Below are 144,179 nucleotides of genomic sequence, written 5' to 3' on the forward strand. Positions count from 1 at the left end.
CCTGGAGTCCTAGAGGAGGATCTGGATGTGACCCCTCAGCAGGGATTCATCATGACTCCACTTACACACACACTCTGTGCTGTTCCTGACGCACACACCTCTCAGCTGTAGTGTGGACATCACTCTGAACTTCAGGGATTATATTAAAACTGCTAACTGAGGATTCATGTGGTCACATGACCTCACGAGTGTTTTATTATAAGTTTTAACACACATTTATTTCCTGTCTATGTTTTAATAAAAGTGTCTCCATCCTGCCTCAGACTCCTCTATGGGTTCTAAAGTCTTCATTAGTTCATTTAAACATTTACAGGCTCAGTATGATGAAAAAATCACTTTCTAAAGGTTTATCTACAGTAATAAACATCATTTAGTCTCATTCTGAGGGACAAAGTTTAAAAGTTCTGTTTCCTCTCTTGTTATTACACATTTAGTAAAAAGTCAGCTTTAAACGGGACAGTTGGATTTGTCCCCCTTATGACTCATAAATTATGACTCATAAATGATGAGTCATAAGGGAACAAATACTCATCCTCCTTGTGACAATCATGGCTCCTCCCTATAGGAATGTGAGCTCCTCCCTCTCAAACTACCTCACAGGTAAAACAAACAATGGCAGGTTAATATCACAGTTAATATCTTTATGTTCAGTATATAGATAAACCAGTATATAGATAAACCAGTATATAGATAAACCAGTATATAGATAAACCAGTATATAGATAAACCAGTATAAAGATAAACCAGTATATAGATAAACCAGTATATAGATATACTGGATTATCTAACAGAACCTGACAAATACACACAATGAAACACACACACACAATAATACACACATACACACAATGATATATACACACACAGGTTATATAAATGTGATCAATACACTGTAATAGTTATAGATTGCAATCCAGTATTAGATAAACCAGTATATAAATAAACCAGTAAAGTAAGTAAGTAATTTTTATTTATAAAATTCACAGATAAAATCATAAAGTGCTCTACATAACAGAGGAGAAACTAAAACAACAGGAGCAACAACATAAAAGGATAATAAAAGTTAAAGAATAAATGTAACTAAAAGCTTTTCTGTAAAGTAAAGTCTTCAACAGTTTTTAAAAGTAACCACACAGTTGAGCTCCCTGAGAAACTGGTGCAGGTTATTCTAGAGTCTGGAACACCAGGTCTCCTCTGAACCCTGTTTGATCCACATGAACTAATGTGTGTTTGTATTCTGTTTGCCAATATAGAGGTCAATCATTTCAGATCCTGACAAAGTAAACTTATAGGCTGATATCTCATACATTGACTGGGGTCCTTTCCATCGTTGTGTATAACCGAGATAGTTGCTTCTGACCAAGTTTTCGGGGGATCCCTGTCATCAAGTGTGTAGTTTTATACCCAGCATAAAAATCTAGGCTAACTCGTTTCCTAAAAATGTGTAATATTCTCCAGAGTATCCATCAGATTTAAATGCAACAACACCACCTGGGGCTTGTACCCCAAGAATTAGGTTAACCACTAGTTTGGTTAAGAAAAAAGAAAAAGGGAACACAGGTCTATTAAAAAAGACCCACACGCCACAAGAGCGTAGTGTTACAACCAAATATTTCTTCTTTATTTTACAATTCTAAAAAAAAACATGGTAACATGGGGACTGCCAGAGTGGCAGGGGTCTGGGGACTTACCACGGCAGCCGTAACTTAAAGGAGAGGGGGCGGATCCAAAACTACACAGCACCCGTGTCACAGCAACAAAATAAATCAAGTGAGGGGACCACCACCGTGGTGGATGTCCCACTGAAGCCCTCAGCACCTGTCAGACAGAACATCTCACACTAAATGAGCCACACATATACCACACAAACAATAAATCACAAAGAAAAGCAGGAACACATAACAAAACAGAAGAAAAACCCAAATACCAAAAATAAACACATTGTCAATGAAAAATGTTGCAACAAAATAAAGGAATTATAATAAATCCCAAGAAAATAACACAAAAACAGCTCTACAGATAAAACAACGCATACAGGTAAAGGTAAATGTAGAAGAGAGGGCCTGTCTTTTGAACAATGCCCCCAAACGTTGGCTCAGGAGAGCAACCAGGACGACCAAAAGGGTCCAGCACAAAGTTTTCAGTCAAACCACCGCTAGCAGCACTTATCATAAGCCAAGACAGCAGTGTCAGCAGCAGACAGTAGCTGTGCACTGTAAAAATAACCAATGCAAATAATTACTATTTAGGAGTAAATCTAAAATAAGTAAACAATGTACGTTATATTAAGTGTCCCTACTGGAACGCTGGGTTGACCGTCACCTGCAGTGGCAGGAGGGAAACCACAGCCCAGATTCCACTTTGATTAATGAACTCACTAAGCTATGCAGCCGACAGAGGGAGGCGTCATGGCAACGTACCAATGGAGGTGCTGAACAGCAGTGGTTTCAGTCAGTCCCTCCTCTCTTTCTTTCTAAATTGATATCTAGAGAGTCTGTGGAAGGCATTTGTCTTTGTTGTGTCAGTAGACATGTTTTTGTTTAAATGTTGTTTAGTCAGCAGAGCTCAAACTTTTACAACCTACATAAACATGGCGCCATCAGAAGTCCTCCTACTGAAGTCAATTTAGTTTCCAGTAACACTACTTCGCTACATTTGAAATAGATTCTGTTACAGAGTAAAATAAATCCCGTAGTGACGGGAGTCTGCTACATTTGTGCTATTGAACGTACCCTAGAGCTGTTGTTAGGATCAGCCAATAGAATGTGTATATGTCTATGTCCTGATCTGTAGATTCACGTGACGTGAAGAGCAAAGCATTTTTGTGCCCCCCGAAGTTTTCTTAATGCCCCCCTATTTAACACTGCTTGGCACCGACTCTGGTCTCCCGTGCACCTCGTCCTCCAGCAGTGCCTGATAATTGTGTGTGCGTTTCTTTTTATAACAGCTACAGGTGTTGTATCCAATTGATCAGCAGATTAGAGCAATGATCATGTGATTTTAATTACAATAATAACTAGAGCTGCAAGCAGTTATGAAAGGGGGCCAAGCCTTCCCACGTGACTCGACCCACAGGTTTCATGGAGCCCGTGGAAGTACGTCATGAAGGATGACGGGCTCGTGGCGAGCGTCAGGACACAGACCAACGTGACCTTTGCTGTGAACAGGTGGATATGAAGTTTTGGAAGATGTGATTTAAAGTGTGAAAGTTACAGGTCAAAATGTGTTTGCACCCATTATAGCGCCACCTAGTGGTGCACTTTTTGGTATGTGTGATCTGTGTGCTCTTCTATATGTACTCTGTAAATGTCAACAAAATACTTCAGCTGAAATAATAATGTTTAATTATATGTTGTGTTGTAATAAGCCACACCCAAAGGTCATACCCACCAAATTTGTTAAAAATCGGTCGTGCCATTTAAGAGATATTTAACATATTTGCAGCGCCCCCTAGTGGCGTCATTTATTAAAATTTTGCTCATAGCCTTACAGCTCGGCTTGTCCACTTAGAATGTTTTATAGACTTTATATAACATACTGTACACAGAGGTGATTTATTGGATGTTCTGACACATTGGATTATTGACAAACACTGACCTCATCAAAATGACTTATTTTATTTAATGTATCCAGGTTAGTCACACCATGTCTTGTTCTCATGTTATTTTGAAATATTGTTCTCTAATAAACTATAATAATAAAAATAACCTAGTTTGATATGTATACACATCTTTTGATTTTTTTATTGCATGGGAGAGAAGCCCCTCCCCCCCCCCCCCCCCCCCGTAACTAAGTAACGTTTACTCTGAGTACATTTTAAGTGATTTACTTTTTACTTAATGAAATCAACTTTATTGATCATGTAATGTATGTTATACACACGAGGAATTTGACTTGGTGAACTGTGTTCTCTATTAATATAACATTAAATAATAACAATCAACTAGAAAAAATATATAAACAAATATAAACAGTAGTTAGACTAATATGTGCAAAACTAAATAAAATAATATAACAAGATAACAATGACAAAATAATAATACTAATAATAATAATAATAATAATAATCATAATAAGAATAATAATAATAATAATAATAATAATAATAATAATAATAATAATAATAGTGCAGGTGAACATTTAAATTAAATATGATGTACATGAACATTCTCAGTGACATTGATCCAGGGTTGTTTAGTTCCATGGTTATTTCACAGAAACAGTTTTTTAAACCAGTAATTTTACTTTTATGTTATGTAATATTGAATCAAAGTAACAGTGCTTTTACTTAAGTACATTTGTTCTGTACTCTTTCCAACCCTGAATAGTGATCACTTATTTGTAAATCTCCAATACTTGATTGATCAATATTTCCTCCAAAAGAAAAGATCAAATCTAAAGTATGACCTTTCGTGTACGTTGGACCCGACACATGTTGCACAAAGAGAAAATAATCCATAAGAGATATTAGCTCAGCTGACAGGACCAGATGAATTATCAACATGTAGATTCAATACACTCTCCAGTTTAACAATAGATGACATAAACAGGTTGGTAGATTAAAACACAATAAAAAAGAGTGTTTGTTTCCAAACTTACACGTGTCAAATCAAATCAAATGTTTTCTGTATCCTGTTCACAATATCAGCTTTATAATTAACAGTACATTTCATGTCAGAATAGGAGCCAAACCCTAACCCATGTCATTATTTTTAATTTTTCACATGGTCAATACAATTTTTAACTGGACAAAATCTACAAATTTTAAAATATTACCTTTAATGAAAAGTTCATTGGTGATTTATGATTCTTTGTTTTGAAGCAGGAAAATTTGGTCAGTGAAACTTTTTCATGTATTTCTCCAGATCTTAATACAATATGTAAAGTATGGGACAATTAGGGATGTTTATCAAAAGTATACTTTACTTTATGTAATATGTCGATACATTTATTTAACTTTTTTCTTACGTATTCATTGTGACTCTTCAAATTAATTTTATGATATAGCATTAGGGATGTTAAAGAAAATCAATTCGGTGATATATTGTGGTGGATATAATGGTTGGATCCATTCAAAATGATTTTGTATTTATTTATTTAACCTTTATTTAACAAGAAAAGTCTTTTCCACCACAGGAGACGTTATAACGACACAAAGAAGTTCTGAAACCTGGTCAACATTGACCAGCTTGTGTTTTTTCAATAAAATCTAAAAATAAAGTTCTAACTTTCTGCATTTATTTGTTGTTCTAGACAATAAACCTCAGTTAAGTTGCACTAAAGTCAAAGTTGGTTTAAAAGCCACAGGCAGATTATATGTTATTTTATTTTTGAAATTGTTGACACATGTCATGTTAAAGCCAATGTTTTCAGTGTAAAATATGCCAATAAAATATATTTCATACATAATGTTCTCATGAAGGTGTACACATTTACAGATAAGTTGTTTCTTAAATCATATATATATATATATATATATATATATATATAAATAATGGCCTCACACTTTAGTATCGGGATATATTGTATCGTATCGTGACCTATGTATCGGGATACGATTCGTATCATCAGATGCTAATGTAACCCAGTTGAGGAAGTGTGCCTTATTTCTCTGTTGAATATTTTTATTTTATTTTGTAGATGAATTTATTTTGGTAAGAGGAAGTGTGGGTATTTTGTTATTACCTTGACATCCTGTTAGTTACATTTGAATAATGACCTCATTGGTCCAGAGCCATTATGTCCCGCCTCCCTGAGAGGTTTTCAGCCTTTTTGCCCTGCACGTGTCAATGATAGCTTCCTTTGCTAACAGCTGATCAGTTCACACAGTGACTAACCAAGTCTTTGGTTCAGTTGTTGTTTCAGGATGTTTTTTGTCCCAAAAACCATACATTTAGTTTTTTTCCAATTGAAATGCAGATCATTCCTGTCAAACAATGTTTTTAAATCTGTCATTTCAGTTCCCATGTCATTGATTAATGTTTCTGGATCAGATCTGGTTTTGTACACAGTAGTGTCATCTGCAAATTTAAAAAAAATCCAGGTTTTTGGTGATCTCATAAATGTCATTGATAAATAAAATGAAATGTTTTGGCTCAAATACTGAACCTTGTGGAATTATTATTATTATTATTATTATTATTATTATTATTATTATTATTATTATTATTATTATTATTATTATTATTGTTATTATTATATTGCTTTACACTTAGATTTCTGATTGTTTATTTGAACATATTGTTGTCTGTTGTTTAGATAGCTTTCATTTATAACCGTTTATACACCTGCCCTCTGACTACAGGTGGGAGACAGACCGGCTGGTGTCCTGGTGCAGCCAGAACAACCTGGAGCTCAATGCTTTAAAGACAGTGGAGATGATAGCAGACTTCAGGAAGAACCCAGCCCCCCTCACCCCCCTCACCCTGGGAGACTCTACAGTGAGCTCTGTAGAGTACTTCTGCTTCCTGGGGACCATCATCACTCAGGACCTCAAGTGGGAGCTGAACATCAGCTCCCTTATCAAAAAAGCTCAGCAGAGGATGTACTTTCTGCGGCAGCTGAAGAAGTTCAGTCTGCCAACAAAGATGATGGTGAACTTCTACAGCTCCATCATCCAGTCCATCCTCTGCTCCTCCATCACCATTTGGTACGCTGCAGCTACGGCCAAGGACAAGGCCAGACTGCAGCGTATCATCCACTCTGCAGAGAAGGTCATCGGCTGCAATCTGCCCTCCCTCCAGGACCTGTACGCCTCCAGGATTTTGAGGCGTGCAGGAAAGATTGTGGCCGACCCCTCCCACCCCGGTCATAAACTGTTTCAATCTCTCCCTTCTGGTAGGAGGTTTAGGTCCATCAGGACCAGAACCTCCAGACACAAAAACAGCTTCTTTCCCTCTGCCACCATCCACATGAACACACCCCAAGTCACCCACTGAACCCCCCCACACACACACCCGATCACCACCTCCACCAGCTTGATTCCTGCTGCACTGTATATATATATTTATATTTATCCTATTTATCCTTTATTCTCTATCTATCCTTTATTTATCCCTCATCCTTTATATTTATCATTATTATTATTATTATTGTTGCTGGGTTGTTCTTTGTTGTTTTGTTTTTATTTCTTTTATTTCTTTTTGTTGCTTGTTTTGTGCACCAACCACCAAGTCAAATTCCTTGTACTGTCCTCAAAACTGTACATGGCAAATAAAACATTTCTGATTCTGATTCTGATTCTGATTCTGATACCATACTTATTTAGTTTTGCTAACAATAGTTTATGATTAACTATCAAATGCTTTCTGTAAATCTTAAAAATACTAACTATATATTACTTTTTATCAATTGCTGCTAATATTTCATCTGTTAAATGAGTGAGTGCAAGAGAAGTTGATCTATTGGATCTGAATCTATACTGGTGTTCAAAAAACATTTTTTATTTATATATATAATGAAACAAAGACTTTGCTGACTGAACAGGACAGTGGCCGCACGCGCACACGGACGGCCAATTAACCTAAATGTTTGATGGAAGAATGATGAATCAGCATTGGAGAGGCACAGACATTCATCCATTACGAAGTACATCTGTCTCTCACTCTGAGCGACAGCGAAAAAAAAAAAAACAATAATGTGATTTTGCTCTGAATGTCAAAATGAATTTCTGTGATTGCAACCATGTCGGAAATGAAATGAATAAATAAAATAAAAAAAATAAGCTGCACTAAGATCTAATAAAACCAGCACTGAGAGTCGTCCTTCATCTGAAGCCCAGAGTAGATCATTAGTTACTTTAACTAAAGCAGTCTCTGTGCTGTGTTGAGCTCTAAAGCCTGACTGGAAGTCCTCGAACAGGCTGTTGTTTTGAAGGAAGTCACAGAGCTGAGCCGCCACAACTTTTTCAAGAATCTTTGAAATAAAAGGAAGATTAGATATAGGCCTGTAGTTTGCTAAAGTGCTGGAATCAAGAGTAGGTTTTTTGAGAAGGGGTTTGATTACAGCTACTTTAAAGGACTGTGGCACGTAGCCTATTGATAGGGATATATTTATTGTCTCCAGCAAAGATGGGCAGACTAGGGGAATAACTTCTTTAAACAGCTTAGTTGGGATCGGATCTGAAAGGCAGGTCGATGGTGTTAGCCTGGCTACAGTGCTGAAAAGGTACCTCGGATTATTTTTATTTTCTTCAATTAGTGAGGAGTAGTATGTAGATGGACTATGTCGTAAGGCTGTCATGTATTTACTATGGCTTTCTTGCCAGAGTATTCGTGACTCCTCTGTTTTATTGGAGCGCCACATTCTCTCTAATTTACGGGTTGTTTGTTTGAGTGTGTGAGTTTCAGAGCTAAACCACGGAGCTTTCCTCTGACGTTTAATAGTTTTTTCCCTCAATGGGGCAATTGAGTCCGAGGTGGATTTTAGTAGACTAGCAGAGCTATCGACAAGCAGATCCAGTTGAGAGGGGTTATAATTAATATCCTAGTTATTTATTGGATGGTGCACTGAGTTTAAGGCAGCAGGAATGGCCTCTTTAAATTTAGCCACAGCACTATTGGACAGATTTCTACTCCTAACTATTTTATATTTCATTTTACATTTAGGTGTTTGATCAATGTTACACCACCGCTCTTTTCTCTGGTCAATCAACATGAAACAATTTATAACCATTTAAATCGACACCTTTTCCATATTTAACCAGGTCTCAGAAAAAACAATGGCATTAAACTGATATTTCAACGTATTCAAATATTCATCAATTTTATGTACATTTGCATATGAACTTCTGCAATTAAAAAGTATCAAAGGAAAATTACTGCCAGTTTCCATTTTTTCCATTAAAATCTTCCTCGCTGCAGAAATGACAAGAAAATGAGCTCAAATCAAACATATTCTTTTCTGGATCAAAGTCTGCTTCAAAATGATGTATTTTTGAAGAACAATTATCGTTTGATCCCAGCATTGGGTTTCTTGATTGTTCAGTCATCAACTCAAAATGTCTCAAGTAATCTTGCGATGCAGCATAAACCAAAGCCAGTGGAAAGTTTGTGATTCAAGAGATTAAAATGTGTATCGTTACCTTATGTGCACCGCGTGCATCGTTCATTAATCTACATTGTTTATCATACTTATCAGGTATTTCCATCGGAGTTCTTGCTTCCCAGTAAAGCTTTCACAGCATCCATCGTCTCGGTCCCAGGTGTTCTCCTCTTGTAGGAACTGATTGTCTGCCAGCCCGTTGCGTGAAGCAATGCATCCAGGTCTGGAACCTCCACTGGTAAATCCATTGAAACGCCAAATTCACGCAGGCCTTTTGTGGCAGCTGTAGAGTCGTCAAACACTTTAATTTTACCATTCTCACAGAATATTTTCAGTCTGGCTGGAAACAAGTTGTGAGGCTGTATCTTCTTTTCTCGTAGCACTTTATGCACTTCCCGCGTTCTTTAAAGTCTGATGGAGTGAAGTCTTCATCAAAGTAGATTCTTGTTTTATCCATCTGGATGATTTTCTTGGTCCATGCAGTCCTCGCAGTCGGAGTTTCTATTATTTTCTTAATGTCCCCAGTTCAGTTCTCAGATCACTCATTTGTTTTTTCAGCGTCCACAAAGTTTTCAGATGTTTCAGTGCAGAAAGCTCTCAGTTCTTTGGGTAAATCAGCCATACCAAACGCAACGTCGGTGCATTCAGCTATTTGACTAGATCATTTTGGTTTTTGTTTCTGGTGGTCTTTGATAAGGTTCCTTGATGTACCAAAGTTCTCAGGTGATCATATTTTAAGAAATTAACTTTGTTTGCAGAATAATGCTCTTACAAGCCGTACACTCTGGTGGCCATGGAGCCAGTCTCCTATCATGTCCCATGAATTCCCCACAGCATGTTCAGTGGTTGTTACAGTTCAGTCATTCTGCTGTCGGGGGAACTGTCAGTAATATTCTGCCTCCTACAGCGGCAGATGACGCAGGTCGGTGTCCAGATGCACAGGAGCCACAGGCTTGATCCACCACAATCCATGTGATGCCTTCATCCAGAAGCAATCCTGGGATTGAACCTCCAGTACGCCTTAAACCTCACTAGGACTCCACCTGTATATACTGTAGATAATCCAGTATACTGTATATATAATCCAAAGCACAGGGCAAGCGCTCATAACCAGTTCCACTTTTAGTAGCCGTTATACCACCTCGTAACACCTTTTAGAGATGATCTGATGTGTTTGTGACCCAATGCGACGCAGCGGTTGGACAAAACAGTGGATAATCATCTTCAATGGATTATTCCTGTGTTTAGAATAGGTGAAGATGACAAGAAAACTGCTGTTAATGATTTACTGCTGCTGTAATAAACTCTGAAGCGACTTTTGTCTGACTCACAATCACAATAGTCTCTTAAATATCCATGCGTTTTACTGTACTGTGCAGTTTTTTGGCTGAAAACAATAACAAGAGTGTGCATAGCAAAAGACAAATGCTATGGTAATAAAGCTATGGTGTAGAGCACACTCATGCATATGCACGAAGGCCCCAAAAACAGCCTGTTTTTAGGAGCGTCATTAAAGTGACTTTTCAGAGGCTAAAACTCTGGAAAACATACAAGTTTGGGAAAATAAACCTCAAATACTATGTTTTTAGGGTTCTTAGAACAAATGGAGATGATGGTGAAAAATATCAGAATACTGGACCTTTAATATATCGCCCAAACTATAGGCGGAGTTTGAAAAATTATAATTCTTAATATAATATACAAATATTTAAAGTACCATAAAACATAGTGACTGTACAAACTATATACTGTATATAAATGCATTTATTGTTCTTTGTTACTAATCATTTTTGCATTATTTTATGTTACACACATTGTGGTTGGTGAGAATCTATATATTTATTTATTTATTTTTTTTTTGCCCCCTCCCCTGGTTCAAAGCTTTTATAAGTCAGTGCTGTGGTTAAACAGAACGGCACAGTATTAATAAGTGTCACAGCCAGGCCCACAGCGCCCCCTGCTGGCAGATAGAACCACTGCACACAGTGGTGATAGAACACAAACATTCATGTTTTTATACATCAACACTCAAATAATGAACATCAGAAGGAATGAGAACACTGAGCTCCTGTAAACTAAAGTTTTTCTCTGCCCTTTGTCCTTGTAATGTAACCTTCACAATCTGAACACAGTTAAATAGTCTGAAAGTGAAGGACTCGTGTTTATCTTTCATAAACACACAGTGGTCAGGTCTGCTGCTGAGGAGCAGAGAACACACAGCTGAAGGTAAGATCATACTTTCTCCTTCTTCTGATGAAGTCTGATTACACTAAGAAACCAAAGATGAACAGGACTAATGAGGAGTTAAAATAAGACAGGAAAGACAAGACAAGACACAGGAGCAGAGAAAAGACTAAACAGTATAACTTAACTCAGGGTGTCACTCATTTTAGTTCAGGGGCCAAATATGGACCAGTTTGATCTCAAGTAGGCCACAGATTTAAGGCGGGAAAATGGGCAGTTTTAACAGTAATGTGCTCTAGTTTACACTTTCAGTATAAATGATTAATAAAGGGACGACAATATCTAATCAATACATCACAGATATCAGCAGGGCCGTAGCACCACATTTTGAGCCCTGGGTACCAAACATCTTGTTGGGCCCCGACTGTAAGATGTAAAAACTCAAAAACCCATAAACTATACTAATATTCTATCATTATTATATAAGCTTTCTTTTTTCTTCACAATAACTATCCATTGCCTATATTTTTTTAATCTGTTCTAATATATTTCAGTGGTTTATTGAATATTATGTATATATATATTGTATTTATGTATTATGTATATATATATTGTATTTATCTTTATTTTTTGGGTGGATATAACTAAATATATATGTACAAAATGACAGAACATTTCACAAAACAAGAGCAAGAATATCTTAAAAAACACAAAGAATTACAACATTACAGGAAAATACAGTGAAAGACAAACACAGAAAACACTGCAAAAATGAACAAAACAACAACAGTAATACACAAAATTACTCAGAAAAATATACAACATTACAGACAATGACTACAAAAGTACACAAAAAGACCAGAAAAACATAAAAAATGACTCAGCAAACCCACAGTACTAACAAACAAGTAAAACAACAACAGAAATATACAAAAAATACTACATAAAAAACACACAAAATGCTTCACAACTAGTAAGACAACAACAAACTTACACAGAATGACTGAAAAACACACATTTCTATAAAAACTCTTTGTTCTTTCCTGTATTAATGCTCAGATTGCTCAATATTCTAATGCTGACATGAATGTTGATCATGTGACCCTCTGATCAAACAAACACATTACCTCAGATAAATTGGGGGGAGTTTGACACATGTGACTTAAGAGAAGATAAGACAAGAATAAATGTGACAAAATGAGACGTGAAGAGTTTAAACAAGACAGCAGACGATAAGCTACGATTAGAAAAGGACAGACAGTAACTGCTGTTATTTAGACAAAATTAAAACAAACATAAATATGATAAATCAGTTGGACTTTAAAATGCATCTCAGGTTTGTCAAACTCATTTTAGTCCAGGGGCCAAACACAGCAGTTTGATATCAAGTGGGCCACAAAACGTAGGCGGGAAAATGAGTCATTTCAACCTTGATGTGCAATAGTTTGCATAAATGATATGTAAATATGAACAATATCCAAGCAATAAATGACATATATCAGTCACTTCAATTTCCTTGATTTTGTGACCATTTTTTATTCATTTTGGGAAGATTGTGTGTAACAATTTGAGGACATTTCTTTCAAAAAATGTGTGATTAAATGTGCATTTGAAGGGGCTATAGCTGAATTAGTTGATAATTTACACAATAATTCATCTTTTCTCTGTCATTTTCACTTTGTTCTGCGGACCGAATTGGATGCACTAAAGGGCCGGATTTGGCCCCCGTGCCTTAAGTTTGACACAGGTGGTTTAGATAGATGTTTTTTTAAGATAAAATATAAAATTACACTAATTTGTGCAACTGACTGAGAAACAGAATAAACTAGTGTCTGTGTCCTGAAATATTTAGATGAAGTTTGTCTTTACTGAAGATATTCAACATAAGTAAACATGAAAGATAAATGTTTTTAATGAGTCACACAGTGTTTGGATGAAAAACAACCACAACTTAGTTATAGCTTCTTTTATATTGTATTTTCAATTCTTATTCCAATTGTTATTGTTGCATAATTATTATTCTTCATTTTGATTGTTTTTTAAATTGTATTATTATTTTATTACGTTCATTGGTTAAATGGTAAATAAAAGAGCACGAGCCTAATCACTGACTGAGCGCAGCAGAGCCGAACAGGTGAGTCTGAAATATCCACTAATTAGCAGCTAAATCAACTAAAGCAGGGCTGATAGTGAGCGTTAACAATCAAAATATAGAACTAAGTTCTTTAAACGTATCGGGAGAAGTAGAAACACCGTTACCGGGGGACAAAGACCAAATACCGGCCGGTAATGAACGGAGAGGCTAGCTGTTAGCTGCCAACTGTTAGCATGATAGCTGCTAACTGTTAGCATGATAGCTGCTAACTGCTAACTGATACACCCGATCATTCACAGGTAATTATTATTAAACATGATGTGGGTTAAAATGTAATTTAAAAAGTAGGAACAATTAAACTGGTAAATAATGGGCATGACAAATGTGGTGAAATTGGGAAAAATATAAATATAAAATCTGGTGAAAAGTGGTTAAAAGTGACAATAATAGGTCAACATATGTGATATTAGGTGTAAAAGTGGTAGAAATGGTTTATAAGTGCTGAACATGTCTGGAAAGTGGAAAAAATGTGTAGAAAAGTCATTAAAATGTGATGTAGAAGTGTCAGAAATGGGAGAAATGTAACAAAAAAATACATTAAAAGGAGCAAAAATATGGCAAGAAAAAGTGATGAAAATATGTTTAAATATGGTGAATTTGGTGGAGTTGGTGATGTTAAATAGTGGCTTTTTGTGCATTATATTAGTGTCATTGTGGCTTTTCTTCTGTTTATGTTGTAGCATTTTTCTTAACATGATGTATTTTCTCACCTAGTTGTGTTTACATGATGCATTTACAAGTTGAAATTTGGTTTCCATGGTAATGATGATAAAGAATTGAGCATCATTATCAGTTCCAGTGTAAAATGTACCAACTTATGGTATAGCAGTAGTATGGGGGCGTGGTCTGTTAGTAGTCCTTTGTAGGATACTGTCTGGTACTGGAACATATCTGCATCATCAATATAATTTCTGTGTGCTTGGTTATGGTAATATATTTAGTTGTATCAATGCACATTAATATTCATAATATATCTTACACAAGCACATTAATCATAATTTATCTTACATATATCTTTACATTTCTGATTTTTGTAACCCAGTACTTTTAATTCATGATGATATTGATCATGAAAGTTTTAAAAATATACATAATTTCCATAAAGAATAATTAAAAACCCCTTAAAAATCAACTTTTTTCCAATTTCGTCTGTGAATTATTTTTACCAACAACTCTTCTTTGTTGAATCTTTCTTAAAGATGATGTTTATTTAATTTAGTTGAATTCAGTAATGTTAAGATTTATTATATTATTGGGGAAATGTTTAGAGATAATGATTGTTTTCCTTCAGTTGCAGCCGCCAGATATTAGTTTGGACCAGTAGAGGGCGCTGGTAACCCAGTGTTCATTTGGGATGCAGCTATTCTAGCAGTGAAGAAGAGATGCTATGTGCTAACAGACAGAGCTAATAGAAAAACCTGACTTTTACAGATATTCATGTAATACTAAAGATATTCTTTCTGTGCTAAAGGGGTAAGGAATTATTTATGAACATGTTTAAGAGTAGAAGGCGGCCACAAAAAGAGTAGTAGGTGATTCCGCCCGCCGCCTACGCTTCTGGACATCCCAAAATGGCGATATTAGGGATGTATATTGATAGGGATTTTAGATTCCGATACTTTATCGATTCCTGCTATCAATCTTTTTTTTATCCATTTTCTTATCGATTCCCAAATAGGCTGAAAAACAAGTAGTACATGAGTACAGAAAAGAATACAGCCTGGTTTATTAATATAAATTTTAATTATTCATTGTTGAGAATAAACAATACTCAATAAAATGAGTCAACAAGTCATTATCACACAACATTAGAAAGTACATTTTATTTATATAGCACGTTATATTTGGGTTGGGCATCATTTGGATTTCAACAATTCTGATTCGGATTTCGATTCCTATTCTGAACGATTCCGATTCTTTGAGTTGTGCAGGTCACAGGTTTCACAGGAGAATTGTTTCATTTAAAAAGCCTTTACACAGGCCATTTTTATTAATTCACTTATTTGATACAGTTTAATTTGATGTTAGAAATGTGTTTTTAATTTTAATTATGTGACTTTTGGTTGCCTAGTGACTAGAGTTGTCACGATACCAGACAAAGTATCACGGTTCTGGGTGTTATCACGTTATTGAAGCCCTTTTTATTATTAATATTTTCATGAACTTCAATGTATTTGTACAAGTTAGAAATACTTATTAATTTCTTATAGTGTTATTTGGTGCATGATAAGAGTACATAAACGAAAGCATATAAGCAATAAAAAACTAATACATTAAGTTAGAATTTATATGGTTGAAATTAAAAAAATAATCAGTTTCATTTGCACATCAATTTATGTTTATCTAATATAAATAAGTGGTTTATGATGTATCACAGCATATTAGCTTCAGGTAGCCATGACGATCACCTCTCACACACAGACAGACAGACAGCGGTGTGTGAAGGGGGCGGTGCACATCAGAGCTTCTGTAAACAATGTTATGCTCCAGAGAATAATAAGTTAACAACAAACAGGGACAGTTTTGTTCTGTGTCAGGGCCAAAATTGTTAGTTGTGTTTATTAACATATTTACTCATAGACCTTATTCTTTTTAAGACTTTAAGTTGAGACTTTTCATTTCTGCTGTCTCATGTTTTCTGCTTTCTTCTCGAGGTCAGCTTCCCAAAACACATCTTATGCCTCAGACACGGAGGCATCACACAGTCACATGCCTACACACACTCACATAGTCACACATACACACCCAATACACATCCATTCATACACACAAACACCATATACGCACACACCTCTAGCACTCACGACAATCAGGAGATACCAGAGAACTGGTTGTTTTGACCTAAAGAAAAAACTGTCTCTTTTCACTCTCCTCTATCACCCCCACCCTGTCCTCTTTATCTCCTGGGGGAGGAGGGAGGGGGACTGAGGAGGAATATACGTGATGAGTTAGAACTAGGTGTCACTCGATCATCGGACGTCCGCCCGGGCGGTCACTAATTTTGTCCATCTTTGTACTCTTTTTTTTTTTTTTTTTTTTTTTTTTTTTTTTAACCTTTTTTATAAAATCATCAATGCCTCGCCTGGACTCCATCACTCAACCAGAGCAATAGATCATGTCTCCAAATGAGGTCAACCGCAAATTTGCCGTGACATGTGGAACATGTTTTTATAGATATTCTTAGTTAAACTGAGGAACTAATGGTTCTCAATAATTTCAGACATGGGAATTTATCGTTTATATCGTGGGATGACATATTGTTACTGGTGAGAATGTTTTGGACGATAAATCATAAATGATAAAATATTGCACATTCCTAATTTTTACCCTTTAACTTAATACATATTTACAGTTTTTCTCGATTGTTTACACACATTTTCTGAAAACATGCCTCATATTCTCAGAACTCTACACACAAATCCAAAAACACACACAATGGGCAAAACCTCTCAATTCTCCTGCAAAATTAAACTTAAAACAAAATTAAAACAATGTTATTTCTTCTCAAAATGGTATTTTGTTTTCAAATGACACAAAAATCACATCAATAGACATTAATAAGAACCAGTTGAACACTGACTCAATGTAAAACACACTTCTTCATTCATCGTAATGACTCAGGCCTTTTTTGTTCAGTGTTACTACAGACACTATATACATAAGTGTGTTGTCATGTAAGATATTTGAGAATATTGTTTTTATACTCAGAACACACGGTAATAAATATATTCTATTTTTCCCACAAAAACAATGTACACAGTGTACATCCCAACCAACACAAGGTTCCACATACTGTACAGTGGTCTACATACAAAACAGAAGAATTTACTGTATACAGTTACTGTAAAAAAAAACCAACCTATGTTGCATCCTGTCTTCTGTTTGGGTCTGACCACAGCACCTCATCCACATCACAATCAATGTTTTCTCTGGCTAAGCAGCGTGGGAAATATAGCCTAGCATGGCCAATTCAGCTATGAAAAGCATCAACTGCTATATCTCTACATGTGTCTTCCATAAGGAGAAATAGGAATCTGAGGCCATGGTTCTCCTCCGGAAAACGGTGGTTTCCCCTCTCTGGGTCGGTGGAGAGTCGTTGCCTCAAGTGGAGGAGCTCAAGTATCTCGGGGTCTTGTTCACGAGTGAGGGTAGGATGGAGCGTGAGATCGATAGACTAATCGGTGCGGTGTCAGCAGTGATGCGGTCGCTGTATCGGACTGTTGTGGTGAAGAGGGAGCTGAGTCGTGGGGCAAAGCTCTCAATTTACCGATCGATCTACGTTCCTACCCTCACCTATGGTCATGAGATTTGGGTAATGACCGAAAGGACAAGATCGTGGATACAGGCGGCCGAAATGAGTTTCCTTCGCAGGGTGGCTGGGCGCACCCTTCGAGATAGGGTGAGAAGCTCAGTCACTCGGGAGGAGCTCGGAGTAGAGTCGCTGCTTCTTAACGTCGAAAGGAGCCAGCTGAGGTGGCTCGGGCATCTGTATCGGATGCCTCCTGGTCGCCTCCCTCTTGAGGTGTTTCAGACATGTCCTATTGGGAAGAGGCCTCGTGGAAGGCCCAGGACACGCTGGAGGGACTATGTCTCTGAGCTGGCCTGGTGTCGCCTCGGGGTCCCCCCAGAACAGCTGGAGGAGGTGTGCATGAATCGGGAGGTCTGGGCATCTCTGCTGAGACTGTTGCCTCCGCGACTCGGCCCTGAGTTACATGTTGTGGTCATTGTGTCTCAACTACCAGTTTTTGTGTGTAAACAATCGAGAAAAACTTTAATACATAATAGAATGACCCCACAACCCTCTCCCCCTCCCCCATCAGTCCACATTTTCACCATTCAAAAATAATTTAAAAAGCATATTGGCAGATTTTTTTTTTTGGCCTATACAGTTTTTTTAATTGACAAACCTTCAAATAATTTTGTTGAGCATTCATTAACCTCAGTGTGTGTGTTTAATGTGTGATTGAATGATCAAACATTAACTGCAGTCATTCAGTCATTCAGGTCTGTTGGTGGTGTCATTTGAAGTCATGGGGGTGACAGTGACACTGGTCCAGGCTCTGGGTTCCGTCCCTCTAATGTGGGTGCTGCTGCTGCTGCTGCTGCTGCTGCTCTTCATCTACGACATCTCCTCTTCCTCACACACCAGCGGACCTCCAGGACCCAGGCCCCTACCTCTGATTGGAAACCTGCTGCAGATCGACCTGCGGAGGCCTCATGAGTCCATGATGGAGGTGCGTGTGTGCGTGTGTGTGTGTGTGTGTGTGTGTGTGTGTGTGTGTGTGTGTGTGTGTGTGTGTGTGTGTGTGTGTGTGTGTGTGTGTGTGTGTGTGTGTGTGTGTGTGTGTGTGTGTGTGTGTGTGTGTGTGTGTGTGTGTGTGTGTGTGTGTGTGTGTGTGCGCGCGCGCGTGTAAAACTCATTCAGTGCCAGCTGAAATCTGACACCAGATTCTGAAAGATTAGATCCTCTAGTTTCATCAGAAAATTAATTTAGTTTCTATCTTGTTTAATCCTTCTGTAATCATCAGTTGAATAAAGGAAAGTTTCACACAAATCACCAGTTTGTGATAAAAAACTGAGAAAAACGTCTTTTTCTGAAAAAATCCATTAGTGACTTTAAAGCTAATTTTTTTTTGCTTTAGTGACACCTCATCATTAGTTTCCTTCTATAAAACTGCAAAAACAACACTGAGACCAGGCTTTTGATGACCACATTATTATTATTTACTATCTATGTCAGAGTTGAATGGATTTCTTACTGTATTTTGGCGTTCCTCCAACTTTCTCTCCTGTCAGTCTGCACACGCAACTTCCTCTTCCTCCCTGACATACAGAGTGTCACTGTGTTCCCCGTTCTTTTTTTGTTGTTTTATCTCACTATCGCCACATTATCCATGAGTTCCACACATGCTCTAGTCGAGTGTGCGCTGCTGTGAACGTCAACTCTCGTACATAGCGCCATTTTCTGTCTCGTAAACGCCTTTCCTCCTCTCCCTCTGAGCTCTGCTGAGCATGGATGATCTCTCATCCAAAGGTGTGCTGCTACCTCCTAGATGTGACCTATTATCTTGCTATCTGGCTCACAGGCTGGGGGTATTTTGTACCCCCCTCCCCCCTCCTCCCGACACGCAGCAATGACCCATTTAGCCCAGTTAGTTGATGGTTTTATTTCACAACACCATCAATAATCCACTCAGGTCCACACATGTTCTGTGTTAGTATGTGGAGCTGTAGGCTGCTGGATACGTCACAATATCACTCTGTAGCGCCATCATCTCACTTGTTCCTGCTCCTTCCTCTGCTGGGTAGCATCAGTGGCTAATCTCTCATCTAAAGGTGTACAGCTGCCATCTTCAGGGCACAGTTGGTCACTACAACACCCCACAGGTTAGATATTGATGAGGAACCTCCGCCAGGGTATTTTGTAGTAATCCTCATGAAAAAATGCAATTGACGAGTTATCTCGTCAATGGCACTGACAATTGTAGATATCAACAATTACAACTAGTAAAAATGATATTATGGATATGTGGACTTGAAATTACGTGTCAAAATGTAATTATAGATACAGTATCTACAAGTACCACTGCTGTGTGCGTGTGTGTGTGTAGCTCTCCAAGAAGTTTGGCTCCGTGTTCAGTGTGCACTTTGGGATGAAGAAGGTGGTGGTCCTGTGTGGGTACAGGACGGTGAAGGAGGCTCTGCTCACCTTAGACGAAGCTTTTGGAGAAAGAGAAGCACCAACAATCCTCCAGGAGCAGACCAAGGGACACGGTGAGGGTTCCACTCTCTATGTAGGACCAGGAGGATGTGATCATACAAGATCTGTGTGAAAATGACATATCAGTCTCTGCAGGATCTTTACCTCAATTTCTTTGATTTTTGTGACTCATTTTTATTTAATTTTAGAATGTGATTTAAAATTCCTGCTATATAGGGAAACTGTGATCCCTCTAAATGGGCTATAATATATATTTACAACTGAATTAGTTGATATTCATACAATGATTCATGTTTTCTTTGTCATTTTCACTTTCTCCTGTGGATGCTCTAAGGGCCCCCTAGGTCTTAAAGGTCCAGTATTCTGCTATTTTTCTCTATTTGTTCTAAGAACCCCATCAACATTTGAGGTTTATTTTCCCAAACTCGCCCGTTTTCCAGAGTTTTAGCCTCTGAAAAGTCACTTTAATAACGCTCCTAAAAACAGGCTGTTTTTAGGGCCTTCAATCATATGCATGAGTAAGCATTAACACACACACTGTTTTAGCGTGTGTGTTTATCACAGCAGCAGTAAATCATTACCTTCTCCTCCTCACCTCTACTGACCACATGAATATTTCATTTAAGACGATACTCCATTGTTTGTCCAACCGCTGCGTCACATTAGGCCACAAACACGTCAGATCATCCTATAAAGGAAATATGAGGTGGTATAACGGATACTAAAAGTGGAACTGATTATTAGAGCTCTGAGGTTTGTCTATATACTGGTATATCTATATAGTGGATTATCTATATACTGGTATATCTATATAGTGGATTATCTATATACTGGATTATCTATATACTGGTATATCTATATAGTGGATTATCTATATTCTGACAGTAAAGATATTAACTGTAATATCAACCTGTCTTTGCTATGTTTGTTTTACCTGTTAGGTAGTCTGAGAGGGAGGAGCATACATTCTTACAAGGTAGGAGGAGCCAGGATTGTCAGGAGGAGGAGTTTCAGCTGTTTAAAGATGACAGAATGTGGAATAACCAGGGAGGGAGGAAACAGAACCTTTTCTGAATGAGTCTAAATGAATGTATATCACTGTAGCAGAACCTTTATAAAGTGATTTTTATTTTCATAATACTGACCCTTTAAGTTTGACACAAGTGGTTTATCGATGGATGTGTTTGTTTCAGACATTCAACATAGATAAACATGGAAGATAAGTGGTGTTTTTTTAATTATTCCCACTGAAAGTGTTTGTGTGAAAAACAACCAAAACAGATTAATGAGCTAACGCAGGACTTGGTAGTGTTGGAAATCAAAAAGCACAGGGTTAGGGTAAAATAACAAAACTGTGAAAAAAATATTTGTAAAAGACATTTTGTGTCTGTAAAATTCTGAGTTTTTTTTTGGATTGTTTTCCTCATTAAACTTCACTGGTATGGTGTAGATTTTAGGATATCATCAGATCTGAATGAGGAGTCATTTATCAGACTAATCACTACCTTAAATAAATATATAAAACCGCCTCAGGCTTCAAAATGATCATCAGACTAAACGGCCTCAGGTCGTATGACATGACGTAGTTTGAATAAACCGTAAATACACATGATGTCATCATTATGTGATGCTTCTGATACGAGAGTAAAGATCAAAGCTATTATTTTCTATTTTAAAGGGTTAAGATATATCAACTTTTTACTTAACTATGTATTTATTAATCAAACAATATGTTGCTATATCTAACTTAAAAAATAAAAGGAAAGAACGGCTGTTCAACTTCGTCATGTGTACCTCCGGTTCCTTCAAAATAAAACCTGTTTTATGGCCTGAGGACATTGAGTCTAATGACTTATTTTGAAGTCTGAGGACGTTTCATTTGACGTTGTTTGACAAGTGAGTCTGTTTAATCTGACGGAGGATTTGCTGAGTCATGAGTACATTTGGTCTAATAAATAACAGGTTGTCCTAATATCTCCCTGAGAGAGCTGAGGATGTTCTTAAAGGTACAGCGTACAGGGTGTGAGTCCAGCTGTTTGTCTGCCAGGTGTTCTGTGGTCTGGTGGAGACTCGTGGAAGGAGATGAGACGCTTTGCTCTGACCAACCTCAGAGACTTTGGGATGGGAAAGAAAGCCAGCGAGGAGAAGATCATTGAGGAGTGTCAGCACCTGTCTGTAGTACTGCAGCAGTTCAAAGGTCACACTTCTATGTTACAGTTCACACCCTCAGGGCAGGGGTTCTCAACCTTGGGGTCGCCAGATGCCTTCAAGAAACAAACAATAATTTTTTTGAACAATTTGAGCCATTTTTACCTATTTTTACTCTTTTTCTACAACTTCACCAAACTCACCATAATTTAACATATTTTCATCACATTTTCTTGCCATATTTTTGCTCCTTTAATGTGTTTTTGCTGCATTTCTCCCATTTCTGACACTTCTACATCACATTTTAATGAATTTTTTCCACATTTTTCCACTTTCCAGACATGTTCATCACTTATAAACCCTTTCTACCACTTTTACACCTAATGTCACATATGCTGACCATTATTGTTACTTTTAACCTCTTTTCACCAGATTTCATGATTATTTTTGACAATTTAACTACATTCACCATTTGTCATGTCCATTATTTACCAGTTTAAACTAATTGTTCCTACTTTTTTCTGCCACTTTTAAGCCACTATTAACACTTTAAACCCTTTTTAACCACTTTTTCTGTCCCTTTTTGCACACTCTAATATGCAACTTTAAAACTAAAATAAATCTGTGGATTATAAAATCTCATTTCACCTCCTTTTCCACCATTTTTGGTCACTTTGAACCATTTTATTAGTGATTAAAACCATGATTTCCATCTTTAAGATGACTATAATAATAATAATAATAAATGTTCCTGGATAACAGTGGATATTATTCAGATGAATAAATAAATGTGGTTATCACAGATTCATAGAACAATAGACCATCATTTTACTGACTTTATGGATGGACCCCAAAAATCTCTCTCCTTTATTCCCCCTTATAGATGGTCCTGTCTCCACATGACTGTTCTTCAATGTTCATGTCTGTGTTCAACCACCTTCAGCTACAGTGGGGGTCCCTGCTCTCTGGACCTTTATTTTGGAGGGTCCCCGCTCTCTGGACCTTTATTTTGAAGGGCCCCCGCTCTCTGGGACCTTTATTTTGTTAAAGATCTACTCGTGTTCACAAATGTTTAGTGCGTTTATTTACTAAATATAATCAGTGAAACATTTTAGTATTTTCTAATCTATAAACGTATTATGTGTTTAACTTTTAGCTAATGTTGAAGTATTAGTCGATACTCTGATGAATGACATGTATTTATATTATTGTGATGAATCCGTCCTCGTGTCTTTACAGGAGAAGCGTTCGATATGTCCAACGCCATCACCTTTGCCGTCTCCAACATCATCTGCTCCATCGTCTACGGCAGCAGGTTTAATTACAACGACCCAGAGTTCAGAGGTCAGATCGGCCGTGCTGACGCCCTCAACCACATCCAACTCTCAGTCTCCACGCAGGTGTGACGTTAATGTTGACTGTTGTGTCTGTGCGCTGAGAGCAGCATCTGACCCATGTTTCTCCTTTAGCTCTACAATCTGTACCCCTCGCTCTTCAAGTGGCTTCTGAACAGACGCAGGATCCTCAACATCTCAGCTGAGAACAAGAAGCAGACGTGGAGCTTCATCCACCATCTGAAGGAGTCTCTAAACCCTGAGACCTGCAGAGGCTTCGTGGACACCTTCCTGGTCCGACAGAAACACCTGGAGGTTTGGTTCTATATCAAAGTGTTCTACGTGTGGGGAGTGGGTCCATGATGACGTGGTTGATCCTGTGCAGGATTCTGGGAACACAGACACTCACTTCCATGATGACAACCTGGTGCACATGGTCCTGGATCTGTTCATCGCTGGGACTGAAACCACAGGAACCACTCTGAGATGGTCTCTGCTGCTGATGGCCAGATATCCACTGATACAGGGTAACACACACACACACACACACAGATATACATACACACACACACACACACATATACACACACACACACACACACACAGATATACACACACAGATACACACACACACACACACACACACACACACACAGATATACATACACACACACACACACACACACACACACACACAGATATACACACACACACACACACACACACACACACACACACACACACACACACACAGATAACCCTAACCCAAATCAAACTATGTATAATTGAAAGAAAAAAATATATAATTTTAATCATTATTTCTTGATAGTTGTTTTTGTAATCGTTGAGTGTAACAATAAAAATCATAATAAAATGGATTAATTGCACAGCCTTAACTTCTTATAACTAATGATGTTAAATAACTTAAAAACTACGTCAGTGTTACATAAAACAGGACAAAGACGGAACAATCAGTCCCATCCTGTCTCAGACATATAAAGACTAGATCTGTTCCTCTGAGACTGAACATGTGGGTTAGCTTAGCATGTAGCAGTGCTGGCTGAGCAGGAATAAATGGCTGTGGCTATGATATCAGGTCCAAGTGTATCCTCTGTGATTTATTTTTTGTAATGAAAATTTTTATTTTGCTTTACAACTTTTTCAACAGCACTAACATCGAACAGTCAGACAGCAGTAGTAAAAGACAATTACCATTATTTCTTGGGTCCAAGGAATCACAACTAAAACAAATAAGATCTATACATAGGTTCTGTAAGTGTATGAAAGTGTGTATAATAACACTTAGTCAAATATCTTTCCCCAAGATTTAGCAAAAACATCTGAATCGTCATTTAAAATTGCCAATAATTTTTCATATGAAACAATTTTCAGAATGTTATCCATCCACCTGTCAAAATCTGGGCAAACAGGGTCTTTCCAGACACCAAGAATAACCCTGGCTGCAGCCAAAGTTCCCCCTTTTAAAACCATGTATTCACATTTGGTTATGCCTGGCATAACTGATTGATCACCTAGTAAACATAATCTTGGTGACCTGGGTATTCTCTTACCAATCCACCTCCCTATACAATCCAACACTTTTTCCCAGAATGGAAACACTTTGTGACATTCCCACAGTGCATGCATAAATGTCCCGGTGACCAACTGGCATTTCCAGCATTTATCATTTGCTATAAGCCCCATTCTTTTAAGTTTAGAAGGAGTGAAATACCATCTATGTATTAATTTATACTGAGTGAATTTCCCTCTAGCCTCTCTAGTATATTTACCTGAATGTAAAATTATTTTGTCCCATATTTCTTTATCAATATCACAGCCCAAATCTCTCTGCCAAATAAGCCTCAAGTTTTCACATATATTCTTTCTTAAGTTATTAAACAATTTATAAAATAAAGCCGCCCTATGGGCTCCATCAGGTAGATTACAAAAATCCACAACTGGATTTGTTTCCTGTGTACACTTCCCTTTCATAATACAATTTCTCAACTGTAGATATTTCCAAAAATTTCCCTTCCTTTCCAGGCCAAACTTTTCAATGACTGCATCAAAGGGCATAATCACTCCATCCTCATAAAGATCACCAATTGTGTGAATTCCCTTCTCACACCATTCCCTCCAATAAACAGTTCTCTTACCGATCCGTAAAATTGAATTATGCCACAATGAAGCATAAGGTTGTCTCAAGTGAGATATGTCACACAAAGTGTGCACCTCTTTCCAAACATGTTTGAGTATATAAGAACCGGATTGCCTTGTATGTCCACGCCATTGGCATCAGTTGTTTGGGATAAGACATCCAGCACTTTAAAAGGGTCCACCAACTCTTCCTCAATCTTCATCCAACTTGGCTGTGGTTCTGCTTTCGTCCAGTGTTTCACGACTCTAGACATTTCAAATGCAAAGTTATAGAGCTTTACATTAGGAAGAGCCATATCTCCAAGTTCTCTTGAGGACCACATTTTCTTTATATTTATCCTTGGTCTTTTCCAGTCCCATAAAAAATCTTTGACCATTTTTTCATATTGAACAAATATATCGACTGGAAATTTCACCGGTAACATCATGGAAACATAATTGAACTGCGGTGCAATCACCATTTTAATCACATTAATTTTCCCCTGCAGAGTAAGCTTTAATTTTTCCCATTTATCCAAATTAGTTTTAATTTTCAGGAGGAGGGGTTTCATATTCGTTTGCATTATTTCTTCTAGGTTCGGGTTTAATAATATTCCTAAATATTTCATACCTGATTGTAAAAATTTAAAGTTGAAGGCTGTGATATATTTAGAATAACATAGTGCATTAAGTGGCATAGCCTCCAATTTGCTCCAATTTATCTTGTAGCCCGACAGCCTGGAATAAGAGTCAACACATTCAAGTAAAGCTGGCAGAGATTGTGACGGGTCTGTTAAAACCGCATAAAGAAACAATTTCTGTTCTCTCCCACCAGTTCTTACACCTTTAATTTTTGTCTCTGACCGAATTTTCTGAGCTAGGGGTTCCAAAAAAATGGTGAAAAGCAGTGGAGACAGACTACATCCTTGCCTCATTCCCTTGGATAAATGAAAAAAATCTGATACCAGACCGTTTGTTAAAACAGCTGCTTTTGGACTTGAATAAATAGTCTTCACCCAATTAATAAACTCTGACCCAAAACCAAACCTACTAAGGACCGTCATAAGAAAACCCCATTCCACCCGGTCGAAAGCCTTCTCCGCATCCAGGGAGAAGGCCGCCACCGGTTCCAAATAAACGCTACTTTTGTGCATGATATGAATAAGTCTCCTCATGTTGTCTCCCGAACATCTACCCTTAATGAAGCCAACCTGGTCCCCATTAATGACAGAAGGCAGCACCTTTTCTAAACGCAAGGCCAAAATTTTTGTTAAAATCTTACAGTCAACCCCCAAAAGACTAACAGGTCTATAATTTACTGGATCAGATAAGTCTCTATCCTTTTTAGGAATCAAGGATATCAGTGCCTCATTAAAAGAACCCGGTAAAGATCCTGATTCGTAAGCCTCTACATAAACTTTAAGCAATATTGGGCTCAAAATGTCAATGTATTTTTTATAATATTCGATTGGAAAGCCGTCAAGGCCTGGCGATTTTCCATTTTTCATAGCTAAAATAGCCGCTCTTATCTCCACTTCTGTAATAGGTGTATCCAATTGCTCTTTTTGACTAACAGTAAGTGTCGGTAATTCTAGGTTTGAAAAGAACATGTCCATTTCCTTATCACTGACAAGACCAGAAGATGTGTATAAATCCTGATAAAATGCCTTAAAAACCTGATTAATTTCTTTTGATGAGGTTATCACATGGTCTGCCTTTTTTATCATTGATATATTGCTAAGATTATCCTGCTGTTTTAGTTGTCTAGCCAATAACTTCCCATTTTTTTCCCCTCCCTCATAGAATTTTGTCCTTAATCTGAATAAGGCATACTCGGCTTTCTTGTTATAGATATCATGTAATTGATATTTCATTTTACAGATAGTTTGATACTTTTCCTTTGAAAATGCTTTTGCCAGGTCCTTCTCTAATTTATGTATTTCCTTCTCCAATTTATTTTCTTTTTCCCGGTTATCTTTTTTCACCTTTGAGGCATGTGCAATTAATTTCCCCCGTATATATGCTTTGGATGCTTCCCAAACTGACGCCACCTTATCTGTTGAGCCCATGTTAATCTCAAAAAACATTTTGAGATCATCTGAAATCTCCTGACAAAACGATTCATTTTGTAACAACGTAGTATTAAGCCTCCAACGCCCCCTCTTTAAACTATCAACATTTAAGTTAATATGTAATTCAACTGTTGAATGGTCACTAATAACTATTGTCCCAATTTCACACCCCACTACCGAGTCAATTAAAGTTTTGGATATCAAAAATAAATCTATCCTTGAATATGTTTTATGACAAGTGGAGTAAAATGTGTACTCCCTTTCACCATGATTAACCAGCCTCCATATGTCCACTAAACTGATGTCCTCTGCCAGCACGTGTATTGCCTCTCTATCCCTAGGTGAAGACAGGCCCCTTGGTTTACTTTTATCAATCATTCCATCCATCACTTGATTGAAATCTCCCCCCAAAATAACGTGTCCCTCTTTGTTACCTATTACACTATTAAGTAAATGAAAAAAATGTGGGTCCCCTTTATTAGGAGCATATACATTACACAAGATAGTTCTTACTCCATTGATAAGTGCTTCTGCACAGATGATTCTACCCTCCTTATCATTATATTTCTTCAAAAATACAAAGCTTAAATTTTCATTTATGAGAATCATGACGCCGTTTCTTTTACTGGAATATGAGCTATGTAATACAGTCCCAACCCAATCTCTTTTAAATTTTTGGGCTTCTTCATCCCCTGCAACATGAGATTCCTGGATGTATGCTATATCTGTGTTCTTTGTTTTCAAATATGACAGTACCTTCCTCCTTTTAATTGGATCTCCACACCCCTTTATGTTCCACGATGTTACTGTAATATACTTGGACATTATATCACATTAAGGGAAATATCAAGCACGTAAATCACAATTGTATAGACAATATATACATCAGAATACACAATACAAAACCTTGGCCCATATACTAATGACTGCTGTCTGAAACTTGAACATTTACAACACAAACACACTCCCCCGCTCATCAACGCAGAACACCGCTGACCAGCTCCACTAGTCCCCAACCTCCCCATCCCGAACATTAAATAGTCCGGGTTACCCTAATTTACTTGGTCCGTGAGACACTCACCCGTGCGACCGACGGACCCACACCCCAGACAAACTCCCCCCAACCCATCAATTGCTGACCTTACATTGTAAGAAGGACATGCTCTTCTTTATTCCCACAGCTTATGTTGACCGCTGCAAAAATCTTTCCGCCTCTCTCCCGTCAGTGAAGGCTTTCCTTTGACCATCCCAGGTAAACACTAACGTAGCAGAGTAGACCACCCGGTGCTTCACCTGGAGCTCCCAAAGACGTTTCTTCACTGGGTTGAACGCTTTCCGCTTTTCCGCCAACTCCTTCGTGAAATCCTCGAAGACCGAAAGCTTGCTGCCCTCCCAATCAATGCCATGCTTCTCCCTGGCCATCCTCAATACCTTCTCTCTTGCAGAAGAACGTAAAAAGCGTACCAGCACTGCTCTCGGAGGCTTAGTGGGGTCTGGAACAGGTACGGGAACACGATGAGCGCGTTCAATCTCAAATTCACCGTCAGTAGTGAGACCAAGCGCGTCCGCTAATATCTTCTCCACATATTGAACCATTTTCCCTGGCTCCTTGGTTCCTTCCTTAAGACCAAACAAACGTACATTATTCCTCCGACTCCTGTTTTCCATATCCTCAATCCGTGACCACAGTACAGCCACTCTCTCGTCACATCTCTCCAGCTTGGTCTTAGCTCGCTCGTGGCTATCCTCCAGGTCCGATATGCGCTGTTCGACTTCATCCATGCGTACCTGGATGCTCTCCACGGATTCCTTCAGCTCGGTAGTCGTCTGCTTAATAGTGACTACATCCGCTGCCATAGTCCGTAGGGTAGCATTCATTTTTCGTATCTCTTCAAACATGTTGGCGCTCATTTCCTGGTCCTCTTCCCCAGCCACTGCTGTGTTAGCATTAGCTTCGTCTTCAACAGAATGAGATTTAGCTAGCTTCTTCGTGGTTAGTCTCGTGGTCATAGCCCCTTTGAAAAAGGTTCCTTTACTGGCACTTGACATATTTCCGACGACCGCAACTCAAACGGGGCCTCCCACTCAGCAAGAACAGCAATAAAATAGCAGTTATTCGAAGAGCATGTCTCCCAAAGTAACGATTTTAGGTATGGGTATCAGGGAGCCACCTAGTGTGCGACCATCACTCTTGGCTGCCCCACCTGACTCCATCCTCTGTGATTTATAAAGGTGTGTGTGTGTGTGTGTGTGTGTGTGTGTGTGTGTGTGTGTGTGTGTGTGTGTGTGTGTGTGTGTGTGTGTGTGTGTGTGTGTGTGTGTGTGTGTGTGTGTGTGTGTGTGTGTGTGTGTGTGTGTGTGTGTAGATAGGGTCCAGGGGGAGCTGAGGTCAGTCCTGGGGGGTCGTCAGGTCCAGATGGAGGACAGGAAGAACCTCCCCTACACCAACGCAGTCATCCATGAGGTCCTGAGGTTCTCCAGCATCATCCCCATGGCACTGCCTCACAAAACCAGCAGAGACGTCACCTTCAGAGGACACCTCATCAAGAAGGTAGGCCACGCCCCCTTCAGTATGGGTTGTAGCCCTGCCCCTTCAGTCTAGGAAAAAATGTTTAACCACACATTTCAATATGAAACATCTGTAAAAACCTCATGGAAGAATGTTTTAGAGATGTGTGTTCAGGTGTTTTTATTGGGTTATTTAGATTTAAGAGTAATTAAAACACAGCTCGTGTTTAGGTCAAAAAACTAGAGAGAACGTGAGGAGATAACTGAAGCACTTACACAATTTCTGACAAACATTACATTTTGGTCCCTGTGCGTGTGTAAAGTTTAAAAAAAACAACCCTCACCATTGGTCGGTCCACGTGTTCGTTATGTCTGAGTTTATCAGACTCACAGGTTTCTATCATTTTTGTGTCAATTTGAATAGTTTTAGCAGGAGTTTGAATCTTATTTCAGCTCAGTGGCCAAAAACAGAATTTAGATCTAAATATGTTTACAGATTAATAGATGGAATCCAATCCACTGTATTTAAATAACACATTTAAACAACAAAATGTTTACAAAGTGCTACACATGAGATCATCTAAAACAATACAAATGAGCTCCACCACTAAATGAGTATAAAACAATAAATAGAAATAAAATAGATTCAAATAATATTGATCCAATAAATAAAGACACAGTGGACCACACAACGTACACGGTGCTAAAAGCCAGAGAATAAAAGTGGGTCTTAAGATGAGATGTAAAACCCTCCACGGTGGGGGCTGTTGGGACGTGGAGGGGCAGAGTGTTCTGAAACTGTGGGGGGGGGTCCATTCAAAGCTTTAAAAACAAACATTTTAAAATCTATTCTAAAACTAACAGAGCCAGTGCAAAGATGCAGAGATTGAGGTGATATGTTCACGTCCTAACATGACCCGTCTGTGAAAGGAACCAGGGCTCTAGGTTACCTTACAGAGGTCACTCATCATAACTTATCCATTTACTGAACGGTTAGGCATTTCTCTGAGATGTGTGTGTGTGTGTGTGTGTGTGTGTGTGTGTGTGTGTGTAGGGGACCACGGTGTACCCTCTGCTGGTGTCCGTTTTGCATGATGAATCTGAGTGGGAGAAACCTAGAAGCTTCCATCCTGATCATTTCCTGGACACAGATGGAAAGTTCACTAAGCGAGACGCCTTCATGCCTTTCTCTGCAGGTCTGAGTTTAAAGCTTCATTAAACCATTAGAGACACAGGGGGGGCACCAGATGCCTTAAAGCAACTGATGTATTTATTTTTACGAGCCCATTTTTGCTTATTTTTTACCCTTTTTCTGCAACTCCTCCAAACTCACCATATTTGAACCTATTTTCATCACTTTTTCTGCCATATTTTTGCTCCTTTTAATGTATTTTTGCTACATTTCTCACATTTCTGACACTTTTCTGCACATTTTTTCCACTTTCAAGACATTTTCAGCACTTCTATGATCCTTTTTGCCAATTTAACCATATTCACCATTTGACATGCCCAGTACGTTACTTTTGACAGTAACTAGTACTCTAACGCAATATTTTTTAAAGAAATAAACACAGTTACCGTTACAATATGGTGGGTTTGTCTGTTACTTTGCTAGCTGCAGTTTACTTCCTGTTTACAGTGACACTACATATTATTGCTGAATGTTGTGCCAACCACAGTAAAACAGAAGAAGAAGCATTGTGGGCGTGTCTGTTTACTATAACGTACGCTAATCATGGCGAGTTAATGTGAGAGCAGGACGAGCTTCTCAGAGTAGAAATACGCTCATTACTTTACCAATCTGTCTCCAAAAGTTATGTTTTTTCAGTATCTAGCACAACACTGGTCATGCCCATTATCTACCAGTTTAAACTATTTTTACCACTTTTTCTGTCTGTTTTTATCCATTCTGATTTACAACTTTTAACCATTTTCTGTGGTTTTTAAAATCCCATTTCGCCACCTTTTCCACCGTTTTTGGTCACTTTAAACCATTTTATTAGTGATCAAAACCATCTCTCTCTCTCTCTTTCTCCCCCCCTCCCTCTCTCGCTCTCTCTCTCTCTCTCTTTCTCTCCCCCCCTCCCTCCCTCCCTCCCTCCAGGTCGGAGGATCTGTCTTGGTGAGACTCTGGCCAGGATGGAGCTCTTCCTCTTCTTCTCCAGCCTCCTGCAGCGTTTCCGTTTCACTCCTCCACCCGGGGTCCCTGAGGAGGAGCTGGATCTGACTCCTAACGTGTGCTTCACGCTGCTCCCTCCAACTCACAAACTGTGTGCGGTCGCTCTGTGAGCCAATCACATTCCTACAGAGCCATTAATAATCATCATAATAAAGCATGATAAATAAAAAGGGAGTACTTGTCTTTATGTAACCCTGAGAGTAGCTGTTCTGCATGTTTTTAGGGAACTTTCTCCACAAAAACACATGAACAAACCTGGTAATTTAACGCGAAAGAACAGAATAAAAGAACCTGATGCACTTCGAATCAGACCGCTGTGAAAACTTGCAGGACTGCAGCCCTTTAGGACTGAGATAATTCACTTTTTTTATTTATGAAACAGTAATGGAATGAAAAGTGATCCAAAATAAATGAGATTACCAATGTCTAGTTGCTGTAGGTTCTGCAGAACTCACTAAATCATAAAGTCAAATAATGGTTTATTCTCCATTAAGGTAATAACGGGTTGTCACCGCATGGTGACGCCATCGGTCATGTTCATATACAGCTTTTATATATATTTTGCAATAATTGTAAATGTATTTTAACATTATTTTTCTATTTTATTCCAGGATTTCAATTTGAAATATTTATTTTTGGTAAAATTTGGGTTTGGAAATTTTCTTTGCAAAACAATAAAACTGCAAATGAATGAATAAAAATGTGTTTAGAGTAAATAAAAAAAAAAGTAAAACCGTAAAATTATTAAAATGTGTCAAATCCAAAGGTTGTTTCCATTTCATTTGTTGCTCATAAATCGCTTGTTGACCCTCTGGTTTTCTGCATCTTAAACTGACCAATCACTGACCAGCAGGATTGCCATAAAAGGTAAACTATGCTTTAAAGCCCGCCCCTCTTTGTCAACTGGACCAATGAGAGCCCTCCGTGCGATACGGCTGCCGGTTGATCCGCTGACAGGTGATGGAGGAGCACCGGGTGTTTCCGCGGTGTTGTGGCCGTGTTAGAGGTGAGGGCAGCCCGCTGTGACGGGCGCAGGCCGGGCGGTGTGTGCGTGAAGCCGTCGGTGCGGTTAGAAACCCGCACAAAGCTCTGTTATAGTCCGCAGAGATCCGGAAAGCCTGCGTCGCATAGTAACAGCGGGACTTCTGAAAAGACCTTCAAAATAAAGCGCATGTATTTTTTTTTCTGCTCACATATAGTTGGCTTCTATGTCGCTAGTGCTTAATTTAAAGACGCTAATCGTGACTCAGTGGATAGTTAAAGTATGTTATAGTGTTTGTTTGCGTTCAGGGCTTCACACACTGAGGCTAAGTCACCGTCAGGCTTTTATTTTGAAGCGCTAAGTGATGCAGTGATGGCGGTCAATGCTGGTCAGTTTGACTCACAGAAGAAGAAGAAGGTCTGAAGTTACAAAGCCCTCAGACCTCCACACAGACCATCCAGCTCCGGACCAGGACCGACCTCCAGGAGCCTGTGAGCCCGCACACAGAGTCCTGAGCCCGGGCTGTGGACGCGCTGAGGGCCGGGGGCACAGCTGGGTGAGTTTCAACCGCTTTATTACTCATTCTATACTCACTTATCATCTCTTATCTCTCACTAAATGGTTCTAAAATATACATGTTCTTGTGTTTTATTTGACTGATCTGAGCTCATGTATTAATATGATTTAAAAAGATAAATTTAATCCTAAAATGTCTCAGTTTTGATCTTCACCTCATGTTGACTTTGATCTTTCTCCACTAAACTCATCTTGACAATTGTTCTTTGTTGACTCACTGACTTGTTTCTTTCATTCTTTATCATATCTTGACTTTTCTGATCTTATGCCCTAAACCAGGGGTGTTAAACTCATTTTAGTGACTTCAGGGGCCAAATAATGAGCAGTTTGATTTCCACAGATTTTATGTTATTTATTGTGCCCTAGTTTACATTTCTACGTATACATAACATACAAAATATGTAAGAAACAGACAATATCCAAGCAATAAGTGACAGATATCAGTTCCAACAGGATCTATACTTTACATTTCCTAGAGTTTGACCCATTTCTATTAAATTAAGGGAAATATGTAACAATATAGAAGAAAATTAAAGGATTTTGTAAGAAATTTGTTTTTTTTTCTAACATTTTAACATAAAAAATGACTGCAATCATGTGATATAAGTGCCAGGAAAAACTGTGAGAGCCTGCAAATAATGAGTTTCATTTACACAGTGATTCATGTTCTGTCATTTTTTACTTTCTCCTGTGGACTGAATTGGATGTGATGTTAATCTGTCGTCTGTGCCAAAAGATGGTAGTCAACATGAGGTTTACCATGTGAGAGTGGGTGGGAGCTTTGGGACACATCATCAGTCGTGCTTCTTTAAATCAGGGGGTGTTTTGGCCTTTTTAACACCAGACACCCCATCAATGGTGGCCAGCTACAGGGTGATCAAGCCTGAGCTTCCCACTCTCGTATCTGCAGCTTTGGGCCAGAATCAGAATCAGAAAAACTTCATTTATCCCCATGGGGTAAGACAAAGAGTGGCATATCAAGAAAATTAAAGAAACAATAAAAAAAAAAATCTGTCATTTTATTTTTTTTCTTTATTTTTTGTATATATTTTAAAATCTTTCTACTGTTAGTTTACACCGTGGCTCAGAAATAAAAGTTTGTTAAATTTTTCTGTATATCCAGCACAAGTTGAAAAATTGACAATAAAGATGATTTTGACTTGACTTTGAATAATAAATGAAAACAACAACATTAATAATAATAATTATACACACACACATGCAGAAAACAAGTAGGTTGTAAGGTAAACTGAATAACAAGGTGCAAATTAATGATAAGGTGCCAAATGCATTTGTATAAGTAAAAAATTAAAATAACTAGGCAAGACCTGTATTTGGTAATTGAAAATTGGCAAAAATTACAACCTGTATCTGGATTTATTGACAAGTTTGTTACATTTATAGGAAAAGGGTAATTATTTAATTTTTTTGTGACGTCATGAACTTTGACCCCTACCAATCTTTTTACTGGTAGGTTGTACAGCTTCAGTCCAGCAAAATAAAATACTCCACTTGAGATGAGCTTTTCATAAATGTAAACATCAAACTTGTATGATAAATATTCGTAGAGATTTGAAAAATTGTGTTTTTTTGACAAGTATTAGTATTAGTATTAGAACAACAAGGTCAGTTCCTTAGTTTGTGTTTTATACTGAAGACATTTGGGTTCAGATCAAAACGTGAATATGAGACAAGTTCAGAATTACAGCTTTTATTTCATGGTATTTACATCTAGACGTGTTAAACAACTCAGGACAGAACACCTTTTGTTTGACCACACCCACTTTTCAAGTGAGCAAAAGCATTGGAACATGTGACTGATGGTGTTTCGAGATGCTCAGGTGTTTCCTTTTCGATTGATTACTTAAACATTAATAGTTCTTGTTTCTAACTTTGGGTTTCACCAGTGAAAACTACATTTGTTGTTAAGCAAACATGAAGACCATAGAGCTGTCTATGGGAGAAAAACAAAGCATTTTGAAGCTGAGAGAAGAAAAAAATGATCAGAGCTACTACTCAAACATTGGGCGTAGACAATACAACAATTTGGAATGTCCTGAAAAAGAAAGAAACTACTGGTGAACTGAGCAACAGACATGGAACAGGTCGACCAACGGTATCAGCAGCAGTTGATGACAGAAACATTGTGAGAACTGTGAAGAAACACCTAAAGACAACAGTCAGTGACATCACTCCACCTCCACAGGGCAGGGATGAAGGTATCACAATCCACTGTTAGAAGAAGACTTGGAGAGAAGAAATATAGAGACCATACCACTAGATGCAAACCACTCATCAGCAAAAAGAATCAGAAGACCATTTTGGATTTAGCAAAGACGTAGAGATGATCCACAAAAGTTTAGGAATAAAGTTTAATGAACTGATGAGACCAAGATGAAGCTCTACCAAAGTGATGGAAAGACCAAAGTATGGAGAAAGAAAGGATCTGTTTATGATCCAAAACACACAAGCTCATCTGTGAAGCATGGTGGAGGTAATATCATGGCTTGGGCTTACATGGCTGCTTCTGCAACAGCCTCACTAGTCTTTATTGATGATGTCACTAATGATGGTAGCAGCAGAATGAATTCTGAAGTCTACAAAACCATTTTGTCTGTAAAGTTACAGAAAAATACATCCAAACTAATCAGGAGAAGTTTCATCATCCAACATGACAAAGACCCAAAACACACACTGTCAACACAACAAAGGACTTCATCAGAGGGAGAAGTAGAAGGTCTTAGACTGACCAATCACTGGACCTTCACCCAATAGAACATTTTAGATCCCGAAGAGGAGAAACCTCCAGAAACAAAGAAGAAGTGAAAGAAGCTGCAGTAAAGGTCTGGAAAACATTTCCAGCAACCTGTGGTTCTGGGGCCTAATGTGGCCCTTTGACTCTTATACAATGGCTCCCTATAGCTTTAAAAAAAACTATTAAAATAAATAGTTATTTTTTACAGATTCGATTAATGACAAATAAAATCATGATATAACAATTTATTAATCTAAAATAAATCACGTTGTACAATGACTCAGCACATTCCTACAACATCTACAGACCATCAACTTTCCTCCACCTGTGACTAACCTTAAGTTTTAAATCCCTGGTAAGAAACTAAACCAACAAAAACACTATTTCTGGAAGAAAATACAGATTTTAATTGTGTGGGAACAGATTCATTTAACCACCAATGTACAGGTTAAATATGTATGTTTTATGTGTGGCAAGAAATGAGTAATTAGCATGTGTTGATCACATGATCATGTGTTATTATATTCATGTTACTTTTTATAGACTTTCATATACATTAACTATAAAAATCTACTTTATAAACATTGTGTTCATGTAAACTGAGATGTGTAAGAATTTGAAGATGAAGATACTGTTTTATTTATTGATGTTAATTTATTTTATTTTAAACTGTTTTTAAGTTTCCATTTACATGATCAATATAAATTAAATCAAACATTATTCTATATAATTGTAACTGTATATAATGTAATCCACTGTATTGTCTTCATAGAGAAGGTATTTATGGCTCCAGGAGGACTTTAATCCAGGTGAGATGAGGTTCAATGGTTCCTTGTAGAGTAAAGGTTACAGACCCCTGACCAGGGGAAGAGGGTTAGGAGACCCCACTATCAGAGCTGGACCCTCTGAATTTAATTCATGGTGAAACAATGCAGATGATAAGTTGGTTATGTTACTGTTAAATTAATTCATGTACAGAATAAATGTAACATGTTATGATTAAATGTTATTTAAAAAAATGTTACGTATTCTTTTAAAATGATATAAAATAAATGACCTGTTATTTCAACCACTGATTGTTGCAGAAAAATATATCTAGTCATTGTCAATCTTTACTTCATACAAAACTACTGTACGTTAGTTTAGTCAACTATTCATCAGCATGTATGTCTATGCTGTACCCCCCCCCCCGTGTGACTAATTTCTGTGCTGGTGTGACCAACTGAGAACGTTGGTGTAGAGCTCTGTGGAGTGATACCAGCAGCAGATGGACAAAGATAAAACTTTCAATAAATGAATAATAAAATGTCAGTAAGATGTTCTTACTGATAGAAAAGGAGTTGAGTTTCCTGAGAAGTTACACCCTCTGGTGACACCTCCTCACATCCCCTCATTGTTGAAGGAGAACTTCAGCTGCTGGTTGTGGAGGATGGAACCCAGGTATTTATATTCCTCAACAGTCTGGACATGGGAACCATGGACCATGGTGGTGATAGCCACAACCACTTCTCTACGGCTGTTAGAGAAGGTCACCACCATCTCCTTGGTTTTACTGATGTTCAGTATCACACCACTCTACAAACTGATGCAGGGAGGAACCGGACAGGAGAACCGTGTCATCAGCGAACTTCACCAGGTGACAGTTGGGTTGTGTGGACCTGCACTCATCAGTGGGGACGGCACACAACCCTGAGGGGAGCTGGTGGAGGTGGTGAGAAGATCTGAGAGGGTATTGGTGGTGATCTGGATTTATTGGGTTCTGGATCCAGAGTATGAGCTGACTGCTCATGTTGAAGTTCTGATGGAGTCTGTGAGCGAGGATGTGGAGATGCAAGGCTTTAAAGGAGGAGGAGCCTGGCAGACGTGTTGGTCAGCTCCAGGAGTTTGTGGATGGTGTCAATGATGAAGGCTTCATCATCATCATCACCACCACCACCACCACCACCTCTGTGACTTTGGTATGCAAACTGGAGCGGGTCGAGCTGTGAGTTGAATCAGAATATGTTTGATGAGCCTCTCCATGGCTTTCATTGGCCAGGAGGTCGTTCAGGGCAGTGGGGGGGCTCCACTTGAGAATGGGGTGATAGTGGAGTGTTTCTATAAATTGGAGACAATTCCAGTGCTGATGGAGGTCTGGAACAGGCTCTGTAAACACTCCCCAACTGCTCAGCACAGTTTGAGGACCCGCCCTCTGATGATGTCAGCACCAGATGCACTGCTGGCCTTTGATCTTTTAAGGGCCCTCACAATGTCTGTGGTGAGGAAGGTGATCGGGGCGGTCACTAGGGTTGAGGCTGGACCTGATACATGCTACCTGGGTGGAGTTGTTACTTTCAAATGTGGAGAAGAAGGAATTAAGGTAGTTAGGGAGAGATGCTGCCAGAGATGTGAACAGCTGCCATGTTCTTCAAACCCTGTGAACATTTCTCAGCTTGGCGATGTTAATCTCTTGACCTCTTTATTTATCTCCATCTCTGCCCCAGTGGGCGTGCACTGTAGCTGTTCCCACGCAATGTTCAAGTCAAACTACGTCACTTTGGGGCGCTGCCATCTTGCAATTTAGATGTTATTTGGAGCCAGAGTTTGCACAGAAGGGTCCAGCGAGAGGAGCCCAGGTAACATGCCCCGCCCATTTAGCATACTGCCCTGATGACTTACGCAGCCCTGCTTTGTCACAAACATAAAATTTAGGCCCCAGCGCCATGAGCTGGCCAAGTGCCTCTTGCTCTCGTAGTGAGGGAATGGGCGGAGCCTATGTGAATGCCACGTGCCCGTCAGTGACCAGGGACTTTTGTCATGTTGTAGGCATGCCCCTGCGATTTCCGAAAATGTATAGTTCTTGGTCCTCAAAAAGGGGGAAACATTGTTATTGGGTTGGAATACTATTTCTCTTTTTCGGAACCAACTCACCTACTTTTCACTCACTGAACCATTATGTAATGTCTCAAAAATTCAAACATAATTCAATCGCGCGCATCCATAATTTCTGGCTATTTCCGATTTTAAAAATTTTAACGTATTTCTCCAAAGGCGTTTCACTGACGGGGTTCAAAACCACTGGAGATCATCTAGAGAAGTTGGACATCCAAAGTGATCCATTTTGATAACTTTTACGGTGTTTGCAGGGCGGAGATGTTAATCTTGACCTATTTTTTTTTTTTTTTAAATGCTCCCATTTGCACATACGAAGTCGGATTTGCTTCAAATGTGACTCAGTTGTTAAACTCTCGGCTCTAAACCAGCTCAATGTAGAAATAGAGACATTGGCACGTTAGCGCCCCCTACAGAGTGAAGATAATTTAATAAATAAATAAGAAATGTCTGGAATTTTTCACAAACTTCTGTTTTGGTCTCTCGATCAAAAAAGTCAATTAGACACACTTTTTATTTTTTATTATGTTATTTTGTGTCGAGATTCTCTCCATTTTGTGTTAATAGGAAATTGGCCAAATCTTGAAAATTGTCTGCTCAAACTTTAACGCACTCTTCCTGGAAATATTACTACTATTACTATTACTGCTACTATTACTATTACTATTACTATTACTGCTACTATTACTATTACTATTACTATTACTGCTACTATTACTATTACTACTACTATTACTATTGCTATTACTGCTACTATTACTATTACTGCTACTATTACTATTACTACTACTATTACTACTACTATTACTATTGCTATTACTGCTACTATTACTATTACTACTACTATTACTATTACTACTACTATTACTACTACTATTACTATTGCTATTACTGCTACTATTACTGCTACTATTACTATTGCTATTACTGCTACTATTACTGCTGCTATTACTATTACTATTACTGCTACTATTACTATTACTATTACTTCTACTATTACTATTACTACTACTATCACTATTGCTACTACTGCTACTATTACTATTACTGCTACTATCACTATTACTGCTACTATTACTATTACTATTACTGCTACTATTACTATTACTGCTACTATTACTATTACTGCTACTATTACTATTAATGCTACTATTACTATTACTGCTACTATTACTATTAATGCTACTATTACTATTACTATTAATGCTACTATTACTATTAATGCTACTATTACTATTACTGCTACTATTACTATTGCTATTACGCTACTATTGCTATTACTGCTACTATTACTATTACTGCTACTATTACTATTACTGCTACTATTACTATTACTGCTACTATTACTATTACTGCTACTATTACTATTACTATTACTGCTACTATTACTATTACTGCTACTATTACTATTGCTATTACTGCTACTATTACTATTGCTATTACTGCTACTATTACTATTACTATTACTGCTACTATTACTATTACTGCTACTATTACTATTACTATTACTGCTACTATTACTATTGCTATTACTGCTACTATTACTATTGCTATTACTGCTACTATTACTATTACTATTACTGCTACTATTACTATTACTGCTACTATTACTATTGCTATTACTGCTACTATTACTATTGCTATTACTGCTACTATTACTATTGCTATTACTGCTACTATTACTATTACTATTACTGCTACTATTACTATTACTACTGTTGTGTATTGAATGAAAGGATAATCCCAGGAAATGACAAGTTTACTTCTGTATGTGTCAGAATAAAGGCTGTGGTTGACTACATTCTGACACCACATTCAGACTTAAATACATGTGTGGTAACAGGTGATTGACCTGATAGATGATAAAAGCAGCTCCCTGGCCACTCTGTACTCCATATTTGTTTTAAAATACAGGTGTAAGGTGTACAAAATATGAAGCTGGGAGTGCTCACCTAGATCACAGATAGTATGTTTTAGAACAGGTTTTCTTCAAGGTCCTTTTAGGGCATAACTTTGAGTTGAAAACAAGATAAAAAGTCCAAAGCACTCTGTTTGAAAGTTAAGCCTTTTTATTACACCAACGTGTTTTGACTCCAAGGAGTGTTCCTCTGGGCTTTGTATAAAACACCACAGGTGTAAGGTGTACTGTCCCCATAAGGAAACCCCTCCTTTAATGCCACTAGGACCTCTGTGAGGAGCAGTGTCAGGACCATCTCCTGATGTTGATGCTAGGCTTGGTCAGGACAGATCGGTTAGAACGGTTTACTGCAGAACTCATTTTGACGGCTCAAAAAAGACAAAACAATTGAGCATAAAAGTTAAATGGCGTCTCAGATTTCCTTCACAACGTAACTGCTATTCACAAAGAGAGCTACTGAAGACCCGCGGCTGTCAATCATTGTCATATACAGTATATTCCAACCTCAAATATCTTATTTAAAATAAAGTTCAGAGAAAAATGATCACTAGAACACAATGTAGAGTGATAATAACTAATGATCACGGCAGCGTTTAGCTTTGGCATAAAATAGTGTGGAAGCCTTTGATCTTTTCTTTTGATGTTCTCTCAGCAATTCTTTTTTGCTCGTTGAGTTACTCGTTTGATTTATTCCTCATTCTGTATTGACTTATCTGGACTTATCATAGCCAGACTTGTCTGATCTCATGTTCTAACGTTTATGATCTGTTCTGTGGTCGTGTGATCTATTTAGTCCCTTTGTAACCTACACTGCCTTAACTTAACTTAACTTAACTGGACGATGTTGTTGGGTAGTAGCTGATCTCGTCAACTCGTTCACTAATTCTTCCCTCTTTATTTTGTATTATTTGATCTTATGTTCTAACTTGATTAACTCATCCTTCCTTTTAGTGTGAGCTCATCCTGGATTTGGCTTATCTTATCTCTAACTTGATTGAACAGATTTTAGGTTAGTTCATCTGATCTTGAGCTGAACTTTACACTAATGCAATTGATTTGACAACATTTATGTTTTTTAAAAAAAAATGATTTAAATGATCCTGATGACATCATTCTAGACCACAATGATTAAACAAAAATAAAAGGACAAAGTATCAGAAGTTATCAATAATCTACGATATTTCAGACTCGCTGTAGCGCATACAAGCATGTGTCCTGTAACATCTCTGATTGGCCAGCAGCCAAGGAAGGCGTTTCTCGGAATTTCTGATTGGTGAACATATGTCACTCAAATGATGGAAAAAAAACCTCAGCATCAGAGGTTATGTTATCACAGTAGTGAAAACCTTAATATTTATGTGTTTAATGTTAATCATTCAGGCTTTAATCAGTGTGAAAAGTCCTAAAATCCTTTAATGTTTCTGTTCTTTATGAAATGTTTTATAAAAATACAATATATACTGTATATATATATATATATATATAACTATTCTGTGTTCCTGTGTCCCAGGTTCTCTGAGCAATGGAGGTGTGCTGAGTTCAATGACCGGTCCAAACTCCCCGAGCCGGCCCGGCTCCTCCCCCTCCTCCTCCTCGGCCCGCCTCAGCAGACACGGCCGTTCCAAGAGCTCCAGCGCCCACTGTCTGCTGCGCTGCAGCGCTAGGGACGAGTCCAAGACCGGGGGCGGTACCGGTACCAGAGAGGAGGAGGACAAGGACGGTGGCGTGGCCTTCTTCATCAACCGCTCAGGGTTCCCCATAGAGAGCCTCACCTGGGAGAGGATGTGGAGCCACGTGGCCTCAGTGCACCCTGAGGGACCAGACGTGGTGCAGCGGATACGCAACGCAGCTGGTCTTCCTAAGGTCAGACACCCACACACACACACTAACAAACCCACACATCAGTCATGGTGCAGCTCTAGTTATTTTATAACTACCCATGTTAAGGACTCGTTTCCGGGGCCAGACTGTGAGCTTAACCGACCGGCTCAGGCCCTCAGACCTTAGGTTGAAACCCTCTGTATGAGTCTAACTTCAGGCGCTTTGTGCAACCTGACACCTGCGTCTGTTCAACAGTTAATTCACACACCACAGGTAGGATCACACAGGTGGTTACCACGGCAATGCTCATCACAACACTAACGGACCAGTTACCGCACGGACACACACACACTATCACACACATGCTATCACACGCACGCTATCACACACACACTATCACACACACACTATCACACGCACACTATCACATGCACACAAACTCACAGCACAAAGCCCAGCTGTGTGTTGTTAGTGTGTCCTCATTATTAATCCCTGTGAACCAATCACAGCAGGAGATAATCCCTAGACAACAAAAGAAGGAGGAGCCAAACTGCTCAGAGCAAATTGTACCAACTCAGAATCAGGAATACAATGGTGTAATTTACATTAGCTCAGCCAGCGCCGCTACATGCTAACCTAATCTAAACATGTGGGACTGGTGGCTACATGCTAAGCTAACCAAACATGTGGGACTGGTGGCTACATGCTAAGCTAACCAAACATGTGGGACTGGTGGCAGGGCTGCCAAGTTTCATAAAATAACAATAGTGAGACTTTAGTGAAATGATACGTTCCAGCGAAAGAAAAAAAAAGTGTTTTTTTTTAACGTGACTTTGTCCTGTTTTAACGTTGATTTCTACCTTCAGAATGATGTCATCACCTCCATACCAGCAGCTCTCCCTGCACTGTGGCCTCTTAATGCTAGTTTTAATCAACCACAAATTAATACATTTATTAGTTAATATTTCATATCAACAACTGTCCATCATTTATCTGGGGACATGTCTCATGTTGTAGGTGTTTATCACAGATGTTGATGATGACAGAGGCTCCCACTTAAAACACTGTGGCCCAAGGCAGTGCTACCTTTACCTCAGCTCTCCTTGTCTGCAACAGAAAGGACGTCATTAAAAAGATCATCATGTAAAAAACATTCAAACATCAAGTCATTTTTCATTGAATCAATGTCTATAGAAATACACTATTACATACAATAATAATCATAAGAACAGTTCAAATGAACATTAGATTATGTATTTATGATGATATAACCTACAAGTGTAATTCAGCTACTACCAGTGTTCATAACACTGGTAGTAGCTGAATAAGAGTTTTAATTCATTTAAGTTAATGTCTAACACAGACATACACATGTAGGAGTGGGTGATATGGGGAAAAATCATATCACAATTTTTTTCATTCAAATAATTTAGACTATTTTAAAGTTATTTACCAATAAAACAAACCAATCCACTTACTTTAAATCATGGCCCTAAATGGAAAAAAGAATAAAATATAATTTAAGATGAGATCATTTTCAAATATGTATTTAAATTGTATGTAAGAAATTTATCAAACTGGTTCTAAGTATAATTAACATCAAACTAAAGGTCTGACATCTTCTTATAGTCACAGTGTTTTTACATTGTTTAACTAAAGTAGTGTAGCATTAGCATTAGCAACACTTGCTACATAACAAGTCAGTATATCAGTGATTTCTATTAGTTATTGAGGTAACACACTCATATTAATAAAATCATACTTTAAACAGTGTTTGAACGCCTCATTTCACACAGTTTAGACAATCATATCCTTTACAAGATAAAACGTTACTGCTTTGGTTACATTAGGCCTGGGTGATATGGACCAATATTCATATCTATATATTTTTACTCTAAATGACAATAGGTGATATAAACCATTTATTTTTTATCAATAGTTTTACAATAAAAACAATAATGGGTCAAAGTCAGTGGAGCCACAAATACCCTTTTATTAATCACTAGCAGCACAATAACTACATTTGGACTTTTTCCTTCATCAAGGCTGAAATGTGATTAAATGATGTAGTGATGATTTTTTTCAGGGCAGCTCTGAGTTGTTGAAAGTAGTTTTTAAAGTAAATCACATTCAGGACACTGTCTCTTTAAGAATGACTCAGCAGCAGCTCTGCTACACAGAGAGTTAGTTAGAGAAGAAACACACACACACACACACACACACACACAGCAATACAATCAGTAGGGATGTAACGATTCACTCAACTCCCGATACAATTCGATTCACGATACTGGGTTCATGATACGATTCTCTCATGATTTATTTTTCAAAATGGGACTGTAGACAAATGATGACTGAAAAACATTCCTTTTTTTTTGGGAAAAAAACTAGAAAATACTCTACTATTTTCCTTTTATTTTTCATTGTCAAAGGAATCCTTTGATAAATATTCAAAACAATGCAATTTAACTAAAAATAAACCTGGAATGAAATAAATAAAGGAATAATACAAATGAAGAAGCATATTAATTTAAATTCTTGTTCTATAGTAAACAATGCAAAACTGCATAATAGTTCTTTTTCTTTTTAAAAGTGCAACTGAAAATGTATTTTGTGCCTTAACAATTGCACTTGAAAAAAAACAACTAAAAAAAACAGTCATTTCACTGTATTTAGGTCAGATATTTGTTTGGACCAGCAGAGGGCGCTGGTAACCCAGTGGTCGGTTGGCATGCAGATATCTTGCAGTGAAGAAGAGATGCTATGCTAGCAGACAGAGCTAATAGAAAAACGTGATTTTTACAGATATTCACATAATATTACAAATATTCTTTGGTGCTAAAGGGGTACAGAATCATTTATGAACATGTTTAAAAGTAGGAGGCGGCCAGAAAGGAAGTATTAGCAGATTCCGCCTGCTGCCAACACTTCTGGTAAAGTACTGCGATTAAATTTTCACAGTATCGATGTGAATCTTTATACCTATGAATTGATTTTTAACTGCCTTACGATTAATCGTTACATATCTAATAAACAGTGAACAAAATTAGGTTATTACATACCATCTCAGACAGAGTCTGTCCTCTAGAAACACTTTCTTTCTGAATGCATGTCAACAACTCAGTGTGTGTTGTGTGAGGTGTCTGGAGACGGCTCATCAAGACCCGCCTTATGTTGCTTCTGATTGGTTTATTATTGTGTGATGCCTGCCGTGGTTGGTTAGATTTAGGCACAAGGAGACAGGGATTGGTCTGTGATTGGCCATGAGGACCAAAGTTCATTATCATGAAAAAATATTGAATGGGGAAATATAAGCGTGAGAAATGTCAGGTGTGGCGTGAGAATGGGTCAGTTTGCATGACTGTCACACTCAAAGCGTGACACTTGGTAGCTCTGTGCTAAGCTAACCCAAACATGTGGGACTGGTGGCTACATGCTAAGCTAACCAAACATGTGGACTCGTCTCTATGTAGTTCCTTCAGTCTCTGAGAAAGAAGAACATTTAGCGTATGTAATATGTAAAACACAGATTCATTTTTAGGTTTTCTTCTCTCACACGTTAAATATACACAACATGTTTGGAAGAAGGAATAATAAACTCAGTGAAACATGTGGAGGAGACGTTTTATTCCTCTCAGCGTGACTCGATTAGTGAGGAATGAGAAAAGATGAACGATCAGCAGCACAGTGAGAGTCAGGACCAGCAGCTGTCTCAGTGTGAGGAAAGCAGCTTCATGTGTGCGTGTGTGCGTGTGTGTTTGGCTGCAGTTCTCTTTAATCGTCTTTAATGGAGGATCATGATTCCTGTTTTTTCCAACTCACAGAGGATAAACAGTGGAGCTTGAAACAACACACGCACACACACACACACACACACACACACACACAGGGAGAACATGCAATCTGCCCCCAAGTCATGTGATCCTCTGAATACCTGTAGCTGTGATTTATCACCTGTTCCTGTTTGTTCCCATAGACACTAAAGATAGAGGAGACAGCTGCTCATAGGAATAGAAGCATCAGCAGCTGTGTGTGTGCGTGTGTGCGTGTGTGCGCGTGTGCGTGTGTGGACAGTGAACAGTAAAGTGTTCCCTGTCAGAGGAAATTACCTCCTTCCTTCCTGACTGTATCACTACTGCTCAGCGTTTCCTCCCTCTGTGTGTGTGTGTGTGTGTGTGTGTGTGTGTGTGTGTGTGTGTGTGTGTGTGTGTGTGTGTGTGTGTGTGTGTGTGTGTGTGTGTGTGTGTGTGTGTGTGTGTGTGTGTGTGTGTGTGTGTGTGTGTGTGTGTGTGTGTGTGTGTGTGTGTGTGTGTGTGTGTGTGTGTGTGTGTGTGTGTGTGTGTGTGTGTGTGTGTGTGTGTGTGTGTGTGTGTGCGCGCGAACTACAGATGATCACTTAATAAGCATCTCTTTAAGAAACAAATGTTTCCATAAATAAAGTGTAGAAGTGTTTTGCATGTGATTTTGTTGTGACTGTGTGTGTCCCTAAGGCGTGTGTGTGTGTGTGTCCCTGAGGCGTGTGTGTAAACTGTGTGTGTGTGTGTGTTTGTGGCCCTGCAGCATCCTGTGCCTTCAATCCCGACCTTCAAACCCTCCATGAGTGGCTCTGATTGGCTGCAGGCGATTCAGAACTACATGAAGGCTCTGCAGTATCTTTTAACACTATTGTTCTCAACCTTGGGGTCAGGATCCCATTTGGGGTCACGAGACACTGGGAGGGGGTCTCCAGATCCCTTCAAGAAACTAAGAATATTTTCTGAACAATTTCAGCCCATTTTTGTTTATTTTTACCATTTTTCTACAACTCACCATATTTTAACATATTTTCATCACTTTTTCTTGCCATATTTTTGCTCCTTTTAATGTATTTTTGATACATTTCTGACACTTCTACATAACATTTTAATGACTTTTCATGTTCATCACTTATAAACCCTTTCTACCACTTTTACACCTAATGTCACATATATTGACCCATTATTGTCACTTTTAACCTCTTTTCACCAGATTTCATGATTATTTTTGCCAGTTTATAGTAATTGTTCCAATATTAACACTTTGAATCAGAATATGTTTCATTCACCAAGTACAGTTAAAAACAATACAAGGAATTTAATTTAACTTAGTGGATGGTGTGAACAAAAAACAAACCAGAAACACTTAATATTAAAACACAAACTATTTCATTTACTGATGACATCATCTAGGAAAGATATAGATTTATATCTGATGGACTGATTTATAGTCAGCTGATGAAGCGTGTTGATCCGTGTGCACGGACGGGGGAAGTCATTAATTAATTCATTAATTAACTAATTAATTAATTCATATCCTGGGGCTGACATTATCAGCAGGAACACATTAACAGTATCAGCAGCTTCCTGTCTGAGTTCTATTATTACTGTCTTTACTGTAACATTCGGTCATGACCCAAAGTTCATGACCATAGGTGAGGGTTGGAACGCAGACCGACCTGTAAATCGAGAGCTTAGCTTTTTGGCTCAGCTCCCTTTTTACAATGACGGACCGGTGCAGACTCCGCATCACTGCAGACGCCGCACCAATCCCCTGTTGATCTCTAGCTCTATCCTTCCCTCACTCGTGAACAAGACCCCGAGGTACTTGAACTCCTCCACCTGGGGCAGAACCTCATCTCCAACCCGGAGAAGGCACTCCACCTTTTTCCGGTCGAGAACCATGGACTCGGATTTGGAGGTGCTGATACTCATTCCGGCCGCTTCACACTCGGCTGCGAACTGATCCAGTGAGAGTTGAAGGTCACGGTATGTTGGAGCCAACAGGACCACATCATCTGCAAAAAGCAGTGATGCAATACTGAGGCCCCCGAACCGGACCCCCTCAACGCCCTGACTGTGCCTAGAAATTCTGCCCATAAAAGTTATGAACAGAATCGGTGACAAAGGGCAGCCCTGGCGGAGTCCAACCCTCACCGGAAATGATTTCGACTTACTGCCGGCAATGCGGACCAGACTCTGACTCCGGTCATACAGGGAACAAACAGCTCCTATCAGGAGGTTCGATACCCCATACTCCAGGAGGACCCCCCACAGGAATCCCCGAGGGACACGGTCAAATGCCTTTTCCAGGTCCACAAAACACATGTGGACTGGTTGCGCAAATTCCCATGACCCCTCAAGGACCCTGCTGAGGGTGTAGAGCTGGTCCACAGTTCCACAGCCAGGACGAAAACCACATTGCTCCTCCTGAATCCGAGGTTCAACTATCCGGCGGACCCTCCTCTCCAGTACCCCTTAATAGACCTTACCGGGGAGGCTGAGGAGTGTGATCCCTCTATAATTGGAACACACCCTCCGGTCCCCCTTCTTAAAAAGGGGGACCACCACCCCGGTCTGCCAATCCAGAGGCACTGCCCCCGATGTCCATGCGATGTTGCAGAGTCGTGTCAGCTATGACAGCCCCACAACATCCAGGGCCTTGAGGAACTCCGGGCGGATCTCATCCACCCCCGGAGCCCTGCCACCGAGGAGCTTTTTAACCACCTCGGCAACCTCAGCCCCAGAGATAGGAGAGCCCACTCTCGGGTCCCCGGGCCCTGCTTCCTGATTGGAAGGCGTGTTGGTGGGATTGAGGAGGTCTTCGAAGTATTCCCCCCACCGATCCACAACGTCTCGAGTCGAGGTCAGCAGCGCACCATCCGCACCATACATAGTGTTGACGATGCACTGCTTCCCCCTCCTGAGACGCCGGATGGTGGTCCAGAATCTCTTCGAAGCAGTCCGGAAGTTGTTCTCCGTGGCCTCACCAAACTCCTGCCATGTCCGGGCTTTTGCCTCGGCGACCGCCGTGGCTGCACTCCGCTTGGCCCGTCGGTACCTGTCTGCTGCTTCTGGAGTCCGTCAGGCCAAAAAGGCCCGGTAGGACGGCATCCCTCACCCCCCGGTGTCCACCAACGGGTTTGGGTATTGCCGCCACGACAGGCACCGACTACCTTGCGGCCACAGCACCGATCAGCCGCCTCAGCAACAGAGGCATGGAACATGGCCCACTCGGACTCAATGTCCCCCGCCTCCTCCGAGACATGGTTGAAGTTTTCCCGGAGGTGGGAGTTGAAGCTCCTTCTGACGGGAGACTCTGCCAGGCATTCCCCGCAGACCCACACTATACGTTTGGGTCTGCCAGGTCTAACCGGCATCCTCCCCCGCCATCGGAGCAAACTCACCACCAGGTGGTGATCAGTTGACAGCTCCGCCCCTCTCTTTACCCGAGTGTCCAAGACATGCGGCCGCAAGTCCGATGACATGACTACGAAGTTGATCATCGAACTGCAGCCTATGGTGTCCTGGTGCCAAGTGCACATATGGACACCCTTATGCTTGAACATGGTGTTTGTTATGGACAATCTGTGACGAGCACAGAAGTCCAACAACTAAACACCGCTCGGTACGTTGGAGTTTACCCCGGTAGACGAGAGGGTAGCCTCCCTCCGCCTTCGGGTGGGGGGACGGATCCTGACTGTTGTTTGTGCCTATAGGCCAAACAGCAGCTCGGAGTATCCACCCTTCTTGGATTCCTTAGAAGGAGTACTGGAGAGTGCTCCTTCTGGGGATTCCCTCGTTCTGCTGGGGGACTTCAACGCTCACGTTGGCAGCGACAGTGAGACCTGGAGGGGCGTGATTGGGAGGAACGGCCCCCCTGATCGGAACCCGAGCGGTGTTTTGTTGTTGGACTTCTGTGATTGGACTTATATTAATTATATTTATTTAAGATCATGAACTGTTCCTCCATTCATTGTGAAGATGCTCAGTCTGACAGTTCTCTCCATTGATTGGTCAGATGCTGTAATCTCCACCCCTTTTATGTGCACGCCCACGTAGCGAGGCTGTAAACACTTGGTTTAAATTAGCGTGTTGTGATCAACATTCATAGTACAGCTCCTGTCTGACAGAGAATGTTTGGTTAGATAAAGCTAACGTAGATTCATCTAATCTAGATTTATAACATAGACTCTTTGTGTCAGTTGTTGTGTTAACATCCTCTCAGATATAATCACACTGGAACTCAGTTCTTTGAAATTAAGAAGAGTCGACCGCTCTGTGGGTGAGTGAGAACACACACTTATTATCACTGTGTTCTGTTCATACAGATGTTAAACATCAGCTGTCCCTCTTCCTCTTCCTCTTCCTCTTCCTCTTCCAGATTGATGGAAACTGCACGAGAAATGATCCGAGAGTCTTTGCCCATCAAATGTCTGGAGGCTGTGATCCTGGGGATGTATCCTTCCTTACACCATTGATTCTATAACCCCACCCCCCAAAAAAAAATATTATAATCCTGACAAATAACACATTTTCAAATGTATTACATTAATTGGGAACAATTAACATCTTATTTCATAGTGAATTAAAACTCAAAAACTAAATTAATCACCTGAATAAAAATAAATGTAAAAGTTCAGGAGAAAAAAAGGAAATTTAGTGAAAAAATGAAATAAAGTGACAGAAAAAAATGAAATTCATATTTCATAAGAAATCTGAAACTAAATTAAACTAATCACCTGCATGAAAAAACAAATGTAAAAGTGCCATCGTCGAAAATACAGCAAATAATGAAACATTGTTTAAAAAGGAATTTCAGTAAGTTTGTTTATTGTTGCGTTCCACTTTACATGCAGATGTAAAAATCATTATTTTTACACTTTATTTCCATGTTATATTTTAGTTCATGATTCATATCTAATGCTGTCTAATCATTTAATGCTTTTTCTTGTAGTGTAAATGAAGAAAAGTTGATGATGATGTTATTGTGTTATTCTCTCTGAAAACACACCTCCAGTGTTTCTCAGATTGATTCACGTATTTTTGAGTAATTTTTAAATCTGCTGCTAGCAGCCATTTTCCTGCTGTTATGCGCGAGGGGACGAGGCCCCTCCCCCTCCCATGTTCTCTTCCTTAGTTCAGCCCACAACACCCGCCTCTGCAGATGTAGCTTTTAATTGACTTATTTTAAATACTTTTCTAAGAAGCCCATGGCTTATGTTGTCTGTGCTCATTCATGTACGCATTAATAAAAATAAAAACATTTTTTTAATTTGCTCCCCTCCTTTTCACTGTCTGTAGAGCCCAGGCAGGAGCCCCTCCCACCTACTATGGAGCTACAGAGAGATATTTATTGTCCCTCCTACCAGGGCAAAAATAAAGTGGTTACCTTATTGAACTAGTAACCCCTAAGTCTAGTGACTGCCCTCTCTCTCCTCTGTCGGCTCTGACACACACACACACACACACAGTGGGAGTTCCAGCATTGTGTTAGCATTCCTCACTTTGATAACCACTCTAATGCAATAATACAATATTCCATGTTTGAAGGGGGCGTGTTCATGGGCGTGTCAGAGAGGGAAGGAGTTTCTTAAAGAGACAAAGCCGAAAATCAAAGCGTCATGAACAGTTAGCTACAGAGGGAAATGTCTTTAAGTTATTTTTTATATTTGCTGCATTTTCCAAACAATTGTGAGTAGCATAGTTATTTCTAGAATGCTACTATGTGCCTGAAAAAAACATGTTACTCCCCCTTTAAGAAGACTGGCCTGAACTTGAGAATGTTCTCCTGTTTGTCACACCCCACCAGTCATACTGTGACCTCAGCCCTGGATAATATAATACAAACTCTGTCACACATTCTATACAAAATAAGATATTCATTAACATATTTAAGTGCAATGACAGCGCTGGATACAGATGCCTCTGAGGAGTTAAGCAGCTGAGTGTAGAGACAGTTTACCTTCCATTTTTCTTCTTGGGCCATGCCGTTCTGCTCCATTCCCTTTGAGAAGCACTGTTTAACACACACAGCTGTCAGAAACCCCGCCCACATCAGTTTGTGACCTACAGGTAAAAGGGAGTGTAGGCCTCAGCGAGAATTGAACTCGCGACCCCTGGTTTACAAGACCAGTGCTCTAACCTCTGAAGCCATGTGTGTGTGTTTGTTTAACTGTCACACTCATCAAATAGATGAGGTCATAACATTCTGCTCACACACACCGTTAATCACGCACACACACTAAATTATCCATTTCTCATAAATTATTCATCAGATCAAACTAAACATTTACAGTGTGAATAATTAATGAATAATGACCTAAATGCGTGGGAATGTCCTGAACATGTTTTGAATTGACCTGTAATGAAGTCTATAGAGGACCAGGGTAGTGACGTGAACTTGTTGATTTTGGGGTTCACTCAGAGCATCTCCAGTGTAATTCTCTGCCCTGCCACTAGGGGGCGTGTTCTCCATGTTGTCCTTGTTCTCCTTCAGTCCGTCCCTCAGATATCTGACCAATGGGCTGACGTCTGTGGAGCGTTTCCCCATCAGCTTTAAGACCCAGTTCTCTGGCCACTGTTTCCACCACGTGGTTCTCGGGGTGTGCTGTAACGGACGCTACGGAACGCTGGGAATGAGCCGCCGTCAGGACTTGATGGACAAACCGCTGAGTCATCGCACGCTGGGAGAGCTGGTGTCAGAGTTTGAGAAGTCCTACGCACGCTACCAGCACACGCTCAAAAAGGTTAGCATTAGCATATCACAGTAATAGTACTACAGTACAGTATTAATAATGCGTGTGTGTCTCCAGGTGAAGATCGGTCTGTACGTACCTCATGACCCTCACGTTTTCCAACCAATCGAGTGGAAGCATTTGGTTCTAAACTCAACACGACTCTCAGCAGCAGAGATGAAGAAAGAGCTGGAGAAACATGGCAGAGACATGAGGATGAAGGTAGGGGGCGGGGCATCAGACATGAGGATGAAGGTAGGGGGCGGGGCATCAGACATGAGGATGAAGGTAGGGGGCGGGGCATCAGACATGAGGATGAAGGTAGGGGGCGGGGCCACAGACATGAGGATGAAGGTAGGGGGCGGGGCATCAGACATGAGGATGAAGGTAGGGGGCGGGGCCACAAATACGAGGATGAAGGTAGGGGGCGGGGCCACAAATACGAGGATGAAGGTAGGGGGCGGGGCCACAAATACGAGGATGAAGGTAGGGGGCGGGGCCACAAATACGAGGATGAAGGTAGGGGGCGGGGCCACAGACATGAGGCTGAAGGTAGGGGGTGGGGCCACAGACATGAGGATGACGTTAGGGGCGGGGCCACAGACATGAGTATGACGGTAGAGGGCGGGGCCACAGACATGAGGCTGAAGGTAGGGGGCGGGGCCACAAACAATTAGTTTAAACTGGCAAAAATAAACACAAAATCTGGTGAAAAGAGGTTAAAAGTGACAATAATGGGTCAACATATGTGACATTAGGTGTAAAAGTGGTAGAAATGGTTTATAAGTGCTGAACATGTCTGAAAAGTGGAAGAAATGTAACAAAAATACATTAAAAGGAGCAAAAATATGGAAAGAAAAAGTGATGAAAATATGTTAAAATATGGTGAGTTTTTTGGTGGAGTTGTAGAAAAATGGTAAATATTTTTATATATTCTTAGTTTCTTGAAGGCATCTGGTGACCCCCCTCTGTGTCTGTGTCACTGTAAACACACACATCTGTGCAGTCGGTGTCACTTCCTGTTGTCCTTCCTCACAGCCTGTGATTACAGGAGTGTGTGTTACTGCTGAGTGTGTAACGTGTGTGTTTGTTTCAGATCCTGAAGTCGTCCAGCGCTCAGTCACCAATTAAAGAGCGCAGCAGAGGGAAGTCCCTGTCGCCACGACGACGAGCAAGCAGCCCTCAGCGAAGACGCAGAGACAAATCGTACGAACACACACACACGCTGAGTGACAAGTGTGTAATGTAAGCTGTCAGCTGTTTGGATGTAACATAATCTGACCACGGCAGCTGACACACACACACACACACACACACACACACACACACACTGTGATGACCTCTGTCAGCAGTTGTGTGAAAATCCTATTTTTCATACTTATATTAACCTGACTTCATTCCTAGAATGATCTGATTATTTTTTCTGAATATTTCACTGATCTGAGCTTATTTTAAAGACTAAGTACACCTGCCTTCTGCTGAGCTGCCACTAGGAGGGAAAATGGTGATGGTGCGTTCACACCAAACGTATCCAAAGCGTCGGGTTTACATTCATATATATATGTGTGTGTGTGTGTGTGTGTGTATATATATATATATATATATGTGTATATACATGGTGGACGTGCTTCTAGGGAGCGTCAGAAGTCCCACTGCACGTCCCACCCCTCCTTTGTGGCTGATGCTGGAGGTAGGATTGTTACATTTTTGGGGCGGCATTTTCGCGGTGCGCCGACCAATCAGGAGCAATCCCCAACCGTGACGTATCAGAATAATGAAAATAAAAACACTAACTGGAGACAGATGAACAGACTGGAATAGGGCGTCTGTAGTTATGGTCCTGGTAGGAGATGTGAGCGCTGATGCAGGTCAACAGGTCGTTAAACTGGGAACGGGGGAGACAGAAGTAAAGTGACTCTCGTCCAATCACAGCTCTGGTGAATCCAGAAATGGCGTAAATAAAGCCAAGTCACTCTCTGGATAATGTAGAGCCAATGAACAGGAGTCAGAGGGGGCGTGTTCAGAACTTTATTCTCCATCCACCCACACTTCTCTATAGTCCTCTGACATCACAGCACACACACTGAGTCACACCTAAATACATCTGATCAGAAACAAAACCTTCTCATCATCACAATGTTTCACCACTTCACAGTCACTGGGTGAATTATGAACGTAACTGATCATTATCAATATCATCTATTGTATGAACACCACCGGCAACAGAGAAGCCCCTCCCCTCGATGACGCTGGTGAGAAGCGTCTGTATTCAATGAGCACAAGCGTCCACCTACACACGTGAGGATTTTAACGTTTGAAACACGTTTGGTGTGAACGTACCATTAGACTAGGACCCAAATACACATGTATTTATATATTCAGCACAAAAAAAGTTTACTTACTCTGATCTTTTCTTTGATGACCTTATTTAATCTGATCTGATCTGATCTGTGTTCCAGTCCTGCGACGGTGGAGAGGAAACCTGCTGAGCTCAGCACTCTGAACGATGGTTACCAGATCAGAATTTGATCTGAATGAGGATGAAAACCAAACGGTTGGTTCAGCGTGAGAATAAAACGCTGATGGTAATGGAGGGTGATCAATGAGATCAAAGCACAAAGGAAGCCCCGCCCCTTTTATAATCCCTCCGATCTTCAATCAGTCTGACTCAAAGCTTTTGAATCAACGATAACGTCGATCAGTTATTGATTAATCACGTCATCAAACCTTTCACTGCAGCTACTTTGGAATTCAGATTTTAACTTTTTATTGTTTTTTCATTTTGTATTTTTTAAAGACCATATTTATGTTTGTTTAATTTACTCAATCGTTGGTTTGTTTTTATTTATTTTTCTATCTTGAAACAAAGGAATTTAAAATATCTGTGCTTTGGATTTATTTCACTTCAGTTTTTATGACAGGATTTATCACACACACACGCACACACACACACACACACATACATACACATGAACACACACTGAGGAACATTGAACTCATCACAACCTCAATTTTGATCAAATAATCTTCTTATGTGTGGTTTATAGAAATAATCCATGTTTCCACTGCAACGGCTCAGAGACTGTGTGTGTGTGTGTGTGTGTGTGTGTGTGTGTGTGTGTGTGTGTGTGTGTGTGTGTGTGTGTGTGTGTGTGTGTGTGTGTGTGTGTGTGTGTGTGTGTGTCAAACCTTTAAAAAGAGACGCATCGAACAGAAAACACAAACTGTTTATTTACACCTTTTAAAAACATGTCAGTGATGAAGACGAAACGTGGCGAGCAGCGGCAGGTGATCAGACGGGTGATGCTGATTGGGCAGACCGTTGACTTCCTCCAGCTCACGCTCACCGACCAATGAGAGCTTACCCAGTAGCTGTAGGCCCCGCCCACCCAGCACTGCTGACAACACATTGGTTGATTTATTAGTGACGATGCATCTTTTACCGTTTGTCACATTTTGACAAATAATCCATCAAAATGTTCAGAAAGTTCCAGAGATTGATGTGTGATAGTAACATTTTAATGTTTAGTGAAACTGCAGTGATTAATCTAATCTAATCCCACTGTTAGACAAGCTTTTACCTTCAAATATTTGCATGTTCAGATAATATGTTCAACCCTTTTCAAGGCTAATGCTATTGGTAGGCTAATGCTATTGCTATTGGTAGGTTAATGCTATTGCTAGGCTAATGCTATTGCTGGTCCAATTTTGACAATTAAGATATGAAAACGTTCTGAAAATTCCTGAGATTTATGCCTCACTTTTGAGATTAGTAACATTTTTGAGTTATTTTGCTGTTGGAAATTTTAGCCTTTTGAACTTTTAACCCCTTCATTAGCAGACATTCTATCAACCACTGCTAGGCTAATGCTAGTTAACGCTGTGTGTGTGTACCTGGTGTGTACAGGATGTAATCCACTGTAATGGCGGTGTGTGAGTGACAGGTGGTGACCTCTGACCTCCCGTCAGGGTTCAGTCTGTGTTTGTACGACGACCAGAGACGCAGAGTGTGTGAGATCACCGCTCTGAAACACACACACAGACAATAGAGGCCAATCAGCAGCTGTTCCGTGCCGGTGTGGGAGGAGCCCCAGATTAAAAAAAAAAAAAAAAACATTCACCTGTTGTTCACAACTACAGCCGGTCTGCTGGAGTCTTCACCTACACACACACAGATCATTGTTGGTCACCATGGCAACAGAAACCCAAACACAGACTAGTGATGATGATGATGATGACCTTCATACTGGCACTGCTGGTTTATTCCCAGTGTGTGAGACCACAGAGGTACGCTGAGGAGTCTGTGACCACGAGAAGGAAACTCCTGACCAGATACCTACACACACACACACACACACTGAGAGAGAACCTTCTATAGACCCTGTACGTACTGTGTGTATATATGCGTGTGTGTGTGCATATATATATGTTTGTATACTGTATATGTGTATGTATATATACACGTGTGTGTATATTTACAGTATGTTTGTATATACGTGTGTGTGTGTGTATATGTTTGTATATACGTGTGTGTGTGTATATATGTTTGTATATACGTGTGTGTTTGTGTACCGCTCCAATTGTCAGTCCTCTACAGTCCAGTCTCCCATTGGTCAGAAAATGGTAGAGTGGGCTCCAAGGGGTGGAGTTAAAGTCCCCACACAGCAGCACGGGAGTGGCCGAGCCGTCGGGGAGGCGGGACATCCTTGCCACCTCAGCCAATAGGACGGCCAGCTGGGCCAGCTTCACGTCCCCTCGCCGAGGGTTGTAGAGCAGGTGTGTGTTGGCCACGCACAGTGACCAATCGGTGCCCAGCGGCCGCAGAAGGACCACCAACCCCACGTTGTCCCGGTCCAAGAGGGCGTCGCCCGGCCTGAAGAACTCTACCGGATTGGACGAGACCAGGGAGAACCTGCAAGTCCTGAAGGCCACCACACAGCCATCGGGTTTACTTCCTGTTCTCTTCTTATACTCACAGTGGTAACCTACACACACACACACACACACACACACACACACGTTATTATACACAGAAATGTTCTAAATGTAAGAACTTAGATGTATACATCACAATATAAAATTAATAACTATCTAACAGTTTCTGAGAAAAGCTGTTTCCTTTAACTCAGATGGACGGAGCTCAAACCTATATGCTCCTCCCACTTTGTGGCGGGGATAAAAATACTATGACCTAAACATGAACACACACACACATATATACCCAGTGTGTGTAGAGCTGCTTTGATGTGACTCTCGTAGTGATCGTGTTGAACTTCCTGTAGACAAACGATCTGAAACACATTAATATGCATTTATTTACTGTCATTAATTAATTAATTCTAAATTTCCAAACACATTGTAACATGTTAATATTTAGTTTTTAATCTTGTGTGTATATATTCCTATTGTAGCGTGATAGGATGTGTGTGTGTGTCTCACGTCAGCGTGCAGCTGTGTGATCTCTCTGATCAGGTTGTGGAGGCGGAGCTCCCAGCGCAGCACGTGAGGGGGGGCGTGTCTATAGAGGTACAGGTTCTCCTCCAGGAGCTGCTGAGAAAGGATGTTATAAGACAGCACAGAGAAGTCCCACCTCCTGCCCCGCCCCCTGCTGACCCCTGGTGGACACACATCAGCCCTGCAGCAGCTTTCCCACGCTCTGTGGAGTACTGAGGAAGAGGAGGATCAGTCTGTGAGGAGAACATTCAAACACTTTTAGAAACACGTCTGTATGTCTGACCTTTGACCTGAGGGCCAGGCGTGGAAGCTCCGCCCACACACGACCACGACACATTGCTCTGGGTGGAGTTTGGCTCCGCCCACTGTCCTGGACGACTGGATTGGTCTGACGAAAGCTGAGAGAGGATCAGTGGGAGGAGTTACATCTTCATTGTTGTAGTTTAGTTTAAATAAAGTTTTTTTTCTGACCTCAGGTGTGACCACATTCTCCTCATAGCTCCGCCTCCGTTTGAGCGGCGGCGGTTCGGGGATGCTGCGATCCATCAGCTGACCTGTAGGAGGAGCACATCACACACGCCTTCACCCTGTTGTCATGGAAACCAACTGAGCTCCACTGGTTCTTACTGGTGGAGCTGAGGCTCAGCGTGGACACACGGTGCAGAGGGAGCAGCGATCTGAGGGACGGTAACCAATGACGACGCATCGAGGAGCTGCACGACATCACAGTCAGTTTAATACGCATTTCTACCAAAAAGTTCAATAAAACAATATTGAAATAAACAAATGGTTATATAGAATCTAACTCAGTGGTTATCAACCTTTTCAGCCAAAATAAAGGTGTCAGAAATGGTACAATTAGTTTAAACTGGTAAATAATGGACATGACAAATGGTGAATGTGGTTAATTTGGCAAAAAAAAAATCAAGAAATATGGTGAAGAGGTTCAAAGTGACAATAATGGGTCAATATGTGACATTAGGTGTAAAAGTGCTGAACATGTCTGGAAAGTGGAAATAATGTGGAGAAAAGTCATTAAAATGTGATGTAGAAGTGTCAGAAATTAGAGAAATGTCGCAAAAATACATTAAAAGGAGCGAAAATATGGAAAAAAGTGATAAAAATAGGTAAAAATATGGTGAGTTTGGTGGAGTTGCAGAAAAATGGTAAAAAATAAGCAAAACTAGGCTCCTGACTTCAAGGTTGAGAACCTTTGATTCCCCTGATCATTGGTCAGGGGACTCATAGTGACGTCACTGAGCAGCGCAGCTGGATCTGTAGAAGCTAAAGCTAACATTTATCTCTGACCCGCTCGGTCACAAAAATCGTTAGAATTCAATCAAACTTACGTTTCCGTGACTCAGCAGAATCATCCTCCGTATTTCCGCTCAGACACTTTCAAACTAAAGCCCCAAAAAACGCATTATTGTCGTTTAAATCGGACAGTCACTTTCACACAAACACCGCGCAGATACCGTCGCGCAGGTTTGACGTCATCATAGCGTCACCTCGAAGCGGGACTCTGTGCTGCGTTCAGGAGCTTCACATTAAATCGGTTATTGGCCAATTACAAAACTAAAGTCACATTAGCCAGGTTACCAAATATTAGCTGTTTCAAAAAAAAGTAAAGATATATTTAAAATGTGGGATTTCAGACGTTTAAAATTGTGATGGACTCAATTAAAAGTTGATGTAATTTATTAGACTATTTATTTAATGAATTTATATTAATGAATGAAGAATATTTAACACGAGGCAACGTTTATGACTGAATCAATGAAAACAATAAATGATGTTAAACAACTAAATAGTGTTTATTATTTCCATCACTAACAATGTATAATATGAATAAAGATTAATTGCATTGTTCACAAAGCACTTATATTTAACTAAGATATATTCATCCTTTACTGGGTTTTTAGTAAACTTTCTAAAACAAATGTTTTTGTATTAAAATATAAAAACTTCACTTAGTCCAGAGAAGTATAAACTGAACAGTGTAAAATAGTTAGAATATCTGTGGATATCATGAAATTAACAGAACCACTGATGATGTTAGTCTGACTGTAATTATTACTATTATTATTCACATATAAAAATAAAAACACAATAGGCTGCAAACAAGGAATGTTTTTATTTATTTTCATCTCAAACAAAAAAACATTTCATAAAAATACATACGCGAGCATCCCTTTGTAACACACACACACACACACACACACACACACACACACACACACACACACACACACACACACACACACACACACACACACACACACACACACACACACACACACACACACACACACACACACACACACACTCACTCACTATCGGCCCAGTACGGTGGCCAGCAGGGCCATACGGATGTACATCCCGTTCTCTGCCTGTCTGAAATACGCAGCACGGGGGTCCGTGTCCACCTCCACACTAAAGGGGGGTAAGAGAGAGAGTTTAACCCTGTGGTTCTCAAACTGTGGTGTGTGTTCTTTGCTTTGAAGGAAAATTAACTTTAAATCATAATAAACATATTTAAATGTATTGAACTTTAATGTAACTTATAACCTGTACAAAACAACTGAAAAACAAACTAAAGCCTTTAAAATAAAAAATAAAAACTTAAAATAACCTGGTTACATAAACACACCATTAAACTAATACTTTGTTGCAGAACCTTTGGTTTTTATTCCAACACTCAGTGTTTGTGGGTCAGAGTCTATCAGTGTGGAACATCTTGATGAGGTCATATTTACCCACTCTTCTTTACTAAACTGATCTAAATGTGACAGATAGTGAGGACATCTCCTGTGTACAGCCCTCTTCAGATCACCACACAGATGTTCAGTAGGATTCAGGTCTGGACTCTGGTTGGTCCATTCCAGAACCTCCATCTGATTGTGGTGAAGCCATAGTTTAGTTGATGCTGTGCTTAGGGTCATTGTGGTGTTAAAAGCTAAAGTTCTTCTTCATCTTCTGATTTCTAACAGAAGTCTGAAGGTTTTGTACCAACACTGTCTGGTATTTAGAACTGTTCATAATTCCCTCCACCCTACTAAGGTCCCAGTTCTAGCTGAAGAAAAACAGCCCCAAAGCATGATGCTGCCACCACCATGCTTCACTGTAGGTATGGTGTTCTTTTGGTGATGAACAGTGTTGTTTTTGGACCAAATAAAGCTTTTGGAATTATGGCCAAAAAGTTCCACCTTGGTTCCATCAGACCATAACACATTTTCACATGTGTTTGGGAGACTTTAAATGTGTTTTTACAAAATGAATCTGGGCTTAGATGTTTTTCTTGGTAAGATAAAGCTTCTGTATTGCCACCCTACCCCATAGACCTGACGGAGATTGTTGTCACATGTTCTACACAGACAGTACTTGTCAGAACTTCCTGCAGCTCCTTCAATGTTACTGTGGGCCTCTTGTCAGCCTCCATGACCACTTTTCTTCTGTCTTGTCATCAATTTATGACGGACGTCCTGTTCTTGGTAAAGTCACTGTGTTCCATGTTATATTTAATTCATTAGAAAGTCTTTTGTACCTTCACCTGACTGATATCTGTGAACAATGAGATCCTCTGATGCTTTAGAAGTTCTCTGAGGACCATGGATTGTTCTGGAAGATGTAGCTACAAAAATGTGAGGAAAAGCTTCTAGAACATCTGAACTTTGTTTGTGGTTAATCAGAGACACTTTAAATGGTGACAGGTGTGTGTGCTGACTCCATTTAACATGAGTTAGAATGTGATTGGTTCAATCTGAACACAGCCCCGCCCCCTGTTATAAGAGGATGTGAACACTTTAGTGACATCATTCTGTCAGTTTTTATTTTTACTTCACCTCCTTTAAAGGTTTCACTTTGTTTGATCATTGTACAGGTTCTAGGTCACATTAAAGGTGGAAAAAGTTGTGAAATTATTTATATTGATGTCATTTTTTATCACAAAAACCTGACATTTGAACAGGAGTGTGTAGACTTTATATCTAATCAACACAGGATTCATTTAATAATGAATAAAAATGATCATTAATACCTGATCTCATTGACTCGAGGCAGCGGATGCATCACAACCATCTTCTTCTTTGCAGCCGTCATGATGTGAGGAGTGAGAATGAACTGACCAAAGCACTGACACACACACACACACACACACACACACACACACACACACACACACACACACACACACACACACACGTTAATCTTCTCATCATGGTACATCTGTGTGGTTTCTCAGTGAACACTCACAGCTGTGTAGTCGTCCTCAGAGGAGAACCTTTCCTTCTGGATCCGTGTCATGTAGAGAACGTCAGTGTCAGGCAGAGCCTCCTCAATGCTCTCAAACTCCTCCTGAACACGTTAGATCACAACACGTTAGATCACAACGCGTTAGATCACAACGCGTTAGATCTGAACGCGTTAGATCACAACGCGTTAGATCACAACACGTTAGATCACAACGCGTTAGATCTGAACGCGTTAGATCTGAACGCGTTAGATCTGAACGCGTTAGATCACAACACGTTAGCTCACAACACGTTAGATCACAACACGTTAGATCACAACACGTTAGATCACAACACGTTAGATCACAACGCGTTAGATCACAACGCGTTAGATCTGAACGCGTTAGATCACAACGCGTTAGATCTGAACGCGTTAGATCTGAACGCGTTAGATCTGAACGCGTTAGATCTGAACGCGTTAGATCTGAACGCGTTAGAGCTGAACGCGTTAGATCTGAACACGTTAGATCTGAACACGTTAGATCTGAACACGTTAGATCACAACACGTTAGATCACAACACGTTAGATCTGAACGCGTTAGAATCACAACGCGTTAGATCTGAACGCGTTAGATCACAACGCGTTAGATCACAACGCGTTAGATCACAACGCGTTAGATCACAACGCGTTAGATCACAACGCGTTAGATCTGAACGCGTTAGATCTGAACGCGTTAGATCACAACGCGTTAGATCACAACGCGTTAGATCACAACGCGTTAGATCACAACGCGTTAGATCTGAACGCGTTAGATCTGAACGCGTTAGATCTGAACGCGTTAGATCTGAACGCGTTAGATCTGAACGCGTTAGATCTGAACGCGTTAGATCTGAACGCGTTAGATCTGAACGCGTTAGATCTGAACGCGTTAGATCCGAAGACGTTAGATCCGAAGACGTTAGATCTGAAGACGTTAGATCCGAACACGTTAGATCCGAACACGTTAGATCTGAAGACGTTAGATGTACCTGTTTGATGCCTTTAGAGGCCACGTATCTGAGGATCTCAGCGGGCATGTGCAGCTTCCTGGGGGCTACGTAGCGTAGCGTGATGCGGTACTGAGTCAGCAGTTTAGCCAGGGAGTGCACAGTGCGTCCATGTTTCAGGTCCCCCACCATGGTGATCTGTGGGGGGGTGGGGGGGTTGTGTTAGTGTATGTGTGTATAATGTGTGTGCGTGTCTAATGTAATGTGTGTATATAATGTGTGTATAGTGTGTGCATGTGGATATGTGTATGTATAATGTGTATATAATGTGTGTGTGTGTGTGTATATAGTGTGTATATAATGTGTATATAAAGTGTGTGTATAGTGTGTGTGTATATGTGTGTATATAGTGTGTATATAATGTGTATAGTGTGTATATAATGTGTGTGTATATAATGTGTATAGTGCATAGTGTGTGTGTATATAATGTGTATATAAAGTGTGTGTATAGTGTGTGTGTATATGTGTGTATATAATATGTATATAGTGTGTATGTAATGTGTATTGTGTGTGTATATAATGTGTGTGTATATAATGTGTGTATAGCGTGTATATAATGTGTGTGTATATAATGTGTGTATAGTGTGTGCATGTGGATATGTGTATGTATAATGTGTATATAATGTGTGTGTGTGTGTGTATATAGTGTGTGTAGTGTGTATATAATGTGTATATAAAGTGTGTGTATAGTGTGTGTGTATATGTGTGTATAGTGTGTGTGTATATGTGTGTATATAGTGTGTATATAATGTGTGTGTATATAATGTGTATAGTGCATAGTGTGTGTGTATATAATGTGTATATAAAGTGTGTGTGTATATGTGTGTATATAATATGTATATAGTGTGTATGTAATGTGTATTGTGTGTGTATATAATGTGTGTGTATATAATGTGTGTATAGCGTGTATATAATGTGTGTGTATATAATGTGTGTGTATATAATGTGTGTATATTGTGTATATAATGTGTGTATAGTGTGTATATAGTGTGTATATAATGTGTGTGTATATAATGTGTGTATAGTGTGTGTGTATATAATGTGTATAGTGTGTATATAATGTGTGTGTATATAATGTGTGTGTATATAGTGTGTGTGTATATAGTGTGTGTGTATATAGTGTGTGTGTGTGTCTCACCGTCATCCCGTTGACCGTACCCAGCTCTTCTCTGATGGTGAACACGTCCAGCAGAGCCTGAGTGGGGTGTTCTCCCACCCCGTCCCCCGCATTTATCACCGGCTTACGGCACAGACGTGACGCACTCTGACAATTACAATTACATCTTCAATTATCCATGTTCAAATATGATTTTTCCAATTACAAAGAAAATTAAAATTATTTTTCCTTCCTGAAAATCAATTACAATTACATTCTGAATTACTAAGTACAAATGAAATGAATCACAATTACCAATGATTGATAATTAATTTTCCCACATCTACATTTTGTTTTTTATTATTTTGTAACATGTAACATAATATGAAACAAACAGGACGAGGTTGTACAAAGATAAACACAAAGCGTAGGTATCATGTTACAGTTTTTGGTTCAAGTATTGTTCAGTGTTTTTATGACATTCACATTTTTCCCAGTATTTGTTTCCTTTATTCTTTGAAGCATTAATGTAAAAGTTATTTTATTAATGCTGTGGATGATGTTTATATAAAGTCTTAAGGTTGGGGGGGGGGGGTCCTCTGGAGCCAACACTTAGTTACAGCTTTTTGACTTGTTATTCTGAATATTTTCAGGAGGTAGACGTTCTTCATATCAAGTCCTTCAAAAGTTCTTCCAAGGTACATAAAGCTGAAACCAGAAGGTTTCTAGGTGTGGACAGGACCAGAAAATATGAACATGGCTCACAGACTCCTCCCCACACAGACTCCTCCCCACGCAGACTCCTCCCCACGCAGACTCCTCCCCACGCAGACTCCTCCCCACGCAGACTCCTCCCCACTCACCCTCTAACAGCAAACCTGTGAACCACTCAATTTGGACTTTTAATTTAAGGTGACAAAGAAACGTATTAAATTCTTCAAACCAAAGTCCTGCCACAACAGAGAATGTTTATGAATGTACGGATTCTTACATATTTGGAGCCAATTTTCTTCTGAAATAGTTATATTTGCTTCTTTTTCCCAGCATTGTTTAATATAGTGAGTTGAGTTCTTGTTCATTGAAATCAGGCTTTTGTAGAGTTGACCAATCATAGCTTTAGGTTTTTTGAAGCAGACATTAACAAATATTTGTATAATGTTTGAATATTTAGCTGCACTGGTGGCTTTCATTTATTAGGTAAAAAAATGACAGATTTGCAAACAATAAAAGTCTTTTTTACCCAACTCATATATGGCATAATTCCTAAAAACTAATTAGGTTTCCATTATTAATCATCCTACAAAAAGTCATTCCTTGCTTAGAACATTGTTTGTATTTATGGTTCTGTAATGATGGAGGGAAGTGTGGGAAGAACGTAGACCAACCATCATCATCATCTCACCATGGAGCTGAAATCTCCATAGCAACAGTGATTCTGTAGCTGATACACTTCAGTTAGTGCGCTGGATAATATTAATGCTAATGCTTCATTAGCCTCATACTGTAGGTGACGTCACACTGTGCTGACACACAGTAGTCCCTAAAACAAGGTAGAGTCATGTTCTTGTTCTTCTACGGTTACGTTCTCCTCTCTAACAGTTTGTGCAGTAGCTCCATGAAACAATAGAAGAATAGTGAGTTTAGAGGACGACCTCGTCTACATCCTCTGTAGTTTGACTGATATTGAAAGGCTGATGTTAACTATTGTTGTTGTGGTTCAGGAGGAGTAGAACGTTCTTATATATTATATAAACGTGTCGCTGAAGCCAAATGTTTCTATAACTTAAAACAGAAAAATCCAAATCAGGTCTGAGATTTACTGTACTGGATGTTTTTTTAGATTTGATCAATAATCATGATGGAGGCTTCTTCTAATGTAATCATGTCTATTAATTATAAAACCTGTCTGGTCTTCATTCATTAGGGCAGGTATTATTATGATTAATCTCTTTGTTAGTATTGCTTTATAATCAACATTTAATACACTTATTGGTCTCTATACGCTTTACAATCTTTTCTTCCTTTGGTATCACTGAAATGATAACCTTACTGCTAATGTTCAGCTAATGCTAATGTTCAGCTAATGCTAATGTTCAGCTAATGCTAGGTTACTGCTAATGCTAGGTTACTGCTAATGCTAGGTTACTGCTAATGTTCAGCTAATGCTAGGTTACTGCTAATGTACAGCTAATGCTAGGTTACTGCTAATGTTCCGCTAATGCTAGGTTACTGCGATTGCTAAGTTACTGCTAATGTTCAGCTAATGCTAGGTTACTGCTAATGCTAGGTCACTGCTAATGTTCAGCTAATGCGAGGTTACTGCTAATGCTAGGTTACTGCTAATGTTCAGCTAATGCTAGGTTACTGCTAATGCTAGGTTAGTACTGATGTTCAGCTAATGCTAGGTTAGTACTGATGTTCAGCTAATGCTAGGTTACTGCTAATGCTAGGTTAGTACTGATGTTCAGCTAATGCTAGGTTAGTGCTAATGTTCAGCTAATGCTAGATTACTGCTAATGCTAAGTTAGTGCTAATGTTCAGCTAATGCTAAGTTACTGGAAATGTACAGCTAATGCTAGGTTAGCGCTAATGTTCAGCTAATGCTAGGTAAACACTAATGTTCAGCTAATGATAGGTTACTGTTAATGCTAGGTTAGTACTGATGTTCAGCTAATGCTAGGTTACTGCTAATGCTAAGTTAGTGCTAATGTTCAGCTAATGCTAGATTACTGCTAATGCTAAGTTAGTGCTAATGTTCAGCTAATGCTAGGTTACTGCAAATGTACAGCTAATGCTAGATTAACGCTAATGTTCAGCTAATGATAGATTAGTACTAGTGCACCTGCATCCTCACTTTCTTCAGGAAATGCAAATATTGTAGTTTTAATTAATTATCAATTACAATTATAATTGACCTTAACCACATCATCATCATATTTTGTGTGTGTGTGTGTGTGTGTGTACCTCCACAGCCCCAGGCATGGGGTGTCGTAGTACGATGACATCAGCGTACCCACTCATGGTCTGTACGGCGTCGTGCAGAGACTCTCCTTTCTGAGAGGAAGAGGATGATTCACTGAACCCTAGAACAGTTCCTCCTAAACGCTGCATGGCTGCACAGAACGAGCTGCTGGTTCTAGTGCTGGCCTCAAAGAACATGGACGCCATCACCTTCCCCTAGAGCAGGAACAGCACCAAACCGCAGGTTGGAAACCACACACAAGCACAGACAAAACCCTCCTATTATATTATTATAATGTTAATTAATGTTAATGACTTGACTTTGATGAGTTCGACTGATGAAGAATAAAATGACCTTAGTAATATTTTTTCATGTGCTGAACAATGGCGTTCATATGGGGTCAATTTGACCCTGAGCTGTTTTAGTGTGTGTGTGTGTGTGTGTGTGTGTGTGTGTGTGTGACCTTCAGGATCTCCAAACTTCGTTCTTTCTGAACCATGAGACGCAGAGTGTGAGCGACGTTAAAGAGGTGAGACATCTGAAACACATTTAATTAGTCTACACACACTTCTTTAAATAAAACAAATGTATTAAATCAAAAATAAATAAAAGAGTAGAATCAAACACATTTATTTACACGCACACGCACACACCTGCTCCTTGCTGAACTGGCCCACAGTGAGGATGTGCTGACCAATCAGAGCGTGCAGTAATGGCGACGTCTGTAGGTGAGCTGTGGGTCCTGGAGGCGTCTGTCCCGTCTGTCCTGATCCAGATAGAGGGGATAGCAGCCTGCACAGAGGGGGGGGGTGACCAAATCCCTCACCTGCCCCAGGAAATGTGAACGTGTCTGCAGGAAACACACATACACAGTCAGAGACCGCACCTTTCAAAATAAAACACACTATTACCGTGACATCATCAATATATGATCAGGACAGCTGGTCATCAGTTAACACAGACACCAGAGTGAACAGAACAGCAGTGAAGTCAACCAGCATCTCAGGTTGTTACTAAGCATGATGGGAGTTGTAGTACCTGGAGGTAAACCAGGGTCTGACGTTCGATGGATTCGAGCAGGAAGTAGGAAACGAGCGTCTGCTGCTCGTCGAGGACTCGCTGCTCGAGATCGAACGATGACATCTCGAGGAGGAGTCGGACGAGGACGCTCTGGAGTCTGACACACACACATATAGATATACACACACACACACACTTAGATACACACACACACACCGATATACACACACACACACACACACACACACTAACCATGGGCGTATCCTTTATGATGTCAGAGTGAACTGAAGCCGTGGGCCACGTCTTCACGTCCTCACCATAACCACGAGGAACGAGAACCTGATGGAGACATGACATCATCACACATCTGTGACCCCTCCCCCCTCCCCCCCACTAATATTTAGGAAGAAAACACTAAAAAAAAAGTAGAAAAAAAGCAAAGTACACCAACACTAAAATAATCAAGTGACTGAAACATGTCACATTAATGTTGTAAAAAAGTAATTTCCACGTATATTAATAATGATTTATGTGTTAAATCTCACCTGTCCGTCTATATAAGCCACCTCCCCCCTCAGCACCACACGCCGCACCTTCCCTTTAACCTTCATCCCTTCAAACGGAGTCCATTTAGACTTAGTGAACTGCATAGCAGCAGGAATGGTCCACTCCTGTTCTAGGTCCACCTGAGAGAGAACCACACACACACACACACACACAATGGAGGATGTTGATATGAAACGTGCTACTAAGTACATAAGTCAGTAACCAAGTAAAGTAATGATGTCCTGTTTGTATTGATCATGTGATCAGAGGTCTAAAGGACCATGGTACCTCTACATATGTGTCATCCTGGACCGGCAGGTTGAAGATCTTTCGTGGGTTGTCGTACAGTCGTTTGATGATGTCATCAAGGGTGAGGCGTCCATCGCTGACGGCCGTCAGCAGGAGAGGCAGCATGGTCTCTAGGCCAGGGTACCCAGGAGGAGGGCGCTCCCCATTCTTCTCCTCCACGGTGTGGGGCGCTGAGGACAGAGAGAAGTGGTCAGCCAATGGGTGAACTGGGACTGACCAATGGGTGAACTGGGACTGACCAATGGGTAAATAAACTAGGTGTACTGACCGTGGTCGGTGGCGAAGCAGTCGATGATGTCCAGGTTCTCCCACAGAGCTTCCATGTCCTCCCTGCTGCCCAGCATGGGTCGGACTTCGGCCCGGCCCGCTCCGATGGACGCCAAGTTATCGTTACACAGGAACAGGTGGTGGGGCGCCACTTCACACGTCACCTGGATGTTCTTCTGCTTTGCAGCTCGGATGATGAGGATCTGAGGAGCGTTCAATACTCTGTTATGAGACACAACTTTCCTCAAGATAAGTCAGTATTTAATCACATTGCTCAGTGTGAAACTACACTGATAAGAGAGTATTTACTCTAAGTACAATTATTTACTCTGATAAATCAGAATTTACTCTAATATGTCCATATTTATTCTGATCATTTAAAGTATTTACTCTGGTAAGTCAGTGATAAGTTGGTATTCTCTGAAATAAGAATAAGTCGGTATGTACTGTGATAAGTAAGATTATTTACTCTAAGTCAGCATTTAATCTGATAAATTGATATACAGTATACTGTGATAAGTCAGAATACATAGTCAACATATTTACTCTAAAAAGTAAGATTGTGTACTCTGATAAGTCAGGTATATACTGTGATAAGTCGGTATTTACTCTGATAAGTGGGTGTGTACTCTGATAAGTCGGTGTGCACTGTGATACGTCGGTATTTACTAGGAGTGTGACAATATTTCGATACGATATTGCAATATTTTTCCGCACGATTGATTATCGATATGCTCCCGCTAAGTATCAATTTTTTTAATTTAATTTATTTATTCATTTTTTTCAAAACCTTTTCTACTTTTTCACTAAAACGTTCCAGGTACGTTTTCACAGAAATGTTGTCACTGTTTGTTGAAGGAACCAATATATTGTTTACTGTAATATTTCACTATAATGATGTCACTGGTAATAAAGACCATATTTATTGTTTACATAAAGCACTATTAGAGATACTTATTAGTTTACATTGGTATGTATTGGTATACACTAAAGTAGTGTCACTGTTCATAGGACACTTTTTATATTTATTGTCTTTCAGATATAAAATAAAAATTGTATTTTTTCACTTAATCTTTTTTTTCTTATGTCATAAATTATGGTAGATTGATTTCTGACCAATATATGGATAATCGCAGTGTCGTCATATCGTGAGATAATCGTTATCGTGAGTTTTGTATCGCGTATCATATCGTGAGCGACCCAGAGGTTCCCACCCCTAGTATTTACTCTGATAAGTCAGTATATAGTGTAAAAATGTTTTAAATGAACTCAAACAAGGAACAGTCCCATCAGTCTGAACAGTCCTCCTCATTATGATCCTCAGGTAAATCCAAACATTCCACAAAGGTGATAAATGACCTCCATTAATCTATAAAGTAACAAAGTGTATTTCTGGAGCAGTGTCTGTTTGACCTCATACTTTATGAACAGTTTGCACATAGTGTGTGCATGTGTCATTTTTGACTTATTTGGTGATTTTAAAACTTTTATTTTCATGTTTGTTTAACCATTTGCTGTTTAGACCGGACGGACGGGACCCAAAAGTTATTGGTGGGCAATGGCCGACATTATATATATATATATGTATATATATATATATATAATGTATGATCATCACATGCTATATAACCAAATGCACACCTTGGATGTATATCCACCCACACACACACACACACACGCACACACACACACAGTGAAGCCTGTTCTTTCTACGCATTAAGAAATGTTAAATGCTAAATAAATACTTTTATCTGTACAAATTTGTGTCTTATCAGATTCTACCTAAACCGCCACTTTGGTACAAACTTTATCAGTTTATCATTTATCATATTCATGTCTCATAGAATTAAACCAGATAAATCACACACACTATTTTATTTTACACCCACAAATAAAGCCTTTCTAACAGAGTACAGTATGTACACCTCTATGTACATACAACCTTCAAACACATACTCATTTGGTCATAATTAACAACTCTACTTAAGCTCCTCCCACTATATGAATACATACTTCTGACGGGCACTGTACTAATAGATTTCCTTTCAGGAGAGATGTAATCTGTTCCAGTGGTGTTTAGCCTATTGTCCAATACTTGGAGCCCTACATCTTGTCTTGAATGATTGTAGTGTGTGAGACTGTCAGTCTGCCCCAGGGCAGCTGTGGCTACAATAGTAGCTTACCACCACTAAGTGCTGAGTGAAAGAATAATCCCTTAATTCTGTAAAGCTACTTTGAGTGTCTATGATAAAGCATTATATAAAATTGATGTATAATATTTTCCAGTTCAGTGTAATCAGATGTTTGCTTTGTAGTATACCCATGTCAATAAGCAACCATTCACTTTTAGTGTATTTGGGATCAATTCCCAAAATAAGAAAAGCAGGTTCCTGAGTGAAGCCTTTTGAGACTTAATGACTGTGGAACAGTGAACCTGTTTATCTGTTCTTCAATAGACAGACAGAGGTCTTTTCTACATGCCTCTAGTTTAAGAGTTGACTTATGTGAAGAATTTGACACCAGTAAATTATAAAATTCTGAGATTGTTTCTTTTTCATTGTCTTCAGTGATCAACATTTTAATGGTTTTAAAAGCTTGCTTAGTTTTTTCCTAATAACATTTCAAAGTTGAAGATATTTGAAAAAGTAATATGTTATATTTATGTAGAAGCATTTCAACTGACATCATCTGAACCTGCTGTATATAAACCCTGAACATATTGGGCTCAGCTGTGACAGTAACTGGTTCTTCTATACTTTAACCATGTTCTTAACAATTGGATTCCTGGTTGTCTTAAGTCAAATAGCGTAAAAGTCAATATTTACTGTAATAAGTCAGTATTTAGTGCTCACCTCCTCCTTCTTGGCAACGTGGCAGATGTGCACAGAGCGTTGGTAAAGCTGAGCCACCATCAGGATGGCAGCCACCGTCTGCTTCTCAGCATGAGCCACAATAGGTGTGTGTTTAGGCCATTTCTCAAAGTGCTGCACACACACACACACACACACACACACACACACACACACACACACACACACACAGGTAAGTGATCTTTCTTTAACCAGGTGTTGCAGTGATAGGTGGGCGTGTCTCTGACCTCCATCCACACGGACACGTTGTCCATCTTCAGGGTGGAGAACGTGTCATTCAGGTACATCTTCAGTCCTACACTCTGATTGGCCAGGGCGGGCAGCAGGTCGGCGTTGTCGGCGGTCGCGCCCAGATACAGAGCGAAGTCACAGCGGCAGCTCGCCTTGGCCAGCTGGAAGAGGCAGGGGTCAAATTACCACCAACTACTCACTAACAGCTGCTGCTGTTCCTCATGTATTGACCAGCAGGGACCAGCAGGTGGCAGCAGAACACGCCCTTACATTCATTTATATGTAATTATATATTAACAGTTTCATTTATATCATAATAAATGTGTGTGTGTGTGTGTGTGTCTGACCTTCTGGACCAGACTCAGATTCTCTGCGTCGGTGACGGGGGGCGTGGTGTTGGGCATGGCACACACCATTGTGACTCCTCCCGCCAGAGCGGCCGCCGTGCCCGAGGCAAAGTCCTCCTTCAGCACGGCACCGGGCTCTCGCAGGTGCACGTGCACGTCGATCAGACCTGAGGACAACACACACACACACACACAGACACAGACACAGACACAGACACAGACACACACAGACACAGACACAGACACAGACACAGACACAGACACAGACACACACACACACACAGACACACACACAGACACACAGACACACACACAGTTCACTTCCTGGACGTCAGAGACACTTTACAAAATAAAAGTCTGGACTCACCGGGCAGTCGGACGAGCGTCTGTGACGTCATGCTGTCGACGTGAGTCTTTACCGGAGGGAAACGGCCGCTCTGACGCAGAGCCTGCAGACACGCATGTTTAGTTTAACTTTTTTAAATGTTTATGTTTTTCAGTTGTCTTTCTCTGAACACTTTTTAAACCATGTGTTTTATTCTTTTATTAAAGGCACCTGAACAAAGAGCTTGGTGCACTTGATGTCAATGATCAAAGGCACAGAGTAGTCGATGGCCATGCGGCGGGTGCGGTAACCCTTGGTAACGAAGGAGGAGAGGCGCCGCCCCCCGCTGTTCCTCATAGACAGGTTGATGACCAGGTCAAAGTGGTTCTCCTCCAGGTAGTCCATGATGCTGCGCTGGCGCTCCCTGCTCGAACACTCACCGCCGTCCTCCTCAAAAGGCCAATCCACCGCCGTCACCTGAGGTCATCAAAATAAAAGCTCAGGTGAGCAATAAGGAAAAGGGGAATGTTTGTTTTTGTCGTTTCTTCGAGTTGTTTTTGTGGTTTTGTCTTTGTTAAATCTTTATTGTGTATCGTTGTTGTCTTTTTGGTCATTTTTGGTAAAGTTTGTTGTCATCTTGTGTTTTCTCTGAGTGGTACCGTGACTCCGTGCTCCGTGTAGAAGTCTGCGGTTCCCACGCTGGCGTACAGATCGTAGCCCATGGCCTCCAGAGCCTGAACTGTGGGCAGCAGCTCACTCTTATTCTGCACACACACACAGAAAGCAGAGTGTGTGTTACAGTGTGACGCTCACACAGAGACAACCAGCTGGTCTCTCTGCTACCTTGTAGCTGCCGATGGACAGCAGGATGTTCTTCTTGGGGATCTTAAAGCCCGTGGACAGCATAGCTTTGATATAAGCCTCGTATCTGTTCTCTCCAAAGCACGCCACCTCCCCCGTGCTGGTCATCTCCACGCCCAGCACCACGTCGGCTCCCGCCAGCCGCGAGAAGGAGAACTGAGGGACCTGCAGGTCAGAGGTCAGAAGTCAACCAAAGTTAACACTGTATAAGACGTGTGTGCTGAGAGACTCACCTTCACTCCCACAATGCCCTTGCCCCTCATCAGACCTACAGGCTCCACCTCCTCGCCCATGATGGCCTGCGTCGCTAGGGCGACCAGATCCACACCGAGCGTCTTGGACACAAACGGGAAGGATCGAGAAACTCTGACGTTACACTCGATGACCTTCAGCTGGTCGTCCTGAGGGAGAGAGAACAGCAGCAGCAGTGAGAGAATGGACTACAAACATGGAGGAGACTCTGGACCACAAAACATGGAGACTGGACTATGCACATGGAGGAGAAAGGACTACAAACAAAGGAGACTGGACTACAAACATGAAGATGAAAAGGACGATAAAAATGGAAGAGAAAGGACAACAAACATGGCTCCCACCTTGGCGATGAGCTGCAGGTTGAATGGTCCAGTGACCTGTAGTTCCTGTCCAATGGCATGGACGATCATCTTGATCCTCTCCATGGTTTTCTGGTTCAGGTCCTGGGGGGGCGTCACCAATGTGGCGTCACCTGAGTGCACACCGGCGTTCTCCACGTGCTCCGACACAGCGATGGCCAGAACCACACCATCACATGCCACCGCATCCACGTCGATCTCCTGTAAGGAGATGTGTGAGCGACAAACCAACGCTGAGCGAGCTCACCAGGGGCTCCGCCCTCACCTTGGCCTCCTGGATGAATTTGGAGATGACCACGGGGTGCTCCTTGGAAACAGCCACCGCGTTGCTCAGGAACTTCTCCAGGTCTGCGTCGCAGTACGCCACGTTCATGGCGGCGCCGCTGAGGACGTAGGAGGGACGCACGAGGCAGGGGTAGCCCACGCTCTCACAAAAGGTCACTGCACACTGAGGAACAACATAACACGGTCACCAGTCGAACCGTGACACATGCTAGTCTCTGCAGGTCCTGGTCCTACCTCGGTCTCTGACAGCTCCTTCCACTGAGGCTGGCTGATGCCGATGGTGTCCAACATCCTGGAGAACTTGAAGCGGTTCTCGGCGCAGTCGATGAACTCTGGTGAGGTTCCCAGGATACGACACTGCTGTCGGTGCAGAGACATGGCGATGTTGTTGGGTAGCTGCCCCCCCATGCACAGGATCACACCCTCAGGGTTCTCACGCTCGTAGATGTCCATCACCACCTGAAGAAGGACAGCAGGAGAGTGAGGAGATGTTTGGAGAAGCTCCAGGAACACACGTGTGTTCTCACCTCAAAGGAGATCTCATCAAAGTAGAGTCGGTCACACATGTCGTAGTCAGTGCTGACGGTCTCTGGGTTGTAGTTCACCATGATGGTCTTAAAGCCCATCTACACACAACAAGCAGCTTTAGATCATATGTGTCAAACTCTTGGCCTGGGGGCCAAATCCGGCCATTTGTAGCCTCCTACTCGGCCCGTAGGAGAAAGTACAAATGAAAAAAACATGAATCATTGTGTAAATGAAACTCAACAATATTTCAAAGTATAGATCCTGTTGGGACTGATATCTGTCACTTATTGCTTGGTTTCTTATATGTTTAATATTTTATGTATACGTAGAAACTAAGGAACAGTAATGTTGAAATGAATTGTTTTCCAACATTAAATCTGTGGCCCACTAGAGATCAAACTGCTCTGTATTTGGCCCCTGTACTAAAACTTTGACACCCCAGATCCATCAGAGTCCTCCCACCCCCCCTCAGGACTCCTCCCACTCGTTCTCCATGATGGAACCTCACCTTACGCAGCTCGCTGATGGCGCCCACCGCACACCAGTCGAACTCCACACTGCTGCCGATGCGGTAAACGCCCGACCCGATCACCATGACGTGGGGCTCGGTGAAGTGAAGATCGTCCTCTGAGCCGTGATAGGTCAGGTAGAGGTAGTTGGTGTGGGCGGGCCACTCCGCCGCCACCGTGTCTATCTGCTTCACCGCCGGCAGGATGGACCAATCGTGACGCAGCTTTCTAACCGCCAGCTCCGTGCTGATTGGTGCAGAGACAGAAGGGAGTGGCTTAATGGGGGGAGGAGGCTAAAGTGTCAGTCTATCCTTTGGTCTCCATGTTACACACCTGAATCAGAGGAACCACTAACAGGAACACAGGCCTACAAAGATGGAGGAGGCTGGCTCTCTCTTATCAATCCGTCCCTTTTTCTTTGTCTCGCCAACTTTTGGGCTCCGTCCCAATACTCACACTTCCACCCTCGCGCCCCTCATTTGCGTGTTCCCAATGAGGGTGAGTGCATAGGGTGTCCCAATTCTCCATAGTGATCTTTCGCCCCGCCCCCTATGCGCCCCTGATCCACACTTCACCAAAACCAGCATCAAAGCGGACTTCGGTGAAGGATATTACCCATAATTCTTAGCGGTATAGAGGTTTTTCACCGACATCACGTGGGTTTTGTTGATCTGTCTGTGGGTCCTGTACTGAAAAAATGTGCTTTTAAGTGTAAGTATTGAAATATTTAAACTGTTCTTATACTGTTTATGTATAAATACAATCAAAGTTTGCTATTTACTGGGAAAGAAGCATAAATATATGATGAAGCATTATTTATGCACTGGTATTTACAGACATTCTATGTCAACTATTTCATAACTTTTTTGTGCAGTCATTCATATAACATCCAATTTAAACTTTACACTTATACAATAAACTTAGGATGTATAAAAACTAAACTATAAAAACATAAAACGTACCAGATACCGTTAGTTACCCACTCTATATTTATAAATAAAATTATACATCTACCTTAAATAAATGACTAATAACAAATATACATTTATTTTAAAGTGTGTAGATCAACTCATATTAACTCATTTTTCCCACAGGGCTGATAAAATGACCTTTATTTTAATTGGTGTACTTTTAAATATTTCTGACCCTGTAATAAAGGCTTTTTCTATTTTTACATATGATGAGTCAGCAGAAACCTGGTCAGAATGTCACAGATAAGACGCAGCGGCACAAGTCGATGACGTAAACCACAATGTCACAATTCTGCTATTTTTGCACATTTGTAACCTGCGCACTAGAACCCTTTGTGCACTAATAAGTGCACACTTGGTAGAGGGGCGTAGGGTACAGTGTGAGTAATGGGACCGAGCTTTGGAACGCATAGTTTTTCATTTGTCCATCTGTTTATCTTCGTGTTGGGTCATCCCTCCTTTTTCTCTGTCGGTTTGTTGATCTCTTGTGGTCGATCAGTCTAAGTGTCTGTATTTTCATGCAGTCTTTCTTTGGTCTGACTCACCTCTGGATGGACAGAGCGATCTGTTTGTCAGAGAAGCCGAGCTGTTTGGCCTTCAGCATGACCTCAGGAGGGATGGTGGTCTCATCCTGAGGACAGAGGACAGAGACTGACTAGCTGCTCCCACCGCTGGTTACGTAGCTGGTTAGCTAGATGGTTGGTTGGTTAGTCACCCTGCTGAAGGTCTCCAGCAGGCGCTCGTGGTCCGAGATGTTCTTCATCTTGTGCAGAAACCAGCGGTCGATCTTGGTCAGCTGGTACAGACGCTCCACGGTGTAACCATCTCTGAACGCCGCCGCCAGCACGAAGATACGCTTATCAGTGGGCGTACACAACTCCTGCAGGATGCACAAACAACAATAGTGAGCTTTGTAGCCCCCTGCGGGTCACATATCTGTGTGTGTCTCACCTGGTCAGAGGCAGGTTTGATGGTGTGATCGAAGCCCACGCAGTTCTCATCCACCATCCTCAGAGCTTTCTGAAAGGCCTCCTCAAAGCTACGACCAATCGCCATCACCTCGCCTGACACGGAAAAAACAGCCTTACTATCAGACCATCAGACCCAGTGATTGGACCATCAGACCATCAGACCCAGTGATTGGACCATCAGACCATCAGACCCAGTGATTGGACCATCAGACCATCAGACCCAGTGATTGGACCATCAGACCATCAGACCCAGTGATTGGACCATCAGACCATCAGACCCAGTGATTGGACCATCAGACCATCAGACCCAGTGATTGGACCATCAGACCATCAGACCCAGTGATTGGACGGAGCCCTGGGCACCGATCGTTAACAAACCAGGCATTAGTTCTTACCAACGCTCTTCATGGAGCTGCCGATCTTGGTGGAGACTCGCAGGAACTTGCTGAGATCCCATCGAGGAACTTTGACCACGCAGTAATCCAGACTGGGCTCGAAGTTGGCCGTCGTCTCGTTGGTGACGGAGTTTCTGAAGAAACAGTGCACACACTCATTTAAAGCCTTGTTGTTTTTAATGTGTGTGTGTGTGTGTGTGTGTGTGTGTGTTAGCGTACCGGAGCTCTGGCAGAGGGATCCCTAAACCCAGTTTGGCTGCTACGTAGGCCAGTGGGTAACCAGTGGCTTTACTGGCCAGGGCGGAGCTTCTGGACAGACGGGCGTTGACCTCGATGATGTAATACTGCAGAAACACGCACGGTGATGAAGCAGTGGGCGGAGCTTAGCTCAGGATAAAGAGTGCGTGCGTGGTTACCTGGTCGGACTCTGGGTTCAGGGCGTACTGGATGTTACACTCTCCCACAATGCCCAGGTGTCGGATCACCTTGATGGCCGTGTTTCTCAGCACGTTGTACTCGTGGTCGTTCAGCGTCTGACTCGGAGCCACAACGATGGACTCGCCCGTGTGAATCCCCAAGGGGTCGATGTTCTCCATGTTACACACCTGAACCAGAGGAACCGGAGGAACCAGTGTGAGATGGAAGAAAGAAGAACAACTGACACAGAGAGGCAGGACTACAAAGATGAAGGAGTAAGGACTACAAAGACAGAAGACAAAAGACGGAGAAGAGAGAATCACAATGTCAAAGACCCAAGACTACAATGATGGAGGAGGTGAGATGAAAAAAAACATGGTAGGACTACACATATGAAGAAAGGACAAGAGATGGATAATCTACAAACATGAATGTGGGACTACAAAGATGGAAGAAAAAAAGCCTACAAAGAAGAAAAAAGATGGAGTAAGAACAAGAGATGAAAGAACTACAAACGCGGATGTGGGACTAGAGAACCATAAGGACTACAAATATGGAGGAGGGCAGGACTACAGGTTCTCTCACCGTGATGCAGTTGTCGTAGGCGTCCCGAACCACCTCATACTCTATCTCCTTCCATCCCTTCAGGGATTTGTCGACCAGGACTTGTGTTGTGTGAGCGAAGGCCGACGTCACCAGACTAATCAGCTCCTCACGGTTGTTGGCGAATCCTGAGCCCAAACCTCCTAAAGCGAAGGCCGAGCGCACCAAGACTGGATACCCCAGCCGCTCCGCCGCAGCCACCGCCTGCAACACAGAGAACACCATGAATACCTTTCAAAATAAAAGCTCAAGTCATGTTTTTGTAACAGTTGTTGGACCTGCTCCACCGACAGCGCCGCCTCACTGGGAGCCACGTGCTCGTTGATTTCCTCCATCTTCTCCACAAACACCTTCCTGTCCTCCGTCATCTCGATGGAGGAAACGGGCGTTCCCAGGACACGGACAGAGTACTTCTCCAGAACTCCCAGTTTGGTCAGCTCCACACCACAGTTCAGCGCCGTCTGACCGCCAAACGTCAGGAGGATCCCATCAGGACGCTCGTTCTTGATCACCTGCAGCATCGGAGCAGACGTTGTCTACATTGTCTACATGGTCTACTGTACACGGTCTACACTAAGAATGCCTCCTTACCTCGATGACGTAGTCCGCCGTCAGAGGCAGGAAGTAGACCTTATCGGCCAAGCCTTTGGAAGTCTGGACCGTGGCAATGTTGGGGTTGATCAGAACCGTCTGGATGTTCTCTTCCTTCAGAGCTTTGATGGCCTGAAACACAAGAGCCAATCAGAACACAAGCTCTGAGGTCAGGTGACCACTGCGTGGTGCAACATCTGACCTGTGACCCTGAGTAATCAAACTCTCCGGCCTGACCGATGGACAGACCTCCAGAGCCCAGGATCAGAACCTTCCTGGGACGGGTCACCTGCTCAGGTTTGGGAGACTCAGGGTAGGTGAGATGGTCCAGCAGGCGCTGTTTGACTGGAAGAGAACGTTGGCACGTTAACTGAGGCTGGTGTCAAATTACACAAAGCACACAAAATTAAAGACACGTCAGAAATGATCCTCATCTTATATTATCATAAATAATGATCAGTATCTTAGTTAATCTTAGCATGAGGAACCGTAAAGAAATACTGTTTTAACAAATGTGGCCTCAAATCTTTAAAAGGTCCTTATTAGTAGATCTATGTTAGTCGTGGAGTGAAGCATTCAGGAGGCGACGGTTCACACTCTGAGGTTTGGTAGTAGCAGAGAAAAGGGACCTTTACTCTCTCTTAAACAGTGCGCTGACACGCTCTGGTGGCTGAAGATAGAGAGTAAATCACAGACCATTGAAGTCACAGAAACCCTGAGGATAAAAGGACTCCCACCCAAAAGAAGTCCTTCTATTCTTCACACTGTTTAAGGGAGAGTAAAGGTCTCCGAGGAGAGCTCCTCTTCTCTGCTTTATTGTCTACAACCAAATCTCAGATTTGGAACCTCCTGAACGTTTCACTCCAGTAGAAAACAATGGACTGTTTACAGGCAGTGGGGCCGTGTGACATCATCAATCACATGATTTCAAGATGGAGGAACACAGGCTCTAAAAGAGTAAAGTAGTCCTATTTATAAAAGATATTAATTTAATATGGTGCATAATGTGTTTTGTTAGACATAAGATCTACTGATCTAATAAACTTCCTGAACATTCTCACCTGAAGGCGTCATCTTTCCATCTCTGTGATCTCTGACGGCGTCGAGGAAAACATCAAACAAACCGACCAGATCAGTGGGCCCAGCGGCGTGCTCGGGGTGGAACTGAACGCTGCACCAGGAGAGAACGGTCAGATACACTTCCTGTTCCTGTTATGGGTGTGTAGTAGTACCACTGGGCATAATCAGGGTGTGGGTTACCTGAACAGGGGTTTGGAGCCGTGCACGATGCCCTCACTGCTGTGGTCGTTGGCGTTGGTGAACAGGACGTCCCAGTCGGGGGGCAGCGTGTCTGGGTCCACAGCAAACCCGTGATTCTGACTGGTGATGAAGCAGCGGTCGGTGCCGTTGTGGATGCACGGCTGGTTGTGACCACGGTTACCGTACCTGAGGATCAAAGGAGGACTGAGTACCTGCTGTTCCCAACATGTCCACGTGGGGGACTTTTTATACAAGGCTAAACTATGTTTTTATTGATCAATTTATCATTACTTATATATTATGCTTTGAACAAATACATCCATTTTTTATGACACACTTACTCGTACGAGCTGAGAACATACAAACTCCACAGAAAGGACCGTGCTAACCACTACACCAAGGGTTCTCAACCTTGAGGTCAGGACCCAATTTAGTGTTGTGATACCCTGTGAGGGGGTTACCAGATGCCTTTAAAAAATTAAAAAATGTTTTTGAACAATTTTAGCTAGGGCTGGGCGGTATGACCAAAAATGTATATCACGGTATTTTTTGAAAATCTAACGGTTTCACGTCAGAATGCAAAGACAACTGCAGTCAAAATAGAACTTTTACTGTGCAAACATCTTTTATAAAACTAATTTAAAAAAGTAGCGCAACTTGCAATAATTACACTTTTTCTTCAAGTCCAAGCCCAGAAACAGTACACAGTATTCAAGTAAATCTAAAAAGAAAACTTCAATTGCTTTGAGGTCTATATACACATCCAAACAAATAAAATGGTAAAACTAAATTATACAACTTGCATTATTAATAATATTCATACATTTTATTTGTATAGAGCTTTTTCAGTGCTCAGACACTTTACAGGGTTGAAGACGCAGTGTGTAAACAATAGGTAAAAAATACAAAGGCATAAAAGAAAAAGCTCTGTCTCCCCAGGTTTGGTGCCTGGTCCTGGAGGGAGGGGACAGGAGGAGCGAGATGAGGTATGGCGATGAAACAGGTCAGTGAGGTAGGAGGGGCCAGGTTATGGAGGGCTTTGAAAGTAATGAGTAGGACCTTGAATTGGATGCACTGAGGGATAAGAAGCCAGTGTAGATTTGGAAGATCAGAGATGATGTGTTCACGGGAACGGGTGTGTGTGAGGAGGCGAGCGGCGGAGTTCTGGATGTATTAAAGTTTATTGAGGGTTTGGGATGGTAGGCCGTAGAGGATGCTGGAGGTGATGAAAGCGTGAATGAGCGTTTCAGCGTCAGAAAAACAAAGGGACGAGTGAAGACGTGCAACGTTTTTTAGGTGAAAGAAAGCAGACTGTGTTATGTGATTAAAGTGTTTGGTCAAAGAGAACGCTGAGGTTATTAGTTATTACTTCCTTCAAAAGTATTATTTCAAAACCAGTATTGAACATATAAAAGAAATATAAAGTGCACCTTGGCTCACAGTATTATCCTGTATAATACAAACAATAATTACATATTTGGAGCCAGGAAAACCAGACGCTCCTCTTTTTGACATACAGTAAGTTCTTCTATGTTATCATGTTCTACTAGTTCTGCAGCTTTTTAATGTCTTTCTAAACCATTTACACCATAACTACTGTTTACCTTCTCCTCACCTCACACCAGTACAGTGGTATATTAAAAATTAATATAGCAAAAATATATACAGGTATTCAGTATGAACCAGTCTACCACCCACCACCAATTTCAGCCCATTTTTACCCTTTTTCTAAAACTCCACCAAACTCACCATATTTTAACATATTTTCATTCTTTTTCTTGCCATATTTTTGCTCCTTTTAATGTGTTTTTTTTAACATTACTCTCATTTATGACACTTCTACACACATTTTAATGACTTTTCTGCACATTTCTGCACATTTTTTCTACTATATAAACATGTTCAGCACTTATAAACCCTTTCCACCACTTTTACACCTAATGTCACATATGTTGACCCTCTAACAGTTTAAACTAACTCTTCCTACTTCTGCCACTTTTAAGCCAATATTGACACTTTGAACCATTTTTAACACTTTTTCTGTCTTTCTATCCACTCTAATTTAACTAATTTCTATGGTTTTTAAAATCCCATTTCACCACCTTTTCCACCATTTTTGGTCACTTTGAACTCATTTTATTAGTGATTAAAACCAGGATTTATTTGACACCTTTAGGATGACTATATACTATGGCCCAAATAATAAACTTCCTGGTCTCTGGAACCTTTATTTTGAAAAGGTTGAGAACCACTGGTGTAAACCACTGTTTGTCCTGAACAAACATAAATAACTTAAATAAAGACGTAGAGCGTGTGGTAGATGTTGTTCCTCCATCATAGATAAACTCTAGAGTGTGACCTTCAGCTCATTGTTTGTCCACAGTTTCCCACAACAGCCCAGCTGTGAGGTTCCCACAGGGTTTCATCTGCTGCTGTCGCACTTCAACTGGTCGTCATTACAGCTGGTGACTCTGTGTTTACAGTAGATACACACTTCACATGAAGCTACTGTTAGCATTAATGCTATTAGTGAGGATGCAGGAGGCAATGCTATCTTTAGACTATTATTTAATGTGTTTTTCTTACATCCTGTTGATGTTTTAATCAAAACATTCAGAAAACTCTTGGCACTTATGCTTTAAACGTTGAGTTATTGTGAGTGCAATATTTATGTTCCCATTCATTTCTATTGGAAATGTCAAGCTATTCAACTATTAACCCCTTCTTTCCCAGACATTCCTCTAACGTGTTCAGCTCTATGTTCAGCTTTATTTAGACTATTTCAGATCCTTCAACATATTCCAACAATTATCTTCTCATTTTATCACAGAGGGTTCATTGGCTAGGCTAATGCTAATGCTAGGTAAATGCTTAGCTAATGCTATTGCTAGGCTAATGTTGATACAAAACACCTGCATCATCATTTGCATTTTCTTCAGATAATGCAAATGTTCTCGTTAATAATTGTATTATGTGATCACTAAGGTTATTAATGATATTGTGAGTTATTGATCAGTTGCTGATGTTGTCACTGACTTCATCTTGTAGGTTTTTGCTCCAATGAGCAGAGCCAGCAGCTGATGACCCAAACAGATTCCAAACACTGGTTTGGGGGCCTCCACACAGACCACCTTCTTCAAGTTGGCGATGGTTTCCTGGCAACGCTGCGGATCTCCAGGACCGTTACTGATGAACAGCCCGTCAAAGTCTGCAGAGGAAGAGTTCAGAGGTCACGGATGAACAAGTGTGTGTGTGTGTGTGTGTGTGATAGGCACACACCGTTGGTGTCCAACGGGTGGTTCCAGGGCACCACGGTCACTCTGGCTCCTCTACGGGCCAGGCAGCGGATCTGGTTATATTTCACTCCACAGTCCACCACCGTGACCTTCACACGACCTTCAGGGTTGAACACTTGGGGCTCCTGTGCACAGTTTCAACATTTAATAAGTAGCAGGACTTGTAATTGTACAGATCTATAATTACATTTTCACATGTTGTAATTCTAAGGCCACATATCCATAATATAATTTTCACTAGTAATTGTAATTGTTGATATCTACAATTGTTCTGACATTTCAGTTATCAGTAATTTAATTCTGACTAGACAGATTTTAATTACTGATACGTCAGCTCAGGATTATAACTCGTAAGAATGTATGTTCAGATATCTACAATATAATTGTAACTAGTGAAAATGTCATTCATACTAGTATTAACTTTATTTCATATATCTACAATTCCTTTTATAAATAGTCAGGAATCAGTTTTAGGTATATTAGAGAAGGAACTTTTCACTAGTTAAGATGACGTATCTGATAAAATGTTAGAACAGCTTGGACATGTGTATAATATATGTTTCAATGTCAAAGCATTTAGAAATAACGCTGATTCAGCATTTAATAAATATTCATTAGATAGACGTTTAAAACACACGTCCACATATCTGAAATAAATACTGATATCTGACTCCTCCCACATATCCCAAATATAATTGTTGATATCTGAAATTGTAAAATAATTATTTAAGAACATATGGAAATACAATTGTAGATATCTATATTGTTTATAGGGATGTCCTCATACAACTTTTTCAATTCCGATACAATGCCGATGTTGCAGCCTTGAGTATTGGCCGATACCAATATCAGTACGATATCAGCATGAATCATACATACATTTATGACTTATTTTATAGTGTGGAATGTTAGAAAAGTTTTGATCATGTGATGTTAGAACAATCAACAACAGTAGGGATGAGAAAAACTGATCCATTTATTATTAAACAACTGGTTACATATATTTTAACCTTCAACATAATATCTACAGTATTCTACAATTGAATAAATATAATATATATCAGAGATTTTAGATACAGTCTGATAAAATCCGATATTCGTTATCTGGCTGATATCGGACCAATATCAGATATTAATATCAGATCGGGACACCCCTAGTTGTTTATTCTTACATGTAAAAAATGAATTACAGATATCTGTATTTAAGTGTCCACGCGTTAAAATATAAATACAAATGTGAAAATATATCTGTAACGTGTGAACATTGATTTCCAGATATCTGTATTTAACATTTTGACATTTAAAAATGTAATTCCTACTAGGGCTGGGCAATATGGACCAAAACTCATATCTCAACATCTTTTCTCAAAATGGTGATAATTCTAATAAAGTCTGATTATAAATACAACTACAACTGCAAGCAGTGATGAAAGGGGGCCAAGCCTTCCCACGCGACTCAGCCCACAGGTTTCGTGGAGCCCATGGAAGTACGTCACGAAGGATGACGGGCTCGTGGCGAGCGTCAGGACACAGACCAACGTGACCTTTGCTGTGAACAGGTGGATATGAAGTTTTGGAAGATGTGATTTAAAGTGTGAAAGTTACAGGTCAAAATGTGTTTGCACCCATTATAGCGCCACCTGGTGGTGCACTTTTTGGGATGGGTGATCTGTGTGCTCTTCTACAGTTACCCTGTAAATTTCACAGCCCTCAACATATTACTTACGCTGAAATAAAGGTTTGTTTATTTATATGTTATGTAGTATTAAGCCACGCCCACTTTGACCAATCACAATTAACTTAGAGATACGGTCCCGGAAACGACCCAAGGTCATACCCACCAAATTTGGTAAAAATTGGTCTTGCCATTTAAGAGATATAAATATTCGTTATTTGCAGCGCCCCCTAGTGGCCCACATCATTCAAATTTGGCTCATACCCTCACAGTCACATGCCAACCAAGGATCTCAGATTTGGTGTTGTTAGCATTTACTTTGACCAAGATATGCACCAGTTATGCATTTTTATAGCTAGCTAGAAAAATTTACTCAGTAATTATTTGCGCATATTTTGAGCCAACAAAATTATTTTATCAACTTTGGATCAGGTCCAAATGAAGACTGTGTCAAGTTTCAAACTGATTAAACAAAACCCCAAGGAGGAATTTGAAAAAGTAGTTTTTTGATGTGTAGTGACTTACAAAGAGCAATGTGCTGTGGGAGTGGGCGTGGCCTATGTCAGAAGATGCAAATCTATGTAGGAAACATGTGGATATTAATTTTATGAAGATGTGAATTAAATTGTGAAAGTTAAAGGCCAAAATGTTTTTGCAATTATATTGTTGGTATGGATGGTCTGTGTGGTCTTCTATATCTACCCTGTAAATTTCACTGCCCTCAACATATTAATTCAACAGTAATAAATGTTTATTTATGTGTTATGATGTCATTAGCCACGCCCACTTTGACCAATCGCGAATAACTTTGAGATATCTCCTCAGGAGGGACCAAAGATCATACCCTCCAAATTTGGTAAAAATTGGTCTTGCCATTGAAGAGATATAAATATTCGTTATTTGTAGCGCCCCCTAGTGGTCTACATCATTCAAATTTGGCGCATTTCTTCACAGTGACATGCCAACTAAGGATCTCAGATTTGGTGGTGTTAGCATTTATTTTGACCGAGATATGCGCCAGTTCGGAATTTTATTGCTAGCTAGAAAATTTTACTCGTTAATAATTTGCGCATAATTTACCCGAACAAACTCATTTAGTTAACTGTATATCACGTCCAACTGAAGACTCTACGTGCCAAGTTTCACGCTGATTGGACAAAACCCCAAGGAGGATTTCGAAAAAGTAGGTTTTCCAGTTTTTGCGATTTTGCTCCGAGAAAAGTTCAGGCGGAAATGGGCGTGGCCTAGCCCAGGGGATTCAGTGCTATTCAAGGAATCTGTGGATATGAAGGTTTTAAATTTGTAACAAACGGTGTGGGAGTTATTGGCCAAAACGCCTTGACTTTTGTTATAGCGCCACCTGCTGGCAGACATATGTGAATTTTTGCTTCCAAGGTCCCCTGGGGGTTTTGGACCCAACCACCAAAGGGCACCGCCCTACCTTGCACGGTTTATTCTGCACCATCACTTTTACCAACGGAACTATAAAAGGTAACAATAATAATAATTGGAACGATTACAATAAGGTTCCTAGCACCGCTGGTCCTAGGAACCTGGCCCCGCGTGCTTGGCCCCCTGATTATGGGTTAGATTTATGGATGTAAAATACCACACATGCACATTAATTAACACAATATGTGCCACTTTAGTCTTTTTCACCTTTAAGAGACAGCACGTGTGAGTGAGTTCTGTAGTGTTTAGATGCTCAGTGATTTATCTGAGCATTTAATGCTGTTCTGAAAAGTAACGAAAGCAGCAACGCCTAAAACAAGCATTTTAATACTAAATAACAAAAACATATGTATTGATACAGACAATAGTCATTTTCGATATCACCAAAATTGACAACTCAATATATCTTAAATCTCGATATATTGCCCAGCCCTAATTACTACTAGTGAAAACTAAAATTACAACTCATAAGTGACTAAATGTTAAAGTGTGCTCCAGCTTTAAGGTCACCTTCATGGACACCTCCTGGACCAGGTTCCTGTGGTCCGGGTCCTCAAAGGGAACCCTCCCCTCCTCCGTCCCGTCTACCACCAGCTTCCCCAGCATCGTCCCTTTCTCACGGATCTTCTTTGTCAGACGACGAGTGTCCACGCCTGCGTGAAAGACGCCACGTTTATGTTAGAAAGGACGCTAGCTAACGTTAGCTAACGGAACGTAAACCACTCGACTGACCCTGGAGTCCAGGAACCCCTTGGTCCCTGAGCCACTGGTCCAAGGACAGGGTGGAGCTCCAGTGACTCGGACTATCGCAGAGCTCTCCAACGATCAGAGCTGCAGCGTGGATCCTGGACGACTCGAAGCACTGAGAACACACGCACACACGCACACACACACACACACACACACACACACACACACACACACACACACACACACACAGATGACCCTCTGATGGAGGTACCTAACGTGACCCTGAGTGCAGTCACGTGCGTGCTCACCTTGCTCAGGCCAAAATCTCCCATCACGTCCTCGGGCACGCCGTAGTTACCAATGAGCGGGTAGGTTAGCGTTAGCAGCTGACCGCGGTACGACGGGTCAGTGAGCGCCTCGGGGTACCCCACCATCCCGGTCTGAAACACTGAGCACATGCAAACCACACGTTGGCACATGCATCCAGAGACCAGCGGGCCACACACTGCTCACGTCAGGCCTCAGTCTGGGCTGCAAACCACAGGTTGCACACTGAGGAGTAGGAGGAGCCTCCATCCTGCCTCTGCTGGACTCAGTATTTAAATGACAAAAGTGAGGGGGCGGAGCCTAAATAGCACATTTTCCACTTGCTCAGAGAAGCAGGAGAGAAACGTGGGGGCTGTGCGTAGATCAACCAGCCTCCTTAGAAAATACACACACTTTAAGGTTAACTGGGTTATTTCCTAAAATAACACGAGCTTCAAACACAAACATGTTTTAAATGAGACCATAATGTATCAATATATCGTGCGGTTTGACACGTTTACCTGAAAAGACGTTTAAAAGATGAATGAATAACTTTATTAACCGGAACAGAGAGGAGAAGGAGTGCTGGCGCTAAAAGATAAATGTTTTAAGAATGGCGTCTGAAGCGGGAGAAACGCGACTCACCGACTTCCCCGGAAACCGACACGTCGGCTCCGAACAGGCGGCCCCTGAAGGCGGTTCCGTCCTCGAGCACCAGCCGCGCCATGCTCATGGTTCTCCTGGTTCCACGTGAGTCTGCGCACGCGTCCAAAACACAACAACCCCCCACGTGTCCTGGTTCCGGGTCAGACCGGCTCAAACGGAGTTCGCTTCGGTTCTGATCGGAATGCAGTTCGGTTCGGTTCGGTGGGGAGCGGTTAGTCAGACCGCACGCGCTGGGCACAGAGTTTCACACGCACCGCCTCGAGCGTGGAAGTGTGACGTCAACAGGGAGCTGAAAAGGAGCATCGACGATGCAGAGCACATCCGTAGTCTCCTACAAAATAAAACACCGCTATAGACGCTGAATGAAGGTTCGAGTAGAAAAACCAACTGCAGAACATGATAACTTTGTGCTCTGACCAATTTAAAAAACTGTGTTTTTCTATTATTTTTGTGGCTGATTTTGTGGAACGATCTTAGAACCAATTAAACAAAGTATGAATCTAATGCTTTTTTTATGAAGAAAAGAGATGTCTTTGATAAGTGAAGGAAGGAGAATGTAAACCTCAGATGTTCTCGTTGCCTGTTAATTTTATATGATGTTGTTTTTCGGTCTATTTTTCTTAAAAGGTCAATTGGAGTATTTATTTATTTGTAATATCCATTTAGTTTATTATAATGGATAGTACACTTGTTAATGGTGATAAATGGAGAAAGAACTGTCCAATGAGTCAAATGTGGTGTATATTGAATTTGGCTTTGCATAGTAAACTGCATAATTCAGGGTGTGACGAGTGTGCTTTATTCTGAAACTAAACATTCTGCTTCCGGTACACAGCTGCTGACGTGACGCACCTAGTGATGTCACAGTGCGTCATGTGGCGGGTTGTTCAGCTCCTGGTAGGATTATGTTTGAATATTAGGAACTTAAATAATTATCAAATTACTCAAATTATTAATAAAATAAGATTTAAACAAATAAATTTTAGGTAAAAATATATTAGCAGGACATGCTAGGCGAAAGTAAGGGGATGTAGCTCAGTGGTAGAGCGCATGCTTTGCATGTATGAGGCCCCGGGTTCAATCCCCGGCATCTCCATGTATAATCTTTTATTTATTTAATTTTATTTAGTCCACCTTAATTCGTTATAAATGTAAAAGCCACACAGGAAAATTTCTATTAAATGTGGTTTTTTCAATGACAAGAACGGCATTTTACAACAAAATACCAAAATTAAGAAGTTGCTAAGGGTAACATCAACTTAAAATAATTTATAATTTTCTCAATTCACTCCAGATTAAACAGTATTATGATAAACAATCATAAAAAACAAAACAGGGAGTGTCGTTTGTGCATATTTTTAGAAAAAATAAAAAATCACTTCAAAATAGAAACAATAGTAAGCTATTAATAAGATATTAATCAGGATGTTATTGATTCAGAATGGAAAAAATTCACAGTAATAAACAATAAAGGGGAAATTTAAATCAAATCGTCTCTAGTTCATATTTTTTTTGTGCTTTTACATCTTTAAAGTCTTTAAAGACTTCATATACAAGTTAAATTTGCACTGTACTACAAAGCTGGATTTCCTCTTATTGCGCTAACTTCCACGATTTATTTTGTAATTTTTCATTAACAAAATAAAATGCAACAACTTAATGCACATCTATAAACAGGAACTAACTACAGATCAACAACCAAAACAATGAGATAAAACACACTCAAAAGGAAAATAAGATATAAAATAAAATAACAAAAACATTGAACAAGAGGGTTTTTTTTTTACAAATTTAACCCAAGTATTAAATTATATAATTTTCTTGCATGAACATTTTCAACTGTATTGCAGAATCATTGAAACAATAACATTTCCAATTTTCCATCTATTCCCCTCTGTCTTGCTTAGATTCTCTGTTGAAGGTCAACACACTCAATAAGTGTAGGATTTCAATGATATATAAACACAAAATGGATGTATTTATTCCTCTGACAGCTCATATTAGGGAACAGTGGGAAACAGATTTTGGGGTCCCTCTGTCAGATGGAGAGTGGAACCTGGCCCTCACAGGGGTTCATTCATCCTCTATATGTGCACGACATGCTTTAATACAATTTAAGGAACTACATTGGCTACATTTTTCTAAGGCAAAACTTTCAAAAATGTTTCCTAATCTAAGCCCAACATGTGACAGGTGTACACTAACTATTTGTTACATGTTTTTAGTTTTGTTCAAAACTTACACAGTTCTGGTCATCATTGTTCAACACTCTCTCCAAATCTTATAGCTGCACGGTTGTGTCCTCTTCTACTGTGATTTCATCTCCAACAGGTTTGTATTTTCCTATCAATGAGCAAGACATTTAATACTAGCCTAAACATATCTGCTAATAGATTTTATAAAACCTGGGACCGATTCTTGAACTACGTCCGGACTTTGTCTGACCTGGAACCATGAGTTTGCAGCCCTTTAGGTGGTGTTTCAATACCTATGGATAGAATACGTCAATCAATCAATCAATCAATCTTTATTTGTATAGCGCCAAATCATAACCAATGGTATCTCAAGGCACTTTACAGTAGAGCAGTCTTAAGGACGGACTCTTCATTTTATGGATACACACATATGCATATATACGTATATACACATACATATGTATCCCACACCCAACATACGTCTGTTTTTTTTTGGTTTTTTTGTCCTTTCTTGTATTTTTTCTCCTAAAATGCGTTAATAAACGTTTGTCTTTGATTTAATAGTACATATTGGTCTCTGTTCCTTTGTTATTGATCTTTTTGTTAGATTCTATTCATCTGCCTTTGTTTCTTTGTTAGATTCTATTTATCGGTCTCTGTTTCTTTATTCGATTCTATTTATTGGCCTTTGATCCTTTGTTATCAATCTGTGTTTCTTTGTTAGATTCTATTCATCATTCTTTTTGTTCCTTTGTTAGATTCTAATTATCATTCTTTTTGTTCCTTTGTTAAATTCTATTTATCGGCCTTTGATCTTGTGTTATCAATCTGTGTTCCTTTGTTAGATTCTATTTATCGGCCTTTGTTCCTCTGTTAGATTCTATTTATCGTGCTTTGATCCTTTGTTAGATTCTATTTATCGGTCTTTGATCCTTTGGTAGATTCTTTTTATCGTGTTCTGTTCCTTTGTTAGATTCTATTTATCGTGCTTTGATCCTTTGTTAGATTCTATTTATCGTGCTTTGATCCTTTGTTAGATTCTATTTATCGTGCTTTGATTCTATGTTAGATTCTAATTATCATGCTTTGATCTTTTGTTAGATTCTATTCATTGGTCTTTTTGATCCTTTGTTAGATTCTATTTATCGTGCTTTGATCCTTTGTTAGATTCTATTTATCGTGCTTTGATCATTTGTAAGATTCTATTTATCATGCTTTGTTCATTTTGTTAGATTTTATTTATTGGTCTTTGATCCTTTGGTAGATTCTTTTTATCGTGTTCTGTTCCTTTGTTAGATTCTATTTATCGTGCTTTGATCCTTTGTTAGATTCTATTTATCGTGCTTTGATTCTATGTTAGATTCTAATTATCATGCTTTGATCTTTTGTTAGATTCTATTTATTGGTCTTTGTTCCTTTGTTAGATTCTATTTATCGTGCTTTGATCCTTTGTTAGATTCTATTTATCGTGCTTTGATCATTTGTAAGATTCTATTTATCATGCTTTGTTCATTTTGTTAGATTTTATTTATTGGTCTTTGATCCTTTGTTATCAATCTGTGTTTTTTTGTTAGATTCTATTCATAGGTCTTTGTTCCTTTGTTAGATTCTAATTATCGGTCTTTCTTCCTTTGTTAGATTCTATTTATCGGCCTTTGTTCCTCACTTAGAAATTATTTATTGGTCTTTTTTTATCCGTTGTTAGATTCTATTTTTTTAGTGCTTTGTTCCTTTTGTTAGATTCTATTTATTGTGCTTTGTTCCTGTTGTTAGATTCTATTTATTGGCCTTTGATCCGTTGTTATCATCTGTGTTCTTTTGTTAGAATCTATTCATCGGTCTTTGTTCCTTTGTCAGATTCTAATTATCGGTCTTTGTTCCTCTATTAGATTCTATTTATCGTGCTCTGTTCCTTTGTTAGATTCTATTTATTGGCCTTTAATTTTTTTGTTATCAATCTGTGTTTCTTTGTTAGATTCTATTTATCGGCCTTTGTTCCTTTTGTTAGATTCTATTTATTGGTCTTTTTTTATCCTTTGTTAGATTCTATTTATTGTGCTTTGTTCCTTTGTTATTTATTGGTCTTTTTGATCCTTTGTTAGATTCTATTTATCATGCTTTGTTCCTTTTGTTAGATTCTATTTATTGGTCTTTTTTTATCCTTTGTTAGATTCTATTTATTGTGCTTTGTTCCTTTGTTATTTATTGGTCTTTTTGATCCTTTGTTAGATTCTATTTATCATGCTTTGTTCCTTTTGTTAGATTCTATTTATTGGTCTTTTTGATCCTTTGTTAGATTCTAATTATCGTGCTTTGATCTTTTGTTAGATTCTATTTATTGGTCTTTTTGATCCTTTGTTAGATTCTAATTATCGTGCTTTGTTCCTTTGTTAGATTCTATTTATTTTGCTTTGTTCCTTTGTTAGATTCTATTTATTGGTATTTTTGATACTTTGTTAGATTCTTTTTATTTTGCTTTGTTCCTTTAGATTCTATTCATCGGTATTTTTGTTTTTTTGTTAGATTCTATTTGTCGATCTTTGATCATTTGTTAGATTCTATTCATTGGTCTTTGTTTCTTTGTTAGATTCTATTTTTCTGTCTCTGTTTCTTTGTTAGATTCTATTTATTGGTCTTTGATCCTTTGTTAGATTCTATTTTTCTGTATCTGTTTGTTAGATTCTATTTATCATGCTTTGTTCCTTTTGTTAGATTCTATTTATCGGCCTTTGTTCCTCTGTTAGATTCTATTTATCGTGCCTTGATACTTTGTTAGATTCTATTTATTTTGCTTTGTTCCTTTTGTTGGATTCAATTCATTGGTCTTTGTTTCTTTTTAGATTCTATCTCTGTCTGTGTTTTTTTTTAGATTCTATTTATTGGTCTTTGATCCTTTGTGGATTCTATTTATCTGTATCTGTTTCTTGTGTTAGATTCTATTTATGGTCTTTGTTCCTTTGTTAGATTCTATTTATTGGTCTTTTTGTTCCTTTGTTAGATTCTATTTATCATGCTTTGTTCCTTTTCAGATTCTATTCATTGGTCTTTGTTTCTTGTTAGATTCTATTTATCTGTCTGTGTTTTTTGTTAGATTCTATTTATTGGTCTTTGATCCTTTGTTGGATTCTATTTATCTGTATCTGTTTCTTTGTTAGATTCTATTTATTGGTCTTGTGTCCTTTTGTTAGATTCTATTTATTGGTCTTTTGTTCCTTTGTTAGATTCTATTTATCGGCCTTTGTTCCTCTGTTAGATTCTATTTATTGTGCTTTGTTCCTGTTGTTAGATTCTATTTATTGGCCTTTGTTCATCTCTTAGATCCTATTTATTGGTCTTTTTTTATCCTTTGTTAGATTCTATTTATTGTGCTTTGTTCCTTTTGTTAGATTCTATTTATTGGTCTTTTTGATCCTTTGTTAGATTCTATTCATCGTGCTTTGATCTTTTGTTAAATTCTATTTATTTTGCTTTGTTCCTTTTGTTAGATTCTATTTATTGGTCTTTTTGATACTTTGTTAGATTCTATTTATTTTGCTTTGTTCCTTTAGATTCTATTCATCTGTATTTTTGTTCTTTTGTTAGATTCTAGTTGTCGATCTTTGATCCTTTGTTAGATTCTATTCATTGGTCTTTGTTTCTTCGTTAGATTCTATTTATTGGTCTTTGTTCCTTTTGTTAGATTCTATTTATCATTCATTTGTTCCTTTGTTAGATTTTAATTATCGGTCTTTGTTCCTTTGTTAGATTCTATTTATCGGCCTTTGTTCCTCTGTTTTGATTCTATTCATCGGTCTTTGATCCTTTGTTAGATTCTATTTATCAGTCTTTGTTTCTTTTAGATTCTATTTATCGTGCTTTGATTCTTTGTTTGATTCTATTTAGCGTGCTTTGATCCTTTGTTTGATTCTATTTATCGTGCTTTGATCCTTTGTTACATTCTATTCATCGGTCCTTTGATCCTTTGTTAGATCTATTTATCAGTCTTTGTTTCTTTTTAGATTCTATTTATCGTGCTTTGATCCTTTGTTTGATTTCTATTTATCGTGCTTTGATCCTTTGCAAGATTCTATTCATCGTGCTTTGATCCTTTGTTAGATTCTATTTATTGGTCCTTTTGATCCTTTGTTAGATTCTATTTTATTGTGCTTTGACCCTTTGTTAGATTCTATTTATCGATCTTTGATCCTTTGTTAGATTCTATTATCGGTCTTTGTTTCTTTTTAGATTCTGTTATCGTGCTTTGATCCTTTGATAGGTTGTATTTATTGTGCTTTCGATCCTTGTTAGATTCTATTCATCGGTCTCTGTTCCTTTGTTAGATTCTATTTATTGGCCTTGATCCCGTGTTATCAATCTGTGTTCCTTTGTTAGATTCTATTTATCGGTCTTTTTGATCCTTTGTTAGATTCTATTTATCGTGCTTGATCTTTTGTTAGATTCTATTCATCATGCTTTGTTCCTTTTGTTAGATTCTATTTATTGGTCTTTTTGATCCATTGTTAGATTCTATTTATCGTGCTTTGTTCCTTTAGATTCTATTTATCGGTCTCTGTTCCTTTGTTAGATTCTATATATTGGCCTTTGATCCTGTGTTATCAACTTGTGTTCCTTGTTAGATTCTATTTATCGGCCTTTGTTCCTCTGTTAGATTCTATTTATCGTGCTTTGATCCTTGTTAGATTCTATTTACCGGTCTTTGATCCTTTGTTAGATTCTTTTTATCGTGCTCTGTCCTTGTTCGATTCTATTTTTTGGCCTAAGATCCTTTGTTGTCAATCTGTGTTCCTTTGTTAGATTCTATTTATCGGTCTTTGTTCCTTTGTTAGATTCTAATATCATTCTTTTTGTTCCTTTGTTAGATTCTAATTATCGGTCTTTCTTCCTTTGTTAGATTTCTATTTATCGGCCTTTGTTCCTCTCTTAGGTCCTATTTATTGGTCTTTTTTTTATCCTTTGTTAGATTCTATTTATTGTGCTTGTTTCCTGTTGTTAGATTCTATTTATTGGTCTTTTTGATCCTTGTTAGATTCTAATTATCGTGCTTTGATCTTTTGTAGATTCTATTTATTTTGCTTTGTTCCTTTTGTTAGATTCTATTTATTGGTATTTTTGATACTTTTCAGATTCTATTTATTTTTGCTTTGTTCCTTTAGATTATATTCATCGGTATTTTGTTCTTTTGTTAGATTCTATTTGTCGATCTTTGATCCTTTGTTAGATTCTATTCATTGGTCTTTGTTTTTTTGTTAGATTCTATTTATCTGTCTCTGTTTCTTTGTTAGATTCTATTTATTGGTCTTTGATCCTTTGTTAGATTCTATTTTTCTGTATCTGTTTTGTTAGATTCTATTTATTGATCTTTGTTCCTTTTGATATATTCTATTTATTGGTCTTTTTGTTCCTTTGTTAGATTCTAATTACTCGGTCTTTGTTCCTTGTTAGATTCTATTTTTCGGCCTTTGTTCCTCTGTTAGATTCTATTTATCGTGCTTTGATTGATCTTTTGTTAGATTCTATTTATTTTGCTTTGTTCCTTTTGTCAGATTCTATTTATTGGTCTTTTTGATCCTTTGTTAGATTTCTAATTATCGTGCTTTTGATCTTTTGTTAGATTCTATTTATTTTGCTTTGTTCCTTTTGTTTAGATTCTATTTATTGGTATTTTTGATCCTTTGTTAGATTCTTTTTATTTTGCTTGTTCCTTTAGATTCTATTCATCGGTATTTTTGTTTTTTTGTTAGATTCTATTTGTCGATCTTTGATCATTTGTTAGATTCTATCATTGGTCTTTGTTTCTTTGTTCGATTCTATTCATCTGTCTCTGTTTCTTTGTTAGATTCTATTTATTGGTCTTTGATCCTTTGTTAGATTCTATTTATCGGGCTTTGATCCTTTGTTAGATTCTATTTATTGGTCTTTGTTCCTTTGTTAGATTCTATTTAGGGGTCTTTTGTTCCTTTGTTAGATTCTAATTATCGGTCTTTGTTCCTTTGTTAGATTCTATTTATCGGCCTTTGTTCCTCTGTTAGATTCTATTTATCGTGCTTTGATCCTTTGTTAGATTCTATTCATCGGTCTTTGATCTTTTGTTAGATTCTATTTTCTCGGTCTCTGTTCCTTTGTTAGATTCTATTTATTGGTCTTTTTGATCCTTTGTTAGATTCTATTTATCGTGCTTTGTTCCTTTAGATTCTATTTATCGGTCTCTGTTCCTTGTTAGATTCTATATATTGGCCTTTGATCCTGTGTTATCAACCTGTGTTCCTTTGTTAGATTCTATTTATTGTGCTTTGATCCTTTGTTAGATTCTATTTACCAGTCTTTGATCCTTTGTTAGATTCTTTTTATCGTGCTCTGTTCCTTTGTAGATTCTATTTATTGCCTTTGATCCTTTGTTGTTCAATCTGTGTTTCTTTGTTAGATTCTATTCATCGGTCTTTGTTCCTTTGTTAGATTCTAATTATCATTCTTTTTGTTCCTTTGTTAGATTCTAATTATCGGTTCTTTCTTCCTTTGTTCGATTCTATTAATCGGCCTTTTTTCTTCTCTTAGATCCTATTTTATTGGTCTTTTTTATCCTTTGTTAGATTCTATTTATTGTGCTTGTTCCTTTGTTATTTATTGGTCTTTTTGATCCTTTGTTAGATTCTATTATCATGCTTTGTTCCTTTTGTTAGATTCTATTTATTGGTCTTTTTGATCCTTTGTTAGATTCTAATTATCGTGCTTTGATCTTTTGTTAGATTCTATTTATTTTGCTTTGTTCCTTTTGTTCGATTCTATTTATTGGTATTTTTGATACTTTGTTAGATTCTTTTTATTTTGCTTTGTTCCTTTAGATTCTATTCATCGGTATTTTCGTTCTTTGTTAGATTCTATTTGTCGATCTTTGATCCTTTGTTAGATTCTATTCATTGGTCTTTGTTTCTTTATTAGATTCTATTTATCTGTATCTTTTTCTTGTTAGATTCTATTTATTGGTCTTTGTTCCTTTTGTTACACTCTATTTATGGTCTTTTTGTTCCTTTTGTTACACTCTATTTATTGGTCTTTTTGTTCCTTTGTTAGATTCTAATTATCGGTCTTTGTTTCCTTTGATAGATTCTATTTATCGGCCTTTGTTCCTTTGTTAGATTCTATTTATCGTGCTTTGATCCTTGTTAGATTCTATTATTGTGCTTTGTTCCTTTTGTTGGATTCAATTTATTGGTCTTTTTGATCCTTGTTAGATTCTAAATTATCGCTTTGTTCCTTTTGTCAGATTCTATTCATTGGTCTTTGTTTCTTTGTTAGATTCTATTTATCTGTCTGTTTCTTTGTTCGATTCTATTTATTGGTCTCTGATCCTTTGTTAGATTCTATTTATCTGTATCTGTTCCTTTGTTAGATTCTATTTATTGGTCTTTGTTCCTTTTGTTAGATTCTATTTATTGGTCTTTTTGTTCCTTTGTTAGATTCTAATTATCGTTTTTTGTTCCTTTGTTAGATTCTATTTATCGGCCTTTGTTCCTCTGTTAGATTCTTTTTATCGTGCTTTGATCCTTTGTTAGATTCTATTCATCGGTCTTTGATCTTTTGTTAGATTCCATTTATCGGTCTCTGTTCCTTTGTTAGATTCTTTTTATTGGCCTTTGATCCCATGTTATCAATCTGTGTTCCTTTATTAGATTCTATTTATCGGTTTTTTCGATTCTTTGTTAAATTCTTTTTATCGTGCTCTGTTCCTTTGTTAGATTATATTTATTGGCCTTTGATCCTTTGTTGTCAATCTGTGTTTCTTTGTTAGATTCTATTAATCAGCCTTTGTTCCTCTCTTAGATCCTATTTATTGGTCTTTTTTTATCCTGTGTTAGATTCTATTTATTGTGCTTTGTTCCTTTTGTTAGATTCTATTTATTGGTCTTTTTGATACTTTGTTAGATTCTTTTATTTTGCTTTGTTCCTTTTGCTAGATTCAATTTATTGGTCTTTTTGATCCTTTGTTAGATTCTATTGATCATGCTTTGTTCCTTTTGTCAGATTCTATTTATGGTCTTTTTGATCCTTTAGTTAGATTCTAATTATCGTGCTTTGATCTTTGTTAGATTCTATCTATTTTGCTTTGTTCCTTTTGTTAGATTCTATTATTGGTATTTTTCATACTTTGTTAGATTCTTTTATTTTGCTTTGTTCCTTTAGATTCTATTCATCTGTATTTTTGTTTTTTGTTAGATTCTATTTGTCGATCTTTGATCCTTTGTTAGATTCTATTCATTGGTCTTTGTTTCTTTGTTAGATTCTATTTATCTGTCTCTGTTCCTTTGTTAGATTCTATTTATCGGCCTTTGTTCCTCTGTAAGATTCTATTTATCGTGCTTTGATCCTTTGTTAGATTCTATTCATCGGTCTTTGATCCTTTGTTAGATTCTATTTATCATTCATTTTGTTCCTTTGTTAGATTCTATTTATTGGCCTTTGATCCCATGTTATCAATCTGTGTTCCTTTGTTAGATTCTATTTATCGGTCTTTTTGATCCTTTGTTAGATTCTATTTATCGTGCTTTGATCCTTTGTTAGATTCTATTCATTATGCCTTGTTCCTTTTGTTAGTTTTTATTTATTGGTCTTTTTGATCCTTTGTTAGATTCTATTTATCGTGCTTTGTTCCTTTAGATTCTATTTATCGTCTTGTTCCTTTGTTAGATTCTATTTATCGGCCTTTGTTCCTCTCTTAGATCCTATTTATTGGTCTTTTTTTATCCTGTGTTAGATTCTATTTATTGTGCTTTGTTCCTTTTGTTAGATTCTATTTATTGGTCTTTTTGATACTTTGTTAGATTCTTTTTATTTTGCTTTGTTCCTTTTGCTAGATTCAATTTATTGGTCTTTTTGATCCTTTGTTAGATTCTATTGATCGTGCTTTGTTTTTTGTCAGATTCTATTTATTGGTCTTTTGATCCTTTAGTTAGATTCTAATTATCGTGCTTTGATCTTTTGTTAGATTCTATCTATTTTGCTTTGTTCCTTTTGTTAGATTCTATTTATTGGTATTTTTCATACTTTGTTAGATTCTTTTTATTTTGCTTTGTTCCTTTAGATTCTATTCATCTGTTTTTTGTTCTTTTGTTAGATTCTAGTTGTCGATCTTTGATCCTTTGTTAGATTCTATTCATTGGTCTTTGTTTCTTTGTTAGATTCTATTTATCTGTCTCTGTTCCTTTGTTAGATTCTAATTATCGGTCTTTGTTCCTTTGTTAGATTCTATTTATCGGCCTTTGTTCCTCTGTAAGATTCTATTTATCGTGCTTTGATCCTTTGTTAGATTCTATTCATCGGTCTTTGATCCTTTGTTAGATTCCATTTATCGGTCTCTGTTCCTTTGTTAGATTCTATTTATTGGCCTTTGATCCCATGTTATCAATCTGTGTTCCTTTGTTAGATTCTATTTATTGGTCTTTTTGATCCTTTGTTAGATTCTATTTATCGTGCTTTGATCCTTTGTTAGATTCTATTCATTATGCCTTGTTCCTTTTGTTAGTTTTTATTTATTGGTCTTTTTGATCCATTGTTAGATTCTATTTATCGTGCTTTGTTCCTTTAGATTCTATTTATCGGTCTCTGTTCCTTTGTTAGATTCTATTTATCGGCCTTTGTTCCTCTGATAGATTCTATTTACTGGTCTTTGATTATTTGTTAGATTTTTTTCTATCGTGCTCTGTTCCTTTGTTAGATTCTATTTATTGGCCTTTGATCCTTTGTTGTCATTCTGTGTTTCTTTGTTAGATTCTATTCATCGGTCTTTGTTCCTTTGTTAGATTTTAATTATCATTCTTTTTGTTCCTTTGTTAGATTCTAATTATCGGTCTTTCTTCCTTTGTTAGATTCGATTCATCATGCTTTGTTCCTTTTGTTAGATTCTATTTATTGGTCTTTTGATCCTTTGTTATATTCTGTTTATCGTGCTTTGATCTTTTGTTAGATTCTATTTTTTTTTTGTTCCTTTTGTTAGATTCTATTTATTGGTTTTTGAACTTTGTTAGATTTTATTTATCATGCTTTGTTTTTTTGTTAGATTCTATTTATTGGTCTTTTTGTTCTTTTGTTAGATTCTATTGTCGATCTTTGATCCTTTGTTAGATTCTATTTATCTGTTTCTGTTTCTTTGTTAGATTCTATTTATTGGTCTTTGATCCTTTGTTAGATTCTATTTATCTGTATCTGTTTCTTTGTTCGATTCTATTTATCGGCCCTTGTTCCTCTGTTAGGTTCTATTTATCGTGCTTTGATCCTTTGTTAGATTCTATTTATCGGTCTTTGATCCTTTGTTAGATTCTATTTATCGGTCTTGTTCCTTTGTTAGATTCTATTTATTGGCCTTTGATCCTGTTATCAATCTGTGTTCTTTTGTTAGAATCTATTCATCGGTTTTGTTCCTTTGTTAGATTGTAGTTATCGTGTTTGTATCCTTTGTTCGATTCTATTTATCGATTTTTTATCCTTTGTTAGATTCTTTTTATCGGTCATTGTTTCTTTTTAGATTCTATTTATCATGCTTTGATCCTTTGTTAGATTCTATTCATCGGTCTTTGTTCCTTTGTTAGATTTTAATTATCATTCTTTTTGTTCCTTTGTTAGATTCTAATTATCGGTTTTTCTTCCTTTGTTAGATTCGATTTATCATGCTTTGTTCCTTTTGTTAGATTCTATTTATTGGTCTTTTTGATCCTTTGTTATATTCTGTTTATCGTGCTTTGATCTTTTGTTAGATTCTATTTTTTTTTTTTCCTTTTGTTAGATTCTATTAATTGGTCTTTTTGATACTTTGTTTGATTCTATTTATCGTGCTTTGATCTTTTGTTAGATTCTATTTATTGGTCTTTTTGTTCTTTTGTTAGATTCTATTTGTCGATCTTTGATCCTTTGTTAGATTCTATTTATCTGTTTCTGTTTCTTTGTTAGATTCTATTTATTGGTCTTTGATCCTTTGTTAGATTCTATTTATCTGTATCTGTTTCTTTGTTCGATTCTATTTATCGGCCCTTGTTCCTCTGTTAGGTTCTATTTATCGTGCTTTGATCCTTTGTTAGATTCTATTTATCGGTCTTTGATCCTTTGTTAGATTCTATTTATCCGTCTCTGTTACTTTGTTAGATTCTATTTATTGGCCTTTGATCCTGTTATCAATCTGTGTGTTCTTTTGTTAGAATCTATTCATCGGTCTTTGTTCCTCTGATAGATTGTAGTTATCGTGTTTTGATCCTTTTTTCGATTCTATTTATCGATTTTTATCCTTTGTTAGATTTTTTATCGGTCATTGTTTCTTTTTAGATTCTATTTATCATGCTTTGATCCTTTGTTAGATTCTATTATCGGGCTTTGATCCTTTGTTAGATTCTAATTATCGTGCTTTGATCCTTTGTTAGATTCTATTTATTGGTTTTTTGATCCTTTGTTAGATTCTATTTATCGTGCTTTGTTCTTTTGTTAGGTTCTATTTATCGGTCTTTGTTTCTTTTTAGATTTTATTTATCGTGCTTTGATCTTTTGTTAGATTCTATTTATCGTGCTTTGATCCTTTGTTAGATTCTATTTATTGTGCTTTGATCCTTTGTTAGATTCTATTTATTGGTCTTTTTGATCCTTTGCTAGATTCTATTTATCATGCTTTGTTCCTTTTGTTAGATTTTATTTATTTATCTTTTTGATCCATTGTTAGATTCTATTTATCGTGCTTTGATCCTATGTTAGATTTTATTTATCATGCTTTGATCCTTTGTTAGATTCTATTAATCATGCTTTGTTCCTTTTGTTAGATTTTATTTATTGGTCTTTTTGATCCATTGTTAGATTCTATTTATCGTGCTTTGTTCCTTTAGATTCTATTTATCGGTCTCTGTTCCTTGTTAGATTCTATATATTGGCCTTTGATCCTGTGTTATCAACCTGTGTTCCTTTGTTAGATTCTATTTATCGGCCTTTGTTCCTCTGTTAGATTCTATTTATCGTGCTTTGATCCTTTGTTAGATTCTTTTTATCGTGCTCTGTTCCTTTGTTAGATTCTATTTATTGGCCTATGATCCTTTGTTAGAATCTATTTATTGTGCTTTGATCCTTTGTTAGATTCTATTTATCGGTCTTTGTTTCTTTTTAGATTTTATTTATCGTGCTTTGATCCTTTGTTAGGTTCTATTTATCGTGCTTTGATCCTTTGTTAGATTCTATTTATCGTGCTTTGATCCTTTGTTAGATTCTATTTATTGGTCTTTTTGATCCTTTGTTAGATTCTATTTATCGTGCTTTGATCTTTTGTTAGGTTCTATTTATCGTGCTTTGATCCTATGTTAGATTCTATTTATCGTGCTTTGATCCTTTGTTAGATTCTATTTATTGGCCTTTGATCCTTTGTTAGATTCTATTTATCATGCTTTGATCCTTTGTTAGATCCTATCTATTGTGCTTTGATCCTTTGTTAGATTCTATTTATTGGTCTTTTTGATCCTTTGTTAGATTCTATTTATTGGTCTTTTTGATCCTTTGTTAGATCTATTTATCATGCTTTGATCCTTTGTTAGATCCTATCTATTGTGCCTTGATCCTTTGTTAGATTCTATTTATTGGTCTTTTTGATCCTTTGCTAGATTCTATTTATCATGCTTTGATCCTTTGTTAGATTCTATTTATCATGCTTTGATCCTTTGTTAGATTTTATTTATTGGTCTTTTTGATCCATTGTTAGATTCTATTTATCGTGCTTTGATCCTATGTTAGATTCTATTTATTGTGCTTTGATCCTTTGTTAGATTCTATTTATTGGTCTTTTTGATCCTTTGCTAGATTCTATTATCATGCTTTGATCCTTTGTTAGATTCTATTTATCATGCTTTGTTCCTTTTGTTAGATTTTATTTATTGGTCTTTTTGATCCATTGTTTGATTCATTTTATCGTGCTTTGTTCCTTTAGATTCTATTTATCGGTCTCTGTTCCTTGTTAGATTCTATATATTGGCCTTTGATCCTGTGTTATCAACCTGTGTTCCTTTGTTAGATTTTATTTATCGGCCTTTGTTCCTCTGTTAGATTCTATTTATCGGCCTTTGTTCCTCTGTTAGATTCTATTTATCGTGCTTTGATCCTTTGTTAGATTCTTTTTATCGTGCTCTGTTCCTTTGTTAGATTCTATTTATTGGCCTTTGATCCTTTGTTATCAATCTGTGTTTTTTTGTTAGATTCTAATTATCATTCTTTTTGTTCCTTTGTTAGATTCTAATTATCGGTCTTTCTTCCTTTGTTAGATTGTATTTATTGGCCTTTGTTCATCTCTTAGATCCTATTTATTGGTCTTTTTTTATCCTTTGTTAGATTCTATTTATTTTGCTTTGTTCCTTTTGTTAGATTCTATTTATTTTGCTTTGTTCCTTTAGATTTTATTCATCGGTATTTTTGTTCTTTTGTTAGATTCTATTTGTCGATTATTGATCCTTTGTTAGATTCTATTTATTGGTCTTTGATCCTTTGTTAGATTCTATTTATTGGTCTTTTTGTTTCTTTTGCTAGATTCTATTTATCGTGCTTTGATCCTTTGTTAGATTCTATTTATCTGTATCTGTTTCTTTGTTAGATTCTATTTATTTGTCTTTGTTCCTTTTGTTAGATTCTATTTATTGGTCTTTTTGATCCTTTGCTAGATTCTATTTATCGTGCTTTGATCCTTTGTTAGATTCTATTTATCGTGCTTTGATCCTTTGTTAGATTCTATTCATCGGTTATTGATCCTTTGTTAGATTCTATTTATCGGTCTCTTTTCCTTGTTAGATTCTATTTATTGGCCTTTGATCCTTTTTTATCAATCTTTGTTTCTTTGATAGATTCTATTCATCAACATTTTTGTTCCTTTGTTAGATTCCATTTATCGGCCTTTGTTCCTCTCTTAGATCCTATTATTGGTCTTTTTTTATCCTTTGTTAGATTTGATTTATTGTGCTTTGTTCCTTTTGTTAGATTCTATTTATTGGTCTTTTTGATCCTTTGTTAGATTCTATTTATCGGTATCTGTTTCTTGTTAGAATCTATTCATCGGTCTTTGTTCTTTTGTTAGATTCTATTCATCATTCTTTTGTTCCTTTGTTAGATTCTAATTATCGGCCTTTGTTCCTCAGTTAGATTCTATTAATCGTGCTTTGATCCTTTGTTAGATTCAATTTTTGGCCTTTGAACCTTTGTTCAATCTGTGTTCCTTTGTTAGATATCGATTCATCGGTCGTTGTTCCTTTGTTAGATTCGATTTATCGTGCTTTGTTCCTTTAGATTCTATTCATCGGTCTTTGTTCCTTTGTTAGATTCTATTTATCCACTGAGAACCTCAACAATCCACAGAAATTCTGGAAAGTGATCAAGTCCCTGTCTTTGAACAAAAACACAGAGACTCTTCCTACATTTGTAGCAGTTTATGATAGAACTGAAGTCTTGAACTGCTTTAACCAGCATTTTTTATCATCTGGTTCTCTATTTGATTCAAAAGGAATAACGACTGGGAATTCTTGCACAGAATCTTCCATGTTTTCTGGTGATCCTTTTAATTTTAATCCTTTTACTTGTCACGAAGTGCACAAAGCTCTAAAAGCATTAGACCACAGAAAGCCTCCTGGACCTGACTTGATTGAGCCTTACTTTTTAAAGCTGGCAGCTGATTTTATAGCAGAGCCACTTTCAATTCTTTTTAATCTTTCAATTAGGAACAAAGATATTCCCTCTGTTTGGAAATCAGCTTTTGTGCTCCCTTTATTAAAAGGAGGTGACTCAGCAGTTCTTACCAATTATCGGCCAATTTCAAATTTATGTGTTTTCATCAAAAATCCTGGAGTTGCTTGTCTGTGATCAGTTGAAAGAGTTTCTTTATTCTAATGAAATCCTCTCTAAATTGCAATCAGGCTTCAGAAAAAAGCACATCACTATCACTGCTACTATGAAGGTGATAAATGACATTATTGTAGCACTTGATAAAAAACAGTTCTGTGCTTCACTCTTTATTGATCTCTCTAAAGCGTTTGACACTGTAGACCATGCTATTTTAAAACGCAGGCTACATCTCATTGGACTGTCAGAGCACACTGTCGCTTGGTTTTCAAATTATTTAGAAAACAGTGTATTAAATATGAGGGCCTTTGTTCTGAATATGTTACTGTTCACAAGGGGGTGCCGCAGGGATCTGTTTTGGGGCCCCTCTTATTATCTCGTACATTAATAATGTCGAACAAAATGTTTCTGATGCTAATATGCATTTTTATGCCGATGATACAATTATTTATTGCTTCGGATCATCTCTTGAACAGGCTGTTAATTCCCTGCAGAAAGCCTTTGTTTCTGTCCAGCATTCGCTGATTAATCTAAAACTGGTTCTCAATGCTGAGAAGTAGGGATGTAACGATTAATTGTAAGGCAGTTAAAAATCGATTCATAGGTATCACGGTTGATATCGTTTTCTGAAAATTGAATCGCAGTACTTTTTTTAACCAGCAGAGGGCGGTGTAGGCGGCAGGCGGAGTCTGCTAATACTTTCTTTCTGGCTGCCTTCTACTCTTAAATATGTTAATAAATGATTCATTACCCCTTTAGCACCGAAAGAATATCTGTAATATTACTTGAATATTTGTAAAAGTCACGTTTTTCTATTAGCTCTGTCTGCTAGCATAGCTTCTCTTCTTCACTGCAAGATATCTGCATGCCAACCGACCACTGGGTTACCAGCGCCCTCTGCTGGTCCAAACAAATATGACGTAAATCAGTACAATCGTTTTTTTTTTTTTTAAAGTCCAATTGTTAAGGCACAAAATACATTTTCAGTTGCACTTTTAAAAGAAAAAGAACTATTATGCAGTTTTGCATTGTTTACTATAGAACCAGAATTTAAATTAATAGGCTTCATTTTAATTTGTATTATTCCTTTATTTATTTCATTCAAGATTTATTTTTAGTTAAATTGCATTGTTTTGAACAGTTTATCAAGGAATTCTTTTGACAATGAAAAATAAAAGGAAAATAGTACAGTATTTTCTAGTTTTTTTCCCAAAAAAAAAATTTGTCTACAGTCTCATTTTGTAAAATAAATCGTGAGAGAATCGTATCGTGAACCCAGTATCGTGAATCGAATCGTATCGGGAGTTGAGTGAATCGTTACATCCCTACTGAGAAGACCAAGCTAATGTTGTTCTCTAACCATAAGAAGGTGCCTCTAACTCCCCTGGTCGTGTCCACTCTTGAAGGAAATGTCATAGAAGTGGTACATGAATATAAATACCTTGGTGTCGTAATTGATGATTCCCTCACTTTTAAACTTTTCATTGACAAACTTGTGAGGAAATTAAAACTTAAATTGGGTTTCTTCTTCCACAACAAGACATGTTTTTCTTTTGGTGTAAAGAAGCTCCTTGTCTCTGCCACATTCTTATCTGTGTTAGATTATGGTGACCTTTTTTATATGAATGCTTCTTGTACATGTCTTCTGATGGTGGACTCTGTTTATCATTCTGCTCTGAGGTTCATCACAAACTGTAGAGCCATGACACATCACTGTGAGCTGTACTCTAGGGTGGGATGGCCTTCCTTGTACACTAGGAGGCAGTGTCATGGGTTTACTTTTATTTATAAGGCTCTTAATGGATTACTGCCCTCTTACATCTGTACATTACTTACAAAGAGAAGCACGAACACTTATGCACTGAGATCCAATGATCAGCTGTTGCTCACGGTTCCTTTTGCCCGCACAGAGCTGGAAAAAAGCCTTTGTACATGAGCTCCTTGTGTTTGGAACATGCTGCATAGAGACTGGAAGTTGACGGAGTTTTTATCCTTTGTTAGATTCTATTTATCGGTCTCTGTTTCTTTGTTAGACTCTATTTATTGGTTTTGTTTCTTTGTTAGATTCTATTTATTGGTCTTTTTGATCCTTTGTTAGATTTTATTCATCGTTTTTTTTGTTTCTTTGTTAGATTCTACTAGGGTTGCATTTTTTGATTTTTTAGTTTTGTGTATATTCTAAAACCTTTTTTTGTGTGTTCAGGTCATATATAGCAGGGGTTTTCAATCTTGCAGTTATCCCATTTGGGGTCACCAGACACTGGGAGGGGGTCCCCAGATGTCTTTATAAATTTAAGAATATTTTCTGAACAATTTGAGTCATTTTTCTGCAACTCCACCAAACTCACCATATTTTTATTACTTTTTCTTGCCATATTATTGGTGATTTTAAAGTATTTTTGCTACAATACTTCGATTTCTGACACTTCATCACATTTTAATGACTTTCCTACACATTTTTCCACTTTCCAGACATGTTCACTTATAAACCATTTCTACACCTAATGTCACATGTTGACACGTTTAACCTCTTTTCACCAGATTTCATGCTAATTTTTTTTACCACATTCATGATTTTAATGCCCATATTTTACCAGTTTAAACTTATTTGATTACCCTAATTTGCAACTTTTAACCAATTTCTGTGGTTTTTAAAATCCCATTTCACCACTTTTTCCACTATTTGTCACTTTGAACCCATTTTTTTGTGATTACAAGGATTCCCATCTTTAAAGCTGATATCTGGAGTTTCTGAGAAATCCATCATTCTTTTGAAATTCATAAAAATCCCTAACTAGTCTTTCACTATGGTCTACTGCTGGTAGTCATTTATATACAAGAATGTATACAAGTCCCTCCTTCATCCATAGACCCCTATACAAATGGAAACAATCGCTGAGTGCATCCAGCCAATAGGCTTCCACTTCCTGTTTTTTTTAAGACTGTCAGTGAATGATGAACGGAAACAGGTAAACCCATAGACATATATCAATGAGACCGTATTATGTTCCGCAATGCACGTGCAGAAAAGTAGAGGCGTGGCTTCTAGTAGACTAGCAGAGGGAGGAAATCATCTGACTATAATAGTAAACTTCCTGATAACAGTATTTATTATTTACACCTAATGTCACATATTTTGACCCATTGTCACTTTTAACACTATTATTTTTTGCCAGTTTAAACTAATTATTTTAATATTGACCTTTTCTACCACTTTTAACCATTTTTGTGGTAATTTCTGCTCCAGAAAACTGTTTAGGTTCCAGGATTCACTCACACATGCTGTCCCACAGAGACAACAGTGGGTCACATGATGAAATATGAGGCTGTGAATGGATGAGTTCATATTGTGTGAGAGCAGGTTTTAATTCTGACTCAGATCATTTTAATAAAGACTCAGACTGTAGTGGACGTTCACTTTAATCACAGTTCATACGTTCTTCACAGCGTCTTCCTGCCATCTCCTACGTTCCTCTGTAACACACACACACACTGCCATTGAGTACTGAATAAGTTACAGTAGACCCAAGTCACTCCACTGGTGTCTTACACCAGCTGGTGATCATGTTAGCTGGTCATCACTTAACACAGACACCAGTTAGATCAGAGCAGCAGGAGCTGCTGATAGAGTTTAAGAGAATTAGACAATCCTGTATATTGGTTCTTCTAGCTCTATGGTTTCTAGCTCTATGGTTCCTAGCTCTATGGTTCCTAGCTCTATGGTTCCTAGCTCTATGGTTTCTAGTAGTTCAGGTGTAAATTCTCAGTAAATTTGACATTAATGAAGGTTGATGAGAGTCAGAAAGCTGTAGCATTACATCAGACGTCTAGTCTTCATGGTCAGTGTGGACCTCCTAATGTGGACCTACCACAGCGGTAGAGCATGTTCAGTCGCTGAGCGTCCAGTGAGCTCAGATGTTCCCTCTGACCCATCTGATCTCCACCGTGCAGAGCCTCTACCGTGGGACGACTTCCAGAGGCGAAGAAGAACCTGAAACAACAATCAGATGATTCCACACCTTCACAAAGGTTCAGAAGGAGGACAAGTGTGGCATGACCCACTTTCCGTAGTGCATGATGGATTCCAAGTCGTACGCAAGGTTCTGAGTGTCTCCAGCTTTCTTCTCAAAGTTTCTCTCTTTGCCTTTAAGGTGAGTGAACATGTTTAGAAAGATTAACCTGGAGAAGAACAGATGCTTGTAGATCCCAGAGACCTTCTCACCTGGCTGGATGTTGTCCCAGTGGACGTCAATGAACTGGTCCCGGTCCATTCTGGTGTGTTCGTGGTGGAAACCCAAAGCGTGGATGAGTTCATGGCAGATGTTTCCCACTGAGCAGGTTGGACTGAAAAACACAGGCTGAGATCCTCCACGACACCCCACGAAGGAGGCACATCTGAGGAGGATCAGGATCAGTCTGAGGATCCACATGATCTACTGACCACAGACTTACTAGATAAAATCAGCCTCAAGCATCTACTCCTCTGTGAATCCACCAGATTATTCACTCTACATGGACCTAATGGTCAGATTAGATCTACAGCATTACCAAGAAGTGACCATTGCTTCCTCACTACGTTCTGTTGTTTCTTGTGGTGTGGATGCGATGACAACAAGGTGGTGTAGGAAAAAGTCTTCGATCGAATGACTTGTAAATAATATGCAGTTTATTAAATATAATCAATGTCCTGAACAAGTAATAATGAGACCTGATGAGAGCATGCTGGTCAGATCATTACAAAACTCTGAGGCTGGTAAAGAAAATCCCTCATATATATATATATATATATATATATATGTCTTCCAATCTTTAATATTAGCTCATAACCATATAAGAACAGCCCAGTTCTGGGTTGTGGATGTACAGACAAACAGTTTATCATCATGGGGAAAAATATAACAGGAAATGTGAGCCTGGGGCTTCATCAGCTCAGTATCAGATTTAAGAAAAACAAGTCTAACATCTGGAATCATTAGGTTCCCATATCTCTGAATAACGACTAACACCTGTGTCAACGTTCTTATCGCCCCAAAAGAGCTACACCTCCATAATGTCAAAATAGGGTGTCTCTCAATTTATCACTTAGAGGGGCTCTGCAGACAAAGTCTGAACACCCCCAGATTCCTGTGAGATTATTCATGAGTTTCACATATGAAAAGGACTATAAACCTTTAATATCACATGTTAGATGCTTTAATACACTTCAGTGCTAACATGCTAACATGTGGAACTGGTCGCTACAAGCTAAGCTAACATGTGGAACTGGTCGCTACGTGCTAAGCTAACATGTAGAACTGGTCGCTACGTGCTAAGCTAATATGTGGAACTGGTCGCTACAAGCTAAGCTAACATGTGGAACTGGTCGCTACGTGCTAAGCTAACATGTGGAACTGGTTAGCTACGTGCTGATCTCCTACAACACCTACTGATCTAATCAGCCATGAGGATCTATCAGATTATTAATTCTCCATGGGCCTAATGATCAGATTAGATCTACTGGATCTCACATGATCAATAGGAAGTGACCCACTGGTTCCTCACCCTTCTCCGCTCGTGAAGGTGACGTAGTTGAGCTCGTTGGTGCGTTTCTTGAAGCGGATACAAGACATGCTAGAGATCATGTTCATGGCGGCGAGGACGTCAGCTTCTCGATTGGCTTTAATAATAAATAAAACAGTCAGCGTTTTGTTTTTCTCCCTAATCTGCGTTTGTTTTTCTGTGAGGAAACGAACCGAGATCTTTGTTGATCACGTAGAACATGACAGCGTCCGCCCACAGAGTTTGGACCGCGTTCCTGTCCGTCTGTGGACAAAAACAGTAAAAAAAAAAAAAAAGCCTTTAGATTAGAAAAAAGGATATCAAAAACACACCAATTAAGAAATCTAGAACAGGGGTTCTCAACCTTGGTCAGGACCTCAGTTGGGGTCGCGAGATGCCTTCAAGAAATTAAGAATAATTTCTGAACAATTTCTGCCCATTTTTACCCTTACAACTACACCAAACATCGTATTTTAACCAATTTTTATCACTCCTTACCATATTTTCTTCTTCCTTTTAATGTATTTTTTCTACATTTCTGACACTTTTACATCACATTTTAATGACTTTTCAGACATGTTCAACACTTATAAACCATTTCTACCACTTTTACACCTAATGTCACATATGTTGACCGATTATTGTCACTTTTAACCTCTTTTCACCAGATTGCATTGATTTTTGCCAATTTCACTATTTTAATAACCATATTTTGCTACCTTAATTTCTCCTACATTTTGAATTCATTACCCACAATTTGTAACTTAACCAATTTCTGTGGTTTTTAAAATCCATTTTACCACATTTTCCACCATTTTTGGTCACTTTGAACCATTTTATTAGTGATTAAAACAGGATTTCCATCTTTAAGATGACTAATAATAATAATAAACGTTCCTGGATAACAGTGGATATTATTCAGATGAATAAATAAATGTGGTTATCACAGATTCATAGAACAATAGACCATCATTTTACTGACTTTATGGATGGACCCCAAAAATCTCTCCCCTTTATTCCCCCTTATAGATGGTCCTGTCTCCACATGACTGTTCTTCAATGTTCATGTCTGTGTTCAACCACCTTCAGCTACAGTGGGGGTCCCTGCTCTATGGACCTTTATTTTGAAGGGCCCCCGCTCTCTGGAACCTCTCTGGTCGCTAAAGGGCTGAACAGGTTGAAAACCACTAGTTTAGAAAAAACAAGGAGGTCTCACCGGCACCAGAATGTCTCCTTCCTGAGTCACAAAGTCCTGCTGAACATCTGCAGCAGAAACAAACGTCACTGATCAGTGGCAGATACCACAGCACCGTGTGTATTCACCTTCAGACATTTCTGCATTGGTCTCGTGGGTTTCATTGTAGTGACGTTGGTCCTGCACAGATCAGAGAAGCATGGTTCACATCAACACGTCTGAGCCTCAGCCAATCACAGAGAGCAGCTTGAGCCAATCACAGAAGAGGAGAGACCTGAAGCAGCGACGACACATTCACAGCAGCTGAAACACACAGGAAGTTAGCATGAGCAGCTGAAACACACAGGAAGTTAGCATGAGCAGCTGACACACACAGGAAGTTAGCATGAGCAGCTGACACACACAGGAAGTTAGCATGAGCAGCTGACACAAGAAGTTAGCATGAGCAGCTGACACACAAGAAGTTAGCATGAGCAGCTGACACACAGGAAGTTAGCATGAGCAGCTGACACACACAGGAGTTAGCATGAGCAGCTGACACACACAGGAAGTTAGCATGAGGCAGCTGACACACACCAGGAAGTTAGCATGAGCAGCTGAACACAGGAACTCTGAGTCCTACCTGTAGGCGGCTCCACTGAGGTCAGGGAGGAGTTGGAGGCGTTACCTGCACAGAGCACATGATCAGTTTGATCTGCTGTCAGAAAAGCTAGCAAACGTGTGACCTCTGACCTGACAGAGGAGCAGTGACCAGGATCAGACTGGAGGGGGCGCCAGCAGCTAAACAAGAGTAGGAGATGTTAATTAATGTAACTTTTCATAAACCACTCCCACCCAATCAATGGAGAAGATACCATGCCCTGCCCCTTTAAACCCTATTCAGCCCGCACAGCTACGTACTAAGCTAACATGTTAGTCTGGTCGCTACATGCTAAGCTAACATGTGGAACTCATCACTACGTACTAAGATAGCATGTGGAACTGGTTGCTACTTGGTAACACATGCATTGGTTACTATGTGCTAAGCTAACATTTGTGACTAGTCACTATATGCTAAGCTAATATGTGAGACTGGTCGATACATGCTAAGCTAACCAAACATGGTTTTTTTCACCTGGAAAGACACTGTTTAGTCGGAATATGAAACGGCCGCTGCACAGACAGATCATCATGTTCATATTTGTACATTTATGAACAGATCTATTATGAATACATCTTTACCTTTTCTCTACAACAAAGGAGAGGAACAGATGTAATGTGCAGCTCTAACCAGGGTTGGGGTCAATTATGATTAATTATATTTGAACAAATCTGTAGCTGTTAAAATCATAACTAAAATGTAACTGAGTTCAGATAATTCATAAAATGGAATAAATTTGGATTTAGAGTAATAAGGCCCTAAAAATCTAGTTTAGATATGATTAAACCACTTAAACTGGGCATAAAATCCAGTAAGGTATGAAAAATGAGAACACAAATTTCAGAAGTGAAGGGGAAAAAAAAAAAAATTGGTTTAGGATCAGGCTATCCTAAGACCCGTAAAACATTTTAATGGGTTATTTATTTCAGGCTCAGTAATTGTGAGAGAACATAAATAGGACCTATTGTAATAATAATTATAACTTTAATTGTAATTGAAAAACATGCCAGTCACTTAACCATAATCTCTCTGTAAAAGAAGGAATCTCAGACTGAGCTGAGACTTTCACATGGCTGCTGCTTGGTCCAAGGGTGTGCTACGTCAGATTTGTTGGACGCCCCACCTCCTGAGTTGACGGACTCTGATGACATCATCAGTCCTACCTCTACAGTGATGACGCCCCACCTTCAAACACAACCTCATTGGTCCATCCATGAAAAAGCTACTTACCCTTTCACCTGGAGTTCCCACTGATACGTCTCCGCTGCGCCAAGGCACCGATCCGGTTTTTGCCCCACTGTCCGGTAATCCCCACCGGTTGCGTTTTGAGGTGCGCCACGTGCACTCCGGTTGAACGACTGAGACGTCACGAGACAGAGCAGTTCTCACTATATTATATAATTGCGTGAGAACGCAGTTAAAGGTACGTGTTCTTAACGCAACAATAAACAGATAAACAGGTCAGTGTTCCTAACGAAGGAGAACAAGAAGGTTGGACTCTGGTTTTGTCATAGACACATTTTTATCAACAGAGTTAAAACTGTAAAACCAGTAAAACATGAACTAAATCAAAGTTGCTGCAGTTTACAGTGAGTTACAGTATGAGAGGAAACAATAGAGTGAATGTGATTTTGTGTTTTACACACTATAACATTTTGGTGATGTAGTTACTTGAAATATAATCTGAAGTGTTTTATTCTGAAAAGTAACCTGATATTTATTGCAGACTACGTGTTTAATTTCCTGTTTAGCTTCATTTTCTCTGTGCTGATTGATGCAATCGTGCTCCACCAGAAATAGAAGTCGTGTGTGTATCTGGTGGAGGCACCGGACTACCACATCTATGAAGGAGCAGACACACACCACAGCAGACCTGGTGGAAATGAACACATAGACTAAAGTGTTAACCTATCAGCTATGGTGGCGTAACGCGGTGGAGCCCCATCCACTGGAAACTGGGGGTCACTTTTCTATAGCACTACATACTTCCTACAGACACTGCACTAGTTAAGTTTTAATTGAACCCAACCCTGGCTCTAACCATGACAGATCTATGACCTGCTTTTACCCATGTACCACATGTTGAGGATGTAAACTTCATGTTTGTTTCTGTGGAGGATGATGATGATGATGATGATGTAGGCTCAGTTTGTACCTGCTGAGATGAAGAAGATGAAGGAGAAGATGATGGACTCCATGTTCACTCTGTGACACACACACAGGCTGAGCTCCAGCTGTCAGCAGCTGTTTTCACTCCTCTGATGACGGCCTCTGATTGGATCAGCTGTGAAATGTGACGTAACGATGACGTTTCAACTCATACATGAACCAGAGTCACTCTGCATTTCAAAGTTTGCTGAGATAAGTAACATTAAGACAATTAATGCACTTATTTTACCGATGTCCAGTAATTGAACTGTTCTGGAAGGATATGGAAACATTTCTTTATAATAATTTCAAAGACAAAAAACAAAAAAACAACAAACAATTAAACTTGGTAAATTTCACATCCATAAATATTAATTCCAGAAAACTAAGCCACACTTTAAACCATTCAGCATTAAATGTAAATATTGTATAGAATCTATCAAATTAATTAATAGTATGTCTATCCACACATTAAATTTGATAAATGATTTATTTAAAGATTAGAATGCTTTGTAACATCTTTAACCTGTACCTGTAATCTACATTATTTTTTATTTCCTTACAAAGCATCTTTATTTGTATTTTTTCCTCTCTATATTGCTGTTGCTTATGATGTCATGTTCTATCTGCTATTATTTACTGAGAAGCATGAATGTACTGTACATAACATTCAATTAAAAAAAATAAAAATGAACCAGTCACTCAGGAATTAAATCAGAATCCTTTCCTCATATTAAGATCAAACATGCTTCACAATATACATGAATAAAACAAATGACTTTGTCACAATCAGGATTAAATCCTACAATGATTTTCTTCTTACTTTTTTTTCCCAGTTGCCGTGAACGCCTCTCCCTTCTGTATTTCATATTTTATAAACAGAAATTTAAAAATTCTAAAATAAAATAAAAAAAAACCCTAAAATCTAAATGTGTAACTTTCAAGTGTTTTAACATCAATTCAAAAGTAAACACAGATTTACCTTTAAAAAAAAAAAAAAAAAAGTTAAGGAACAGTTATGAATACAACAATAACAACAACAATAAAAAACTATAACAATAATGACGTGTTGTTTAATATATATTATGCGTTGTTATTTTCTGTTTGTTTTTTAAACGATTACTTTGTTTATTTAATTAAAGTCTGATCTAAAATGTTTCCCAACACTCAATATTTCATCCGCTCTCTGAGTGTCCCTGAACGCGTCACTGACTGCAGTCATGTGACCGTGGGTCATGTGCTGCCTCAACTTCCTGTTCGGTGACATGTTTCAGGCTCAGTTGTGTTTAGTTTCCTCTTTTGTTGTTTCGCTCTGGTCATGATTTAGTCTGACCTCCATCATGTCCGAAACACTCACGCTGCTCCGCTTCTCCTGGTCTCTGATGCTCCTGTGGACCGGAACCAGCACCGGAACCGGGACCGGAGAAAAGGACGCGGACCCACAGCTGTGGTACCGAGACCTGTGCAGGTAACACAACAACAACTACACACAAATATTACACAGCTATAAACACATACACAATACACAGCTATAAAAAACACACACACAATACACACACAATACACAGCTATAAACACACACACAATACACAGCTATAAACACACCTGTGCAGGTAACACAACAACTACACACAAATATTACACAGCTAAAAACACACACACACACACACACACACACAATACACAGCTATAAACACACACACAACACACAGCTATGAACACACACCTGTGTAGGTAACACAACAACAACTACATTCACACAGTAACAGTACAAGGTAAAATACACACACACACACTGTTGGGTTAAAGTTTGTCAGCTTATTTTACAATGACATCATCCTCTGTAATGCACACACACACGCTGAGAGGACCAGGTCCTGCTGCAGACCAAGGTCTCAGCTCAGGTACACAGACGTGGAGCAGGGAGAAGGAGGAGCCTATAGCGTGTGTGTCACATGGTCAACCTGAGACTGTCCTGTTGTGGGCGGAGCCACACACGTCTGATTCAGTTAGTGTCTGTAACCAGTTAGCTACTTCAGAGTTGTCCCCTGAACCGTTGGACCAGCACAGACTACTACAGACTACTACAGACTAGTACAGACTAGTACAGACTAGTACAGACTACTACAGACTAGTACAGACTAGTACAGGACTAGTACAGGACTAGTACAGGACTAGTACAGACTACTACAGACTAGTACAGACTACTACAGACTAGTACAGACCAGTACAGACTACTACAGACTAGTACAGACTAGTACAGACCAGTACAGACCAGTACAGACCAGTACAGTCTAGTACAGGACTAGTACAGTCTAGTACAGGACTAGTACAGACTAGTACAGACCAGTACAGACTACTACAGACCAGTACAGACTACTACAGACTAGTACAGACCAGCACAGACTAGTACAGACCAGTACAGACTACTACAGACTACTACAGACCAGTACAGACCAGTACAGACTACTACAGACCAGTACAGACCAGTACAGACCAGTACAGACCAGTACAGACCAGTACAGACTAGTACAGTCTAGTACAGTCTAGTACAGGACTAGTACAGACTAGTACAGACTACTACAGACTACTACAGACCAGTACAGACTACTACAGACCAGTATAGACCATAATTTTAGCAGTATAGTCAGTAATTGTTGCTCTAAAATAAACACAGTGAACTGTGAGCAGATCAAACAGGACAGACAGGCCTAAAAACACACACACACACACACACACACACCACACACTGCTGACTATTTTAATTATTTGAATGTTTTTATTGATTTAAAAACTGTTTGTTTTCTATTGCATTTTTTAATCATGTAAAGTACATTGAATTGTGTATGAACTGTTCTTAACCCCCCCCACACACACACACACACACACAGGTATAACTGGGAGGTGTTCGACCATGCTACTAACGTTAACTACACTCTGAGGCTCTGCTCTGAGGCTCCGCCCACTGCTTGCGGCTCAGACGTCGCCGTCTGTCTGAGAAACATCAGCACAGGACAGGAGCGCTCTGTGGGTGGGTCACTGTGTGTGTGTGTGTGTGTGTGTGTGCGCTTCACAGGAAACAGGAAGTAAGAGTAGTTTAGATTATTAACATGTGGTAAAGAAAGTTTAGAAGAATAAAAACAGGTGAAACATTAATACAGAAGCTCTATAGAATAATGTCACTGTTCCTTTAAATGCTTTTTAAAGGCAGTAGAAGAAGACTTTGATCTGAGAGATGTGCTTAGAGAACAATCATTATTATTGTTATTATTATTATTGTTACTGTGTCTGATGTCAATGAACGTCCGAGGAGGAGATAAAGAGGTTGTGGATGCTTCTGGAACCTCCTGTTTCCTGTATATAAATGAATTTAGTTTATGTATAGGTTGTATATTCTATTTTTAGAATAGTGATGTAGATGGTGCATGTGTCACGTCGTCACATGACCTGTGGTGTGTCGCATGTGCTCACACTTCCTGTTTCCTGTGAGCTAATGTTTGTAATAATAATAACTGTGATGATACACTGAGCTTATGATCTATGACTGGACCAACAGACTTATTTAACAGAGTTTTGTTTTATTATAACTCTACGTGCATGATGTAAGCATGAGCTTTTAATAAACTTCTTCTTCCACAAATTTAATCTAAAACTAAAAATTATAAAAGTTAAAATATAATAAATAAAATATTATATTTCTTTATTTTTTTCAAGTGCAAACAATATTATGTGTAAAACCAAATCAAAGTTCTAGTCAGTCAATATATAGTGTAAACAGAGCCACGTACGTCATTAACAACATGCTGCAACTACACACACATGTTCTATAACTACTAATAAACTACTTCTACAAATTGAAACGAGGGCTGCATCTGAATATTCCCTCCTATCTCCTTTCCTATCCACTGTTCCCTCCTATCTCCTTTCCTATCCACTGTTCCCTCCTATCTCCTTTCCTATCCACTGTTCCCTCCTATCTCCTTTCCTATCCACTGTTCCTTAACCCCATGGATGACATCACAGGGTTAATGAAAGGTGTTAGGAAAAGGCCATCACGTTTGTTTATACAATCAGACACACTTCCTCTAGGTGACGTAATAATCTGAAGGTTAATGAAGGTCAGTGACGTCTGTCGTGGTGAAAAAGCTACAAATGTCCTAAAATAAACTAAAAGTTCATTTCTAACACTTTCCACTGATATAATGTCATAAATCACAGGTCTGAATGTAAATCAAAGGAAAAGAGGTTACCATGGCTACGAGGAACTAAAGGTAAACTAAAGAACGTCACATAGAGAATGGTTGATCACACTCACCTTCTACTCACTAATATTAATTATGATTAATAAAACATCATGTGGATTAAAATGATATTTTTTGTAGAACCACAGAGTGTCTGTTTTATGTCAGTTATAATCTGATAATATGTCTACATATAATAATATATGATGAAATAACCAGGATTGTTATCAGGATTCTGCAGAGCTTGATGATGAGGTCATCATTTGAATCAGGTGTGTTGGAAGAGGGAAACATCTAGAACATACTGGATAGGGGCTCTTGAGGACCAGGGTTGGGGACCCCTGTTCTACACGTTCGGGTATGCGTTTCCCTTTAAATGTTGTTGCCGCAAGGAATTGTGGGTCAGCAACATCTCATCTCTTTTGGTAAAGGATGTATCAGTGTTTCCTAGGCTAAAGGAGGTTATAAAGGAAGCATTGAGCCTTTTTTTCTGAGCTTAAAGAGAATTTGGATGCTCTTCATCATGGCCACCACTTAAACACTTCTGAGGATGAAGGAACAGTGGATAGGAAAGGAGATAGGAGGGAACAATGGATAGGAAAGGAGATAGGAGGGAATATTTGAATGCAGCCTCAAACTAAAATGTACTCCTCCTCTTCTTCTTTTCCTTCAACCTACTGCAGGTTCTGGCAGACTAGACGTAGCAAAGGTGCATTACTGCCCCCACAGGTCACAAATAGAAGGGGATAGCTCACAAAAAAATAAAGAAAAATCTTGTGACAGATTTTTAACACAATGAGAAATTTCGTCACATCCCTAACAATAACAGACATTATTGGAATGATGACACCTGTGTGTGTGTGTGTGTGTGTGTGTCTCTGTGCGTGCGTGCGTGTGCGTGCGTGCGTGCGTGTGTGTGTGCGTGCGCGTGCGTGTGTGTGTGTGTGTGTGTGTGTGTGCGTGCGTGCAGGTAACCTGTCTCCACAGATACTCTCTGGCTCTGTTCTGGACTTCAACAGCACTGATAAATGTCCTGGAGGAGAAACCAACGTGCAGAGCAGTGTGAGCTTCCAGTGTGGGAAAACCCTGGTAAGACTTTAACTCTAGTATTAGCATTCTTTAGCTTTAGCATTCTTTAGCTGGAGCATACTTTAGCTGGAGCATACTTTAGCTGGAGCATACTTAGCTGTAGCATACTTAGCTTTAGCATTCTTTAGCTTTAGCATACATTAACTTTAACATTATCACGCATTAGCATGTTTTAGCTTTAGAATTAGCACACTTTAGCATTAGCATACTTTAACTTTAACATACTTAGCTGTAGTATACCTTAGCTTTAGCATGCTTTAGCATAAGCACACTTTAGCATTAGTGTACTTTAGCTTTAGCATGCTTAGCTTGAGCATACTTAACTTAAATATACTTTAGCTTCAGCATTCTTTAGGTTTAGTATACTTAGTTTAGCATTCTTAAGCTTGAGCATACTTCAGCTTTAGTATTCTTTCGCTTTGGTATACTTTAACTTTATCATACTTAGCTTTAGCATGCTTTAGCATACTTAGGCCTAACATACTTTAGAATTAGCATTTCTTAGCTCTTGCATACTTAGCTTTAACATATTTCAGGTTTAGCATTCTTTAGCTTTAGGATACTTTAGCTTTGGTATATTTTAGCTTTAGCATTGGTCCACTCTCAGTATGTGTAACAGTTTACACACTTTACTGCTCATTAAACTCCCTGAAAGCAATGGATCAACTACTGTTATTGTTTAAATGGGACGTTTATTTTGTAGCACTTTCAGACCTCACAACTCACTGTGTGTGTGTGTGTGTGTGTGTGTGTGTGTGTGTGTGTGTGTGTGTGTGTGTGTGTGTGTGTGTGTGTGTGTGTGTGTGTGTGTGTGTGTGTGTGTGTGTGTGTGTGTGTGTGTGTGTGTGTGTGTGTGTTACAGGGCTCTCCAGAGCTGGTTGCAGTGTCTCAGTGTGTTCATTACTTTGAGTGGAAAACCTACACTGTGTGTACAAAGGATAAGTTCAAAGCTCACGCTGAGGTACGTGAAGGAGCACTTACACAATGTCACACACTGATAAACACTTTCACACACTGTCACATGATGCGTTCACAGAAGAAACCACAGTCGGAGATAATGAGCAGCAGCAGAGAAACACCTACGTAATAAAAACACGTTTATTTACATTTTCTGAGTCACAGGATAACATTATCACCAGTCAGAGCGTAACACCAGCTGGTTCAGACTGGTTTTATATCTACGTTCTCTTCATGTTTTCATTGTATGATCATTTTTGGTCCGCGTGTCTCACAGAGGTGAAAGTACAGTACTCACGTTACTGTAATTGAGTTGCTTTTATGGTACTTTTTAGAGTATATTTCTAAATCAGTAATTTTACTTGTACTTAATTAAAGTAATTCATTACATTTATACACCCAAACTTTACTGAGTATTTTTTTTTTTTTGTTTTAAAATTATCAACAGACATTGTGAAACTACAAAAAATGAAATAACCAGACAACAAATGAATCACATCATAGTCGACATCATAACCGACCAATCAGATTAAACATAATGTATCACATCATAGTCAACCAATCAGATTAAACATAATGTATCACATCATAGTCGACATCATAACCGACCAATCAGATTAAACATAATGTATCACATCATAGTCAACCAATCAGATTAAACATAATGTATCACATCATAGTCGACCAATCAGATTAAACATAATGTATCACATCATAGTCGACCAATCAGATTAAACATAATGTATCACATCATAGTCGACCAATCAGATTAAACATAATGTATCACATCATAACCAACCAATCAGACTAAACGTAATGCATCACATCATAACCAACCAATCAGATTAAACATAATGCATCACATCATAGTCGACCAATCAGCTTAAAGGTAATGTATCACATCATAACCGACCAATCAGATTAAACATAATGTATCACATCATAGTCAACCAATCAGATTAAACGTAATGTATTGCATCATAACCGACCAATCAGATTAAACGTAATGCATCACATCATAGTCGACCAATCAGCTTAAAGGTAATGTATCACATCATAGTCAACCAATCAGATTAAACATAATGCATCACATCATGACTGACCAATCAGACTAAACGTAATGCATCACATCATAACCAACCAATCAGATTAAACATAATGTATCACATCATAGTCGACCAATCAGATTAAACATAATGTATCACATCATAGTCAACCAATCAGATTAAACATAATGTATCACATCATAACCAACCAATCAGATTAAACATAATGCATCACATCATAGTCGACCAATCAGCTTAAAGGTAATGTATCACATCATAACCGACCAATCAGATTAAACATAATGTATCACATCATAGTCAACCAATCAGATTAAACGTAATGTATTGCATCATAACCGACCAATCAGATTAAACGTAATGCATCACATCATAGTCGACCAATCAGCTTAAAGGTAATGTATCACATCATAGTCAACCAATCAGATTAAACATAATGCATCACATCATGACTGACCAATCAGACTAAACGTAATGCATCACATCATAACCAACCAATCAGATTAAACATAATGTATCACATCATAGTCGACCAATCAGATTAAACATAATGTATCACATCATAGTCGACCAATCAGATTAAACGTAATGCATCACATCATAGTCGACCAATCAGATTAAACATAACGTGGTTCTCTCTATGTTCCTTGTGTCGATTTTGACAAAACAAAGCAGCAACTTTAATGTTTCAATCACGTGTGAGTAAAATTAAATTTACAGACACCGGCTGTAAAGAGCAACTTCTTATCTTTCATAAACTGGTGGAATTTCTCCGATAGAGCAAATATGAGCAGAATTACCGTGTTGCGTTCAGGGGCCCTGGGAAACCCAGTCCGTTCATATAATCCAGCCGTGAAAAGAGCACGTGTCTGGGTAAATGTGGCCGTATAGTTACACTACGCAACAGAAGATATGAAATTAACAGCATATACTGTCAACAACAAACCCAGAGTCGCTTAATGGTGACGTAACGCCATATGTGTGTCATAAATTAACGTGATGACGTGTTTGTCTGTGGGAACCGAGTTCAGCTGGTGATCACGTCCGTTCTACTGTACCAGAAAAGAGACAGGGAGGGGGGGATTCCTGCTGTGAACTTGGAACGGCCTGAGCTGGTAGTATCAGTACACTTTAACCTCCGGTGTCTGGTCCTGGTTCAGGTCCCGTGTCACGTCTTTGACTCTGACGGTAACAAACATGACCTCAGTCCCCTGATCAAAGGCACAGACGCCTACCTGGTGGACGACGGAGACGACAACGTGGACTTCTACATCAACATCTGCAGGAACATAAGTGAGTCACACACAACGTCCTCTGGTCTTCATCACACCCTAACTGTGTGTGTGTGTGTGTGTCCTCAGATAGTCCAGAGAAGTTGTGTCCTCAGGACTCAGCGGCGTGTGTGATCACGTCTCAGGGATCCTTCAGCGTTGGTTCTCCTATCAAACCTCTGGAGCTTCTGTCCAGTCACAGGTACTTCAGTGATCATGTGATCAGGACATGAGCTCACAGAGGCCGTTTAACGGTTTAACTTTGGATTATTGAGCTAAACTCAGGTTTAGGTTTGGATTATTGAGCTAAACTAAGATTTAGGTTGGGATTATTGAGCTAAACTCGTTTTTAGGTTTGGATTATTGAGCTAAACTAAGATTTAGGTTTGGATTAATGAGCTAAACTCAGGTTTATGTTTGAAATATTTAGCTAAACTCAGGTTTAGCTTTGGATTATTGAGCTAAACTCAGATTTAGGTTTGGATTATTGAGCTAAACTAAGGTTTAGGTTTGGATTATTGAGCTAAACTAAGGTTTAGGTTTGGATTATTGAGCTAAACTAAGATTTAGGTTTGGATTATTGAGCTAAACTCAGGTTTATGTTTGAAATATTTAGCTAAACTCAGGTTTATGTTTGAAATATTTAGCTACCCTGAGGGTTAGGTTTGGATTATTGAGCTAAACTCAGGTTTAGGTTTGAATTATTTAGCTAACATAAGGTTTAGGTTCGGATTATTGAGCTAAACTAAGGTTTAGGTTGGGGTTATTGAGCTAAACTCAGGTTTAGATTTAGATTATTGAGCTAAGGTTTAGATTTGGATTATTGAGCTAAACTCTGGTTTATGTTTTCATTATTTAGCTAACCTGAGGTTTAGGTTTGGATTATTGAGCTAAACTCAGGTTAAGGTTTGCGTTATTGCGCTAAACTCTGGTTTAGTTTCAGATTATCGCGCGAAACTCAGGTTTAGTTTCAGATTATCACGCTAAACTCAGGTATAAATTCAGATTATTAAAATAAATTTAGTTTTAGGATTGGAAAATTGATCTAAACTCAGGTTTAATTTTGTATTATTAAGTTAAACTCAGGTATATATTTGGATTATTGAGCTAAACTCAAGTTTAGGTTTGGAATTTTGAGCTAAACTAAGGTTTATGTTTGGAATTTTGAGCTAAACTAAGGTTTATGTTTGGGTTATTGAGCTAAACTAAGGTTTAGGTTGGGATTATTGAGCTAAACTAAGGTTTTGGTTGGGGTTATTGAGCTAAACTCAGGTTTAGATTTAGATTATTGAGCTAAGGTTTAGATTTGGATTATTGAGCTAAACTCTGGTTTATGTTTTCATTATTTAGCTAACCTGAGGTTTAGGTTTGGATTATTGAGCTAAACTCAGGTTAAGGTTTGCGTTATTGCGCTAAACTCTGGTTTAGTTTCAGATTATCGCGCGAAACTCAGGTTTAGTTTCAGATTATCACGCTAAACTCAGGTATAAATTCAGATTATTAAAATAAATTTAGTTTTAGGATTGGAAAATTGATCTAAACTCAGGTTTAATTTTGTATTATTAAGTTAAACTCAGGTATATATTTGGATTATTGAGCTAAACTCAAGTTTAGGTTTGGAATTTTGAGCTAAACTAAGGTTTATGTTTGGAATTTTGAGCTAAACTAAGGTTTATGTTTGGGTTATTGAGCTAAACTAAGGTTTAGGTTGGGATTATTGGGCTAAACTCAGGTTTAGGTTTGGATTATTGAGCTAAACTAAGGTTTAGGTTTGCATTATTGAGCTAAACTCAGGTTTAGGTTGGGATTATTGAGCTAAACTCAGGTTGATGTTTGAATTATTTAGCTAACTCGAGGTTTAGGTTTGGATTATTGAGCTAAACTAAGGTTTAGGTTTGCATTATTGAGCTAAACTCAGGTTTAGGTTGGGATTATTGAGCTAAACTCAGGTTGATGTTTGAATTATTTAGCTAACCTGAGGTTTAGGTTTGGATTATTGAGCTAAACTAAGGTTTAGGTTTGCATTATTGAGCTAAACTCAGGTTTAGGTTGGTATTATTGAGCTAAACTCAGGTTGATGTTTGAATTATTTAGCTAACCTGAGGTTTAGGTTTGGATTATTGCGCTCAACCAAGGTTTAGGTTGAGATAATTGAGCTAAACTAAGGTTTAGGTTTGGATTATTGAGCTAAAATCAGGTTTGAATTTGGATTATTGAGCTAAACTCAGGTTTAGTTTCATATTATTGAGCTAAACTCAGGTTTAGGTTTAGATTATTGAGCTAATTTGAGGTTTAGGTTGGGATTATTGATCTAAACTCAGTTTTAGGTTTGGAATATTCATCTAAACTCAGGTTTAGGTTTGGTTTATTGAGCTAAACTCAAGTTTAATTTCATATTATTGACCTAAACTCAGGTTTAGGTTTGGATTATTGAGCTAAACTCAGGTTTATGTTTGAATTATTTAGCTAACCTGAGGTTTAGGTTTGCATTATTGAGCTAAACTCAGGTTTAATTTCAGATTATCGAGCTAAACTCAAGTATAATTTAATATTATTTTGCTAAATTTAGTTTTAGGATTGGAAAATTGATCTAAATTTAGGCTTAATTTCAGATTATTGAGCTAACCTGAGGTTTAGGTTTGGATTATTAAAATAAACTGAGATTTAGGTTGGATTATTGGCCTAAACGCAGGTTTAGGTTTGGATTATTGAGCTAAACTCAGTTTTAGGTTTGGATCATTCATCTAAACTCAGGTTTAGGTTTGGCTTATTGCGCTAAACTCAAGTTTAGTTTCATATTATTGAGCTAAACTCAGGTTTAGGTTTTGATTATTGAGCTAAACTCAGTTTTCGGTTTGGATTATTGATTTAAACTCAGGTTTAGGTTTGGCTTATTGAGCTAAACTCAAGTTTAGTTTCATATTATTGAGCTAAACTCAGGTTTAGGTTTGGATTATTGAGCTAAGGTTTAGGTTTGGATTATTGAGCTAAACTCAGGTTTATGTTTGAATTATTTAGCTAACCTGAGGTTTAGGTTTGAATTATTTAGCTAACATAAGGTTTAATTTCAGATTATCGAGCTAAACTAAGGTTTAGGTTGGGGTTATTGAGCTAAACTCAGGTTTAGATTTAGATTATTGAGCTAAGGTTTAGATTTGGATTATTGAGCTAAACTCTGGTTTATGTTTTCATTATTTAGCTAACCTGAGGTTTAGGTTTGGATTATTGAGCTAAACTCAGGTTAAGGTTTGCGTTATTGCGCTAAACTCTGGTTTAGTTTCAGATTATCGCGCGAAACTCAGGTTTAGTTTCAGATTATCACGCTAAACTCAGGTATAAATTCAGATTATTAAAATAAATTTAGTTTTAGGATTGGAAAATTGATCTAAACTCAGGTTTAATTTTGTATTATTAAGTTAAACTCAGGTATATATTTGGATTATTGAGCTAAACTCAAGTTTAGGTTTGGAATTTTGAGCTAAACTAAGGTTTATGTTTGGAATTTTGAGCTAAACTAAGGTTTATGTTTGGGTTATTGAGCTAAACTAAGGTTTAGGTTGGGATTATTGAGCTAAACTAAGGTTTGGTTGGGGTTATTGAGCTAAACTCAGGTTTAGATTTAGATTATTGAGCTAAGGTTTAGATTTGGATTATTGAGCTAAACTCTGGTTTATGTTTTCATTATTTAGCTAACCTGAGGTTTAGGTTTGGATTATTGAGCTAAACTCAGGTTAAGGTTGCGTTATTGCGCTAAACTCTGGTTTAGTTTCAGATTATCGCGCGAAACTCAGGTTTAGTTTCAGATTATCACGCTAAACTCAGGTATAAATTCAGATTATTAAAATAAATTTAGTTTTAGGATTGGAAAATTGATCTAAACTCAGGTTTAATTTTGTATTATTAAGTTAAACTCAGGTATATATTTGGATTATTGAGCTAAACTCAAGTTTAGGTTTGGAATTTTGAGCTAAACTAAGGTTTATGTTTGGAATTTTGAGCTAAACTAAGGTTTATGTTTGGGTTATTGAGCTAAACTAAGGTTTAGGTTGGGATTATTGGGCTAAACTCAGGTTTAGGTTTGGATTATTGAGCTAAACTAAGGTTTAGGTTTGCATTATTGAGCTAAACTCAGGTTTAGGTTGGGATTATTGAGCTAAACTCAGGTTGATGTTTGAATTATTTAGCTAACTCGAGGTTTAGGTTTGGATTATTGAGCTAAACTAAGGTTTAGGTTTGCATTATTGAGCTAAACTCAGGTTTAGGTTGGGATTATTGAGCTAAACTCAGGTTGATGTTTGAATTATTTAGCTAACCTGAGGTTTAGGTTTGGATTATTGAGCTAAACTAAGGTTTAGGTTTGCATTATTGAGCTAACTCAGGTTTAGGTTGGTATTATTGAGCTAAACTCAGGTTGATGTTTGAATTATTTAGCTAACCTGAGGTTTAGGTTTGGATTATTGCGCTCAACCAAGGTTTAGGTTGAGATAATTGAGCTAAACTAAGGTTTAGGTTTGGATTATTGAGCTAAAATCAGGTTTGAATTTGGATTATTGAGCTAAACTCAGGTTTAGTTTCATATTATTGAGCTAAACTCAGGTTTAGGTTTAGATTATTGAGCTAATTTGAGGTTTAGGTTGGGATTATTGATCTAAACTCAGTTTTAGGTTTGGAATATTCATCTAAACTCAGGTTTAGGTTTGGTTTATTGAGCTAACTCAAGTTTAATTTCATATTATTGACCTAAACTCAGGTTTAGGTTTGGATTATTGAGCTAAACTCAGGTTTATGTTTGAATTATTTAGCTAACCTGAGGTTTAGGTTTGCATTATTGAGCTAAACTCAGGTTTAATTTCAGATTATCGAGCTAAACTCAAGTATAATTAATATTATTTTGCTAAATTTAGTTTTAGGATTGGAAAATTGATCTAAATTTAGGCTTAATTTCAGATTATTGAGCTAACCTGAGGTTTAGGTTTGGATTATTAAAATAAACTGAGATTTAGGTTTGGATTATTGGCCTAAACGCAGGTTTAGGTTTGGATTATTGAGCTAAACTCAGTTTTAGGTTTGGATCATTCATCTAAACTCAGGTTTAGGTTTGGCTTATTGCGCTAAACTCAAGTTTAGTTTCATATTATTGAGCTAAACTCAGGTTTAGGTTTTGATTATTGAGCTAAACTCAGTTTTCGGTTTGGATTATTGATTTAAACTCAGGTTTAGGTTTGGCTTATTGAGCTAAACTCAAGTTTAGTTTCATATTATTGAGCTAAACTCAGGTTTAGGTTTGGATTATTGAGCTAAGGTTTAGGTTTGGATTATTGAGCTAAACTCAGGTTTATGTTTGAATTATTTAGCTAACCTGAGGTTTAGGTTTGCATTATTTAGCTAAACTCAGGTTTAATTTCAGATTATCGAGCTAAACTCAAGTATAATTTAAGATCATTTAGCTAAATTTAATTTTAGGATTGGAAAATTGATCTAAATTTAGGTTTAAATTTGTAGTATTAAGTTAAACTCAGGTATATATTTGGATTATTGAGCTAAACTCAAGTTTAGGTTTGGATTATTGAGCTAAACTCAAGTTTCGGTTTGGATTATTGAGCTAAACTCCGGTTTAATTTCAGATTATCGAGATAAACTCAAGTATAATTTAAGATCATTTAACTAAATTTAATTTTAGGATTGGAAAATTGATCTAAATTTAGGTTTAAATTTGTATTATTTAGTTAAACTCAGGTATATATTTGGATTATTGAGCTAAACTCAAGTTTAGGTTTGGATTATTGAGCTAAACTCAGGTTTAATTTCAGATTATTGAACTAACCTGAGGTTTAGGCTTGGATTATTAAATTAAATAGAGATTTAGGTTTGGAGAATTGGCCTAAACGCAGATTTAGGTTTGGTTTATTGAGCTAAACTCAGGTTTAGGTTTGGATTATTGAGCTAAGGTTTAGGATTGGAAAATTGATCTAAACTCAGGTTTAATTTTGTATTATTAAGTTAAACTCTGGTATATATTTGGATTATTGAGCTAAACTCAAGTTTAGATTTGGATTATTGAGCTAAACTCAAGTTTAGGTTTGCATTATTGAGCTAAACTGAGGTTTAGGTTTGGATTGTTAAATTAAACTGAGATTTAGGTTTGGGTTATTAAGATAAGCTTGGGTTTAAGTTTGGATTAATGAGTTAACTTCCTGTCTCCTGTGTGTCCCAGTTTGAGGATCCAGTATGAGTTCAGTGCTGACTCCGCCCCTCCAGCATTTTGTGAAGGACACACCCCAGCCGTCTCCATCTCCTTCATCTGTCCGTCAAGCAGACACTCGGTTAGTCTCGTGCGTCAGTCCTCTGTTTGTGTCAGTCCTCTGTTCGTGTCAGTCCTCTGTTCATGTCTGTCCTCTGACCGTGTGTCAGTCCTCTGTAAGGCTCGACACTGCGACCAATTTTTCAGTGTGCGAGTGAAAATTTAATCTGGTTGCATCTGTGCGAGTGCGTATGGTGACCTTATTATGTGACAGAGCAGCTGAACACTTTATCACGTCTCACAGAGTCTCTCTCTCTCTCTCTCTCTCTCTCTCGCTCCGCACTGCCGGTGAGGAGACTTTAAAACATGTTTTTTGTTTTAGTGACAGCTCAACATTAGTTTCCTTCTATAAAACTACAAAAACACTGAGACCAGGTTTTTGGTGACATTATTATTATACTATCTATGTCAGAGTTGAATGGATTTCTTACTGTATTTTGGCGTTCCTCCAAGTCTCTCCCCCGTCATTCTCCACACACATCCTGTTTTTTTGATGGTTTTCTCTCACCATCACTACACTGTCCATAGTCTACTTAGTTCCACACATGCTATGCTCTAGTGTGAACTGTAGTGAGATGGTGGAAACTTCAGCATCAACTCTGTAGAACCATTTTCTGTCTCATGAACTCATTTTTTCTCCCTCTGAGCTCTGCTCATCATGGGTGATCTCTCATCCAAAGGTGCTCTGCTGCCACCTGTTGATCACTACGTCATTGTACAGATTAGATATTCACCTGAGAGCTTTGTCACACTGTCTCCTAGCAACCCCCAGCCGAAAAACACAATCACGTCTATAGACGTCTTTGGCAGTGAATTAATTAATGATTAATGACAAATAAAATCATGATATAACAATTTATTAACCTGAAATAAATCATGTTGTACAATGACTCAGCACATTCCTACTTCACCTCCTACAACATCTACAGACCATCAACTTTCCTCCACCTGTGACTAACCTTAAGTTTTAAATCCCTGGTAAGAAACTAAAACAACAAAAACACTATTTCTGGAAGAAAATACAGATTTTAATTGTGTGGGAACAGATTCATTTAACCACCAATGTACAGGTTAAATATGTATGTTTTATGTGTGGCAAGAAATGAGTAATTAGCATGTGTTGATCACATGATCATGTGTTATTATATTCATGTTACTTTTTATAGACTTTCATATACATTAACTATGAAAATCTTCTTTATAAACATTGTGTTCATATAAACTGAGATGTGTAAGAATTTGAAGATAAAGATACTGTTTTATTTATTGATGTTATTTATTTTATTTTAAACTGTTTTTAAGTTTCCATTTACATGATCAATATAAATGAAATCAAACATTATTCTATATAATTATAACTGTATATAATGTAATCCACTGTATTGTCTTCATAGAGAAGGTATTTATGGCTCCAGGAGGACTTTAATCCAGGTGAGATGAGGTTAAATGGTTCCTTGTAGAGTAAAGGTTACAGACCCCTGACCAGGGGAAGAGGGTTAGGAGACCCCACTATCAGAGCTGGACCCTCTGAATTTAATTCATGGGGTGAAACAATGCAGATGATAAGTTGGTTATGTTACTGTTAAATTCATTCATGTACAGCATTTCTGTAAAATAAAAAAACAAAATACATGTAACATGTTATGATTTAATGTTATTTAATTTGTTTTTGTTACGTCTTCTTTTAAAATGATATAAAATAAATGACCTGTTATTTCAACCACTGATTGTTGCAGAAAAACTTAATATTGTCACTAAAACATTAAAACATTTAGCAAATATATCTAGTCATTGTCAATCTTTACTTCATACAAAACTACTGTACGTTAGTTAAGTCAACTATTCATCAGCATGTATGTCTATGTTGTACATTTGTATGTCCATCCCGTTTGTGTCCGTCCCACCATCCTCTGACCGCATGTCCGTCCCCCTGTCTTAGGGCAGTGTCCCCCGGATGGTGGCCGAGACCAACTGTCGTTATGAGGTGGAGTGGGTGACGGAGTACGCCTGCCACAGAGATTTTCTGCTGAGTCACAGCTGCACACTGACCAGCAGTCAGCACCACGTGGACGTAGACCTGACCCCTCTGTCTCTGAGCTGTAAGACACACACACACACACACACACACACACACACACACTCCACTGGTGTTCTAAACCAGCTGGTGATCATGTTAACTGGTGATTGAGTGTTAGCAGGTCATCAGTTAACACAGACACCAGTTTGATCAGAACAGCAGTGAATCTGGATCTGCTGATGGAGTTTGACACATTTATACTGGTTAGCTCTAGGGCTGGGTATCAATTTGAATTTCCCAAATCGATTCGATTCACGATTTGATTAACTTTTGATTGATTTTTGATTTTATTAAGGATATCATGCAGTACCAATTTTACTTGGATATGGAACATATTCTCATTATAACTAATGCAAATAGTAGAAACTACAGCTTTATCTTGGTGCATTAGTCAAAATATGAATATTTACATGAATAATTGAACCTCATGCTACATTAATCATGTACGTTTTATTTAACATTACCTGAGCAGAACAAAATTACAATGACTTAAATCAACTCAAAGCACAGACAGACTGTGTAAATAAAGTAGTAACAGACACTTTATAAACTCAACACATTCTCATTACTTTGAGTCTCACAAAGGTTTTGTTCTAATGTTCCAGTGGCTGCAAAACAAATATAACTGTATAATAAGAGACACAACCATAAACATAAATACATAATTGTAAATAAATCAAACATCCAGAAATTGAAATGATTCTAAATTGTGTTAAAGTGCAATAAGTCAGGTCTTTGGTAAATGTAAGAAAATACTTTTCAATTCCTGTGAACAGGAAACTTAAAAAGCCAACATGATGCAGAAAAAGCCTTTAAGCCCTCGACAAAATGTTAGAGTAATTCTATTTTGCTTTTGAAGCATTTTTATCCTAAACTCAGAACTCCCCCTTGTGTCTGATGTTGGTCACTGCATTTACAGAATCAAAAAAACACACATTGTGCAAAAAATATTTGAAAAAGTCTCTGCAATTGCATATGGCAATAAAGTAGTAAATCATATTTTTGGAACATATTTATGTAAACCCTGGGACATGAAACTCAAACTGTCCATGAAACTTGACGTGTGTTTTCTCTTCAATGTCGACTTGTAGTTTTTTCTGCAGAAAAGTATCTGATCTACATGTTGTGAAGTGAGTCAGCTCCTTTTTACTGTCACAACTCTTTCAGACGGGACACTGGTCCTGGTCATATACTGAGTTTGCACCGCACTGATATTGTATATGTGCTTATATGGGCATATACACACATGCGCACTACCGGAAAATGAATTTTGGCTAAAAAAATAAACTGTTTTTGTTTATTTTTGTTTTCAAAGTGAACAGACGCATGTTTTATTTGTTTATTGGATTGGTTAGGGTTATAATCTCAGTACGGGGGTAAACTCAGTACGTGACACCGGGCTCAGGCTTAATTTTTCAGTTTTTTTTCTTTGCTCATTCTCATCATTTGCTGCTGGAGCGCAGGGAACAACTGTGATTTCCCATGGCCATGAAGGCATCATGGTTACATGCAGCTTTCTCTGCCAATGTGCATCTTGTTTACATGTGTTCTGAGTGTTGATTGGCTGGAAGGCTGGGGAGTGGGCGGGCTTAAGCAGGAAAGAGTCACAGTTAACACATTTCGTTCCCACAGAGAAGTGAGTGAATGGCGGTGTTAGATGGTTCTTTGTGTGTTTGTTTGTTTATCTTTAGCATCGACTGTTATTTACAGCTTACTACGACTTCCATTACAGCCTGTAAAACTGTGATAACAGCTCCAATCACGTCCTCACAATACCTTTTGGGCAGAGCTTGCGGGGGGGGGGGGGATGCCCTCAACAGCCCCTCCCCCCAGCAGTGCGAGGCGCCGCACTACTAATCTACAGGCAGGTAAAGGTTTTATGAATCGATATTGGGCTATAAAAAGGAGAATCGATTCTAATCAATTGATCGTTTTTTTTTTTTAAAACCCAGCCTTAGTTAGCACTGGGTATAATGGTTATAATCTATCTCTAAAAGACGGAAACGTCTGTGTGTGTGTGGAGCGAATATCTACCTGATGCGATATGAGTTTGACCTGAAACTTAGTCGACGGCTTCCAAATACCCCGAGTGTGTGTATCTGTTATTTTGGAGTAATTTGGTCATTTTCAAACGTTTAATTTAATTTTAATTTTCTGGACGGCAACTTTTGACCGCAAAGTGTGAGGGGGCGCTACCCACCATATGTTGAGAGACGACTTCTGACATCCATCTTGATCACAGTTGAGTCGACTTCCGGTATCCATTTTGATGGCGAAAGAGACGAAAATACCCAAAGTGTGTGTATCGCTTTCTGTTATTTTGGAATAATTTGGTGGAGCAAAACGGTCAAAACGTTAATTTTATAATTCTGGCTCTCTCGGTAAGAGCGCGGTATTGAGCGCGCTACTTCCGGTTCCGGGTTCATGATGTCACTGTGTCACAGTTTGTTTGGGTTAAAAAAAAGGTCAATATTAAAAATGTTTTTGTACCGCTAAAATTCATTTAAGTTCATATTTCATGGTTATTTAATAATATTCCCGCGATTTCAAACTTACTTTAAATCTCGGGTCACGGACTTCACTTCTTCCTCTATCTCCATGACTGCGGGCAGCGGCTGTGCGGACGATTGTTAGCCGACCTTGTCGCAAACGTTCTGCTTCTTCAAACAGAGGAATGTGACGTTTATGTGAACGGATGGGTCCACAACACAGCTCTACTATGATTATTGTTTGTTCTGTGCAAGGGTGAGTGTTTCTTTTTATATTATTCTATGTGCTAAGAAAGATGCTAGCAGTTACAATGTAAACACACACACACACTCGCACACACACAGTATTTATAATAAAATATACTAAATGAGTAAAACAAAAAAAAAGCCCGGACATGGGAGGAGTTTGGTGAGGCCATGGAGAACGACTTCCGGACGGCTTCGAAGAGATTCTGGACCACTATCCGGCGTCTCAGGAGGGGGAAGCAGTGCACCGTCAACACTATGTATGGTGCGGATGGTGCGCTGCTGACCTCGACTCGAGACGTTGTGGATCGGTGGGGGGAATACTTCGAAGACCTCCTCAATCCCACCGACACGCCTTCCAATCAGGAAGCAGGGCCCAGGGACCCGAGAGTGGGCTCTCCTATCTCTGGGGCTGAGGTTGCCGAGGTGGTTAAAAAACTCCTCGGTGGCAGGGCTCCGGGGGTGGATGAGATCCGCCCGGAGTTCCTCAAGGCCCTGGATGTTGTGGGGCTGTCATGGCTGACACGACTCTGCAACATCGCGTGGACATCGGGGGCAGTGCCTCTGGATTGGCAGACCGGGGTGGTGGTCCCCCTTTTTAAGAAGGGGGACCGGAGGGTGTGTTCCAATTATAGAGGGATCACACTTCTCAGCCTCCCCGGTAAGGTCTATTCAGGGGTACTGGAGAGGAGGGTCCGCCGGATAGTTGAACCTCGGATTCAGGAGGAGCAATGTGGTTTTCGTCCTGGCCGTGGAACTGTGGACCAGCTCTACACCCTCAGCAGGGTCCTTGAGGGGTCATGGGAATTCGCCCAACCAGTCCACATGTGTTTTGTGGACCTGGAAAAGGCATTTGACCGTGTCCCTCGGGGATTCCTGTGGGGGGTCCTCCGGGAGTATGGGGTATCGAAACTCCTGATAGGAGCTGTTCGTTCCCTGTATGACCGGAGTCAGAGTCTGGTCCGCATTGCCGGCAGTAAGTCGAAATTGTTTCCAGTGAGGGTTGGACTCCGCCAGGGCTGCCCTTTGTCACCGATTCTGACAGAATTTCTAGGCGCAGTCAGGTCGTTGAGGGGGTCCGGTTCGGGGGCCTCAGTATTGCATCACTGCTTTTTGCAGATGATGTGGTCCTGTTGGCTCCAACATACCGTGACCTTCAACTCTCACTGGATCGGTTCGCAGCCGAGTGTGAAGCGGCCGGAATGAGAATCAGCACCTCCAAATCCGAGTCCATGGTTCTCGACCGGAAAAAGGTGGAGTGCCTTCTCCGGGTTGGAGATGAGGTTCTGCCCCAGGTGGAGGAGTTCAAGTACCTCGGGGTCTTGTTCACGAGTGAGGGAAGGATGGAGCGAGAGATCGACAGGCGGATTGGTGCGGCGTCTGCCATGATGCGGAGTCTGCACCAGTCCGTCATTGTAAAAAGGGAGCTGAGCCAAAAAGCGAAGCTCTCTATTTACAGGTCGGTCTACGTTCCAACCCTCACCTATGGTCATGAACTTTGGGTCATGACCGAAAGAACAAGATCACGGGTACAAGCGGCCGAAATGAGTTTCCTCCGTAGGGTGGCTGGGCTCTCCCTTAGAGATAGGGTGAGAAGCTCAGTCATTCGGGAGGAGCTCAAAGTAGAGTCGCTGCTCATCCGCATCGAGAAGAGCCAGATGAGGTGGCTCGGGCACCTAATTAGGATGCCCCCTGAACGCCTCCCTAGTGAGGCGTTCAGGGCACGTCCCTCCGGAAGGAGGCCCCGGGGAAGACCCAGGACACGCTGGAGAGACTATGTCTCTCGGCTGGCCTGGGAACGTCTCGGGGTCCCCCCGGAAGAGCTGGAGGAAGTGGCCGGGGAGAGGGAAGTCTGGGCCTCCCTACTGAGGATGCTGCCCCCGCGACCCGGAAACGGCTAAGCGGGAGAAGATGGATGGATGGGTAAAACAAAACAAAAAACTAAATATTATTACAAAAATACATAAAATAACAATAGAAATGCACAAAACTACACCAAAAAAGATACAAAAAATACACAAAATGATTCCAGAATCACTACAATGGCAACAAAAAGCAATAATTATACAAAAAAATGCACAAAAACACAACAGAAAGATACAAAAATACACATGACTCCAAAAACATACATTACAGAAAAATACACCAAGCAAAAAAAATATGAAAACAACAACACATTTATCATGCACATGTCCCATAAAATTAAACCAGATAAATCACACACTATTTTACTTTACACCCACAAATAAACCCTTTATAACACTACAGAGTACAGAATATGTACACCTCTGTGTACATCCAACCTTCAAATATTTTGTCATTTGGCCATAATTGACAACTGTACTTATTTATACCCACATGAATGCATACTTCCAACGGGCACTATACTAGATGGATGTAGACACACGTACGCACACACACACGCACACACGCACACACACACACACACACACACACACACACACACACACACACACACACACACACACACACACACACACACACACAGTATTCATAATGAAAATATACTAAATGAGTAAAATAAAACAAACACTAAACAATATTTATACAAAAAATACACAAAATGACTCCAGAATCATTACAATGGCAACAAAAAACAATAATTATACAAAAAAATGCTCAAAAGACAACAGAAAGATAAAAAATACACATAATGATGACTTCAAAAAACATACATTACAGAAAAATACAACTAAAATATGAAAATGGCTCAAAATACACAAAACTAAATATATACACAAAAAATACACAAAATGACAGACGGTTCTACGATCTCATGTTTTAATCACACACCCTTATACACACGTGAGTGAGAGAGAGAGAGACACACGCACAAATTGATAGTTTTTTACACCAGTAAACTAACACTATAACACACACACACACACAACAATATAAACAGTGAACCAAATTAGGTAGTTACATATCCATCACCAGATCTTTCTTTCTGAAAGCATGGCGACGACTCGGTGCGTGTTGTGTGAGGTGTCTTTAGAAACGGCTCGTCAAGACTTACCTTACGTTGCTTCTGATTGGTTTATTATTGTGTGATGCCTGCCGTGGTTGGTTAGATTTAGGCACAAGGAGACATGGATTGGTCTGTGATTGGTTATCTTGGTCAGTCAATCAGAGTTACTCGCGCTACGGCAAGCCGTGAGGACCAAAGTTCATTATCATTATGAGAATGCATCAAGTTGCGTGACAGTCACACTCAAAAGGTGAGTCTTGGCTCCTCTGTTATACTGGTTAGCTTTGGTTATACTGGTTAGTACTGTTTTATACTGGTTAGTACTGGTTAGTGTGAGTTTAGAGCTTCCTGTGTGTTCCAGCCACAGACCAACCGTATTACGCCCACGCTGACGGCTACGTCTACTATCTGAACGTGTGTGGGCGGATCCCCACGGACGTGTGCGGCACCGAAGACCCGTTCCTCTCATCCTGCCAGGTGAAGAAGGACAAGGACATGTTCAAGGTGTCGGGTCGGAACCAGAACCAGACGTTACGGTGAGACTTCCTGTATCTGTGGACTAGGAGCTCTCTGATTGGCTGTCTGACCCTCAGTGACTCCTCCTCCTCCTGTAGCTACTCTGATGGAGATCTGACTCTGATTTATCCGGACGGAGCTCGCTGCTCCTCAGGCTTCCTGAGGATGACTATTATCAACTTCCAGTGCAACAGCACTGCAGGTGAGTTAACTTGAATCAGCTGCCGATTTCACTAACTTAGGTTTAATTTTACATTATTGATCTAAACTCAGGTTTAACTTTGGATTATTGAGCTAAACTCAGATTTAGGTTTGGAATTTTGAATTAAACTCAGGTTTAACTTTAGATTTTTGAGCTAAACTCAGGTTTAACTTTAGTTTAGTGAGCTAAACTCAGGTTTAGGTTTGGGTTATTGAGCTAAACTCAGGTTGAGGTTTGGATTATTGAGCTAAACTCAGGTTTAACTTTAGAATGTTGAGCTAAACTCAGGTTTAAGTTTGTAATATTGAGCTAAACTCAGGTTTAATTATGGATTATTGAGCTAAACTCAGGTTTGCTTTTTGATTATTAAGAAAAACTCAGGTTTAACTTTAGATTAGTGAGCTAAACTCAGGTTTAACTTTAGAATATTAGCATAAACTCAGGTTTAGGTTAGTAATATTGAGCTAAACTCAGGTTGAGATTTGGATTATTGAGCTAAACTCAGGTTTAACTTTAGATTATTGAGCTAAACTCAGGTTTAGTTTAGAATATTGAGCTAAACTCAGGTTTAACTTTAGATTATTGAGCTAAATTCATGTTTAACTTTAGATTAGTGCGCTAAACTCAGGTTCAGGTTTAGAATATTGAGATAAACTCAGGTTTTTTTTTATGATTATTATGAAAAACTCAGGTTTAACTTTGGATTATTGAGCTAACTCAGGTTTACTTTAGGATTATTGAGCTAAACTCATGTTTAATTTTGTATTATTAAGCTAAACTTAGGTTTAATTTTGTATGATTAAGCTAAACTCATGTTTAATTTTGGATTATTAAGCTAAACTTAGGTTGAATTTTTTATGATTAAGCTAAACTCATGTTTCATTTTGTATTATTGAGCTAAACTCGTTTAATTTTGTAATATTTACCTTAACGTAGGTTTAATTTTGGATTATTGAGCTAAACTTAGGTTTAATTTTGTATTATTGAGCTAAACTCATGTTTAATTTTGTAATATTAAGCTTAACGTAGGTTTAATTTGGATTATTGTGCTAAACTTAGGTTTAATTTTGTAATATTTAGCTTAACGTAGGTTTAATTTGGATTATTGAGCTAAACTCATGTTTAATTTTGTAATATTAAGCTTAACGTAGGTTTAATTTTGGATTATTGAGCTAAACTACCGTTGACAGAATGGAACCCTTAAAAGCAGTGTGAGATCAGATAATATCCTGGTGTGATGTGGGCGTCCCTCAGGGCGAGGACAGCCTGTGTTTGCAGGTGAGACCGACTGCACGTACTTCTTCGACTGGCAGACGGCATTTGCTTGTGTTAAGGAGAAGGCGGAGCTTCTGTGCAGCTTTCGAGACGGAAACAAACACTACGACCTCTCGCCCCTCACCAGATACCCCGGTGAGTGTGGGATTAAACAAACCTGCTTTAACAAATCCAAACAAGATTCATTTCAAATTAATCCCGACTTTCCAGAATAAAACTCTGGATTAATTCAGGCTTTGATGTGAAATCAGTATGGCTGAAACTTTGGTCGTTTACTCGACTAATTGGTTGATGCCGTTGTAGTTGACCAAGATTTTAATTGGTCGACCAGCAACGGTATCAGTTTCAATACCGTAAAATAAAAAACACAATACACTTGTATAGGTGATAAGGATTAAATATCAATATAATGTATTTAATGCCTAAACATGGCTCTATGTCCAGCAACAGCTGTGTGTGAGTGAGAGCTGTCAGTGTCCTCAGAGCAGATCATTAAGACAGGATTGAAGCACAAGCATCCACTGTTAAATCAGTCCTTTTTCTGCACAAGAACATGGATTATCCTTATATTTCATACGTGGATTATATAAATAGATCCACTGTTTCTGGTGCCGTGGGCACACTGCACACCTGTGTTTGACGTGCGTTTGTTTCCCCGTGCGCTGATCTGATGTTGACATGAACAGTTTATTAATAAAAGCAGGTTTACCACTAAAACTAATGTAAATATGTCATTTGTATGAGAAAAATAGGTTTTAATTGTGTGTTTCAGGTCAGACTGATATAAATATATAATGTATGTCAGACCTTTAGGTTTGACTTTATCTTTGTCAGGTTCTGGTTAAAACTTGAATAAGGTTCATATCATAAATGGTCTGTGTTTAAAAACAAATCAGCACCACAAAACACCAAAACTACATATTTATCTCTCTTTCTTTCTCCTCGTCCTCCTCTGCACCTGATCATTCATTCATTCTATTTCTATATTATTTCTATGTTATTTTATTTTTTTGTTTTTGGTCGACTAATCGCTACGTGTGCCATAGTCTTGGTCAACCAATCATTTTCTTGGTTGACTACAGCCCTAGAAATCAGAGGAAAAGTCAGGTTTAAAGCACTGGATAATGGTAACCCAGAATTAGTTAAAGTTAACCTTGGGTTTAGAGGTAAACTTTGGATCAAACTTGGGTTTATTTGAGTTTGGTCTCCTCAGGTTCAGGATCAGGATCAAACTGGGAGGTTTTGGATTCCAACAAACAATCCAAAACTCGTTTTTATCTGAATGTGTGTCACCGCGTGCTGCCAACAAACGTCACCACCAACGCCTGTTCCAACGCCTCCATCTGTGCCGTAGGTGAGTCTCACGTTCACGTAATGCACGTGAACGTGTCTGATCCTTCAGATCTAAAGAATCAAACACTGACAGCACGCTGCTGACTCTACCCCTCTGCGTGCAGGTCAGGATGGCTCCGCCCTCAGCCTGGGCGGCTTCCTGACGGCCCCTCAGAGGACGGAGGGGGGTGATGTGCGTCTGCTGTATGGGGAGGGGAGCCCCTGCCCCGGCAGGAAGACGCCCATCCAGAGCGTGGTCACGCTGAAGTGCAGACCAGGTGGGACCCTCACCACCTGCATCACCATGGTTACTGTGAGCCACAGCTGCTGAATTAACAGGTGCATTATGGGATGTCTGTGCAGGTGATCTACAGAGTCCGCCCGTCCTCGTCCGGGTTTCCTCAGACGGCTGCATGTACGAGCTGGAATGGTTCACCTCTGCCGCCTGTGTCCTGGCCAAGAGTCAGGGGGAGGAGTGTAGGGTGGAGGATCCCCAGGCTGGTAGGACACACACACACACACAAAGACACACTTATACACACAGAAAACAGACACACACCGTATGTGGTCTGCAGCCCAAAGTGTCCGAGTGGTTCCTGCTGATGGTAGTTGTTGTTGTGTGTGTGTGTGTGTGTGTGTGTGTGTGTGTGTGTGTGTGTGTGTGTGTGTGAGTGTGTGAGTGCATGCGTGCGTGCGTGTGTGTGTCCATGTGCGTGTGTGTCCGTGCATCAGGGGCAGCAGAGGGTAGCTGCTGCTGCTGAGGGGGTGTCAGTGGGAGGAGTCTTTGTGTGAGTGACAACTAGCTCCTCCCCCTCTCTGCAGGCTTCTCCTTTGATCTCTCTCCTCTGTCCAAACC

At 39.0% G+C, this 144,179-nt stretch overlaps 7 protein-coding genes and 1 non-coding gene across 14 annotated transcripts in view; 5 read left to right on the top strand and 3 right to left on the bottom strand.

Moving 5' to 3' along the window:
* LOC114458165 (cytochrome P450 2K1-like) overlaps nucleotides 1-257 on the top strand; it is a 15,033-nt gene extending 14,776 nt beyond the window's left edge. For both annotated transcript variants that reach the window (XM_028440451.1, XM_028440453.1), the window contains exon 9: nucleotides 1-257. This exon is cut by the window's left edge. In XM_028440451.1, the coding sequence (XP_028296252.1) occupies nucleotides 1-111 (111 nt within the window). In that variant the 3' untranslated portion in view covers nucleotides 112-257.
* Nucleotides 258-13,159: 12,902 nt separating this feature from the next.
* On the top strand, nucleotides 13,160-32,630 carry LOC114458164 (cytochrome P450 2K1-like). 4 transcript variants are annotated; one of them, XM_028440448.1, is made up of 10 exons: nucleotides 13,160-13,360; nucleotides 18,370-18,615; nucleotides 19,993-20,155; nucleotides 22,150-22,299; nucleotides 23,490-23,650; nucleotides 23,720-23,899; nucleotides 23,970-24,111; nucleotides 30,159-30,343; nucleotides 31,355-31,496; nucleotides 32,405-32,630. In XM_028440448.1, exons 2-10 carry the CDS (start codon nucleotides 18,412-18,414, stop codon nucleotides 32,587-32,589), a joined length of 1,512 nt encoding a protein of 503 aa, XP_028296249.1. In that variant the 5' UTR covers nucleotides 13,160-13,360; nucleotides 18,370-18,411; the 3' UTR covers nucleotides 32,590-32,630. The 4 variants fall into 4 exon arrangements, with proteins under 4 accessions (XP_028296249.1, XP_028296248.1, XP_028296251.1 ...); XM_028440447.1 differs by having other exon boundaries at nucleotides 18,378-18,615; XM_028440449.1 differs by lacking the exon at nucleotides 13,160-13,360 and adding an exon at nucleotides 13,448-13,620 and having other exon boundaries at nucleotides 18,378-18,615.
* Nucleotides 32,631-33,405: 775 nt separating this feature from the next.
* On the top strand, nucleotides 33,406-56,816 carry vash2 (vasohibin 2). The gene is made up of 9 exons (XM_028440552.1): nucleotides 33,406-34,017; nucleotides 43,092-43,444; nucleotides 47,963-48,051; nucleotides 51,425-51,481; nucleotides 51,581-51,655; nucleotides 53,708-53,945; nucleotides 54,012-54,155; nucleotides 55,030-55,139; nucleotides 56,393-56,816. Exons 2-9 carry the CDS (start codon nucleotides 43,124-43,126, stop codon nucleotides 56,460-56,462), a joined length of 1,104 nt encoding a protein of 367 aa, XP_028296353.1. The 5' UTR covers nucleotides 33,406-34,017; nucleotides 43,092-43,123; the 3' UTR covers nucleotides 56,463-56,816.
* Nucleotides 56,817-57,141: 325 nt separating this feature from the next.
* On the bottom strand, nucleotides 57,142-60,883 carry angel2 (angel homolog 2 (Drosophila)). Of its 2 annotated transcripts, none has more exons than XM_028440556.1 (11): nucleotides 60,737-60,883; nucleotides 60,015-60,100; nucleotides 59,859-59,941; nucleotides 59,671-59,785; nucleotides 59,373-59,599; nucleotides 59,155-59,224; nucleotides 58,506-58,918; nucleotides 58,173-58,269; nucleotides 58,055-58,094; nucleotides 57,828-57,958; nucleotides 57,142-57,328 (listed from the first exon to the last, which is right to left on the bottom strand). In XM_028440556.1, exons 2-11 carry the CDS (start codon nucleotides 60,091-60,093, stop codon nucleotides 57,186-57,188), a joined length of 1,398 nt encoding a protein of 465 aa, XP_028296357.1. In that variant the 5' UTR covers nucleotides 60,094-60,100; nucleotides 60,737-60,883; the 3' UTR covers nucleotides 57,142-57,185. The 2 variants fall into 2 exon arrangements, with proteins under 2 accessions (XP_028296357.1, XP_028296356.1); XM_028440555.1 differs by having other exon boundaries at nucleotides 57,142-57,331.
* A 618-nt stretch (nucleotides 60,884-61,501) lies between these two features.
* cad (carbamoyl-phosphate synthetase 2, aspartate transcarbamylase, and dihydroorotase) lies at nucleotides 61,502-90,997 on the bottom strand. The gene is made up of 44 exons (XM_028440470.1): nucleotides 90,706-90,997; nucleotides 90,063-90,202; nucleotides 89,797-89,926; nucleotides 89,575-89,717; nucleotides 85,921-86,062; nucleotides 85,678-85,849; nucleotides 82,642-82,827; nucleotides 82,443-82,552; nucleotides 81,584-81,726; nucleotides 81,382-81,513; nucleotides 81,069-81,302; nucleotides 80,773-80,994; nucleotides 80,187-80,375; nucleotides 79,990-80,114; nucleotides 79,771-79,904; nucleotides 79,356-79,468; nucleotides 79,120-79,284; nucleotides 78,950-79,035; nucleotides 77,433-77,679; nucleotides 76,924-77,022; nucleotides 76,631-76,855; nucleotides 76,377-76,559; nucleotides 76,094-76,312; nucleotides 75,731-75,898; nucleotides 75,480-75,662; nucleotides 75,296-75,400; nucleotides 74,868-75,113; nucleotides 74,679-74,760; nucleotides 74,312-74,478; nucleotides 73,961-74,125; nucleotides 73,716-73,847; nucleotides 70,865-71,066; nucleotides 70,576-70,766; nucleotides 70,287-70,427; nucleotides 69,994-70,080; nucleotides 69,760-69,898; nucleotides 69,375-69,571; nucleotides 69,185-69,259; nucleotides 68,724-68,936; nucleotides 65,802-65,927; nucleotides 64,646-64,801; nucleotides 63,639-63,740; nucleotides 63,424-63,518; nucleotides 61,502-61,820 (listed from the first exon to the last, which is right to left on the bottom strand). The coding sequence occupies exons 1-44, from the start codon at nucleotides 90,791-90,793 to the stop codon at nucleotides 61,721-61,723; spliced, it is 6,699 nt and encodes a 2,232-aa protein (XP_028296271.1). The 5' UTR covers nucleotides 90,794-90,997; the 3' UTR covers nucleotides 61,502-61,720.
* A 753-nt stretch (nucleotides 90,998-91,750) lies between these two features.
* trnaa-ugc (transfer RNA alanine (anticodon UGC)) lies at nucleotides 91,751-91,822 on the top strand. Its single transcript has one exon. It is a non-coding gene; the product is annotated as a tRNA-Ala (tRNA).
* Nucleotides 91,823-111,155: 19,333 nt separating this feature from the next.
* On the bottom strand, nucleotides 111,156-117,410 carry LOC114458278 (high choriolytic enzyme 1-like). Of its 2 annotated transcripts, XM_028440660.1 has the most exons (12): nucleotides 117,282-117,410; nucleotides 115,219-115,266; nucleotides 115,109-115,153; nucleotides 114,761-114,789; nucleotides 114,615-114,666; nucleotides 114,508-114,554; nucleotides 113,486-113,555; nucleotides 113,295-113,409; nucleotides 111,976-112,148; nucleotides 111,816-111,897; nucleotides 111,623-111,744; nucleotides 111,156-111,227 (listed from the first exon to the last, which is right to left on the bottom strand). In XM_028440660.1, exons 1-12 carry the CDS (start codon nucleotides 117,322-117,324, stop codon nucleotides 111,184-111,186), a joined length of 870 nt encoding a protein of 289 aa, XP_028296461.1. In that variant the 5' UTR covers nucleotides 117,325-117,410; the 3' UTR covers nucleotides 111,156-111,183. The 2 variants fall into 2 exon arrangements, with proteins under 2 accessions (XP_028296461.1, XP_028296462.1); XM_028440661.1 differs by lacking the exons at nucleotides 114,615-114,666; nucleotides 114,761-114,789; nucleotides 115,109-115,153.
* A 1,098-nt stretch (nucleotides 117,411-118,508) lies between these two features.
* The window catches only part of igf2r (insulin-like growth factor 2 receptor), a 45,774-nt gene continuing 20,103 nt past the window's right edge, over nucleotides 118,509-144,179 (top strand). The window contains 15 exon segments of the mRNA XM_028440440.1: nucleotides 118,509-118,742; nucleotides 120,166-120,305; nucleotides 122,486-122,604; nucleotides 123,467-123,565; nucleotides 125,786-125,918; nucleotides 125,987-126,098; nucleotides 132,111-132,219; nucleotides 134,137-134,296; nucleotides 140,360-140,534; nucleotides 140,613-140,716; nucleotides 141,971-142,126; nucleotides 143,205-143,345; nucleotides 143,449-143,601; nucleotides 143,687-143,824; nucleotides 144,146-144,179. The exon segment at nucleotides 144,146-144,179 is cut by the window's right edge and continues 7 nt beyond it. Of these exon segments, the coding sequence (XP_028296241.1) occupies nucleotides 118,615-118,742; nucleotides 120,166-120,305; nucleotides 122,486-122,604; nucleotides 123,467-123,565; nucleotides 125,786-125,918; nucleotides 125,987-126,098; nucleotides 132,111-132,219; nucleotides 134,137-134,296; nucleotides 140,360-140,534; nucleotides 140,613-140,716; nucleotides 141,971-142,126; nucleotides 143,205-143,345; nucleotides 143,449-143,601; nucleotides 143,687-143,824; nucleotides 144,146-144,179 (1,901 nt within the window). The 5' untranslated portion in view covers nucleotides 118,509-118,614.

Source organism: Gouania willdenowi (genome assembly GCF_900634775.1).
Source record: "Gouania willdenowi chromosome 24 unlocalized genomic scaffold, fGouWil2.1 scaffold_320_arrow_ctg1, whole genome shotgun sequence".
Lineage (NCBI taxonomy): Eukaryota > Metazoa > Chordata > Actinopteri > Blenniiformes > Gobiesocidae > Gouania > Gouania willdenowi.

What these genes read in the sequence shown, in the direction of transcription:
- LOC114458278 (XM_028440660.1), bottom strand. Translation starts at nt 117,324, where the DNA reads ATGGAGTCCATCATCTTCTCCTTCATCTTCTTCATCTCAGCAG. An exon ending in ATGTGTCGTCGCTGCTTCAG is followed by an intron (nt 114,667 to 114,760) that starts GTCTCTCCTCTT and finishes TGATCTGTGCAG; the next exon opens with GACCAACGTCACTACAATGA. An exon ending in AAGGAGACATTCTGGTGCCG is followed by an intron (nt 113,556 to 114,507) that starts GTGAGACCTCCT and finishes TTTTGTCCACAG; the next exon opens with ACGGACAGGAACGCGGTCCA.
- LOC114458164 (XM_028440448.1), top strand. Translation starts at nt 18,412, where the DNA reads ATGGGGGTGACAGTGACACTGGTCCAGGCTCTGGGTTCCGTCCCTCTA. An exon ending in CTCATGAGTCCATGATGGAG is followed by an intron (nt 18,616 to 19,992) that starts GTGCGTGTGTGC and finishes GTGTGTGTGTAG; the next exon opens with CTCTCCAAGAAGTTTGGCTC. An exon ending in CAGATATCCACTGATACAGG is followed by an intron (nt 24,112 to 30,158) that starts GTAACACACACA and finishes GTGTGTGTGTAG; the next exon opens with ATAGGGTCCAGGGGGAGCTG.
- cad (XM_028440470.1), bottom strand. Translation starts at nt 90,793, where the DNA reads ATGAGCATGGCGCGGCTGGTGCTCGAGGACGGAACCGCCTTCAGGGGC. An exon ending in GACGCTCGTCCGACTGCCCG is followed by an intron (nt 74,479 to 74,678) that starts GTGAGTCCAGAC and finishes TGTTGTCCTCAG; the next exon opens with GTCTGATCGACGTGCACGTG. An exon ending in GAAGTTTGGAGATCCTGAAG is followed by an intron (nt 68,937 to 69,184) that starts GTCACACACACA and finishes TTCCTGCTCTAG; the next exon opens with GGGAAGGTGATGGCGTCCAT.
- angel2 (XM_028440555.1), bottom strand. Translation starts at nt 60,093, where the DNA reads ATGCGTCGTCATTGGTTACCGTCCCTCAGATCGCTGCTCCCTCTGCAC. An exon ending in AGAATGTGGTCACACCTGAG is followed by an intron (nt 59,786 to 59,858) that starts GTCAGAAAAAAA and finishes ATCCTCTCTCAG; the next exon opens with CTTTCGTCAGACCAATCCAG. An exon ending in TTACATCCTGTACACACCAG is followed by an intron (nt 57,332 to 57,827) that starts GTACACACACAC and finishes ATGTGTTGTCAG; the next exon opens with CAGTGCTGGGTGGGCGGGGC.
- vash2 (XM_028440552.1), top strand. Translation starts at nt 43,124, where the DNA reads ATGACCGGTCCAAACTCCCCGAGCCGGCCCGGCTCCTCCCCCTCCTCC. An exon ending in ACGCAGCTGGTCTTCCTAAG is followed by an intron (nt 43,445 to 47,962) that starts GTCAGACACCCA and finishes GTGGCCCTGCAG; the next exon opens with CATCCTGTGCCTTCAATCCC. An exon ending in AACTACATGAAGGCTCTGCA is followed by an intron (nt 48,052 to 51,424) that starts GTATCTTTTAAC and finishes ACATCCTCTCAG; the next exon opens with ATATAATCACACTGGAACTC.